The sequence below is a fragment of the Danio aesculapii genome, chromosome 12, assembly GCF_903798145.1.
Source record: "Danio aesculapii chromosome 12, fDanAes4.1, whole genome shotgun sequence".
NCBI lineage: Eukaryota > Metazoa > Chordata > Actinopteri > Cypriniformes > Danionidae > Danio > Danio aesculapii.
In genome coordinates, this window is record NC_079446.1 from 33,047,813 (window position 1) to 33,150,151 (window position 102,339).

General features: G+C 35.3%; 4 protein-coding genes across 4 annotated transcripts in view; 3 read left to right on the plus strand and 1 right to left on the minus strand.

Moving 5' to 3' along the window:
- tectb (tectorin beta) overlaps positions 1-3,519 on the minus strand; it is a 7,831-nt gene extending 4,312 nt beyond the window's left edge. Inside the window, 5 exon segments of the mRNA XM_056469842.1 lie at positions 964-1,036; positions 1,147-1,298; positions 2,901-3,091; positions 3,218-3,293; positions 3,439-3,519. Coding sequence (XP_056325817.1) covers positions 964-1,036; positions 1,147-1,298; positions 2,901-3,091; positions 3,218-3,293; positions 3,439-3,441 — 495 coding nt within the window. The 5' untranslated portion in view covers positions 3,442-3,519.
- A 12,974-nt stretch (positions 3,520-16,493) lies between these two features.
- Positions 16,494-43,446, plus strand: LOC130238463 (glycerol-3-phosphate acyltransferase 1, mitochondrial-like). Its single transcript, XM_056469494.1, is given in 17 exon segments — positions 16,494-16,615; positions 25,022-25,153; positions 27,565-27,684; positions 27,778-27,851; positions 30,152-30,265; positions 30,370-30,519; positions 32,667-32,766; positions 33,227-33,363; positions 33,463-33,562; positions 34,904-35,116; positions 37,301-37,417; positions 37,522-37,607; positions 37,723-37,784; positions 37,787-37,834; positions 40,666-40,736; positions 40,827-41,091; positions 43,271-43,446. Coding segments are annotated over 16 exon segments (1,917 nt in total). The 5' UTR covers positions 16,494-16,615; positions 25,022-25,054; the 3' UTR covers positions 43,432-43,446.
- A 6,474-nt stretch (positions 43,447-49,920) lies between these two features.
- Positions 49,921-80,826, plus strand: LOC130238246 (glycerol-3-phosphate acyltransferase 1, mitochondrial-like). The gene is given in 22 exon segments (XM_056469187.1): positions 49,921-49,938; positions 49,940-49,971; positions 49,973-50,018; positions 52,436-52,555; positions 52,648-52,721; positions 55,018-55,131; positions 55,236-55,385; positions 57,531-57,630; positions 58,092-58,228; positions 58,328-58,427; positions 59,770-59,982; positions 62,173-62,286; positions 62,395-62,480; positions 62,595-62,707; positions 65,550-65,620; positions 65,711-65,975; positions 68,162-68,310; positions 70,897-70,974; positions 71,461-71,592; positions 73,130-73,319; positions 73,622-73,680; positions 75,754-80,826. Coding segments are annotated over 22 exon segments (2,478 nt in total). The 3' UTR covers positions 75,871-80,826.
- Positions 80,827-81,145: 319 nt separating this feature from the next.
- LOC130238096 (FERM domain-containing protein 6) lies at positions 81,146-95,164 on the plus strand. Its single transcript, XM_056469006.1, has 12 exons — positions 81,146-81,266; positions 81,609-81,699; positions 85,785-85,864; positions 86,882-86,940; positions 88,171-88,351; positions 89,826-89,981; positions 90,491-90,556; positions 91,173-91,241; positions 91,335-91,515; positions 92,322-92,462; positions 94,365-94,514; positions 95,067-95,164. Exons 1-12 carry the CDS (start codon positions 81,198-81,200, stop codon positions 95,090-95,092), a joined length of 1,269 nt encoding a protein of 422 aa, XP_056324981.1. The 5' UTR covers positions 81,146-81,197; the 3' UTR covers positions 95,093-95,164.
- Positions 95,165-102,339: the final 7,175 nt, after the last annotated feature.

Genomic DNA, 102,339 nt, shown 5'->3' on the forward strand with positions numbered 1-102,339 from the left:
AAATTAAATCTGCCATCCAGTTAAAAATGTTCTGTTGACTACAAAATAAGTTATTTTGAAGAATGTCAGAAACCAGTAGCCATTGACAACCATAGCCGGAAAAAACAACTACTATTATGGAAGTCAATGATTACAGAAAGAAATTAACTAATAATACTAACTAATAATAAAAATGAAAACTAATAATCATAATAATAATATTAAAATATATATAGCATTCTAGGCTTTCTGAGTTGACTGAGGGGAAAAAAGCATCCCATATTTGATCAGTCCATATCATTTAACATGAAAGGCTTGGCAACATCCAAAGAAGGTAATGTGCAAAAGTGCTTTGTCTTAATAATAATAAATAAATAAAAATTACAAATAGAAAAACAGGTCAGATAATCTTGATTCACAAACCGTTCAGATGTATTCACTCTAAATTTTAAATTATACCAGTGTTTTGCTTTAACCAGTTTTTTTTTTTTTTTTCTTTTTGTTCAGTTGAACTTTTGTATGAATTTTCAATTTTGGGTGAACTATCCCTTTAACTTGTGTGATCTTAAAACATTATTACTATTATTTAAAACATATATAAGCATATCTAAAAAAAATGTAGAACTTCTTCTATGTTAAGCTGCTTTGACACAATCTTACAAACTTTACACATTGTAAAAGCACAAAAAAATCCCGGTTGCCCTAAATTTTTAAGCTGAATCAAATTAACTTTGAGTCGATTGAACCTTTGTTTAACTGACTTACAAAAAACGCTTGCATAACTTATGAAATTAAGTTAGAACATGAGTTACAATGAACTAAAACATATGCTGAAAAATATTTATGTTTTTTTTTATTTGCTAATTTTATTTCAGCTTTTTCAGTTGAATGTATATATAAAATGACCAATAAAATGTTGAGGAGAGTTCCCTTTTTGCACAGTCTTCATCACTGGACACTTCTGAGGAAATCTGAAGTACTTACCGTGAACACGTTCATAGACAACTGAGACTTAAAAGAACCTAAACTCCCGTTGTTGACATAAACTGTTGCCACTCTGGAAGAAGCAGAGGGTTTAGTAAAGACGCTGCAAGTCTACGGTCAGAATGCACAGGCTCCATTAAATCTACACCTACTGAACTTTGACGTCAATGTAACAGGGTCTACCTTTGACTAAACACGGCGTTGTTGACCAGATAAGCCGCTTTATAAGTGCAACTGAACGTGTAGTTGACCGGTTGGTTCCGCACAGTGAGAGACGAGTCGTTGGAGACAATCGAGTTGTAGAAAATATACCGTGGATCTTTTCCTCCTACATACTGAAAAGAAGGTAAAAGGAATATATGTTATATTCACGGTCAAAACAAAACAGCAACAAGGAATTACTAGTTGCCTTAAAGGGACATAGTTCACCAAAAAATAAAAATGTACCCTTCATTTGTTCAAAACCTGTTTTAGTTTCTTCTGTTGAACACAAATTGTCGTTAAAAACTTACTTTTTTCCTACTATGGAATTTGATGGGTTCCAGCAATCAGCATTCTTCAAAATATCTACTTTTGCACTATTCAAAATTGGACTAATATTTCTAATATGTTGCTGGGACAATCTTAAAAGCTTGTACCTATCATGTATAACTGGTTTTCAGTTCTTTTGTTTTTTAATTCCATTTGTAGTAGACAGTTTACCAGCATCAATTTGTATAGATTTTTTGTTTGTTTGTTTTTACTGAAAACTGAATTGCCATGTTTGTGTCAGGCACAGTACATAATTTAAAAAATATATATGAAGAGTTTAGATGCAAAAACCTCTAAATGCCATCTGAAATTTTCCTCTAAAATAAGGAAAAACGGGCTCCTTTGTTTATGTTCAGTAATATCACTTTTATGGCAAAGAATAAGTCCTTTTCCTAGTGTTTACTCAGCATTAACAAAGGAGGCTCAGAAAAATGTTCAATTTCGATTGAAATTTCAGACGGCACTTAGAGGTTTTTGCATCTGACCTCTTCATATATTGATCTTAAAAAAAAAAAAATATATATATATATATATATATATATATATATATATATATATATATATATATATATATATATATATATATCTTCTTTTGAGTTCAACAGAAGAAAGAATCTCAAGTTTTAAAACCTCATGATGTAGAATAATTAATGATTTATTTATTTTAAAATTTCATTTTTTGGGTGAACTAACCCTTAAAATGTTTTAATTGAGGTAAATTTGAATCATTTTAACCACTGTAAGATACAATACATTAATCTGACTTAAAACAGCTTTAATACTATTTAGTTGAAGCATGGTTAACTTATTAAAAAAAAGTTAAATTAACATAATACATGCCAGGACTTATTGATCATAAAATTATTAACAATGTTTTTTTAAATTAAATAACAATTAGGATCTACGCTTTAAAAAATGGTTTATTGGAAACTGTTGCAAACAGATTATATTGGCTGAAATTAAACAAACTAATTAAGTTGAACATGACTAAATTTAATTTGTTTGTTTAAATTCAGCCCATATAAATTGTTTGCAACCACTTACAGTTGAAGTCAGAATTATTAGCCCCCCATTTTTTTTCTTTTTTAAATATTTGTTCAACAGAGCAAAGAATTTTTCACAGTATGTCTGATAATCTTTTTTCTTCTGGAGAAAGTCTTATTTGTTTTATTTTAGCTAGAATAAAAGCAGTTTAAATTTTTTTTAAAAACATTTTAATGTAAAAATTTAAAAATATTATGTTTAGAAATGTGTTGAAAAAAAAAATCTTCTATCAGTTAAACAGAAATTGGGGAAAAAATAAACAGGTGGGGGGGCTAATAATTCTGACTTCAACTGTACCTTTAAAAAAATAGTAAATCCAATGAATCATTTATTGTGTTTGTTAAATCCATCAAACATCTTACCTCAGACAAAGTGCCGCAGTATGAATGATTTTTAGGAGTGAGGTCTGGGATGGTAAAACGGTAAAAACCCGGGGTATTAATACCCGCGTAGCACACGCCACCCAATGACAGCTGGCCAATCTCCCATCCATATGGACATTCTGGCACGTTTGCGATGATAGCATTGGGAAAGCATGACACCATCACGTAATCTGAAACAGATGACAAATTGGTCTGTCAGGATTATCTAGCAGATTAAATCACGGCAACAACAGCCAAGCCCTTCTGATTCACAATCAGAGGAAATGCTTAAATGATGATGCTTATTTCACATTTACCAGCTTTCTGAGGGGCACAGGCCCACGTCACCGGGAGGAGAATGAAGAAAAGGCCAACAGCTGCCATTTTGTAAGACTAAACAAAGACAGTTGCGTTTTATTTCCATGGTTACGTTTATCAAAAATATAACTTATGACCTAAACTGTCCACTTTTAATGACAATATGGTTATTTTAACTGCAAAAACACTGTAATATTTGATTTATAATGAATGTTCGTACCATCCCAGTGGCAGAATGCAGAAGAAATGTTGGCTTGGGTCTCTAGAAGAAGTTTTGCATGGTTCCTGTGCGGTTCTTCAGCAGTTAAATGATGATAAATCCTACAAGCAGAGATCATTGAAGTCAGCAGAAGAGCTGTTTTATAGGTCCACAAGTAAGAAGAAACTCCCAGCGCTGCTTTGGTCATCCAGTCTGGTGAAGCCTTTTGGTGATAGCATTGTGAAGGAGAGCACAAAAAGCCCTCTGTGCAACCCAGACATTGACTTTTAAATGACCAACGTCTCAAGGGGATGACCATTTTCTTAGCTTTTAATCAAAAGCATGCTCCTTCTGCCATTTTATTTTATTTTTTAATTTAATTAAATTTTATTTTAATTTTTTTACATGTATCGATTCGTCTTCCTGCAATATTTAATTTCTGATAGGAATTTGGCATATCTTTGGCATTATATTTGGCATACTCTGCAAACATTAGGTTTTATTCAGGGTCCAATTAGGAATAGGTATCTTTTTGGGGACTTTGGGTTTCCAATTCACAGTCATTTCACGTTATGCAATACCTTTTAAACTCTGCCTGGAAGGCATGCTCATCAGTGGATTGCCATGCACCTCAGTCATGCCAGAATCACTCTTAAAAAGGCACAGTGTCATTAAGTTCAGCCTCACTGGGCTTAGTTAAAACAAATTCAAAGATATACAACTTTGCACACGTTTTAGATTGGTTGTCCCATATTTACATATATTGAAGTGGATTTGAAAAGTTTATCAAAATTGTCAGACAAGAATGGATGTTGTGCAAAAGTTTAGGGACAACTTTAATAAAAAATTTGGCCCACTATATATATATATATATATATATATATATATATATATATATATATATATATATATATATATATATATATATATTCATTCATTCATTCATTTACATCATTCATGCTATCAATTTTAAGACTGAAGTAGAGTATATTTTATGACCGAACATCAAAACATTATTTTTACACATTGTATGTGTGTATGTGATGCCATTTTTAACACCTGAGAACTAAAAAAACAACAACAACAGTAGGACTGCTTTCATTAGACACAAATAAAGATGTAATGCTAGGAGACATGGTTCTATTCCCTATATTAATGTGTAATAGGCAACAATTTGACAAAAAAAGCATCCTGTCATTTTTATGGTTGACTCATGATGCACAGTACTGTATGTCCTATTTTGGTCCATGTTGTGTTTGTATTTCAGTCAGAACAGCAGAGTTTGTCTGCAAGTGGACTTGACTGAGACCTAACTTTTCAGGATGTGTTCACACTTATCAGGCCTGATTAAAATGAATTGTGGTACTGTTTCTTTATTATTTGAATAAGTGTGACACTGCATATGAACCAAACAATTGAACTAAGACAGGTCTCGATCTGCGTCCGAGAAAACTCTGGTGTTGTTCAACTGAATCAAAAGCAGGACAAGATGTCACAAGATCTGACCATGAAAATCAGAATGTTCAAGAAATCTTGGTCTGGCAGAGTCAGAATGTTGTATTTTTTTGTTAGAGATCAATATAGATCTATGTCCACTTGTAGTGAAAATTAGTTGGCGCATGTAGCCTAGTGGTTAAGTGTGTCAAGATATAACACTAGTTCTATTTCTGACTTGGGGTCTTTGCTGATCAGAGGGTAGCACAATTTCCTCACAGCGAGAAGGTTGCTGGTTCAAGCCCTGGCTGGGTCAGTTGGCATTTCTGTGTGGAGCTTGCATGTTCTCCCCGTGTTCACGTGGGTTTCCTCCGGGTGCCCCGGTTTCCCCCACAAGTCCAAAAACATGTGGTATAGGTGAATTGGGTAAGCTAAATTGTCCGTAGTGTGTGTGTGACTGAATGTGTATGGATGTTTCCCAGTGATAAGTTGCAGCTGGAAGGGCAACCGCTGCGTAAAACATATGCTGGATAAGTTGTCGGTTCATTCCGTGGCGACCCCAGATTAATCAAGGAAATAAGCCAAAAAGAAAATTAAACTAATTGTTAAAAAAACAAAAACTTTCAAGTGGTACCAACTTGATCAGTTACTGTTTTGATTAAAGTTGAAGAAGAAAAAGATCAAAGTTTTGAAGAAAGTTGAATAAATGTAATCAGTGACTTACCAGCAGACACACAACATCATAAGACGTTAATATTAAGTTGGATTTAGGTCGCCAGTGTTTAAGAACGATGTTATTTTGACATCCAATAGCAATGTGAAATGATGTTGATATTTTGTTGATTTTAGGTTGTGTTGGAAAGTGACCAGAATTCAACGTCGAGCCAACATCTTAACCCAACGTCTCATATTGACGTCAAATAATAACATTAATTCGGGTTTGGCAGCCAAAATCCAACATCTGATAGACTTCATAGTGGTAACGTCAACATCATTAGACGTTGATATTTTGTTGTTTTTAGGTTGCGTTGAAAAGTAACCAAAATGCAAAGTCTGTCCGATGTTGGACATTGATGTTGGCCTGACGTTAGGTTCTGACGTCAACCCGATTTTCATTTCCAATCAAAATGCAATGTCCCACGATGTTGGACATTGATGTCGGCCTGATGTTGGGTTCTGACGTCAACCCGATTTTCATTTCCAATCAAAATGCAATGTCCCACAATGTTGGTGTACAACGTCATTCTGACGTCATGTTGACGTCCTGTGCATGCTGGGTTCCTTAGTACACTCAAAAAAAATAGACATTTGGTGTTTGTTCAAACTACTTATTAAAAATGAGTTGAAACAATGCAATTCTTGAGTTTTTGGGGTAGGACAACTGAATTGTTTTATGTTCAATCCAATTAAATTTAATTCGTTCATTTTCGGCTTAGTCCCTTTATTAAACGGGTCGCCACAGTGGAATGAACCACCAACTTATCCAACATCTGTTTTACGTAGCGGATGCCCTTCCAGCTGCAACCCATCACTGGGAAACATCCAAACACATTCACAAACATACACTACGGTCAATTTAGCTCACCCAATTCACCTGTACCACATGTCTTTGGACTGAGGGGGAAACTGGGGCACCCAGAAGAAACCCATGCCAACACAGGGAGAACATGGAAACTCCACACAAAAATGCCAACTGACCCAGCCGAGGCTCGAACCAGCGATTTTGCTCGAAATGGATTGTGTGGAACTTAGCACTTTTTACATTGAAGGAAAATCAAATACTGTGGAAGTTAATGGTAGCAGGTTTTCAACTTTCTTCAAAATATCTTATTTTGTATTCAACAGAAGAAAGAAAGTCAAATGGGTTTAAAACAAGTAAAGGATGAGTATACAATGACAGAATATTCAAGTTGGATGAACTGCCCCTATAAGGTTTGGAGATGACTTTAATAAAACCAAACATACCAAGTGCAAACAAACAAAATGGCATCAACAACTCAGTCACTCATAATGACAAAGCATTGCAGTATAGACGTCCTTCAGCCCTTTTCAGGAAGTAACAATGCAGTATAATTCAGGAAACAAGCTTTTTTCCGGAACCACAGCAGTCAGACCGATAATGAATGCCGGCGACAGCAGCATTAGATCCACAATATACCACTTAAGTCACCACCTATGAACTGTCAATGTCACACATCCCCAAAAACATCACACTGGGGAATGAGTTGCACAAAGGGGTCTTTAAGATAGCCATGATCAAACATGCAAAGGGTAATGTATAGATGGGGCCTGTATAGATCAAGATGGGCCCCCAGATAAGAGCAAACAAGCACACACAAAAATCTGATAGCGAAAGGATGTGCCATTCACAGAGATTGTGTTTCAGGCTCTGAGGAAAACAGGCCACTTAGAGAAGCAGCATTTATCCTCAGACAGTGCGTCTCCTTAAATCTGAGGACGGGAGAGTATCCCTGTTTAGCCTTTTTTGTTTGTGTGTATGAATCATGAATACGGGGTCAGCCGGTTTGTCTTGGTCACAGTGATGTCAATAGGTTTAACAATTAAGACGTAATCTCTGTGTAGGAGACAGATGTGATTTAAATCCCATGAGTTCATTATTAAAGAGTGTGGTTCATTATGCTGTTAAGTAGGTGAGGTTATTAAGTAATATTTCCTGTTATGTAATTTACACTTGATACAATTAACTACATGAAAACCAGTCATGAATTGCCCTAACAGGAAAACAAATCAAAACACCAAACAACTTAATTAATAAACTCATTAAGCATATGTACACTACCTGACAAAAGTCTTGTCGCCTATCCAAGTTTTAGGAACAACAAATAATAACTTGACTTCTAGTTGATCATTTGGTATCAGAAGTGGCTTATATGAAAGCCAATTGCCTCTAGATTACGCTTATTTTACCAAAATAAAATATGATCATGCCGTTTTTAATTATTTAATTAGGACAGTAAGATCTGACTTTGCTTAGACAAAAGTCTTGTCACTTAACAGCAAAAATGTACAGTATAGAATATAAAATCATGGTGCAGTGGAAAAAGAATTAATATTGTGTATGACTCCCATGAGCTTGGAGGACTGCATCCATACATCTCTGCAATGACTCGAATAACTTATTAATAAAGTCATCTGGAATGCAAAGAAAAGTTCATAAAGATTATTAGGATTCATCTTCAATGCCTCCTCCTTCATCTTACCCCAGACATGCTTAATAATGTTCATGTCTGGTGATTGGGCTGGCCAATCCTGGAGCACCTCGATTTTCTTTGCATTCAGGAACTTTGATGAGGAGGCCGAAGTATGAGAAGGAGCGCTATCCTGCTGAAGAATTTGCCCTCTCTTGTGGTTTGTAATGTAATGGGCAGCACAAATCTCTCGATACCTCAGGCTCTTGATGTTGCCATCCACTTTGCAGATCTCTCGCACACACCCCATACTAAATGTAACCCCAAACCATGATTTTTCCTTCACCAAACTTGACTGATTTCTATGAGAATCTTGGGTCCATGCAGGTTTCAATAGATCTTCATCAGTATTTGTAATGATTGGGATGCAGTTCAACAGATGATTTATCCGAAAAACCTTCTGCCACTTATCCAAATGATCAACTAGAAGTCAAGTTATTATTTGCTGCTCTTACAATCGACGACAAGACTATTGCCAGGTAGTGTACAGTATGTTTTTTTTTTAAATATATTCTCTAAAACTATTTCAAGTCTGGAGAAAGTCTTATTTGTTTTATTTCGGCTACAATAAAAGCAGTTTTTAATTTTTGAAAAACCATTTTAAGGTCAAAATTATTAGCCCCTTTAAGCTATATTTTTTCGATAGTCTACGGAACAAACCATCGATATACAGTAACTTGCCTAATTACCCTAACCTGCCTAATTAACCTAATTAACCTAGTTAAGCCTTTAAATGTCACTTCAAGCTGTATAGAAGTGTCTTGAAAAGTATCTATCTGTCATCATGGCAAAGATAAAATAAATCAGTTATGAGTTATTAAAACTATTATTTTTAGAAATGTGTTGAAAAAAGTCTTCTCTTTGTTAAACAGAAATTGGGAGAAAAATAAACAGGGGGGCTAATATACATATATATATATATATATATATATATATATATATATATATATATATATATATATATATATATATATATATATATGTGTGTGTGTGTGTGTGTGTGTGTGTGTGTGTGTGTGTGTGTGTGTGTGTGCGTGTGTGTGTGTGTGTATGTGTGTGAAATTTTCCTCTAAAATGAGTATTTTTATCAGTCTCCTTTGTGTGTGTTGAGTAATCTCACTTTTATGGCAAAGAATAAGTCCTTTTCCTGGTCTTTACAGTAAAACATCTCAACATCAACAAAGTTGATGCAAAGCAAATCTCAGATGGCACTTGGAGGTTTTTGCATCTGAACTCTTCATATATATATATAATTAGAACTCTTTTTTAAATAAAACTATTTTATTAGAACTATTTTAGAAAATTTTGTCTTTTACTATATTTTCAGTGGTGTACTGATTTTGTTTTAAGGGTGTTTAAAATAAGGTGCAAATTTTAAAAGAATTGAAATTCCTGGAATAAGCCAAATTGTCCATTAAATTAGAAATTATATTATTGTTTCTTTCACTAAACATATTTGAAAGTTAAGATTAACCATTTACGTTTTGTTTTAATAATGTTTTAACTATGAATCAAGACAAAAACACCCCTTAAAAATCACTAAAAATGTAAAAAGTAAAATGCACTCAAAAAACACTTGTTGCTTGCTCAAACTATTGCAACAACACAATTCTTAGTTTTTGTGGCACAACTAATTATTTTATGTTCAATCCAAAACAATAAAAAAATATATTATTTTAACTTTGTAGTAGTGCAAAAACAATTAAGTTAACTTAATAAATTTGAGTTGGGACAACATGAAGGAATTCTGTGGAACCCAGTGTTTTTTACAGTGTGGTGGTAACAAACAGTGTAAAAAATACTTGGTTCCACATAATTCCTTCATGTTTCCCCAACACAAATCTATTAAGTTAACTTAACTGTTTACAAATTTAAATTGATTGAACATAAAGCAGTTAAGCTGTCCCCAAAAAAACGTAAGAATTGTGTTTTCAACTCATTGTAAATAAGTAGATTGAACAAGCAACAAAGGTCATTTTTGAATACACACACAAGGAGCATGTCTTTTATCAATCACTGTTTTTATTAGATCAAAACATAAACAGAGCCTAAATTAGCTAATTACAAGCAGTGATGTAAACTGATCAGGTGCAGGTAGCAGAGGCACTGATGTCCCACGTGATAAATTATAGCGCAGCAAAGGCTACTTTCACTCATGCTGATTATCATGAGAATGGGAGAGACCATTGGGATACATTAGAGTGCAATGCCTGAGGAAAAAAAAAACGATGGCAGATGCAAATCAACTCTGAGGCCCGGAGCCCAGGGACGGATAGCGTTACAGACGACTATCAAGAGCCTTCCAGGTGTTCAAGCTGTTCAGGTGAGCTGAGACTTCATATCAGGTGTGCATGCCGTACTAGAAACAATGCCAAATATTTGTGCCATAGTATTTGTGAGGCTTCACACGATGATCACGTGGAAAGCGCACGTCCATGACAGACTTTCATCATGTCTTATAAATCAAATCTAATATCCTAAAAATAAGGAATGAGGAAAAGAAAATGTGTTAAATAAAATAATGTCCAAAAACAAAAGTAGTGTTTGTTGTTGCTTATATTTTAGTGATTAATGCATTTGGGACTTTGGCGTTATCATCGTTCTAAACACTGCTTTTTTAAAAAATGAATTAAGATTTCACACTTGTAATTGAGAATCTGGGTTCATGCTGATTTTTTTTATTGTGTTGTGAAAGTCTGTTGTGAAGGAGAATTACTTTTATGGTAAAGAAAAATAAATATTTTAATAAACAAATTTTTGATAGCAATAGTAGAGTGTAAAGAAATGGCAGCATGCTGATTTGTGCATATTAATAGTGAAGTATTTATTGCGATTAAGCACCTTCCTTAGGTTTTTGTAATTGCGTATATTATATTTTCCTTGAAGAACGGAAAACTTTGTAAAAAATTAATTAATACACTTTGAATTTTACAAATTAAATTCTTGTAACTCAGTGGGCAATTTTTATTAAAATATTTAAGAATGTATTAAATCTGAAAGAAAATCCTTAATCTTTCTCCAGTAAATCTTGAACAAATAGGAAATTCATGGGGCATTTGCATGGTTTGTGGACAATGGAGTCAAAAAGGCTGAACTCCTGTATCTCTCAGGTGATGAAAGACAAAAACACAGGACAGCCAATCAGAATCCAGCGCAATCCATGTGTGATGTGCTTAGAATAAACAAAACGCTTTCATCCACTGGGGCTTAGACATTCATATTGTTATTTTTTATCTTTAGTGATATTGTTGGCAATTCTGTGTGAAGTTTGCATGTTTTCTTCATGTTGGGGTTTGGTCCGCATGCTCCGGTTTACCCCACAAGTCCAAAAACATGCGTTTTAGGTGAATTGGTTAAGCTAAATTGTCTGTAGTGTATGTGTGTGAATGAGTGTGTATGGATGTTTCCCAGTGATGGGTTGCAGCTGGAAGGGCATCCGCTGTGTAAAACATATGCTGGATAAGTTGGCGGTTCATTCCGCTGTGGAAACCCCGGATTAATAAAGAGATTAAGCCGAAAAAAAATGAATGAATGCAATTTACTGTAAATTTAGAAATGTTCTTTTTTTAACAGTACACTTTTTTTACAGTGTAGCCTTGAAATAATCGTTTCCATACTGAAAAAATTATTAAAAAATGTTTCTTGTTTCTTTGGATTTACTAAATTTGTTTAAGTAAAGTGGCTGTAATCAATTTATTTGGGCTTAATTTTTTAAAAAATGAAGTTGAACATTACTAAGTTTAATTTGTTTGTTTAAATTCAACACATAGAAACTGTTTGCAGCAATTTTGCAGACATAATTCTTTTCAGTGTATTTTGCAATAGACAGACTAGGACTGATGAGAAAGGGCAATGCAAACTCAGCTGTATTCACTCTGAATATTGAAGTAAGCTAATGTCAGAACCAGTGAATAACGCCTGATCTGAGACTGTTCTGAAGTCAAATCAAATTTCACAACACAGGGATCACTAAAATTAATGCCCATTAACATATATATATATATATATATATATATATATATATATATATATATATATATATATATATATATATATATATATATATATATATATATAATTATTATTATTAATATATTATTATTTTGTTTTAAGTGAGAACCACACATGCAAAACCTCTTCTTCAGTGTGAAAAGTGAAGCAAGGTTTTGTTTTCAAATTGATTGATTTGAGCTTAAAATCAATCCTTAAAATCAAACCTCCATCCTTTACAGAGACTACAAAATAAGGAAAACTCACACTAGCACAATTAAAGAGGAACGTGTCCAGAATATATATGCAAATGTTCTTGTTCCTTTCTGAATACACAATTAAGACTCAGCGGGACGCCTGCGAGATTTAAAAAGACTGCTTGGAGGCATCAGCACTGCATTCAGATTAGTAAAGTGAATTTCATGCTAATTATTTTCTTCAGAAGTTCTATCAAGGAGCTTTATGTTTATCCAAAGATCAAGCACACACTATATATGCAGTGATCATCTGATAGGTGTAATCATCTAGAGTCAGTCCTGCAGAAAACATTTTATTAATTGCTTGTATATGGGATAAATTGAGTTTTAATTTTGTATGTATATGTATAAATTACTGGATGGTGTCTATGACTGATGACAGTGTTGCCAGCTTATATTCAGAGGAAGTTGCTAAATGCAGGAAATTAATCTGGGGTTGCCACAGCGGAATGAACCGCCAACTTATCCAGCATATGTTTTACATAGCTGATGCCCTTCCAGCTGCAACCCCTCAATTGGAAACAACCATACACAATCATTCACACACATACACTACGGACAATTTTAGCTTACCCAATTCACCTATACCACATGTCTTTGGACTTGTAGGGGAAACCAGAGCACCCAAAGGAAACCCACGCGAACACGGGGAGAACATGCAAACTCCACACAGAAATGCTAACTGACCTGGCTGAGGCTCAAACCAGTGACCTTCTTGCTGTGAGGCGATCGTGCTACACACCGTGACACCCAAATGCCATGTAATTATAATAATTTACATATATTGTTATCTGTTAAACTATGTATTGTAGTTTTGCTAATTATTTAAGTTATTTAAACATATCCCCTTCAGACCCTGTGTCCATTACTATGGACATCACATGTCAGCCCATGTTTTTGTGGTTCCTGAGCATTTAATCTAATTTAAAGCCTGCAGTTCATGAGAGTGGACAATTGTCATCCAATCAAATGGCAGTATGGCTCGGCATGTGGTAATTTGAAAAGAATCAACTACATTTTTTTTATTCAGATTTATTGATATGTTTGCCAATATTTCATAGATTGTATGCAAAAACAAGAGATTGCACTTACTAATTAAAGTTTAAAATCTTTTGTACCATTGCAAGCTTTAGATTTTTTCAAATATGGCTGTCTGGATGGACAATGTGTTCAAAATCTGTTACAGAAAGTAAATCTCCAGTAATATATATCTAATTCATCGCTGAAACATTTTCATGTGCAAAATATACAGATCTTGAAGTACTTGAGCCTATAGCAGATGGAAATATCTCAGATGCGGACATTATCTGGAGTGATGAGGAACATGAAGGCAATGTTAGTGCTTATGATTTTGAAAATAAATTAGATTATACCAGCAATCATGTATGTTTTCTTTGTATTTTATGTTGTGTCACATTATATTATATTATATTATATTATATTATATTATATTATATTATATTATATTATATTATATTATATTATATTATATTATATTATATTATATTATATTATATTATATTATATTATATTATATTACATTATAGCCACTGGATTAAATTAACTTTAGACATTTTACTTCAAACTCAAGACATTAACAAAGACAAGACATACTACAAACATCTAAGCCAATGGCAGGCTATGGTAGAGAAATCTGACAAAGAGCATTTCTGATAATTCTCCAACTGTATTAAAAACTGATGCTGTTTACAGTATTACAATTCCTTCCACGTAAAATACACAGTCATTATTATGAAAACAAAACAGTGTCATTGTTATGAGGAAATACGTTATTAAGATTTTAGTCATTATTATGAGAATTTAACAGACTCATATTTGTTTTACTAACATTAGCATACAAATAGGATTTTTGAAGTGGCCTAACAGTTGAATATACTCTAACACTTTAAATATATCTATATTTAAAGGGATAGTTCACTCTAAGTTAAAATATAGTCTACTGACTGTTACTCACCCTCAAGTGGTTCCAAACCTTTATGAGTTTCTTCTGTTAAACACAAAATACATTTAGAAGAAACTTTCATAGTAAGAAAAAAGACTACTATAGAAGTCAATGGTTACAGGTTTTAAACATTTTCCAAAATGTATTTTGTGTTAAACGAAAGAAAGTCATAAAGCAGTGGTATCAAACTCAGGATGCGTAACAGTCCACTTTTAGACATGCACTCGCAAACTTCCCTTCACTTGTTCCCTCAGGGGAATCCCTGCTGCCATTTTAAAGTGGAAACGCAAGCTTGTGCACCATGTTTCACAGTAAGCTGCGTTGGAAAGTTCAAGATGGTGAACTCTGACCTGCGAAATCCCACCCCTTTTCGCAGTGCCGTACAACAGAATTTCGGAAGCTCAAACTCTAGTGTGACCGCAGCTTTATTTGAACTTGAAGTCTACAGGTAAGTGTGTTGAAGCAGGGTTGCTGCGGCCCTCCAGGAACTGAGTTTGACACCCCTGTCATAAAAGTTTGAAACCACTTGAGGGAAAGTAAATAGTGAGTACATTTTCATTTTTGGGTGAACTCTCCCTTTAATGCAGGGTGTGGATTAAAGGGGGGTTTGGGAGAGCTTGATCCCCCCAAAGGATATCAAAACAAGTTGAATGTGGGGTGGTCAGCCCTTTAATTATGAGAAATATCCTTTTCTAATCTGTATCTTAAATATGAATTATTTAAAGATAGATAATATAAATATACACCACCCCTACATCAGTTCATACCATTGTGGATGTGTAATCATGCCAATCAGTCTATGCAAGAAAATATTCATTCATTAGCCTGAAACTGGCAGATCTAGCACTGACAGACAACATAAATATGTTCAGTATTTCCTCATAAAATAGGTGTTTGTTTCTACATATAGTCTAAAAGTAAAGTCAAATTAGATGTGTAGTTTGTATAACGTAGCATATACCTACAGTAACCTCTAAAATAGCTAATGAAAGGATACTGTTGGTCAGAATACACTAAATATCCTCAGAACACTTGAAAACTGAAATACGTCGTTGTAAGTGAAGGGCATAAAAAAGGACTGGAATCCAGCCCACAGTTCCTAGAAGGCCACAGCTCTGCACAGTTTAACTTTAATCCTAATTAAACACACCTGATCAAACTAATTAAGTCCTTCAGGCTTATTTGAACTTGAAGTCTACAGGTAAGTTTGTGAAGCAGGGTTGCTGCGGCCCTCCAGGAACTGAGTTTGACACCACTGTCATAAAATTTTAAAACCACTTGAGGGAAAGTAAATAGTGAGTACATTTTCATTCCCTACTGAAAAAAACAGCTTAAACCAGCCTAGGCTGGTTGGCTGGTTTTAGCTGGTCGACCAGCCTGGTTTTAAAAGGGTTTTGGCCATTTCCAGGCTGGTTTCCAGCCATTTCCAGCCTGGTCTTGGCTGGTCAGGCTGGAAAATGACCAGCTAAAACCAGCTTGATCAGCCAAAACCAACTATGTCCAATTTAAACCAGGCTGGTCAAGCTGGTTTTAGCTGGTCATTTTCCAGCTTGATCAACTAAGACCAGGCTGGAAATTGCTGGAAACCAGCCTGGAAATGGACAAAACCCCTCTAAAACCAGGCTGGTCAACCAGCTAAAACCAGCCAACCAGCCTGGGTTAAGCTGGATTTTTCAGCAGGGTTTTGGGGGAACTATCCTTTTAATGTAGGCTATGTAAAAAATGCATCTGTCTCTTTAAGTAACAATAACCACATGGTCATATTACTTTATAGCCACTCTTAACACTGAACTGAATTTATCTGAAAATAAGAAAGCAAACCGAACTATTTAATTTTGTAATGTCTTTAATTTATGTACTGTTATTGATTCTTAAATTGATTCTTACCCTCAAGTTTGCATGTTCTTTATTCTTTTTTTCTTCTCTTTCTCTCTCGGATCTTTTTTTCATTGACAATGTAATTCGTTTTCTGTATTTTAAACAACTAGTGCTACAAACTTGTCAAATGTTTTTTTGCAAATAATAATAATAATAAAAAACCACTGAACTGAATTTATTGAAAGAAACTGAACAGCTCTATAATGTTTCAACCATGTTAGTTAAAACTTTTCACCCAATCTAACTACGACCCTTAGTGGTTCTAAATTGAATTACAGGACGACGCGGGGGAGGCGGAATAAACCCGGCTGTCATACATCTTTTCCCCTCTGTGTGCAGTGTCTGTCAAGTGCACTGCTGCCTGCCTATAGGTTGTGTTGTGGGCAGTTTCAAGGACGAGAACAGGCTCACAGTGCGCAAAAAGATCCATTTTAAGAGTGATGGCGCATCAAGGGCATTTTCTAAAGGTAAAACTTTCCTCTTTCCACACTAGGCGATGCCTACGTATTTCCTTTAGTTTGATGCATAATGAGGGGTGGGCGCATGGTTTAGTTAGCACGCTAGCATTGGGGAAAGCGGCTGCTCGCTGAGTGTATCGATGCCGCGAACCGGCAAAACCGCATAACAGTAAATTTATGATGATTTGTGCTGTATCGCATGTATATTATCAAGCGTCATGTACACTGAATTGTAATATGAATAATGTAGTATGGCTAATTATTTACAGCACGCCGTTTACAGTTAACTAAAGGCTGAATAGACAGTGCTGTAGGGCGAAACGTCCTGACTCTGCATGCGGCTCAGGCGATAAGACTAGTCTTGGCAGTTCACTGGAGCTCAGCGTGCTTGAGTTGACAAAGACAGTCAAAGGCGATCTGATAGCATGAAGCTTACAGTAAGGCCAGTCTTCACAGCAGCACGTGCTATCGATTAAACGTAATGGATATGAATAGGGTATAAAAAATATGCTCTGATGTTCTTACCTAATGTGAAGTATCATTTTAACAAATAAATGAAAGGGCCTTACCATTCAGAGAATATTGATGTTTAGTCTCAGAAGGTCAAACTAATAAATGTCGTAATTTAATTTATATAGGCCATTTTAAATGCGTAGTATGTTCTAATATCAAACATTAAATGCATGTGAAAATAGATGTATGTTGTGTATGCATGTATGTGTGTAATATATATATATATATATATATATATATATATATATATATATATATATATATATATATATATATATATATATATATATATGTATGTATATATGTATATATATGAACATGCTATATTTGAAAAATATCCTCACTATGAAAAAAAAAACAAAATAAAATCTGAAAATTATAGTAATGGAAAATATATATTTGTTGAAAATATACTTTTTATATCAATCAAAAAAAGAAATTTATGCCTTATAAAGGTATCTCTTAGCAGTTTTTATATAGATTTAAATTATTATAAGTTTTTATATAACTGTAACCTTTTAATTGGTTATTAGTTGGACAGGCCAAAATCACATCATGGAGGTAAAGCCTGCTATTGTACATGCTAGGTCAGTTTGTGTTGGATAATTAATTACATCAGGTATCAGATATCACAACAACATGCCACTAGTGTCCAGTTACCTTTTTTAAGACATTCGAGGGATAAAACTTTCCATGTTGACACTGTATCGTTATATTGACATTTGGTGTTTGCAGAGTTTTAAAAAAAAAAATTTATATAAAACTATAAATATAGCTTTTACCATAGTGAATTAATTTGAAATTCACAATGTATAGTCCAGCTCAAATTGCTACTATTTTCTTGTTCAACTAAAAAATGACACTTAAAGATGACATCCAATGAAAATGTGCATTTTCTAAACATGTCCACAACATAATGCATTTTAAAAAGCAAACGTACGTCCAAAACGCTAATTTAAAAACCAAATATTAGTTCATAACAATTGAATTGACACAATATAATAAAATGAACCCATAACACAACGGAAATGCTCTTGACCATGCTTGCATACTGTATGTATGCACTAAATAAATACAATTGGGATGTTAAGTGTTTAATAACACCATAGTTTAACACATTTTGATAATTTTGTTTTACTTGCTGTACATTCTCAGTTTCTTTATTTGCAACACAGTAAAGCATCCGGGCTACATGGAAATAAATGAAAGCAATTGCCATTTCTGAAGATCAACTTCCACTAGTGCTGTAGCTGGGAGCGTTTTTGTTGGGTTGTGGCGATTCATCTGTGCTGTGAACTTATGTTTGCATTTTCATTAAATTTAATTGTGCACTACTGGGCCACCATTGGTAACAGTAACTGTAGTTTTATTGTTAATGTAAATATTCATATGGACCAGTGGTGTAGTCGGGGCTATACGCACGTATACTCAGTATGCCTACTTTTTTCCACTAGCTGTTTGGGTATTACAACTTCTGAGGATCAATAATTGCGTATACCAAATGTTTTTTTGAATTCTCATCTTAATTTGTTGGAATTGGTGCATTCATGAGTTTTTCGAAGCCCCATGGACACTGCATTAGAAGCACCTCACATAAGCGGTAATACATTTTTTTCCCCCTTGAATTTGCATGAATTTATCTTTTAAAATGATTTATTTTTCCTCTTAAAGGGCCTATCCTGATTTTCCTCTAATATCTGATCGAGTCAAATTATATTAACTAAATTAATATAGTTTGTAGCTGGTTCTAAATGCAAATAGTGAAATTTCACAATGTTTTTGATTAATACTTCAAAACATTTGTTATTAATGAAATGAATACTTCAACTTTATAGAACAGGAAGTGTGCTGTTATGATTCAGATTATTTCAGTACAATGTCTGATTGTTACCTTTTATGTGTGTGTGCATGTAATTTTCTTTCTTTTTTTTATAGTCCAGACGAACAGATTGCTAGACAGATTAACCCACTGGCCCGCATTACTGTGGATTTACTCATCAGATTCGATTATATTTAAAGGCTAGTGGCAGCTACTCTGGCTTACAGCACTTTTGACATACAGTGTGTGTTGTGGACAGTGTAAGTGACATGAATGAAGTGATAAATGAAAATGTTCTAATCCGCACTAAATACAGTAAGCAACATGACTCTAATTTAGCATATATTTACAACATTAGTGGTTGTGAAGCAACTAAGGACTGCTGTAGGTCATTCAAGCCTTAAAAGACGCAGAAAGGGCCATTCAGCAGCTTTTTAAAGTTTCACAGCCAGTCCTGGGCTATTTTTCACTCAGTCTCTCTGAGCAGGACTCCTCTCTGCGGGCTTTGACATCTAGCCAGTTTTTCAGAAAGCTCTGCCTTCTCTTCTTCTTTCACATCACTGTTCTGGTTGCCCATTGGTGTAGATCACATCAGACAATGCAGGCAGGGCTTCCAGAGTTCAATGAACTCTCGTTTAGCAGCTGCGGTGTGGCTTGCTGTATGCCTCCCTCTCTCTCTCTCTTTCTCTCTTTCTCTTTCTCCCCTGGCTCGTTCAGCATGTGCTCTGCGTCTTGCTAGGAGTTGTTATTCACTGTGGAACAGATTATCCCATCTTTTCCCTCCCGTCCTTTCGCCTGCTTGGTTTGCTCCAGTCATTCATTCAAAGAGCGACTCTTCTGCTGACCCATTTCCACCCTAATGAGAGCATGTGATTGAGTGGTCTTAATTACATTACTGTCAGCCAAGAACTACGGACAAAAGTAATTAAAATGTATTTTGATTTGCCTTTGAAACATTATCAAATTGTTATAAAGCTTTTTTGGCATTGTAGGGGGATATTTTTAGATGACCGTCATGACCAGAAAAGGACAATATATGTTGGTTATTTGCTTTTGGATATAATAATGATTCCTTACATTTATATAACACTTTTCTGGACACACAAAGCGCTTTAGACATTTTTGGGGGGAATCTTCTCATCCACCACCAGTGTGAAGCATCCACCTGGATGACGCGACGGCAGCCATATTGCGCCAGACTGCACAACACACCAGATGATTGATGGAAAGGAGACAGAGTGATGAAGCCAGTTATGAGATGGTTAGGAGGCTATGATGGACAGAGGCCAGTGGGCAGATTTGGCCAGGATGCCGGGGTTAAACTCCTACTCTTTATCAAAGGACATCCTGGGACTTTCAAAGACCACAGAGAGTCTGGACCTTGGGGCATTAAGGATGATTTATACTTCTGCATGCATATGCACAGATGCAGCCTGTGTGCGGTCGCATAGCCCTTTCCATGGCTCACGCCGACGCTAAAGCGCATCTTTTAAAAAATGGAACTATACGTCACAATGACGCGTATTGCAAGCTCTGTGATTGGTCGGCTTGCTAGCAGTGAGGAGTGTAGGCGTTGCAAAGTGCCCCTAGCCCGATGGAGCGAGTGTTTACAAGTGTGGAGTCCTGTGAAGGAGCTCCAGATGGAAATTTCTGTTTTGTGTTTACCTTATGATTAAAGTTGGTGCACGTCTGCCGGTTCTTGCCTCTGAATGAGCGAGTTTTAGCTACTTGTACATTAAGGTAGCGTTCAGAAAAAAAACAAAACACCTGTGAAGAAATTTGTTACAGAGGAACATAACCTACTGCCAGCTAGCGTCCCGGAAGTGTTATTGCAGAGCAATGCAAACAGCATCGAGAAGTATAATCGCACAACTACGCGCAATGCATGAGCCGTGGGTCATGACGATCACTCGAAGCAGAAGTATAAATCAGCCTTTAGGACCCACACAGACCGCAGATTGAGCACCCTCTGTAGTCTCACTAACACCACTTCCGGCAGCAACCTAGCTTTCCCATGTGGCCTCCCATCCAGGTACTGACCGGGTGCAGTCCTGCTTACTGTAGCTTCAGTGGGCTATCAAATGAGAGTTGCAGAGAGCTAGCTGCGGGCATGAAGCTAGCTGCCGGATATTAGAATATATTAGAAATTTGTCAGAGCTGTTAGCCTTGTTGGCGGTAGATATATTGACATATAGTTGGCTGCAATACATTATCGATACTCCGAAGTATCAATATTTATTTGAATGTACAAAAGATCAATTAATTCATCAGTCTTGTACTGCAGCCATTTGGCTGTATACGAAGAGCTAAGTAAGTGTCTTAAAGTTGTTTATTTTTTGTTAAATGTAATTTATACAAAAGTATAATGCTGCTGTTTTACATTATTTACAGCTGTGACCTTTTTAGTCACAAACTGCTCTGTGCACATCCGCATTTTCAAGCTTGTTTGACAGATGTGCACTTGTTGCAATTTTTATAAAATATGCTGTTAATTGAAAGAAATGTATCTTATAACTTTTGATGCATTTTTATCCTCTTCATTTACAACTATTGTGAAATACCATGGATGGTTTTCTTGTGAAATTGTAATATATCATTATCTGGGCCAAAATACCATGATAATATTGTATTTCACACCTAAATATAGCATCATTGTGCTTTAAGCATCCCAAGTTCAAGACCTGACTTGTGAGTCTTCTGGCTCCCAATCCCATCCCCTCTCTCCAACTTCGGTTCCTGTCTATTGACTTTGTTCTTCAATGCGGAAGTGTGCTCATTTTTGCAATTTGTTTTAGAACTTTCGATTCAGTTGCCTATGGGAGAAATGACCTGAAATAATAAATGGCAGAAAACGGTCAAACTATTTCCTCTACAAACAAATGTGTTCCTGACTATACAGACGAAGCAGAATATAACAAGAAAATATCAGTTTGCAACATCAAGCAGCGCAATGAGCTGTTTTTAACGTCTAAAAATGAATAGAAGTGAATGAGACCGGAAGTCTCAAGCCACAGAGACTCAAATGGCTGCATCATATGTGAAAAATAAGGTCAATATGCTGTCCTTTAAAAAATAAAGGCAAAAATATGTATTTAGAAAATGTTTTTTGTTTGCAGGTTTAACATTTACTGCAGGTAACACCCTAGCAACTGTATAGGAACAATCACAACTTGCAAACCATATAGGAAAATTGTAACAAATGCATTTTAGCAAACATTTTTACACTTTATTCTTGACACCTATTATTTACTGTATTGTGAAATCTAGCTGCGTACTGTTAATGTTCTACTGAAGAAAATCTTGGATCACCTAATGGAAAATGAATGAACAACAAATTTTCATGTTCAGTGAAAATGATTTACATGTATATTATAATGATTTGAAGCATGCCTAGCATTATAGAGGCCTATCTGCTGTGTTTTGCTACATTACAGGAGAAAAATAAAACAAATCCTTAATCCCTTTCTTTACACATGACGCACAAAAGAACCAAAAATAACATATCACAACCTCTGAGTATTCAGCCGGTGCTCTAAACGCTCCCACTGCGGCATCTGTAATGCCCTTGTGAGCTGCTGATATGGTGTTTTGAAGAAGTGCAGTCACAGAGGAATTAAGATGAACATAAATGTAGAGAATTGAGACAACTGTGCTTGACAGCAGAGGATGTGAAATCACACTTAGAAGATCACATCTTGATTTTTCTTTGACAACAATGCCACTTCCTCCTCATCACCTTCCGTAAATATGCTAGTAATGCCACAATGATATTTAAAAGATAAATGTATAGCTTGTTGGTGAGAACGATGCAATCCACTGAGCATGTGCAGATCTGTCATGTGTTTTTTTAAAAGGGTACATTCTGCACCCACAAGTTGGCTCAGGCGTTTTTTTCCACAGCGTGTCGTCCATAAATATATCGCTTTCCACAAGCACAAGCAATGATGAGTTTACCTCTGACCTGAACAGCTGCTGTATATTGTATGCTTCATCGGGCCCCCCTTTTTATTGCAGCGAGTTTTTCACAGGCAGGAGGCTGTAGCCCTTAAACATGACACCTGAGAGTGGATACTCTCATCCATGGGTCAGCAAATCAGCAGATAAAACAGAGATTATGTAGCTTAGGTCACCCAGGACATTATGATAGAGGTTATGGGCCAGTATATGATTCTGACGTTATGATAAACTTGGATAAAAATATCACGGTTTAACGGTATTGTGATTTACTGCTCTAAAATATATCCTTTTTAAATGTCTGGGTAAAAAAACAACAACTTTTTCCCCATTTGAACACAATATATTTTATTTTGAGAAACATTTTAAATCTGTTTGAGCAGTGAACATGTCAGGCTAAATAATTGGAATGAGCTGCTGTCTTCATTAGTTTCGAAAACACACATTTCTTTACAATTTAAAACGGCATATTTGGATATCTTTTCTGCTGGAGATACTGTTGTCCTAAAAAAGCATACAAAAAAAAGGTAAATAAAAAAAATCATACATATACCATAAGAACGGTATAGCTGAATTTTTTTTCTAAGACTTTTCCAAACCGCGGTATACCTTGAAAACGGTTACTGTCCCATGCCTACTTGTCAGTAGGCCTTTCACAATAATCAATATATCAACTTGCACAGCACATGGACATAACCTCAATTATTTTGGTTTGCCCATAAATAACAATTCTAGCCATATTTTAGCTGATTGTGCAATCTCTCTCTATTGGAGGTGTCAGTGATAGTATGGTTAAAAAAACAATATAGTTTTTACTATAAATTACTTTAGAATATTTTCATGTGGATATCTGACAACTGAAAATAGATCTGGTAGCAGATATCGATGCCTCTGTTACTTTTTTGCACTTTTTTTGTAAACATTTTTTATTATTTATTTAGGATATGTGTTTTCACGTTCTGATTCTAATTCCTAATTATTACATTGTTAAAATGACTACAATTAAACCTTTTACCAATGTTTACATTTTAAATAAGTGGCAAGAAGAGTGGGATGCATTTTAAAATAATAAATTGTATGAAATACAACCTGAAATCTCAGTTTTGAGACATTTTAATACTAGATTTGATCAGGTGATTTTTACCAGATGCCGTATTGGACGTACAAGATTAACCCATACCTTTTTGCTTAAAGACGAAGACCCCACTCTATGTTTATACTGCACAACTCCCCTTACTGTAAAACACATTTTACTGGACTGTCCTGCTTTTAATAATTCCAGAAGGCTTTTTTATGAAATGAACTCTCTTAAGGGCATTTTTAACAAAGTGACACCAGGAAAATGTTTTAGAATTTTTATCATGCATTAACACAAAAAAATTTCTTTAATTTATTTATTAATTTGTTTTTTTTAATTGTATATTTATTATTGAAATGTTCTAGCCGTGAAAATAGCCTTGGTTGCTGTCATGGCATTAAATAAATAATACATTACATAATTAAATTAAATATTCTTAGGAATGAAATATTATGTGTTCTTTGGAGGAGTGTATTTGCATTGTGATAATATTATAATATCATTCAGCCATTATATAATGAACTGAACTTCAACTCTGAAAACTGGACTTACGTAGTTTCACTTTACTAGAACGCTTTAAGACAATTTACATTGTAAAATCGCTATAGACATAAAGATGAATTGAATTGAATTAATGAGTGGCATAAAATGACAATAATATTGTTTTATCACAATATATTGTGGTACAACAACAACAAAAAACATCGTTACAGGCCTGCTTGTCAGTTTTCTTTACCCCCAGGCAATAAGGAATACAGACTGAGCTGTATTGATCTGCAGACAAGTTGTCTATTTCTTTCTGTAATCTTTGTAAAAATGATCAGCTGGACTGAAACCACCTCAACAGGTTTGGCAAACTTTATTTGTTTGCTGTGATTGGGTGGAAAGCATCACCCGACATTCCTGTCATTCAGCTGTAGTTTAGCTGGAGGTGCTGTGAATAATGGCACAATGCTTTCACGTTCTGGCTTTCTGTGGAATATTTTGACCTACAGTACAGAGGGCAGCAGCGGACCGCCTCTCATTTTCTGTTTTTCTTTCCCTCCTGCAGTTTTGTTGTTGATGTTTGGATTGAAGAGAGGGGATGGATGTCCACATGGTTCTGGGGGGTCCAGATAACATTCTTTTGGCCAATAATCCTGACACGGGAAGTGCCTGTCTTAAGCATCCCTGTGAGGACCAGGTAAGCTTGGAGAAAAGCAGCACCTACGTAGTCATTTAAACATGCTAAAATGTAAGAATCAAACTGCTATCTTTAAAGGGATTGTTCACCCCCCAATTTTTTTACTCACTACGTACTCCCCCTCAGCTATCTTGTCATTATATAGCCATAAGTTGCTGATGTGGAAATGAATAAACAAAGTTGAACTTAAAATAGGGATGCTCATTTCGGTTAATTTTGCCGACAACCGCCGCAGAATATTAATTGTTACCTGGTCAGATTAATATTAAATTATTATTTAATTTTAAAGTAATAATTGACGTGTCTAAATATTGCATTTTAAAATACTGATTTATTTATTGTACTGTCAACAGAACATAACAGAACATCTTAATGCACCTGCATTGTTTCCAACAGCATAGAAAAAAGAACAAACTAAATAAAAATAAAAAAGTCCTGCCCTAGATATGTTTCACTTAAATTACAAATTTAGATTACTAAGCGAAAACACTGACTGAATACTTTTTAAGAACCAGTAAAGGCTATTTTTTCCAATCATATGTTTTTTTTTATTTATCGAATAAAAATAGCAGGCTACCTCAAATCAATCGCTCCATGGAAAATATACATTTAATTAATGCTTCACTGTTATTCTTATATCACAAACCTCTGTCAACATTTTTAATAGAAGTCATTAGTTTAAAGATTATGTCTTGAGCGTCTGGTTTTGCGTCTGAGTTTGAGTTTGTGAGCTTTTATTTCCCCTCACTCGCAGTTCAAGTACGCACGGTGCCTGTGATGAAAGACAATGACAAGGCTCATATGTTGACTTTTTGTAAAGTATAAGCTACTATAGTATATACAACAGTTTTGTTGTTTACATATAATATTGCATTCATTTGCATACACATTTTATAAGCTATAAAATGAAAGCCTCATTTTGGTGCGGAAAATCAAGAACATCATTGGATTTGTTTGATTCGTAGATTATGTAGGCTATTTTAAAAATCTATATTTTATAAGAACTATTAATAACTGTTCCAAATGGAAAAAAGGTTGCTTTGTTGGTTGTACACTAAATCATCACAACTATAGCCTATTTGTTGTGTTTATGAGTGGTGCCGGAGCATGCTCTGATGGAGAGAAAATCTCAACACTCCGACTTGTGGCCAGATTGTTTCCAAAGCAGCGCACATTTCAGAAAGTTTTGTTTTGCAGCTCCAATTGTTCTCCAATTGTGCAAATCAACAGAAGTGTTTATGGCACGGATCCAGGACAGAGGCAATCAGCATTAGCACTGGTTTGGCATCAACTCATCTGTCAAAATGTGACCAGCAATATTTTTCTTTCATTTTGCTTCTTTGGCAAAATATGTCTGTAGGTATGTGTGGTTGCACATGTTACCATCCTACAAGTTAACAAATATGTGTTGCACATTTATGCAGCCAATTGAAAAAAAAAATTAAGATTTTTTTTTAATTGTTTAACTGATACCATTAATTAGTGAATCATAACGGTGAATCAGTTATTATGAGCATCTCTCCACTTAAAACTCACCCTCAACTTTATGAACACTATGTTGAATGAATGAATCTTAAAAACCAGTTAACATAGACTCTTATAGTTGCTCTTATAGTTATAGATTACCAGATTTTTGTCTTCAACAGTAGAAAGAAAATCAAACAGGCTTGAGATGGTTGAGTAAACGATGACAGAATTTTCAGTTTTTGGTGAACTATCCCTTTAATTGTTAAACCTCAGTATGTAACCATTTACAGTGCAGACATGGATGATGTCTCAAACAATGTGGTGGATTGAGAATAATTTTTTAGTTATACCCTAATTTTGAAATAATATGACAATAAAACACCCCAAAAATCCTATAGACTTGTTGTGAAGAATGGAATTTGAAAATGAGTTGATTGTAGCTATGTGTTAGGGCTGGGTATCGATTTTAAGGTTGAGATTCTGATTTTGAAAGTTTTCATATGATTAGGTTTAATATTATTATATATATTTTTGGGGGGGCAACCTTAATAAAAATGTAACATATTTATTTTATTTATTTATTTATTTATTTTTATTTTTTTTTTTACTTTTTTTAGATGCAACCCCTGGTTAACATCTGTCATTCAACTTGTATATTACTGGGTATCAATTTTAATTTGGCGCACACAGAATTTATTATTAGTATATGCGTTTTATCTGCTGTTTTAACGTGATATTTTTGACATATCTAATGTGAAATTAGCATTAGGTAATGTATTATGAACTCAAATCATAATGCTTTTTCCAATACTATTTCAACTTAACATTAACGTAAAGACACATGCTGTAAAAATCATTGCTAGCTCAGTGTTTATTGCATTAACATAACAAATTGTATCTTCTAAACTGTTACCGTGTGATAAATCTTGCTTTTCCCCATCTAGGACAGAAGCTCCAGCCCATCTGTCCTTCGCTGTGTGACCACTACGTGGAAGGAGGGTCTTCTGAACAGGAAGAGACCGTTTGTTGGAAGATGTTGTCACTCATGCACACCTCAGAGTCAGGTTAGTTTCTTGCTGCTTGGGGGATATTGACTGAGTGCACACATATTTCCAAAGAATTGACTGCAATTGAACTGCTACTATTATGTGTTGCAGGATAGGTTGTTCAATCCCAGCATCCCTTCACTAGGGCTTCGTAATGTGATTTACATCAATGAAACCCACACAAGGTAAATGTCAACTTTAGGCCTGATGGACACATGACCACTTCCTTCATTATTTATAATTTATAATACTCACTCAACCTTGCTTAGTTACCATGGTAAAATTCATTAACCTAGTTTAGTTTGTGATACATCATTAATGCCATAGTTGGTCAGATGTGGTTTCCCACCAAATGACCCGCCCTGTGTTTACATTCAAGCATCAAATGGTAGGTTGTAGGTTTCTGTGAGGAGTGGAAAGTCAGAAAATAAATTATTAATGCCGTGTGTCAGGGGATATTATGTACCTGGATCACATGACGAGGACTAAAGGTGGTCTGAGCTGGTTCTAAGAGTCTGGGCAGTGGAGGGTGCAGGAATGAAGTATATAGACCATTTCTGCTAGCAGCTTTTTATTTAGCTTTTATCAAATGACAAAAATAAAGAACTGATTAAAAAGAATCATTTATTCTCATTCACAACAGAATAATCCAGTCAGATTTTTCTGAGCACCTGGTACAGTGAAAACAACTTGCTGCAAAGAATGAGTCATTCACAGATCGTCACCTTAGAATAATAAGGTTCTATCCGCAAGATATTGAGCTTCAAAGTTTTTGCATTCCATATAGCAAACAATGTGTGTAACAGGTCTGTTTCATACATTAACATGACAGAGACCCTAAATGTACTCTAAATGTATATTATCAAAGTTCTCTTACATTTGCAAATTAGAGTAAAAAAAAAAAACATGGTAAATTCTGAAATTCATTTTACACTTGGGGTTAAAAGGTTCTATCTGGCAGATGATTCATTGTAGCATTACTTTTCAAGAAATACAATCAGAAAAATAAGTACTTTAGTGTGGCAACAATATGTTGATGCTTGAGAAAGTTACATTTTTGCTTTCTATAATTTTCTATAATTTTATTTCATGTTTTAGGATGGATATTTTTTTCTTGTTCAAATTAAGCATTCAAGGCTGTGCTAAATATTTTGGTAATTTTATCCAATTAATATAGTAATATTTATAAAACTTTAAGCTTTATATGAATTATATTTTTTGAATTATATGCCCCATGAATTAAATTAAGCATTTTAATAATATTAAATTTAAAGACTTTAAAAGAAAACAGAGAATGAGCAAATGAGTTTATTAAACACTGAAAAATGTTTCACTGACTATATATACACAAATAAAAAAATTCACATTTAATATAGACATTTTTTAATATTAATTTCTTTTTTAACAATGTAAAATTTCATCTCAATTAATTATTGTTGAAAAAGTGAATGTTTATAACTAGAGCTTGCTTGTTTTGACACAATATTTAAAATATTTTGCTAAGAATTATCTAAAATATTTTTATTATTATTGTTTTATTGTATTAAAGTGTAATACGTTTTTTGAAAGGGAAAATAAAAGTATTTTCCATTTGCCCCATTCGAAAAACTCCCTAGCAATTAGTCTAAAATTTCATTCATAACGGCCTTAAAAATCTCGTAAGTCTTAAATTTAACTTGGTGAAACCTGCAGAAACCCTGGATCCACTGCCTTCAACTCACATGACTGTACAATTTATTGCATTTGTAATATTATTGCAATATTATAAAATCTCATTTGTAAACAGCAAATGCTTTACATTGCATTGTAGTCATGTAACATTCTAGTCTGCTGAAGAAGCATCTTTGGCCTGCCCTATTTATTTATAATATATAATGCACACATCACGGAGCTGCTATAAATATGCAGAGTAAATAAATTGCCTTTGAATGCACATTCTTTTAACTTGTTCTTCCTAGCTCTACTCAGCCCACAGTATTGTTCTGTTTTTTCATGCACAAAGTATTGCTGATATAAGAAGTGAAGTGTTGCCATTTGTTAAACGTATTTGGCATTAGAACAACAGCTTTGCACAAAGTGTCAACGTGCTTGTTTGAAACGATCACTAAATGTGACGAGATGTTTGCAAGATAACACTTAAACTAAAACTGTACTAGATTAATGGTATGATATTTTTGAGGAAGATTGTTAAGTCCACAACACAGTTATTTGTTCATACTATATAACGATGTATAGCTTGTCTTTGTTTAAAAAAAATAAATAAAAAGATAAACAAGCTTTAGCAATCATAATATTGGTTAAAAATTGCATTTAGAATGTATTTTCTAAAATTTCTCAGCCCTACAACTAGCTGACTGTTTTCATCTTTAATTTTAGATTGACTGAAAAACAACATGAGAGTGAGAGAATTGTAATTTTTGGGTTGATTTTGATTTGAAAATGATTGATTTTTAATGATATGCTCATTTTTTTCTCCATAATGCAGACACAGAGGTTGGCTTGCGCGGAGGCTGAGTTATGTGCTGTTTGTCTTGGAGAGAGATGTCCAGAAGGACATGTTTGCACGCAATGTGGTGGAGAACGTGCTTAATAACAGCAGGTAACTAGAGCTTTTTTAAGGAAGTGTGGAACAAGTGCAATTAAAATGTCTGTTTCTAAGCAGCAGGATTGCATGCAGATTGACTGTGAGTGTTATTGCTGTAGGCTGGAATGTGCTATCGTAGAGGTTGCGAATGAGGGTGTGCAGGAAGATGGAGAGCCTGGAGTTGATCTCAAAGCTGTCAGTAAAGTTCGACGGAAGGCCAGAGGATGGCTGCAGGAGATGGTTGCCAACATCTCCCCGGCCTTAATCAGGTACAGTTTTTATACAATGAGGGAAATTAAGAGTGTTGCTCAATAGCTTGGAAACATCAGGATCTGGCATGTTTATAAAGAAGTTTCTTTTGCTCACCATGGCTGAATTTTGAAAAAAAAATGAAAAATAAAAAGTTATATGTGAAATATTAAATTAAAAATACCTGTCACAGTCATCTCACCCTGCAGCCCAAGACCTCACTCACTCAATGAAGATAAGCAGGGCTGAGCCTGGTCAGTACCTGGGGGGGAGACCACATGGGAAAACTAGGTTGCTGTTGGAAGTGGTGTCAGTGAGGCCTGCAGGGGCACTCAACCTGTGGTCAGTGTGAGTCCTAACGCCCAAGTATAGTGAAGAGAACACTATACTGTCAGGGGGCGCCGTCTTTCGGATGAGACGTTAAACCGATGTTGAACCTGACTCTCTGTGGTTATTAAAAATCCCATGGCACTTCTCGTAAATAATAGAGGTGTAACCCCAGTCTCCTGGCCAAATACCCTCCATCGGACCTTACCATCATGGCCTCCCAATCATCCCCATATGCTGAATTGGCTCTATCACTGTCTCTCCACTCCAACAATAGCTGGTGTGTGGTGAGCACACTGGCAGAGTTGTCCTGTGACTGCCGTCGCATCATCCAAGTGGATGCTGCACACTATTGGTGGTGTGGAGAGACCTTCCTCATGAATGTGAAGCGCTTTGGGTGTATGGTCACAACTGTTAAATGCGCTATATGAATAAACATTACATTTTCTATATAAACGTTTTAAAATGTATATATTTTTAGCTTTCTATTACTTCAATCTTTAGTGTCATATAGTCCTTCATATACAGTATAAGTCTAATATGATGAGTTGCTGCTCTATTTATTAATGCTTGTTATTATTGTAGTGTAATTAAAATATCCTTCATATATTTGTTGGAGCTTTTATACATTTTACTTAATAATATCCATAAAAATAAGAAGCCGCACAACTGTTTTCAACATTGATAATAATCAAGTTTAAATATATTTAAATAATTTTCTGAAGAATCAAGTAAATGTTGTGAAATGGTAATAGTTACAAGTACGGCTTCACGATTAATCGAAAAAAGATCACGATCTCGATTCGACCCCATCCCCCCAACCCCCCCGCATAAAGCTTAGAAAGGCGGTCGCACAAGTCTTCACATTTCTTATAAACGTGGCAACCACCAAATGGTGTTACATGAGTTACATGTTATATTAATAAGGTGTAATGTAAATTTGATGTGAATACTGACGTATTAAGCCTGATTTATACTTCTGCGTCAAGCTCACGTGTATGCTTTGTGATTGGTCGGCTTGGTATCACTGACGAGTGTGGGCAGGACTGAAAGCCCGCGAGTCTGTTGGAACTAGTGTTTACAAGTTCTTGTGAAGAAGCTCTAGATGGAAAGTTTTGTTTTGTGTTTACCTTATGGTTAAAGTTGTTGGACGTCCACTGGTTCCTGCCTCAAAATTACTGAGTTTGAGCCACTTGGACACAGAAAAAACTCGACACAGAGGAACAAACACCTCACTGCCAGCTAGGGTTTCGGAAGTGTTATTGCAGTGGGACACAAACAGTGCGCCATAGAGAGGACGCACATGCTCATGAATGATGTCTACTTAGTGAACAGAACCTGCATAGGCTGTTATGTGTGTATATACATCGAAATCAGAATTAATAAATTACTATTTAAGCTGTATAGAAGTGTCTTGAAAAATATGTTGTAAAATATTATTTACTGTCATCATGGCAAAGATAAAATAAATTAGTTATTAGAAATGAGTTAGTAAAACTATTATGTTTAGAAATGTTGAAAAAAAAATCTCTCTAATAAACAGAAATTGGGGAAAAAATAAACAAGGGGGCTAATAATTCAGAGGGGCTAATAATTTTGATTTCAACTGTATATGGGCTGTTGGCAATTGCAAAAATATTTCACAAACATATTCATATATATTCATTCCTCAATGAAAATAAATTTCAAATTTACAGCATTATTTGAATTAGAATCTTTTGTAACAAGATCTTTACTGCTTTTGATAATTTTCGTTTGTCTTGAAATTGTTTTAATTAAAACACTTAAAATGATAATGCTAAATAAGTGATATTGTCATTGATTTTTATGCCTCATTCAGATTAACAGGATGGGTGCTGTTGAAACTGTTCAATGGATTTTTCTGGAGCATTCAGATCCATAAAGGTCAGCTGGAGATGGTAAAGAAAGCAGCATCCGAGGTCAGACATTTACACAACTTATTCCCACCCCCAAAAACTGCCATTTCTTCTTATCTGCATTACAGCATATAGTGTTGCAACTCCCAAAACGGCCCCAGATAATCAGAAAGTCCAATTCAGTTGGCCCAATCACAAAGCAATAAGTCTACTCTCCTCCTTTATACAGTGTGTGTTTAGTGTAATTACAGATGGAGGGTTTATTTGGTTATCTGAGGACTCTGAGGAATGTTTGTTCTGCACAATTCCACTTACTGTAAAATACATTTTACTAGACTGTCCTGCTTTTAATGACTGCAGAAGGCTTTTTATGAAATGAATTCGCCTAAGAAGATATTCAGCAAAGTATCACCAGGAAAGATTTCAGAATTTGTTATCATGGCATTAAATAAAAAAATTCATCATCATCATCATCATTATATGGTTATCATGAAGTATAACAACTGTTTTACTCTGTCTTCAGTACAACGCTCCCCTCGTCTTCCTTCCTGTCCACAAGTCCCACATAGATTACCTGCTCATCACCTTCATCCTTTTCTGCCACAACATCAAAGCACCACACATCGCTGCTGGCAACAACCTCAACATCCCCATCTTAAGGTATGAAGTCATGATGATCTCATTGCTGTAGTTTACATAATTGTATTTCAGCAATAGACAGATAAATTGATATATGAATGTGTTTATTTACTTCCACAGCACGCTAATACGCAAACTCGGAGGATTCTTCATTCGTCGTAAAATGGACGAGACCTCAGATGGAAAGAAAGATGTGTTATACAGATCTCTGTTACATGCAGTAAGTTTACACAGATCAGAAGTTGTTTGAGTACAGATTTATAAAACAGAGCGTCACAAACGGATCTCAAAACCCAAAAATAAAATTGTGCTGATAAATAACTCCTCTTCTGAGGTCATTAAGACGTAGGTGTATATGGTGAGCTTTCAGAAGTTATTTTAATATGCTGACTCAAGAAATATTTTTCATCAGTTCTAACCACTGCAACCTAGCTGAGCAGTGAGCAGTTTGGTTTCTCTCATGGTTGTTACCATCACTACCTAATTTTTTTGGTGCTTTCCTTGACCCAGATATCTTTAACTTTCCATGGAGGACTTTAAAGGTCATCGAAAAAATTGCTGTTAATTTACATATCCTAGATGTAGGTGACTTTAGGTGAGTTTATCATCAGGAGCCTACATCTTGGTTCATCTAAAGGTGATATACAGCAGTCATTCATTTTTCTGTGAACAACCACTTCCAAGCCCCAATTGGAAAGGGAAAGGTTGTGACAAAGAAACCATCAACACTTTTGATATGATGCACATTTTATACACAGACTGCTTATTTACCAAACATAACAAAAACTTGCCCTGTTTTTAAAAAGAAAATGTATTTGCATTTAAAAAAAACAACAACTGTATTGTCTGTAGGGTGGCATGGTGGCTTAGGGGTTAGCACTGTCGCCTCACAGCAGGTAGGGCCCTGGTTTGAGTCCCGGCTGGGCCATTTAGCATTTCTGTGTGGGCTTTGCATGTTCTACCCAACATCCAAAGACCTGTAGTGTAAGTGAATTGAATAAAACAAATTTGGCCGTATGGTGTATGAAATTTGGTGTATGAGAGTGTGTGAATGCAAGAGTGTATGGGTGTTTCCCAGTACTGGGTTGCGGCTGGAAGGGAATCCGGTGTGTAAAACAAATGCCAGAATAGTTGGTGGTTCATTCTGCTTTGGCAACCCCTGACAAATAAGGGACCAAACTGAAGGCAAATGAATGAATGTATTGTCTGTGTTAATCTTGCTTGTAAAGACCTGTAGGATATGATCTTGTGAGTGATGGAGAAACCGGAGCAGCTGTAATATAGTCTGCTGTTGTGCTTTAGATAAAATGACGTACTGATTGTCACTGCAGCGACTGTCGAGCGGCTCTTCCTTAGAGTTGGCTGTCAGAGGATGCCGATGGATTACTCCTGCATTATTCATGCTGTCTCCTGTCGGGCACCAAATCACCACAATAGGCTGCTTTAATTACAGGGAAATTGTAAAGGAAGGGTCATGAGTCTTGGGATTATTGGAGATGTTGTGTGCAGTGTGCCATTTACTGTTGTGTGGATCATTCTTCCCTTTCACTCTCAATTTCAGTACACGGAAGAATTGTTGCGGCAGCAGCAGTTTCTGGAGGTGTATTTAGAGGGCACGCGGTCTCGCAGCGGGAAACCCTCTCCAGCACGTGCGGGCATGCTCTCCATCGTGGTCGATACACTCTGTGCCAGCACCATCCCTGATGTTCTGATCGTGCCCGTTGGCATCTCTTATGACCGCATTATTGAGGGGAACTACAACAGTGAGCAGCTGGTAAGAGTTCTACTTTGAGTGAACGTTAGGTCTAATTATGGTGTTACTCAAGGTGTTTTCACAAAATGCAGATCATTATACATCCTCACCATATCTTGTGAATGAAACCACTAATCTATTCTTAATTTAATCTATATTGTATTGTCAGTCGTTCTGTCTATCATTGTATTTGCTGTTCTGTGTTTATCATTCCATCTATCCATTTATGGTTCTGTCAATCTATGGATCTTTCTTTCACACTTTGTGCTATCAATCCTTCTGTATGTCTAAAACTTCAGACATTTTATTTAGCAATAAATTTTAGTATTTCATCATTTCACCAAATGTTCTACAGTTTTGTTCATCAATCATTTTATTAATCTATCTGTTGTTCTATCTATGGTTCTTTTGGTCCATTATTCTGTTTAGCTTTTTATGGTTCTGTAGATCTGTCTGGTATGCTGGGTTCCTACCAACTGCACAGAACATTCACATCACGTCACTCTCTCTAGTTTACTCACAGAATGTTTTTACAACAAGCGAATTCCACTTAAAGAGTCATGAAACCCCCCTCTTTCAGTTCAAGTCCACCTCAGAATGTTTTCAAAAAATGCTCTGAGATGGTCATGGAGCACTGTGAGCAAAGGGAGGGGTGGGCGTATCTGGCATAGCAGGGGAAAAAAAGGGGAGCGAAGTGAGCCAACTGTCAGTTGCCACAGCGGAAGGAACCACCAACTTATCCAGCACGTTTTTACACAGTGGATGCTCTTCCAGCCGCATCATCCATCACTGGGAAACACGCACTCATACACTACGGTCAACGTTTAGCATACCCAATTCACCTGTACCACATATCTTTGGACTTGTGGGGGAAACCAGAGCACCCGGAGGAAAACCGGTGTGAGGCGAAAGTGTTACCCACTGCGCCACCACATCGCCACAAAGTTAAAATGCAAAGAAATAAACATTAAGTAATTGAACGCCCTGCTACATACATGATGGGTTATTTGTAATTTCATATAATGTAAAGGCTACACATAACCCACAATTTGTTATATCATTATAAAGATAATCCTGTTTATATAAACACTAAATGAGGAAGTCTTCTCTCCTCTTGAACCCCTGGGTCAGAATGCAGAAACAAGTGAATAACAGTGCAGCATGTCTCATGCCATGTCTATTCCAACCCTTAACCCTACCGGTAAACATAGGCGAACACACCAGCACGAAATAGGCAATGTGTATGAAAGGTAATGAACTCAACTGATAAAAAAACTAAGTCCGCCATTCTCCAATTCTCATACAGCTCTCCCGACAAAAATTCATGCTGCACACAAACAGCTTGGCTGTATCGGACAGCATCGCAGGGGAAAGCCATACAACAAACCCCGTGGATCATGGAAACAAACAAACACACGACCCTTCATAAATGGCTAAATACTGTGTGCTGTGCATGGCTGTGGTCTCATGACTTGGCAGGTCTGTCATTGGAAAACACGTGCACTCAAGAATAATTAAGAGCAGGGTCTTCTCATAGGATGAAAAAACTCCGCTATGAATAATAACAAGAAACCGGCATGTCATCTATGGACAGGCTGACAAACGCTACGTAAAAAAATGATTTTAAACCCGGAAGATGAAATTAGCTGACAATAGTTTAAGATTATCCAGTTTTCTCCACAATTAAGCTGACAGGTGCTAACTTTGGCCTTATTGACTCTCAACACACACAAATCTGTTAAAATCTTTTAAAAAAAAGTACTCTGGAGTTTCTTAAACCTTTAAGTTGAATTATATATATTTTTTAATTAGCGCAGAAATCAAGCATTTGAATTTCACACTTTCGTGGCAAACACTGCACATTCCGCCTCACTCACATCTAGCATTATGCCATCATTCTTCAGCTCTATCTGTTTTTGTAATCATTGTAATCTGTCATTCTGTTGCCTTATTATTTGTCTATATTTGGCCAGTCTTTTTATTTAAATTAAAAATTGATGGTCATTCTACTCTACATACCATATAGTCCAAAAAAAAAACAAACAACAGCAAACAAAAAAAAAACAAACAAACATGGATAAGTGTTTTCCAGATCCAGTCCTTGTGACTCTAAGCTGTTTTTTTTTTTGTTCACTGTCAAATGATGAGGATGATGTTGTTGCTGTGGAATCTTTGACCAATGTCTTGTTTTTTCCCCCATTTCAGGGCAAGCCTAAGAAGAATGAGAGTCTGTGGGGTATTGCCTGTGGCGTGTTCAGGATGCTCCGCAAGAACTACGGCTGTGTGCGTGTGGATTTCACTCAGCCCTTCTCCCTGAGGTTAGTAGAGCTCATCTGCTTCTGATCATTTAACTGTTTTCTTTTCTTCTTCTACAAGCCTGTTAGATGTCTCCCTTAATGTCTGTTTGTGCTTTTCCAATGCTGTAGGAATACTTGGACACTCAGCGCAGTCGACATCTCCAGGCCTCTCTGACGCTGGAGCAGATTCTTCTCCCCACCATCATCACTACACAGTATGGGCCTTTAGACTGCCAGCATCCAACATAATCATGTGGACTCCTGTGTCTGTTGGTATGTAGAAAGATGTGTGGCTAATGGGATTAAGTCTGGTTGTGTTTTTCTGTGCAGACCTGATCAGGCTGTTTTTAATGGAGAAGATGAGAATCATCTGAATTCTGACCTGTCAGACGAGCCTGGAGGAGGCAGGTTATTGCTGACTTGGCCAAGCACGTTCTCTTCAGTAAGGGCACCTTGAAGTCCATGATGTTTCTTAGACAGTAGGTGAAAAAAATTAGGGATGCTCTGATCAAGATTTCTGCGGCTGATGCTGAGTACCGATTCCTTGTCATGGTGATCAGTCGATACAGAGTACCCATTCTGATGCTTTATAATGGGTAAAGCACATTTTCCTCCCCAAGTATGATACTAAGTGGAGATCTCACCTTACCTAAGAGAATAAATTGAGGATTCTGCATATAATCCTTTAAACACTCTCTCTTATAACTATATAGGCGTGAACGTGTCATGATCAGAAGCAGCTTTAAAAAACTAATAGAATAAAACAGATACAAAAATGGTAAGAAAAATGACTAACAAACCAATTTGGAAACATTGCAAATGACGAAAGAAGAATTCATGTCTCAATCGAGAAAAGTTTTGGAGCGCATATTTATATATCCAGGGTATTTTATCTAATTTGCGGAAATCCCCAGAGCTGCTATGAATATGCGGGGAGTCTCACAGAGCTTCCAGGAAAAGTCTTAAGATTGGATGAGACACTAGATAAAGGCGATTGCTCCACCCATGTCACAGCGGTTCAAACACTTGATATATAATGGGTGCACTTGCCACAAAGAGCGTTGTGCCAACAGACCGTATAAACAGAGGTTGCACCACATTTGTATGTATTTTAGATGCTGTGATGCGAGCGCAGCGATTGCTCACGCCCCCACACATCATTTAGCTGCTCACGTGCAGCGCTGCTGTTTGTATAATCCGGGTGCGCGCATGCGTCTTCCAAACAAACAAACGATCAGTTCTTGAGATCGGCCAGATTGATGAGTACCTATGGAGTCAGGAAATGTGATTATCGGCCAATGCCGATCCATCGGAGCATTCCTAAAAAAATTTTTTTTCTCCAAGCACTAATCATGGCAGGTTGGGTCAAACTTGTGTCAGCAGATGGCAGTTTATATTTCACAAGATCATTAATTCATCCATTCATTCATTTTCTTTTTGGCTTAGTCCCTTTAATAATCTGGGGTCTCCACAGCGGAATGAACCGTCAATTTATTCAGCATATGTTTTACAAAGCGGATGCATTAACCATTAGTAGTATTTTTTTACCTTTTGATGTTATCTTTGTGGCATTAGCTTTATGGAATTCTGTGCAGAGTCTGTCAAATTGGCATTGTTTTCATTTGAGGGTATTAAAAAAAAATTATTCACCATTATACTGTCGTTACTGTAATGTGTATATAGTAATGAGGAATATAGTAAATAGCGGTTTAATTCAAGATAAAATGATAATACAATAAAATGTATTGATTAATTTTATTATTATTATTATTATTATATATTATTATTATTATTAGGGGTTGATCACAGTTGATTTGTACGGATTACAACCCACTGTTCGGAACACACGTGACCCGCGGATTAATAATTTTTTTTTTTTACTTGGAGATTAATCCTAAATTTGTAACGATTGCAGAGAGATCGCCTTTCGCGTCATTCAAATCACATGTATGAAAGCAATTAGACTTTTCTGTAAAATATAATGATTACAGAAGAAGTTGTGGTAGGTTATTCGGGATGTGGTGGGTTCCTAGGTTTTAAAGGTGTTTCTGTCACTATGTTAGCCTGCATTAATGCATACATTGTAAGCTGCACGATTAATCATTGAAAGATTAGGATCTCAACACCCATGCAACATAAATAATAAAGGATGGTGATTTGCATATGTTTATAATCCTTGGAATCGCTGCACTCAAATCTGTTTGAAAAACGCAAAAATCAAGAAACGGATTGAAAAATTCTTCAACAATTATCCATCTAGCATTGAAGTTTTATGAGTAAATATCTGAATCATTTATTGAAAATGAGACAAAAAAAATATGGGTTATACAAATTATAATCTTCATCATGCGTCATCAGCAACAGTAGAAGTCACTTAGTAGTAGTAGTAGTAGACTTTTTCCACAGTATTTTTCACAATATTTTATAATTTATTTTTATTCAGCTGATTATTTTAAAATTTAATTTTTAATAAAATTACAGGTTCTAAGTTCTGTTTGTAAAAACCAAACCAAGTGCAGTACTGTTTTGTAATAAATAGAAAGCAAATTACATTTGTCTCCTCTTTTTGGCTGATCCGAAAAATGGTTCGATCTGTGACAAAAAAAACCATAATATGATCCGAACCGTGGGATTTGTGATCCTTTACACCACTTATTATTATTATTATTATTATTATTATTATTATTATTATTTATACATTATTTTATGCTAAATGTTGTTGTTGTTGTTGTTGTTGTTGTTTAACACGTCCCATGTCTTTTGTATCTACAACACCTGACTGTTTATAGGTTAATGCCGGTCACAGTCAGTCTTTGCCATGGTGATTGTTTTTTGGCCAATCGTATCCCTCTGTGTTTCAATGCCCCCTGTTGGTGCTGCTTTTTGAGTACAGGAGGTCAGAGGATTGGCACTCTGAGGTGGAATTGCAGCCTGCATTTAAATGTTTAATATAAAGGCTGCCATGAACTTGATTATTCTGCCTCAAAGTCATTGCTTGCTTCTCCTCATTCAGCATTTTTCAGAGACGGTTAGATATTTATCTTGAAGGTTATGCAGATATTAATGTGAAGCATGTAGTCATTAGAATTGGTATGCTAACGTGTTCTGAAATCTATGAATGACTATTACATAATTGTTGTCTCTGCACATTAAGCCCTGGATTTTGACATGGAAAAATTGACAACCTGAAGGGTCTGATATTTGCAGTGTCTTGCTGTTTGATTTCGCTAAACCGTCAGTCAATCTGTTATATTCTTTCTGTCTTTCCCATAGGCGCCAGCAAGTCTTCAGCAATCATGTCCACTCACATCGTAGCCTGTCTCCTCCTGTATCGGCACAGACAGGTATATCTGCAAGTTTGTCTTTATACCACTGCTTCCATACTGTCCTGTTGGTTCAGAACCACTGTACTTTAACTGGTTGTGATTGGACAGGGTGTTCTGCTGTCCAAACTGGTGGAGGACTTCTTCAATATGAAGGAAGAGATCTTGTCACGGGACTTCGACTTGGGTTTTTCTGGTAACTCGGAGGATGTTGTCATGCATGCACTCAGCCTTCTGGGAAACTGTGTGAATGTCACCAGCACCAACAAAAACACGGAGTTCATCATTTCTCCAAGCAACACGGTACCTGCGCTCTTTGAGCTCAATTTTTACAGCAACGGCCTTTTCCACGTCTTCATCGCCGATGCCATCATAGGTAAAAGACCTATAGCTCAAGAAATTTGCCACTTTAACCTTGATCATTAATTTGATTATGCATTAATCATACAGTGTAAAAATGCTGGGTTCTACACAATTCATTCTTGTTGTCCCAACACAAATAGATTAGGTTAACTTAATTGTTTTTTGCACATTTAAGCTGATTAAACATAAAACAATTAAGTTGTCCCCCAGAAAAATTGTGTTGATTCAGCTCATTTTATATAAGTAGTTTGAACAACAAGCTAAAATACTTTTTTGAAGGTATATAAACACAGTGCATTGAAAACATTCACCAGTAACGTCAATTTACAACAATGGATAATGCATTTCTATGCACAAAATCCATGTGACATGTACGGTAGCAGAGGACATAGAGCAAGCTGCTGCTTGTCCTATACATGAGAATGCAAATAGTTTAGAGCAGCGGTTCTCAAACTGGGGGCCGCAGGGAAATTCTAGATGAGGGGTAATCAACAGGGCCACCTGGATTCATTTTGTTTCCCACGTCATACTGAAGGTTAATGTATTTCTTTATTATTATTTGAGCTCAAAAGTACCGCAAATATTAAGCTTTATGTTTGTGTCATTTAAATGCAGTTGATGCCTTCACATGCAGAAAAAGAAGGGCTGTGCCGCACCGCTATATGCACTGGGACTTTTATTGAATAATCGCTCCCGGCCTAGCAAGAAAAAAAAAAAACGGTGTAAATGTGACGACTCGTACACAAAATATGGCTTGATGGAATACAGTGAGAGCAGACCACAGTGAACACTGTGCTTGAAGATTTTATTAATTGATTGAAGCACTGAAACCATGTCAACTCAACTGGCATCTCACAAAAATTAATGCAGAGCATGAATAGTACAATTTGAAATGTTTTAAGTCAGGGGTGTCCAAACTCGGTCCTGGAGGACCAGTGTCCTGCAGATTTTAGCTCCAACCTGCTTCAACAAACCTGCAAGGATGTTTCTAGAAAGCCTGGTAAGAGCTTGATTAGCTAGCCCAGGTGTGTCTGTGTGGGGTTGGTACTAAACTTTGCAGGACACTGGCCCTCCAGGACTGAGTTTGGGCACCCCTGTTTTAAGTAAAGTTGTTAATTTGATTTGTGTGTATTTTTTTTTTTTTTGTGGGGCCCTAAAAGGATTCGCCTTACACAAAGGGGCCCTCTGCTGAAAAGATTTGAGAACCACTGGTTTAGAGTGACTTGTGCCAAAAACCTGAAAATCATATTAGGCTGTTCTTGTTTTAAACCACTAGGTGGTGCAAACGTTTACCTCAGCTCACCACATTTACTGTTCATGTGGAAATCTGACTGATCTTTGTGGACATCAGTGCATTGTTTCTTCTCTAACTCAGTCTAATGCATAATATATATTTTTAAAAAGGTTGTAGATAAAGAATGAGAATAAAAAAAAAATCAGCTTTGTTGTTGGAAATTTAAACACTAGTTTATCAATATGGTTAGGTTATGGTGATTAATCACTATACAGTTAAAGTCAGAATTATTAAACCCCATGAGTTTTTAGCCCCCCTGATCCCCCCCATTTCTGTTTAACAGAGAGAGGATTTTTTCAACACATTTCTAAACATAATATTTTTAATAACTCATTTCTAATAACTGATTTATATTATTTTTTGCCATGGTGACAGTAAATAATATTGACTAGATATTTTAAGACACTTCTATACAGCTTAAAGTGACATTTAAAGGCTTAACTTGTTTAATTAGGTCAACTAGGCAGGTTAGGGTAATTAAGCAAGTTATTGTATAAAGATGGTTTTTGTAGACTATTGAAAAAAATAGCTTAAAGGGGCTAATAATTTTGACCTTAAATGGGCTTTTTAAAAAATAACTAATTACTGCTTTTATTCTAGATGAAATAAAGCTAATAATACTTTCTCCTGAAGAAAAAGATGTTATCAGACATACTGTGAAAATGTCCTTGCCTTTGTTTCATTAGTGAGAGCCTTTGTCCCATGCTACCTTGTCATTTCATATATTATTTTAAAAGAATAAGCAAAAAAACTACTTTAACATAAAATCTTTTGTTCCACTAGTGTAAAAAACACCATACGTGTAAAGGTGTAAAAAACACCATATAGTACATATAATTTTCTTTTCAGTCATACAGCATGTGATATTCAAAGTGACATGAGTTGTGTTTTTTGCTAGCCTGCAGTGCTCTGGCCCTGCTGAGAGAGCAGACGCCAGCTTCAGCGAGTGAGCAGAATCCTTCATCCACGCTGCTCAGCCAGGAGAGACTGATCCGCAGAGCTGCAGGCCTCTCCCACTTTCTGTCCAATGAGGTGGCAGTGGCACTGGTACGTAACTAAAGCAGGAGCTCCATCTTGTGGCTCGATACGGATATAATGTCAAGCTAAACCTTTTAAAAAGGAAACGTTTACAGATGCTATTTACATATAGGCTGCATCAACACTGCATGATTTAAGTGGCCCAATTCCAAATTCTTATTATTATTTGTTATTAAATTGTTTCCTCCCATGTGGCACAGATCAGATATGGTCCACATACAGTATGTGTAAGCAGGAAAAAGTCACATGGATTCCGATTTACTCAAATCAGATTCAGGCCTCGTTCATATGTGGTCATTTATCTGATATGAATCGGATACAAGCCCTTGCGTCTGCAGTGTAAGCAGGTAGATTGGATTTTTATCTGTCAATGCGAGTCACACGTCAATAAAAACGGTTTGACATCAACTCTGATGCTTTCATTTTGGAACCTAGTCCCAAACCCTAAATCATAAAGCATGTTAACAAGAGACAGAGTGAGTGCAGCATCCACCATATTAACAACATAAACTAATATGCAACTATTGCATACATCACATGCAGAAATCACAACATGATCATAAAATGTCTACTGGTTTAAATAAGCCTAGATTAAAAGAAGATGGCCAAATGTGAACTTTGTCAGAAGCTATAGTAAAACAAGTTGTCAAAAAAAAAAAAAAAACGTTAACCATGTGAACGGTTTCAAGGAATTGGAGAAAAGAGCGCTCATTTATCATCAGAGCTGTCAGTCAGCGCCCACTCGGGTTTTTTTCTGTTTTTTTTTTTTTTGTGATACGAGTCACTTGTAACAGATTATATAAACGGGTCATCAAAAAATCATATACACTCTCAAAATCTGAATTGATCATCAAGATATGCTGTGTATACATGCAGCCTGAGTTACACTAGTGCCATTTAATGTAGTAATAGCACAATTAAGGGAAAATGGCCCATTTTCTTAAGAGGTAGATGATATTTGCACAAGTACAAATATGGAAAGAAGCTATTTACAGCAGAAATGGCAATTAGGTTAAATAATTAGCTATTTAGTAAATTTGCAGTACTCTAAGTGAAAACAGCAGTCCTTAAACATTTTGTGTAAATAGCAATATTCTATTTACGGTATATCTAATAATAATAGTATTATTATTTGCAGTTTGTATATTTAGATGCTATTCTTAGTAGAAATAGAGTTTAGATTATAAAACAGTTTACAATAATACTATATTGAATGTAAATGAGACGGGGCATTACTGTGGTGGCATTTTGTCTGTAAAATCTGTGCAAGTCTCCGTTAGCAAGTGGAAATTATACATGTTAAAATGCTAACTTCAGACTTTACACAGATTTAAATCTTTTCTCTAAAAATTGCCATTACATGCATGGACCTTAGCTTGAAACCGTGGGTAGATTCACTGCAAATCTTTACATTGAGGGCTTGGGGACTATCCCTTAATAATGTCTTACAAACAAAGCCACTAGCCACAGATTTCACTTAGTTTCATCCACAACTGATATAGTTCCAAACCAAAAAAAAAAAAAAAAGACATATGTAGTAACTTAAGAAAATATAATTTGGAGCCGCTAGATTCGTTTTCCTCCATAATATTTGCTAATTCATTTGCATATTTCTGATTCTTAACACTATATTGCATTTCTACTGAAATACAGCTGTTTATTTACATTAGCCTATATACTAAATACCCATTTAAATGTGCATTTGGCCAGGATGCCGGGGTTTAAACTCCTACTCTTTATCAAAGGACATCCTGGGACTTTCAAAGACCACAGAGAGTCTGGACCTTGGGGCATTAAGGATGATTTATACTTCTGCATGCATATGCACAGATGCAGCCTGTGTGCGGTCGCATAGCCCTTTCCATGGCTCACGCCGACGCTAAAGCGCATCTTTTAAAAAATGGAACTATACGTCACAATGACGCGTATTGCAAGCTCTGTGATTGGTCGGCTTGCTAGCAGTGAGGAGTGTAGGCGTTGCAAAGTGCCCCTAGCCCGATGGAGCGAGTGTTTACAAGTGTGGAGTCCTGTGAAGGAGCTCCAGATGGAAATTTCTGTTTTGTGTTTACCTTATGATTAAAGTTGGTGCACGTCTGCCGGTTCTTGCCTCTGAATGAGCGAGTTTTAGCTACTTGTACATTAAGGTAGCGTTCAGAAAAAAAACAAAACACCTGTGAAGAAATTTGTTACAGAGGAACATAACCTACTGCCAGCTAGCGTCCCGGAAGTGTTATTGCAGAGCAATGCAAACAGCATCGAGAAGTATAATCGCACAACTACGCGCAATGCATGAGCCGTGGGTCATGACGATCACTCGAAGCAGAAGTATAAATCAGCCTTTAGGACCCACACAGACCGCAGATTGAGCACCCTCTGTAGTCTCACTAACACCACTTCCGGCAGCAACCTAGCTTTCCCATGTGGCCTCCCATCCAGGTACTGACCGGGTGCAGTCCTGCTTACTGTAGCTTCAGTGGGCTATCAAATGAGAGTTGCAGAGAGCTAGCTGCGGGCATGAAGCTAGCTGCCGGATATTAGAATATATTAGAAATTTGTCAGAGCTGTTAGCCTTGTTGGCGGTAGATATATTGACATATAGTTGGCTGCAATACATTATCGATACTCCGAAGTATCAATATTTATTTGAATGTACAAAAGATCAATTAATTCATCAGTCTTGTACTGCAGCCATTTGGCTGTATACGAAGAGCTAAGTAAGTGTCTTAAAGTTGTTTATTTTTTGTTAAATGTAATTTATACAAAAGTATAATGCTGCTGTTTTACATTATTTACAGCTGTGACCTTTTTAGTCACAAACTGCTCTGTGCACATCCGCATTTTCAAGCTTGTTTGACAGATGTGCACTTGTTGCAATTTTTATAAAATATGCTGTTAATTGAAAGAAATGTATCTTATAACTTTTGATGCATTTTTATCCTCTTCATTTACAACTATTGTGAAATACCATGGATGGTTTTCTTGTGAAATTGTAATATATCATTATCTGGGCCAAAAACCATGATAATATTGTATTTCACACCTAAATATCATCATTGTGCTTTAAGCATCCCAAGTTCAAGACCTGACTTGTGAGTCTTCTGGCTCCCAATCCCATCCCCTCTCTCCAACTTCGGTTCCTGTCTATTGACTTTGTTCTTCAATGCGGAAGTGTGCTCATTTTTGCAATTTGTTTTAGAACTTTCGATTCAGTTGCCTATGGGAGAAATGACCTGAAATAATAAATGGCAGAAAACGGTCAAACTATTTCCTCTACAAACAAATGTGTTCCTGACTATACAGACGAAGCAGAATATAACAAGAAAATATCAGTTTGCAACATCAAGCAGCGCAATGAGCTGTTTTTAACGTCTAAAAATGAATAGAAGTGAATGAGACCGGAAGTCTCAAGCCACAGAGACTCAAATGGCTGCATCATATGTGAAAAATAAGGTCAATATGCTGTCCTTTAAAAAATAAAGGCAAAAATATGTATTTAGAAAATGTTTTTTGTTTGCAGGTTTAACATTTACTGCAGGTAACACCCTAGCAACTGTATAGGAACAATCACAACTTGCAAACCATATAGGAAAATTGTAACAAATGCATTTTAGCAAACATTTTTACACTTTATTCTTGACACCTATTATTTACTGTATTGTGAAATCTAGCTGCGTACTGTTAATGTTCTACTGAAGAAAATCTTGGATCACCTAATGGAAAATGAATGAACAACAAATTTTCATGTTCAGTGAAAATGATTTACATGTATATTATAATGATTTGAAGCATGCCTAGCATTATAGAGGCCTATCTGCTGTGTTTTGCTACATTACAGGAGAAAAATAAAACAAATCCTTAATCCCTTTCTTTACACATGACGCACAAAAGAACCAAAAATAACATATCACAACCTCTGAGTATTCAGCCGGTGCTCTAAACGCTCCCACTGCGGCATCTGTAATGCCCTTGTGAGCTGCTGATATGGTGTTTTGAAGAAGTGCAGTCACAGAGGAATTAAGATGAACATAAATGTAGAGAATTGAGACAACTGTGCTTGACAGCAGAGGATGTGAAATCACACTTAGAAGATCACATCTTGATTTTTCTTTGACAACAATGCCACTTCCTCCTCATCACCTTCCGTAAATATGCTAGTAATGCCACAATGATATTTAAAAGATAAATGTATAGCTTGTTGGTGAGAACGATGCAATCCACTGAGCATGTGCAGATCTGTCATGTGTTTTTTTAAAAGGGTACATTCTGCACCCACAAGTTGGCTCAGGCGTTTTTTTCCACAGCGTGTCGTCCATAAATATATCGCTTTCCACAAGCACAAGCAATGATGAGTTTACCTCTGACCTGAACAGCTGCTGTATATTGTATGCTTCATCGGGCCCCCCTTTTTATTGCAGCGAGTTTTTCACAGGCAGGAGGCTGTAGCCCTTAAACATGACACCTGAGAGTGGATACTCTCATCCATGGGTCAGCAAATCAGCAGATAAAACAGAGATTATGTAGCTTAGGTCACCCAGGACATTATGATAGAGGTTATGGGCCAGTATATGATTCTGACGTTATGATAAACTTGGATAAAAATATCACGGTTTAACGGTATTGTGATTTACTGCTCTAAAATATATCCTTTTTAAATGTCTGGGTAAAAAAACAACAACTTTTTCCCCATTTGAACACAATATATTTTATTTTGAGAAACATTTTAAATCTGTTTGAGCAGTGAACATGTCAGGCTAAATAATTGGAATGAGCTGCTGTCTTCATTAGTTTCGAAAACACACATTTCTTTACAATTTAAAACGGCATATTTGGATATCTTTTCTGCTGGAGATACTGTTGTCCTAAAAAAGCATACAAAAAAAAGGTAAATAAAAAAAATCATACATATACCATAAGAACGGTATAGCTGAATTTTTTTTCTAAGACTTTTCCAAACCGCGGTATACCTTGAAAACGGTTACTGTCCCATGCCTACTTGTCAGTAGGCCTTTCACAATAATCAATATATCAACTTGCACAGCACATGGACATAACCTCAATTATTTTTGGTTTGCCCATAAATAACAATTCTAGCCATATTTTAGCTGATTGTGCAATCTCTCTCTATTGGAGGTGTCAGTGATAGTATGGTTAAAAAAACAATATAGTTTTTACTATAAATTACTTTAGAATATTTTCATGTGGATATCTGACAACTGAAAATAGATCTGGTAGCAGATATCGATGCCTCTGTTACTTTTTGCACTTTTTTTGTAAACATTTTTATTATTTATTTAGGATATGTGTTTTCACGTTCTGATTCTAATTCCTAATTATTACATTGTTAAAATGACTACAATTAAACCTTTTACCAATGTTTACATTTTAAATAAGTGGCAAGAAGGTGGGATGCATTTTAAAATAATAAATTGTATGAAATACAACCTGAAATCTCAGTTTTGAGACATTTTAATACTAGATTTGATCAGGTGATTTTTACCAGATGCCGTATTGGACGTACAAGATTAACCCATACCTTTTTGCTTAAAGACGAAGACCCCACTCTATGTTTATACTGCACAACTCCCCTTACTGTAAACACATTTTACTGGACTGTCCTGCTTTTAATAATTCCAGAAGGCTTTTTTATGAAATGAACTCTCTTAAGGGCATTTTTAACAAAGTGACACCAGGAAAATGTTTTAGAATTTTTATCATGCATTAACACAAAAAATTTCTTTAATTTATTTATTAATTTGTTTTTTTTAATTGTATATTTATTATTGAAATGTTCTAGCCGTGAAAATAGCCTTGGTTGCTGTCATGGCATTAAATAAATAATACATTACATAATTAAATTAAATATTCTTAGGAATGAAATATTATGTGTTCTTTGGAGGAGTGTATTTGCATTGTGATAATATTATAATATCATTCAGCCATTATATAATGAACTGAACTTCAACTCTGAAAACTGGACTTACGTAGTTTCACTTTACTAGAACGCTTTAAGACAATTTACATTGTAAAATCGCTATAGACATAAAGATGAATTGAATTGAATTAATGAGTGGCATAAAATGACAATAATATTGTTTTATCACAATATATTGTGGTACAACAACAACAAAAAACATCGTTACAGGCCTGCTTGTCAGTTTTCTTTACCCCAGGCAATAAGGAATACAGACTGAGCTGTATTGATCTGCAGACAAGTTGTCTATTTCTTTCTGTAATCTTTGTAAAAATGATCAGCTGGACTGAAACCACCTCAACAGGTTTGGCAAACTTTATTTTTTGCTGTGATTGGGTGGAAAGCATCACCCGACATTCCTGTCATTCAGCTGTAGTTTAGCTGGAGGTGCTGTGAATAATGGCACAATGCTTTCACGTTCTGGCTTTCTGTGGAATATTTTGACCTACAGTACAGAGGGCAGCAGCGGACCGCCTCTCATTTTCTGTTTTTCTTTCCCTCCTGCAGTTTTGTTGTTGATGTTTGGATGAAGAGAGGGGATGGATGTCCACATGGTTCTTGGGGGGTCCAGATAACATTCTTTTGGCCAATATCCTGACCGGGAAGTGCCTGTCTTAAGCATCCCTGTGAGGACCAGGTAAGCTTGGAGAAAAGGCAGCACCTACGTAGTCATTTAAACATGCTAAAATGTAAGAATCAAACTGCTATCTTTAAAGGGATTGTTCACACCCCCAATTTTTTACTCACTACGTACTCCCCCCTCAGCTATCTTGTCATTATATAGCCATAAGTTGCTGATGTGGAAATGAATAAACAAAGTTGAACTTAAAATAGGGATGCTCATTTCGGTTAATTTGCCGACAACCGCCGCAGAATATTAATTGTTAACCTGGTCAGATTAATATTAAATTATTATTTAATTTTAAAGTAATATTGACGTGTCTAAATATTGCATTTTTAAAATACTGATTTATTTATTGTACTGTCAACAGAACATAACAGAACATCTTAATGCACCTGCATTGTTTCCAACAGCATAGAAAAAAGAACAAACTAAATAAAAATAAAAAAGTCCTGCCCTAGATATGTTCACTTAAATTACAAATTTAGATTACTAAGCGAAAACACTGACTGAATACTTTTTAAGAACCAGTAAAGGGCTATTTTTTTCCAATCATATGTTTTTTTTTATTTATACGAATAAAAATAGCAGGCTACCTCAAATCAATCGCTCCATGGAAAATATACATTTAATTAATGCTTCACTGTTATTCTTATATCACAAAACCTCTGTCAACATTTTTAATAGAAGTCATTAGTTTAAAGATTATGTCTTGAGCGTCTGGTTTTGCGTCTGAGTTTTGAGTTTGTGAGCTTTTATTTCCCCTCACCTCGCAGTTCAAGTACGCACGGTGCCTGTGATGAAAGACAATGACAAGGCTCATATGTTGACTTTTTGTAAGTATAAGCTACTATAGTATATACAACAGTTTTGTTGTTTACATATAATATTGCATTCATTTGCATACACATTTATAAGCTATAAAATGAAAGCCTCATTTTGGTGCGGAAAATCAAGAACATCATTGGATTTGTTTGATTCGTAGATTATGTAGGCTATTTTAAAAATCTATATTTTATAAGAACTATTAATAACTGTTCCAAATGGAAAAAAGGTTGCTTTGTTGGTTGTACACTAAATCATCACAACTATAGCCTATTTGTTGTGTTTATGAGTGGTGCCGGAGCATGCTCTGATGGAGAGAAAATCTCAACACTCCGACTTGTGGCCAGATTGTTTCCAAAGCAGCGCACATTTCAGAAAGTTTTGTTTTGCAGCTCCAATTGTTCTCCAATTGTGCAAATCAACAGAAGTGTTTATGGCACGGATCCAGGACAGAGGCAATCAGCATTAGCACTGGTTTGGCATCAACTCATCTGTCAAAATGTGACCAGCAATATTTTTCTTTCATTTTGCTTCTTTGGCAAAATATGTCTGTAGGTATGTGTGGTTGCACATGTTACCATCCTACAAGTTAACAAATATGTGTTGCACATTTATGCAGCCAATTGAAAAAAAAAATTAAGATTTTTTTTTAATTGTTTAACTGATACCATTAATTAGTGAATCATAACGGTGAATCAGTTATTATGAGCATCTCTCCACTTAAAACTCACCCTCAACTTTATGAACACTATGTTGAATGAATGAATCTTAAAAACCAGTTAACATAGACTCTTATAGTTGCTCTTATAGTTATAGATTACCAGATTTTTGTCTTCAACAGTAGAAAGAAAATCAAACAGGCTTGAGATGGTTGAGTAAAACGATGACAGAATTTTCAGTTTTTGGTGAACTATCCCTTTAATTGTTAAACCTCAGTATGTAACCATTTACAGTGCAGACATGGATGATGTCTCAAACAATGTGGTGGATTGAGAATAATTTTTTAGTTATACCCTAATTTTGAAAATAATATGACAATAAAACACCCCAAAAATCCTATAGACTTGTTGTGAAGAATGGAATTTGAAAATGAGTTGATTGTAGCTATGTGTTAGGGCTGGGTATCGATTTTAAGGTTGAGATTCTGATTTTGAAAGTTTTCATATGATTAGGTTTAATATTATTATATATATTTTTGGGGGGGCAACCTTAATAAAAATGTAACATATTATTTTATTTATTTATTTATTTATTTTTATTTTTTTTTTTACTTTTTTTAGATGCAACCCCTGGTTAACATCTGTCATTCAACTTGTATATTACTGGGTATCAATTTTAATTTGGCGCACACAGAATTTATTATTAGTATATGCGTTTTATCTGCTGTTTTAACGTGATATTTTTGACATATCTAATGTGAAATTAGCATTAGGTAATGTATTATGAACTCAAATCATAATGCTTTTTCCAATACTATTTCAACTTAACATTAACGTAAAGACACATGCTGTAAAAATCATTGCTAGCTCAGTGTTTATTGCATTAACATAACAAATTGTATCTTCTAAACTGTTACCGTGTGATAAATCTTGCTTTTCCCCATCTAGGACAGAAGCTCCAGCCCATCTGTCCTTCGCTGTGTGACCACTACGTGGAAGGAGGGTCTTCTGAACAGGAAGAGACCGTTTGTTGGAAGATGTTGTCACTCATGCACACCTCAGAGTCAGGTTAGTTTCTTGCTGCTTGGGGGATATTGACTGAGTGCACACATATTCCAAAGAATTGACTGCAATTGAACTGCTACTATTATGTGTTGCAGGATAGGTTGTTCAATCCCAGCATCCCTTCACTAGGGCTTCGTAATGTGATTTACATCAATGAAACCCACACAAGGTAAATGTCAACTTTAGGCCTGATGGACACATGACCACTTCCTTCATTATTTATAATTTATATACTCACTCAACCTTGCTTAGTTACCATGGTAAAATTCATTAACCTAGTTTAGTTTGTGATACATCATTAATGCCATAGTTGGTCAGATGTGGTTTCCCACCAAATGACCCGCCCTGTGTTTACATTCAAGCATCAAATGGTAGGTTGTAGGTTTCTGTGAGGAGTGGAAAGTCAGAAAATAAATTATTAATGCCGTGTGTCAGGGGATATTATGTACCTGGATCACATGACGAGGACTAAAGGTGGTCTGAGCTGGTTCTAAGAGTCTGGGCAGTGGAGGGTGCAGGAATGAAGTATATAGACCATTTCTGCTAGCAGCTTTTTATTTAGCTTTTATCAAATGACAAAAATAAAGAACTGATTAAAAAGAATCATTTATTCTCATTCACAACAGAATAATCCAGTCAGATTTTCTGAGCACCTGGTACAGTGAAAACAACTTGCTGCAAAGAATGAGTCATTCACAGATCGTCACCTTAGAATAATAAGGTTCTATCCGCAAGATATTGAGCTTCAAAGTTTTTGCATTCCATATAGCAAACAATGTGTGTAACAGGTCTGTTTCATACATTAACATGACAGAGACCCTAAATGTACTCTAAATGTATATTATCAAAGTTCTCTTACATTTGCAAATTAGAGTAAAAAAAAAAAACATGGTAAATTCTGAAATTCATTTTACACTTGGGGTTAAAAGGTTCTATCTGGCAGATGATTCATTGTAGCATTACTTTTCAAGAAATACAATCAGAAAAATAAGTACTTTAGTGTGGCAACAATATGTTGATGCTTGAGAAAGTTACATTTTTGCTTTCTATAATTTTCTATAATTTTATTTCATGTTTTAGGATGGATATTTTTTCTTGTTCAAATTAAGCATTCAAGGCTGTGCCTAAATATTTTGGTAATTTTATCCAATTAATATAGTAATATTTATAAAACTTTAAGCTTTATATGAATTATATTTTTTGAATTATATGCCCCATGAATTAAATTAAGCATTTTAATAATATTAAATTTAAAGACTTTAAAAGAAAACAGAGAATGAGCAAATGAGTTTATTAAACACTGAAAAATGTTTCACTGACTATATATACACAAATAAAAAAATTCACATTTAATATAGACATTTTTTAATATTAATTTCTTTTTTAACAATGTAAAATTTCATCTCAATTAATTATTGTTGAAAAAGTGAATGTTTATAACTAGAGCTTGCTTGTTTTGACACAATATTTAAAATATTTTGCTAAGAATTATCTAAAATATTTTTATTATTATTGTTTTATTGTATTAAAGTGTAATACGTTTTTTGAAAGGGAAAATAAAAGTATTTTCCATTTGCCCCATTCGAAAAACTCCCTAGCAATTAGTCTAAAATTTCATTCATAACGGCCTTAAAAATCTCGTAAGTCTTAAATTTAACTTGGTGAAACCTGCAGAACCCTGGATCCACTGCCTTCAACTCACATGACTGTACAATTTATTGCATTTGTAATATTATTGCAATATTATAAAATCTCATTTGTAAACAGCAAATGCTTTACATTGCATTGTAGTCATGTAACATTCTAGTCTGCTGAAGAAGCATCTTTGGCCTGCCCTATTTATTTATAATATATAATGCACACATCACGGAGCTGCTATAAATATGCAGAGTAAATAAATTGCCTTTGAATGCACATTCTTTTAACTTGTTCTTCCTAGCTCTACTCAGCCCACAGTATTGTTCTGTTTTTTCATGCACAAAGTATTGCTGATATAAGAAGTGAAGTGTTGCCATTTGTTAAACGTATTTGGCATTAGAACAACAGCTTTGCACAAAGTGTCAACGTGCTTGTTTGAAACGATCACTAAATGTGACGAGATGTTTGCAAGATAACACTTAAACTAAAACTGTACTAGATTAATGGTATGATATTTTTGAGGAAGATTGTTAAGTCCACAACACAGTTATTTGTTCATACTATATAACGATGTATAGCTTGTCTTTGTTTAAAAAAAATAAATAAAAAGATAAACAAGCTTTAGCAATCATAATATTGGTTAAAAATTGCATTTAGAATGTATTTTCTAAAATTTCTCAGCCCTACAACTAGCTGACTGTTTTCATCTTTAATTTTAGATTGACTGAAAAACAACATGAGAGTGAGAGAATTGTAATTTTTGGGTTGATTTTGATTTGAAAATGATTGATTTTAATGATATGCTCATTTTTTTCTCCATAATGCAGACACAGAGGTTGGCTTGCGCGGAGGCTGAGTTATGTGCTGTTTGTCTTGGAGAGAGATGTCCAGAAGGACATGTTTGCACGCAATGTGGTGGAGAACGTGCTTAATAACAGCAGGTAACTAGAGCTTTTTTAAGGAAGTGTGGAACAAGTGCAATTAAAATGTCTGTTTCTAAGCAGCAGGATTGCATGCAGATTGACTGTGAGTGTTATTGCTGTAGGCTGGAATGTGCTATCGTAGAGGTTGCGAATGAGGGTGTGCAGGAAGATGGAGAGCCTGGAGTTGATCTCAAAGCTGTCAGTAAAGTTCGACGGAAGGCCAGAGGATGGCTGCAGGAGATGGTTGCCAACATCTCCCCGGCCTTAATCAGGTACAGTTTTTATACAATGAGGGAAATTAAGAGTGTTGCTCAATAGCTTGGAAACATCAGGATCTGGCATGTTTATAAAGAAGTTTCTTTTGCTCACCATGGCTGAATTTTGAAAAAAAATGAAAAATAAAAAGTTATATGTGAAATATTAAATTAAAAATACCTGTCACAGTCATCTCACCCTGCAGCCCAAGACCTCACTCACTCAATGAAGATAAGCAGGGCTGAGCCTGGTCAGTACCTGGGGGGGAGACCACATGGGGAAAACTAGGTTGCTGTTGGAAGTGGTGTCAGTGAGGCCTGCAGGGGCACTCAACCTGTGGTCAGTGTGAGTCCTAACGCCCAAGTATAGTGAAGAGAACACTATACTGTCAGGGGGCGCCGTCTTTCGGATGAGACGTTAAACCGATGTTGAACCTGACTCTCTGTGGTTATTAAAAATCCCATGGCACTTCTCGTAAATAATAGAGGTGTAACCCCAGTCTCCTGGCCAAATACCCTCCATCGGACCTTACCATCATGGCCTCCCAATCATCCCCATATGCTGAATTGGCTCTATCACTGTCTCTCCACTCCAACAATAGCTGGTGTGTGGTGAGCACACTGGCAGAGTTGTCCTGTGACTGCCGTCGCATCATCCAAGTGGATGCTGCACACTATTGGTGGTGTGGAGAGACCTTCCTCATGAATGTGAAGCGCTTTGGGTGTATGGTCACAACTGTTAAATGCGCTATATGAATAAACATTACATTTTCTATATAAACGTTTTAAAATGTATATATTTTTAGCTTTCTATTACTTCAATCTTTAGTGTCATATAGTCCTTCATATACAGTATAAGTCTAATATGATGAGTTGCTGCTCTATTTATTAATGCTTGTTATTATTGTAGTGTAATTAAAATATCCTTCATATATTTGTTGGAGCTTTTATACATTTTACTTAATAATATCCATAAAAATAAGAAGCCGCACAACTGTTTTCAACATTGATAATAATCAAGTTTAAATATATTTAAATAATTTTCTGAAGAATCAAGTAAATGTTGTGAAATGGTAATAGTTACAAGTACGGCTTCACGATTAATCGAAAAAAGATCACGATCTCGATTCGACCCCATCCCCCCAACCCCCCCGCATAAAGCTTAGAAAGGCGGTCGCACAAGTCTTCACATTTCTTATAAACGTGGCAACCACCAAATGGTGTTACATGAGTTACATGTTATATTAATAAGGTGTAATGTAAATTTGATGTGAATACTGACGTATTAAGCCTGATTTATACTTCTGCGTCAAGCTCACGTGTATGCTTTGTGATTGGTCGGCTTGGTATCACTGACGAGTGTGGGCAGGACTGAAAGCCCGCGAGTCTGTTGGAACTAGTGTTTACAAGTTCTTGTGAAGAAGCTCTAGATGGAAAGTTTTGTTTTGTGTTTACCTTATGGTTAAAGTTGTTGGACGTCCACTGGTTCCTGCCTCAAAATTACTGAGTTTGAGCCACTTGGACACAGAAAAAACTCGACACAGAGGAACAAACACCTCACTGCCAGCTAGGGTTTCGGAAGTGTTATTGCAGTGGGACACAAACAGTGCGCCATAGAGAGGACGCACATGCTCATGAATGATGTCTACTTAGTGAACAGAACCTGCATAGGCTGTTATGTGTGTATATACAATCGAAATCAGAATTAATAAATTACTATTTAAGCTGTATAGAAGTGTCTTGAAAAATATGTTGTAAAATATTATTTACTGTCATCATGGCAAAGATAAAATAAATTAGTTATTAGAAATGAGTTAGTAAAACTATTATGTTTAGAAATGTTGAAAAAAAAATCTCTCTAATAAACAGAAATTGGGGAAAAAATAAACAAGGGGGCTAATAATTCAGAGGGGCTAATAATTTTGATTTCAACTGTATATGGGCTGTTGGCAATTGCAAAATATTTCACAAACATATTCATATATATTCATTCCTCAATGAAAATAAATTTCAAATTTACAGCATTATTTGAATTAGAATCTTTGTAACAAGATCTTTACTGCTTTGATAATTTTCGTTTGTCTTGAAATTGTTTTAATTAAAACACTTAAAATGATAATGCTAAATAAGTGATATTGTCATTGATTTTTATGCCTCATTCAGATTAACAGGATGGGTGCTGTTGAAACTGTTCAATGGATTTTTCTGGAGCATTCAGATCCATAAAGGTCAGCTGGAGATGGTAAAGAAAGCAGCATCCGAGGTCAGACATTTACACAACTTATTCCCACCCCCAAAAACTGCCATTTCTTCTTATCTGCATTACAGCATATAGTGTTTGCAACTCCCAAAACGGCCCCAGATAATCAGAAAGTCCAATTCAGTTGGCCCAATCACAAAGCAATAAGTCTACTCTCCTCCTTTATACAGTGTGTGTTTAGTGTAATTACAGATGGAGGGTTTATTTGGTTATCTGAGGACTCTGAGGAATGTTTGTTCTGCACAATTCCACTTACTGTAAAATACATTTTACTAGACTGTCCTGCTTTTAATGACTGCAGAAGGCTTTTTATGAAATGAATTCGCCTAAGAAGATATTCAGCAAAGTATCACCAGGAAAGATTTCAGAATTTGTTATCATGGCATTAAATAAAAAAATTCATCATCATCATCATCATTATATGGTTATCATGAAGTATAACAACTGTTTTACTCTGTCTTCAGTACAACGCTCCCCTCGTCTTCCTTCCTGTCCACAAGTCCCACATAGATTACCTGCTCATCACCTTCATCCTTTTCTGCCACAACATCAAAGCACCACACATCGCTGCTGGCAACAACCTCAACATCCCCATCTTAAGGTATGAAGTCATGATGATCTCATTGCTGTAGTTTACATAATTGTATTTCAGCAATAGACAGATAAATTGATATATGAATGTGTTTATTTACTTCCACAGCACGCTAATACGCAAACTCGGAGGATTCTTCATTCGTCGTAAAATGGACGAGACCTCAGATGGAAAGAAAGATGTGTTATACAGATCTCTGTTACATGCAGTAAGTTTACACAGATCAGAAGTTGTTTGAGTACAGATTTATAAAACAGAGCGTCACAAACGGATCTCAAAACCCAAAAATAAAATTGTGCTGATAAATAACTCCTCTTCTGAGGTCATTAAGACGTAGGTGTATATGGTGAGCTTTCAGAAGTTATTTTAATATGCTGACTCAAGAAATATTTTTCATCAGTTCTAACCACTGCAACCTAGCTGAGCAGTGAGCAGTTTGGTTTCTCTCATGGTTGTTACCATCACTACCTAATTTTTTTGGTGCTTTCCTTGACCCAGATATCTTTAACTTTCCATGGAGGACTTTAAAGGTCATCGAAAAAATTGCTGTTAATTTACATATCCTAGATGTAGGTGACTTTAGGTGAGTTTATCATCAGGAGCCTACATCTTGGTTCATCTAAAGGTGATATACAGCAGTCATTCATTTTTCTGTGAACAACCACTTCCAAGCCCCAATTGGAAAGGGAAAGGTTGTGACAAAGAAACCATCAACACTTTTGATATGATGCACATTTTATACACAGACTGCTTATTTACCAAACATAACAAAAACTTGCCCTGTTTTTTAAAAAGAAAATGTATTTGCATTTAAAAAAAACAACAACTGTATTGTCTGTAGGGTGGCATGGTGGCTTAGGGGTTAGCACTGTCGCCTCACAGCAGGTAGGGCCCTGGTTTGAGTCCCGGCTGGGCCATTTAGCATTCTGTGTGGGCTTTGCATGTTCTACCCAACATCCAAAGACCTGTAGTGTAAGTGAATTGAATAAAACAAATTTGGCCGTATGGTGTATGAAATTTGGTGTATGAGAGTGTGTGAATGCAAGAGTGTATGGGTGTTTCCCAGTACTGGGTTGCGGCTGGAAGGGAATCCGGTGTGTAAAACAAATGCCAGAATAGTTGGTGGTTCATTCTGCTTTGGCAACCCCTGACAAATAAGGGACCAAACTGAAGGCAAATGAATGAATGTATTGTCTGTGTTAATCTTGCTTGTAAAGACCTGTAGGATATGATCTTGTGAGTGATGGAGAAACCGGAGCAGCTGTAATATAGTCTGCTGTTGTGCTTTAGATAAAATGACGTACTGATTGTCACTGCAGCGACTGTCGAGCGGCTCTTCCTTAGAGTTGGCTGTCAGAGGATGCCGATGGATTACTCCTGCATTATTCATGCTGTCTCCTGTCGGGCACCAAATCACCACAATAGGCTGCTTTAATTACAGGGAAATTGTAAAGGAAGGGTCATGAGTCTTGGGGATTATTGGAGATGTTGTGTGCAGTGTGCCATTTACTGTTGTGTGGATCATTCTTCCCTTTCACTCTCAATTTCAGTACACGGAAGAATTGTTGCGGCAGCAGCAGTTTCTGGAGGTGTATTTAGAGGGCACGCGGTCTCGCAGCGGGAAACCCTCTCCAGCACGTGCGGGCATGCTCTCCATCGTGGTCGATACACTCTGTGCCAGCACCATCCCTGATGTTCTGATCGTGCCCGTTGGCATCTCTTATGACCGCATTATTGAGGGGAACTACAACAGTGAGCAGCTGGTAAGAGTTCTACTTTGAGTGAACGTTAGGTCTAATTATGGTGTTACTCAAGGTGTTTTCACAAAATGCAGATCATTATACATCCTCACCATATCTTTGTGAATGAAACCACTAATCTATTCTTAATTTAATCTATATTGTATTGTCATGTCGTTCTGTCTATCATTGTATTTGCTGTTCTGTGTTTATCATTCCATCTATCCATTTATGGTTCTGTCAATCTATGGATCTTTCTTTCACACTTTTGTGCTATCAATCCTTCTGTATGTCTAAAACTTCAGACATTTTTATTTAGCAATAAATTTTAGTATTTCATCATTTCACCAAATGTTCTACAGTTTTGTTCATCAATCATTTTATTAATCTATCTGTTGTTCTATCTATGGTTCTTTTGGTCCATTATTCTGTTTAGCTTTTTATGGTTCTGTAGATCTGTCTGGTATGCTGGGTTCCTACCAACTGCACAGAACATTCACATCACGTCACTCTCTCTAGTTTACTCACAGAATGTTTTTACAACAAGCGAATTTCCACTTAAAGAGTCATGAAACCCCCCTCTTTCAGTTCAAGTCCACCTCAGAATGTTTTCAAAAAATGCTCTGAGATGGTCATGGAGCACTGTGAGCAAAGGGAGGGGTGGGCGTATCTGGCATAGCAGGGGAAAAAAAGGGGAGCGAAGTGAGCCAACTGTCAGTTGCCACAGCGGAAGGAACCACCAACTTATCCAGCACGTTTTTACACAGTGGATGCTCTTCCAGCCGCATCATCCATCACTGGGAAACACGCACTCATACACTACGGTCAACGTTTAGCATACCCAATTCACCTGTACCACATATCTTTGGACTTGTGGGGGAAACCAGAGCACCCGGAGGAAAACCGGTGTGAGGCGAAAGTGTTACCCACTGCGCCACCACATCGCCACAAAGTTAAAATGCAAAGAAATAAACATTAAGTAATTGAACGCCCTGCTACATACATGATGGGTTATTTGTAATTTCATATAATGTAAAGGCTACACATAACCACAATTTGTTATATCATTATAAAGATAATCCTGTTTATATAAACACTAAATGAGGAAGTCTTCTCTCCTCTTGAACCCCTGGGTCAGAATGCAGAAACAAGTGAATAACAGTGCAGCATGTCTCATGCCATGTCTATTCCAACCCTTAACCCTACCGGTAAACATAGGCGAACACACCAGCACGAAAATAGGCAATGTGTATGAAAGGTAATGAACTCAACTGATAAAAAAACTAAGTCCGCCATTCTCCAATTCTCATACAGCTCTCCCGACAAAAATTCATGCTGCACACAAACAGCTTGGCTGTATCGGACAGCATCGCAGGGAAAGCCATACAACAAACCCCGTGGATCATGGAAACAAACAAACACACGACCCTTCATAAATGGCTAAATACTGTGTGCTGTGCATGGCTGTGGTCTCATGACTTGGCAGGTCTGTCATTGGAAAACACGTGCACTCAAGAATAATTAAGAAGCAGGGTCTTCTCATAGGATGAAAAAACTCCGCTATGAATAATAACAAGAAACCGGCATGTCATCTATGGACAGGCTGACAAACGCTACGTAAAAAAATGATTTTAAACCCGGAAGATGAAATTAGCTGACAATAGTTTAAGATTATCCAGTTTTCTCCACAATTAAAGCTGACAGGTGCTAACTTTGGCCTTATTGACTCTCAACACACACAAATCTGTTAAAATCTTTTAAAAAAAAGTACTCTGGAGTTTCTTAAACCTTTAAGTTGAATTATATATATTTTTTAATTAGCGCAGAAATCAAGCATTTGAATTTCACACTTTCGTGGCAAACACTGCACATTCCGCCTCACTCACATCTAGCATTATGCCATCATTCTTCAGCTCTATCTGTTTTTGTAATCATTGTAATCTGTCATTCTGTTGCCTTATTATTTGTCTATATTTGGCCAGTCTTTTTATTTAAATTAAAAATTGATGGTCATTCTACTCTACATACCATATAGTCCAAAAAAAAAACAAACAACAGCAAACAAAAAAAAAAACAAACAAACATGGATAAGTGTTTTCCAGATCCAGTCCTTGTGACTCTAAGCTGTTTTTTTTTTTGTTCACTGTCAAATGATGAGGATGATGTTGTTGCTGTGGAATCTTTGACCAATGTCTTGTTTTTTCCCCATTTCAGGGCAAGCCTAAGAAGAATGAGAGTCTGTGGGGTATTGCCTGTGGCGTGTTCAGGATGCTCCGCAAGAACTACGGCTGTGTGCGTGTGGATTTCACTCAGCCCTTCTCCCTGAAGGTTAGTAGAGCTCATCTGCTTCTGATCATTTAACTGTTTTCTTTTCTTCTTCTACAAGCCTGTTAGATGTCTCCCTTAATGTCTGTTTGTGCTTTTCCAATGCTGTAGGAATACTTGGACACTCAGCGCAGTCGACATCTCCAGGCCTCTCTGACGCTGGAGCAGATTCTTCTCCCCACCATCATCACTACACAGTATGGCCTTTAGACTGCCAGCATCCAACATAATCATGTGGACTCCTGTGTCTGTTGGTATGTAGAAAGATGTGTGGCTAATGGGATTAAGTCTGGTTGTGTTTTTCTGTGCAGACCTGATCAGGCTGTTTTTAATGGAGAAGATGAGAATCATCTGAATTCTGACCTGTCAGACGAGCCCTGGAGGAGGCAGGTTATTGCTGACTTGGCCAAGCACGTTCTCTTCAGTAAGGGCACCTTGAAGTCCATGATGTTTCTTAGACAGTAGGTGAAAAAAATTAGGGATGCTCTGATCAAGATTTCTGCGGCTGATGCTGAGTACCGATTCCTTGTCATGGTGATCAGTCGATACAGAGTACCCATTCTGATGCTTTATAATGGGTAAAGCACATTTTCCTCCCCAAGTATGATACTTAAGTGGAGATCTCACCTTACCTAAGAGAATAAATTGAGGATTCTGCATATAATCCTTTAAACACTCTCTCTTATAACTATATAGGCGTGAACGTGTCATGATCAGAAGCAGCTTTAAAAAAATAATAGATAAAACAGATACAAAAATGGTAAGAAAAATGACTAACAAACCAATTTGGAAACATTGCAAATGACGAAAGAAGAATTCATGTCTCAATCGAGAAAAGTTTGGAGCGCATATTTATATATCCAGGGTATTTTATCTAATTTGCGGAAATCCCAGAGCTGCTATGAATATGCGGGAGTCTCACAGAGCTTCCAGGAAAAGTCTTAAGATTGGATGAGACACTAGATAAAGGCGATTGCTCCACCCATGTCACAGCGGTTCAAAACACTTGATATATAATGGGTGCACTTGCCACAAAGAGCGTTGTGCCAACAGACCGTATAAACAGAGGTTGCACCACATTTGTATGTATTTTAGATGCTGTGATGCGAGCGCAGCGATTGCTCACGCCCCCACACATCATTTAGCTGCTCACGTGCAGCGCTGCTGTTTGTATAATCCGGGTGCGCGCATGCGTCTTCCAAACAAACAAACGATCAGTTCTTGAGATCGGCCAGATTGATGAGTACCTATGGAGTCAGGAAATGTGATTATCGGCCAATGCCGATCCATCGGAGCATTCCTAAAAAAAATTTTTTTTCTCCAAGCACTAATCATGGCAGGTTGGGTCAAACTTGTTGTCAGCAGATGGCAGTTTATATTTCACAAGATCATTAATTCATCCATTCATTCATTTTCTTTTTGGCTTAGTCCCTTTAATAATCTGGGGTCTCCACAGCGGAATGAACCGTCAATTTATTCAGCATATGTTTTACAAAGCGGATGCATTAACCATTAGTATTTTTTTACCTTTTGATGTTATCTTTGTGGCATTAGCTTTATGGAATTCTGTGCAGAGTCTGTCAAATTGGCATTGTTTTCATTTGAGGGTATTAAAAAAAAATTATTCACCATTATACTGTCGTTACTGTAATGTGTATATAGTAATGAGGAATATAGTAAATAGCGGTTTAATTCAAGATAAAATGATAATACAATAAAATGTATTGATTAATTTTATTATTATTATTATTATTATTATTATTATTATTATTATTAGGGGTTGATCACAGTTGATTTGTACGGATTACAACCCACTGTTCGGAACACACGTGACCCGCGGATTAATAATTTTTTTTTTTTACTTGGAGATTAATCCTAAATTTGTAACGATTGCAGAGAGATCGCCTTTCGCGTCATTCAAATCACATGTATGAAAGCAATTAGACTTTTCTGTAAAATATAATGATTACAGAAGAAGTTGTGGTAGGTTATTCGGGATGTGGTGGGTTCCTTAGGTTATTAAAGGTGTTTTCTGTCACTACTTGTTTAGCCTGCATTAATGCATACATTGTAAGCTGCACGATTAATCATTGAAAGATTAGGATCTCAACACCCATGCAACATAAATAATAAAGGATGGTGATTTGCATATGTTTATAATCCTTGGAATCGCTGCACTCAAATCTGTTTGAAAAACGCAAAAATCAAGAAACGGATTGAAAAATTCTTCAACAATTATCCATCTAGCATTGAAGTTTTATGAGTAAATATCTGAATCATTTATTGAAAATGAGACAAAAAATAAATATGGGTTATACAAATTATAATCTTCATCATGCGTCATCAGCAACAGTAGAAGTCACTTAGTAGTAGTAGTAGTAGTAGACTTTTTCCACAGTATTTTTCACAATATTTTATAATTTATTTTTATTCAGCTGATTATTTTAAAATTTAATTTTTAATAAAATTACAGGTTCTAAGTTCTGTTTGTAAAAACCAAACCAAGTGCAGTACTGTTTTGTAATAAATAGAAAGCAAATTACATTTGTCTCCTCTTTTTGGCTGATCCGAAAAATGGTTCGATCTGTGACAAAAAAAACCATAATATGATCCGAACCGTGGGATTTGTGATCCTTTACACCACTTATTATTATTATTATTATTATTATTATTATTATTATTATTTATACATTATTTTATGCTAAATGTTGTTGTTGTTGTTGTTGTTGTTGTTTAACACGTCCCATGTCTTTTGTATCTACAACACCTGACTGTTTATAGGTTAATGCCGGTCACAGTCAGTCTTTGCCATGGTGATTGTTGTTTTGGCCAATCGTATCCCTCTGTGTTTCAATGCCCCCTGTTGGTGCTGCTTTTTGAGTACAGGAGGTCAGAGGATTGGCACTCTGAGGTGGAATTGCAGCCTGCATTTAAATGTTTAATATAAAGGCTGCCATGAACTTGATTATTCTGCCTCAAAGTCATTGCTTGCTTCTCCTCATTCAGCATTTTTCAGAGACGGTTAGATATTTATCTTGAAGGTTATGCAGATATTAATGTGAAGCATGTAGTCATTAGAATTGGTATGCTAACGTGTTCTGAAATCTATGAATGACTATTACATAATTGTTGTCTCTGCACATTAAGCCCTGGATTTTGACATGGAAAAATTGACAACCTGAAGGGTCTGATATTTGCAGTGTCTTGCTGTTTGATTTCGCTAAACCGTCAGTCAATCTGTTATATTCTTTCTGTCTTTCCCATAGGCGCCAGCAAGTCTTCAGCAATCATGTCCACTCACATCGTAGCCTGTCTCCTCCTGTATCGGCACAGACAGGTATATCTGCAAGTTTGTCTTTATACCACTGCTTCCATACTGTCCTGTTGGTTCAGAACCACTGTACTTTAACTGGTTGTGATTGGACAGGGTGTTCTGCTGTCCAAACTGGTGGAGGACTTCTTCAATATGAAGGAAGAGATCTTGTCACGGGACTTCGACTTGGGTTTTTCTGGTAACTCGGAGGATGTTGTCATGCATGCACTCAGCCTTCTGGGAAACTGTGTGAATGTCACCAGCACCAACAAAAACACGGAGTTCATCATTTCTCCAAGCAACACGGTACCTGCGCTCTTTGAGCTCAATTTTTACAGCAACGGCCTTTTCCACGTCTTCATCGCCGATGCCATCATAGGTAAAAGACCTATAGCTCAAGAAATTTGCCACTTTAACCTTGATCATTAATTTGATTATGCATTAATCATACAGTGTAAAAATGCTGGGTTCTACACAATTCATTCTTGTTGTCCCAACACAAATAGATTAGGTTAACTTAATTGTTTTTTGCACATTTAAGCTGATTAAACATAAAACAATTAAGTTGTCCCCCAGAAAAATTGTGTTGATTCAGCTCATTTTATATAAGTAGTTTGAACAACAAGCTAAAATACTTTTTTGAAGGTATATAAACACAGTGCATTGAAAACATTCACCAGTAACGTCAATTTACAACAATGGATAATGCATTTCTATGCACAAAATCCATGTGACATGTACGGTAGCAGAGGACATAGAGCAAGCTGCTGCTTGTCCTATACATGAGAATGCAAATAGTTTAGAGCAGCGGTTCTCAAACTGGGGGCCGCAGGGAAATTCTAGATGAGGGGTAATCAACAGGGCCACCTGGATTCATTTTGTTTCCCACGTCATACTGAAGGTTAATGTATTTCTTTATTATTATTTGAGCTCAAAAGTACCGCAAATATTAAGCTTTATGTTTGTGTCATTTAAATGCAGTTGATGCCTTCACATGCAGAAAAAGAAGGGCTGTGCCGCACCGCTATATGCACTGGGACTTTTATTGAATAATCGCTCCCGGCCTAGCAAGAAAAAAAAAAAAACGGTGTAAATGTGACGACTCGTACACAAAATATGGCTTGATGGAATACAGTGAGAGCAGACCACAGTGAACACTGTGCTTGAAGATTTTATTAATTGATTGAAGCACTGAAACCATGTCAACTCAACTGGCATCTCACAAAAATTAATGCAGAGCATGAATAGTACAATTTGAAATGTTTTAAGTCAGGGGTGTCCAAACTCGGTCCTGGAGGACCAGTGTCCTGCAGATTTTAGCTCCAACCTGCTTCAACAAACCTGCAAGGATGTTTCTAGAAAGCCTGGTAAGAGCTTGATTAGCTAGCCCAGGTGTGTCTGTGTGGGGTTGGTACTAAACTTTGCAGGACACTGGCCCTCCAGGACTGAGTTTGGGCACCCCTGTTTTAAGTAAAGTTGTTAATTTGATTTGTGTGTATTTTTTTTTTTTTGTGGGGCCCTAAAAGGATTCGCCTTACACAAAGGGGCCCTCTGCTGAAAAGATTTGAGAACCACTGGTTTAGAGTGACTTGTGCCAAAAACCTGAAAATCATATTAGGCTGTTCTTGTTTTAAACCACTAGGTGGTGCAAACGTTTACCTCAGCTCACCACATTTACTGTTCATGTGGAAATCTGACTGATCTTTGTGGACATCAGTGCATTGTTTCTTCTCTAACTCAGTCTAATGCATAATATATATTTTTAAAAAGGTTGTAGATAAAGAATGAGAATAAAAAAAAAATCAGCTTTGTTGTTGGAAATTTAAACACTAGTTTATCAATATGGTTAGGTTATGGTGATTAATCACTATACAGTTAAAGTCAGAATTATTAAACCCCATGAGTTTTTAGCCCCCCTGATCCCCCCCATTTCTGTTTAACAGAGAGAGGATTTTTTCAACACATTTCTAAACATAATATTTTTAATAACTCATTTCTAATAACTGATTTATATTATTTTTTGCCATGGTGACAGTAAATAATATTTGACTAGATATTTTTAAGACACTTCTATACAGCTTAAAGTGACATTTAAAGGCTTAACTTGTTTAATTAGGTCAACTAGGCAGGTTAGGGTAATTAAGCAAGTTATTGTATAAAGATGGTTTGTTCTGTAGACTATTGAAAAAAATAGCTTAAAGGGGCTAATAATTTTGACCTTAAATGGGCTTTTTAAAAAATAACTAATTACTGCTTTTATTCTAGATGAAATAAAGCTAATAATACTTTCTCCTGAAGAAAAAGATGTTATCAGACATACTGTGAAAATGTCCTTGCCTTTGTTTCATTAGTGAGAGCCTTTGTCCCATGCTACCTTGTCATTTCATATATTTATTTTAAAAGAATAAGCAAAAAAACTACTTTAACATAAAATCTTTTGTTCCACTAGTGTAAAAAACACCATACGTGTAAAGGTGTAAAAAACACCATATAGTACATATAATTTTTCTTTTCAGTCATACAGCATGTGATATTCAAAGTGACATGAGTTGTGTTTTTTGCTAGCCTGCAGTGCTCTGGCCCTGCTGAGAGAGCAGACGCCAGCTTCAGCGAGTGAGCAGAATCCTTCATCCACGCTGCTCAGCCAGGAGAGACTGATCCGCAGAGCTGCAGGCCTCTCCCACTTTCTGTCCAATGAGGTGGCAGTGGCACTGGTACGTAACTAAAGCAGGAGCTCCATCTTGTGGCTCGATACGGATATAATGTCAAGCTAAACCTTTTAAAAAGGAAACGTTTACAGATGCTATTTACATATAGGCTGCATCAACACTGCATGATTTAAGTGGCCCAATTCCAAATTATTATTATTATTTTGTTATTAAATTGTTTCCTCCCATGTGGCACAGATCAGATATGGTCCACATACAGTATGTGTAAGCAGGAAAAAGTCACATGGATTCCGATTTACTCAAATCAGATTCAGGCCTCGTTCATATGTGGTCATTTATCTGATATGAATCGGATACAAGCCCTTGCGTCTGCAGTGTAAGCAGGTAGATTGGATTTTTATCTGTCAATGCGAGTCACACGTCAATAAAAACGGTTTGACATCAACTCTGATGCTTTCATTTTGGAACCTAGTCCCAAACCCTAAATCATAAAGCATGTTAACAAGAGACAGAGTGAGTGCAGCATCCACCATATTAACAACATAAACTAATATGCAACTATTGCATACATCACATGCAGAAATCACAACATGATCATAAAATGTCTACTGGTTTAAATAAGCCTAGATTAAAAGAAGATGGCCAAATGTGAACTTTGTCAGAAGCTATAGTAAAACAAGTTGTCAAAAAAAAAAAAAAAAACGTTAACCATGTGAACGGTTTCAAGGAATTGGAGAAAAGAGCGCTCATTTATCATCAGAGCTGTCAGTCAGCGCCCACTCGGGTTTTTTTCTGTTTTTTTTTTTTTTTGTGATACGAGTCACTTGTAACAGATTATATAAACGGGTCATCAAAAAAATCATATACACTCTCAAAATCTGAATTGATCATCAAGATATGCTGTGTATACATGCAGCCTGAGTTACACTAGTGCCATTTAATGTAGTAATAGCACAATTAAGGGAAAATGGCCCATTTTCTTAAGAGGTAGATGATATTTGCACAAGTACAAATATGGAAAGAAGCTATTTACAGCAGAAATGGCAATTAGGTTAAATAATTAGCTATTTAGTAAATTTGCAGTACTCTAAGTGAAAACAGCAGTCCTTAAACATTTTGTGTAAATAGCAATATATTCTATTTACGGTATATCTAATAATAATAGTATTATTATTTGCAGTTTGTATATTTAGATGCTATTCTTAGTAGAAATAGAGTTTAGATTATAAAACAGTTTACAATAATACTATATTGAATGTAAATGAGACGGGGCATTACTGTGGTGGCATTTTGTCTGTAAAATCTGTGCAAGTCTCCGTTAGCAAGTGGAAATTATACATGTTAAAATGCTAACTTCAGACTTTACACAGATTTAAATCTTTTCTCTAAAAATTGCCATTACATGCATGGACCTTAGCTTGAAACCGTGGGTAGATTCACTGCAAATCTTTACATTGAGGGCTTGGGGACTATCCCTTAATAATGTCTTACAAACAAAGCCACTAGCCACAGATTTCACTTAGTTTCATCCACAACTGATATAGTTCCAAACCAAAAAAAAAAAAAAAAAGACATATGTAGTAACTTAAGAAAATATAATTTGGAGCCGCTAGATTCGTTTTCCTCCATAATATTTGCTAATTCATTTGCATATTTCTGATTCTTAACACTATATTGCATTTCTACTGAAATACAGCTGTTTATTTACATTAGCCTATATACTAAATACCCATTTAAATGTGCAGTGAATTGAAAGGTATTTTATTTCAGTAATAAAAGGGCTTTTTAAACATCAGAGCAGTTCTCTTTGTTATTTATTAGTCTTGTTTATTTTATTTTGAGTATTTTTAACCCTCATTTATATGAGATACCCACTTAAATGTCATTTAGTCGACAATAACTTATTTATTCATGTTCCTTCGGCTTAGTCACTTTAGTAATCATGGAATGAACTGCCAAATTATTCAGCCTATGTTTTACACAGCAGATGCCATTCCAGCTGCAACCCAGTACTGGGAAACATCCATACACTCTCATTCACAGATAAACACTACAGCCAATTTAGATCTAATTCACCTATAGTGCATGTTTTTGGACTATGGGCAAACCGGAGTACTCGGAGGAAACCCACACCATCACGGCGAGAACATGCAACTCCATAGAGAAATACCAACTGACCCAGCCGGGACTCAAACCAGCGACCTTCCTGCTGTAAGGCGACAGTGCTAACCACTGAGCCAACGTGTCGCCCTACTTAATAACTTATAAATCAAAAAATCTTAGAAGAAGAATAAATTTATGAAATATTAAACCTCATTATTTAAGGATCACTGTGCAGCCCCAAAATACATCTATTTTATGATCAGGCCGTAATAAGTAGGTTGTTTCACTTTATAAATATGCTGAACTTTAATATTATTTCATCCAATTTTTGAAACAGTAAGTTTGAAAACTTAAAGATGACACGTTTTTGCATTTGAATATGCTTTTTATGTACATTAATATAGCTTTTGTAAATTTGAAGCTTAAATTGATGCTGGAGGTCTTATCTTTGACTCAAATTGACTTTTACTCAGTTTGGCAGCACGATTGTATATTGTAAATTGTATGTACTGTTTTTCCTTTCTTTAGCCCTGTCAGACTTTGTACCAGGTCTTCCATGATGCTATTACCAGGTTAATTGAGTATGGTGTGCTCATTGTAGCTGAGGTGAGTTTGCCAATGCTTAGTTGTTTTGGGGGGTTAAAGCTACAGTACTTAATGTGGAAAAATGCTAGCACAATACTTCACTGTGTGGTTTACGGTTAGTTGCATGTCATTCTGCATTTATTGAATTTACTACAGTAAATACATGTAACGTTACATTGACACTGTAAAATAAATTGTCACTGAAAATTGCCTTCAAAGATGTTGGAATGATTCAGTGAGTAAAGTAGCTTTGAGTGTTAGAATCTTAGAAAACTTCTTTGTTTACTGAGAGACATTTTTCCATTGGCTTATTCCGGTGACCTGATTGGGTTAAGGGAGATTCCAGAAGGGTTTTTTTTGTATTTATGATTTCCAATTTATTATTGCCTGCTCTATCCATCAAATACTTATAATGCTATTAATAATATTTTTTCAATCATTAATAAATAATAATAGTTCTAACAATAGATTTTACCAAAAAAAGTAAAATTTGTTTTTTACATGCAGGAGGACCAGGAGGAGTTGAGCCCATCTGAGGAGCCTTGGCCCAAGAAGTTTCCAGAGGCTCTTTCTTGGCGAAGTGATGAAGAGGATGAAGACAGTGACTTCGGAGATGAACAAAGAGACCGTTACCTAAAGGTCTTCATAATATGAGCTTTAACTTTGTTCTACTGTAACTAACATAACACCCAGAGAGAAAAGAAAAAATAAATAAATAAATAAATATATATATATATATATATATATATATATATATATATATATATATATATATATATATATAATGCAGTATTTGGTATTTTAAAGGGCCATGAAACCCCCCTTCATTTCAAGTCCACCTCAGAAATTTTTCAAAAAATGCTTCGAGATGGAGCTTTGGAGCTCTGTAAGCAGAGGGAGGAGTGGGTGTGGCTGGCAGAGCAGGGAAAAAGAGTGAAGCAAACGACTGTTGTCAGTTGGCTCACAAAATGAGACTTAAACCGAGAGGAGACCCATGATTTTATAGTTTACAAAGTGCAAATGCTAAGAAATAAACATTAAGTGATTTAATGTCCTGCTACATTTGTTATTCGTAATTTCATATACACATAACCATAATTTGTTATATAAATTTAAAGATAATTGTGTTTATATAAACAGCATACATGAGGAGGACTTCTCTCCTCCTCATTGCATGGGTCTGAATGCACACACAGTGGATAGCAGTGCAGCAGGTCTCTTGCCAATCTATTCCAACCATTAACCCTGCCGGTAATCTGGAGGATTTTAAACATGTGTGAACACGGCAGCACAGATATAGTTGATGTGACTAACAAACTCAACTGAAAAAGACAAAGTCCGACATTCTTCAGTTCTTGTACAGCTCTCCTGACAACTTTGCTGCATCGACCTTGACAGCATCGCTGGGAAAACATGCAACAAACCCTGTGGATCATGGAAACCAACAAATACGACCCTGTGATGTGTGCAGACACGGTCTCACCCAGTCATTGGGTCTCGCAGCTTGGCAGGTCTGCTTTGTCTTCGGAAAGCACTTGCTCTCATGAATAATGAAGAATCAGGGTCTTCTCAAACCGCTGTCACCGATTTTGATCCCACCCCCAAAATTATTTTAAACCCGGAAGATGAAATTAGCTGACAAAAGCTCCAAATGATCCAGTTTTCCCCACAGTTAAAGCTGACAGGTGCTAACACTGTCTTAAAAGATGGTCAACACACACAAATTTGTTAAAGTTTCAAAAAAAAGTAGTCCAGGGTGTCTTGAACCTTCAAAGGTTTGACGAACATTAAATAAAGCATTTCACATTATTATTATTATAAATTAATGTATCATTGCTTTTCTATATATTTTTTATAATTATTGTTACTAATACTAATAGTTTTGATGATAATATGTGTATATTTTTTAAAAACTAAAGCCAGTAGACCTATTTTATGTGGCTTGTTTTCACAATCAATTTCTTGTTTGATATCAATTTCCACACTGATGGAACAAAGAGAATTTATGATAGTGGTAAGAATATTTTTTTTATTTCCACCACTGAACAATCTTCCAACAACTCACTACAAAGCTAAGGCAGAGTTTCCATGTTTTTGTTTTTAACCCCTTTATTAAACAGCTCAGAGGACACAATTTTCCATTACATATGGTTGTTGTTTTTATATTTGACTTTAGGTGAGCCCATCAGCTGAGCACCAGGAATTTTATACCTTTCTGCAGAGGATTCTCACCCCAGTGCTGGAGGCCTACAGTGGGGCAGCAATTTTCATACACAGCCTGACTTCACCCATGTCTGAGAGAGAATACACACATCAACTTTTCAAATATCTGTTGACACGCACGGAGAGAGGAGTTTCTATGTATGGTAAGCCACAGTTTTGGTTTCCTGATTACTATGGTGGGACAGAGGAAATTTGTGGTATTCGTTTCCATTTCATTCCTGTCCTGTATTTGTGACTAGTTTACATCTTCTGCTTCTATCTATCTATATATATATATATATATATATATATATATATATATATATATATATATATATATATATATATATATATATATATATATATATATATATATATATATATATATAATTTTTTTTTTATTTATTTATTTATTTTTTTAAGAATTGATATTTATCTTTAAACATGTTGTTGTTCTTGTGTTTAGGAGAGAGTGCCACACACTACCTCGTAAAGAATACAGTGAAAACATTTAAGGAGCTTGGGGTGAGAGAATCATCATCTGACAATTCATTTCACTGAAATACTGAAGTAAACACTGAAATAAACAGAAGTATATACAAAATATAAAAAGCTAGTAATCTAAACATGGCAAAAATTATCATTTGAAGTCAAAATTTATAAACATAAAATCTAAAATAATTAAATACTGTACTATAAAATAGTATAGAACAAGAATTTAATATACATATACAGTGCATCCAGAAAGTATTCATAGCGCTTCACTTTTTACAGCCTTATTCCAAAATGGATTCAATTCATTTATTTCCTCAAGATTCTACACACAATACCCCTTAATCACCGCTTAATGATGTGGAAAAAAAAGATTATTTGAAATTGTTGCAAATTTATTAAAAATAAAAAAACTGAAATTTCTCATGTACATAAATATTCACAGGCTTTGCCGTGAAGCTCTAAATTGACTCCGGTACATTCTGTTTCCACTGATCATTCTTGAGATGTTTCAGCAGCTTAATTGGAGTTCACCTGTGGTAAATTTAGTTGATTGGACATGATTTGAAAAGGCATACACCTGTCTATATAAGGGCCCAGGGTTGACAGTTCATGTCAAAGCACAAACCAAGCTTGAAGACAAAGGAATTGTCTGTAGACCTCCGAGACAGGATTGTGTCGAGGCACAAGGCTGGGGAAGATTACAGAAAATATAATGCTGCTCTGAAAGTTCCAATGAGCACAGTAACCTCCATCATTCATAAGTGAAAGATGTTTGGAACCACCAGGACTCTTCCTAGAGCTGGCTGGCCATCTAAGCTGAGTTATCTGGGAGGGGGAAAGGGCCTTAGTCAGGGAGGTGATCAATAACCCGATGGTCACTCTATCTGAGCTCCAGAGTTCTTCTGTGGCGAGAGGAGAACCTCACAAAAGGACAACCATCTGTGCAGCAATCCACCAATCAAGTCTGTATGGTAGAGTGGCCAGAAGGAAGCCACTCCCCGCCTGGAGACATCCTAAATGAAAACCTACTTCAGAGTGCTTATGACCTCAGACTGGGGCGACAATTCATCTTCCAGTAGGACACAAAGCACACTGCCAAAATATCATTGGAGTGGCTTCACAACAACTTGGGGAACTCGGTGAGTGGCCCAGCTAGAGCCCAGACTTAAATCCTATTGAACATCTCTGGAGAAATCTGAAAATGGCTGTATACTGTTGCTTCCCATCAAACCTGATAGAGCTTGAAAGGTACTGCAAAGAGAAATGGGCAAAAATTCCCAAAGACAGGTGTGCCAAGCATGTGGCATCATATTCAAAAAGACTTGAGGCTGTAAATGCTGTCAAAGCTGCATCAACAAAGTGTTGAGCAAAGGCTGTGAATACTTATGTTCATGTGACTTTTCAGGTTTTTTATTTTTAATAAATTTGCAACAATTACATAAAATCTTTTTCACATTGTCATTATGAGGTATTGTGTGTAGAATTTTGAGGAAATCAATGAATTTACTCCATTTTGGAATAAGGCTGTAACATTAAAAAAATGTGGAAAAAGTGAAGCGCTATGAATACTTTCCGGATGCACTGTATATACAAAAAATGATTTGGTAATGTACAAGTAGCATTTACAGGTTTTACGTGATCTACTGTTTATTTTTATGAACACTTTCACTTCAATGTATAAAAATCCAAACTCAAACAAAAAGTGCTCAGGAGTGGCTTAAATAATGTATTGGTGCTCTTTGAATGAGGGATTCATCAGAATAAATAGCAAACATCAGTCAAAGCATTCTCAAAATGTGGAAAAAAATATTAAAAAGCCTTTATTGACATGGCTATTCCTTAAAACTGAGCCCACACATTTTGGCAAACTGCTGCCTTCATTAGGATAACAGATAATTGGTTACCCTGATGTAGGCAGTTGTTTGCCAAAACGTGTAGATGCAGTTTTAAAGAATAGCCATGTCAATAAAGGCTTTTTAATATATTCCTCATTTGACTTGGACTGATTTTTCTGCTTCACTTCAATGTTAAAAGATTTCTCAGATCAGCTAATTATTGATTCTCCACCTAACGCGAGAGTAATGCACATCTCTCTCTGTACAGGTGCTGAAAGAACGACGAGAGGATGGTGTGTGTCGTCTGGAGCTGAGCAGCACCTTCATACCTCAGGCCAACAAGAACAAACTCCTACAGTATATACTGGGTTTTAGTTTGCTGTAAAACCTAATACAGGCACGCGGCTCTACAGTCTACACCCACACAAGGGCTTTTTACTGGCTAGTCATGAATGTCAAAGGTGCTATTCTAAGGAAAGCTTTACCTGGAAGTGCCTTCACCAAACGCCTCATACTAGACTTAAGTTAGTCTTCCTTTAACTGTAAAACCCTCCACTTATGCACTATTCAGTACACAAGCAGTTCTGTTAGCTATCGTTTACTATAAGCTTCCATTCACATAATACTGTACCGGTTTTGCCAGTGAAAGCCCTTGGTTTTGAGCTAAATCCCAGGGGACTTTATAGCTCTGAATGTCATTTAATTTTTAACCTGGTACATGAATGTTACTCTTCAATCTTCGCCTTCATTTTTTTTTTTTACAAACACTCATCACTGGGATGACAGCTAGTGTATAGAAATCTATAAACAACGGGCATTTAAGTTTCTTTTTGTACTACTAGTACTGTCAGAGCATGTTAAAGAAAGGAGTGTAATATGTGTATATATATTGCGTGCGATATTTAAAAGGTTGAGACTGTACAGTTTTTTTTTTTTTTTAGATCTCAGTCACAGTTACTGGTGACATGAAAGTGAAAACTCAATCGTTTCAAAATATGAGCCACTGATCATTGAGTTGTGTAGGTTAGGTCATGTATTTTTACTTAGTCTTGTCACATGGGTTCAACTGGACGTCAATGAAGGATAGTTACAGCTATAATATTGTGTAACACAACAAATACTAGCTACGTGTAAAGATTTTAGCAGGCCTGGAGGATCACGAGACGTTACAGGAAACCGAGGAGTTTGTCTTTGCGAGCACTTTTATTCCCTCCTCATTAATTGGTATAGATAACACTTTCTAATAACTACGCTCTATGAATAATCTATTAAGCATTAGCAAATAGAGAATTCCTTAGCATTAACTCTACATTAATAGACGTTAGTAAGTAGTTTATAACTGAAGATACAGATGCTCTATTCTTGACTTATAAGCACATTTAAAATTTCATACTTTGTTACTGATTAGTTTTTAACGGCTAAATTAAGTGTCACGTTATTTACAAATCATTTGTATTTAAGACATTCAGAATGAGTTAGTAAAGGATTGATTAAACTATTGAAATCAACAATTATATAACATTATTTAGACATTTACTAATAGTTAATTTGTATGTTAATAAATGCTTTATTAACTCAACTTAATCCAATTTTGTGATCTGATCTAAAGTGAGGACTATAAGCTTTATAAATCATTAATAAATGACTCCGTATCAAATGAACAATACATCTTTGCAATCTTATCTAAACAGTTAAATTACTGTGAAGTTTAAACAATAATATAATCATTTAACAATGATACAACATTTCAGTGTTATTTAGCGATGTTTACACCATTTAGTAATTCTATTTTAGTTCAGATTGCAAAGATTTATTTGTCATTTGATACAGTTTCATTTCTGCATCTTCAAATAGAAATTAATAAAGTCGCTTTTCTTTTTCCTGTTTAGAATAGAACTGAGCCTTTAATTGTCATTTATAAGGGATTTATAAAGCCTAAATAGTCCTCACATTAAATTAGGTCACCAAACTGGATGTTGAGTTAAAGCATTTATTAACATACAAATTAACTATTAGTATATGCCTGAATAATAAGATATATAAATGTTCATTTGAATAGTTTATTAACCAGTTACTTACACATTCTGAATAACCTTTAAAAACTTGCAACTTCTCTCAATGAACTGGTTTGTAAATGATGCGATAATTAATTTAGTAATGAAAAAATAATAATAATTTTAAAAGTATGAAAATACAATCATCAAGCACATTATATATGTGTTTGTAAGTCAAGAATAGAGCATTTGTATCTGCAGTTATAAACTGCTTACTAACATCTGTTATTGTAGAGTTAATGCTTAACAGATAATGAATTCACTACTTGCTAATGCTTAATAGATGGTTTATAGTGTGTAGTTATTATATAGTGTTACCTTGGTATGTTTTATTTTGGAGTTCAGAGCCTGAGCCTGAGTCTTCTGTACTGTGAGCGTGTGTGTGCATGTGTGCAATGTCTGTAGAATGTGAATTAAACTCTATTTATAATTCTGTCTCAGCACAAATGTAGTCATGAGCACTTTACTTATAAAGTGCATTTTTTTTTTGTTTTAGAATGAACAGAGTCCAAATCCCGAAACTACCACATATGACTGATATTAGTGGCCATTTAGGTAACAATCAGCAGAAAAGGCTAGGTACTTTTAGCTGTTTGTTCTGCATTTTTTAATTAAATGTATGGTCACTTTTGTTTTTGCTGTTGGAGAAAAGCTTATTGTTTATCTCACCGTAGTTGATGATTGATGGTTTTGTTTTTTGCTGCATGCTAGGCATACTGTGTGTTCTTGTAATTACAAAAAAAAGGTCATCAGTGTATGTAAAGGCAAGAGTTCAGTGCTTAATTTCACTCTCAATGAATTCAGAGCATTAAAATAATAATTCCCAATAATACATGCTGCAATTCACCATGGCACACAAAATAATTACAGTAAAATTCGAACATTAAATGAACAAACCTGGCAACTGCTGTATTTTAATGCATGATTCTTTATTTGATAATAAGCTGTGAAGAGCATTGAGTGCATCCTGTTTATGTCAGAGTTGATTTTTGAATTGGACCTTTTTAAACAACAATGACACATGGGAACCATATGTTGACAAATGATGCAACATAAAAACAGAGTAACAACATTCGATATTTTCATAAGCTGTGACATGCACAGATTTTAAACCAGGAGAGGAAAAATTGAAAATGGATTTTTAAAAGCTCATTATTTACCTTTTGTATGTAATGTTAACAAAGCTGCTAACATAGACATAGTCTTCAGAGGTGGGTTGTTGAAGCATCTACTCTAGTCCATGTAAAACTTTTTATAAAAATCAAAGTCACAGCAAAATTAATAATATTTAATAATTACTTAAGAAGGAGTCAAGTTCTCTGGGTGAATACTAAGCAAAATGTTACTTCTGATTTAATTAAAATGGAGGAATTCTAAATTCTGTCAGATTATGTCTTAAAAATCTGTGTCTGTTTATATAAAATCTACAGAGTAGCTTTTACTCTTTGATTTATTCATTTTTTTCTTTTTTTAATCATGGAAATTAAGATATTTTAAAGTTTTAACTTAAATGGAGAAGCAATTTAATAAAACATGATCAACGGTTTTAAGAACCGCTTTCAACATGGGGTTTAAATATATTTTGAAGTACAATCTTTGAACTTCTTTAGAAACACTGACATCAAGAATAAGAGTATGAATCTCAACAATAGTGACATGCATCATTCTACAGAGTAGACTGGGAACATCATGTAAAACCAGCATGCACTGCTGCAAGAATTGTCACCATTGTTGAGATTCATATGCTGATTTCCAAACTGTGTTTACAGACACACTTTATATGTATTAAAATATTATAGACCGGCCCAGACAGCATCTTCTGACTTATTTATTTATTTTTCTGCTATTTCTTTGCAGAATTTTATATAAAATCTGTAGATTTATGCAGAATGATTTTGAGAATATAGTAACTAAAAACTCAACAAATGAATTAAAACAAAAGTTTTTAACTTTAGTTCAAGGTTTCGATGCTAATCCAATTTAATCCGCTTGTTTGATATAATATCTACTGAAGACAAAAAATAATTGTTTCCAAACTTAATTTTACATTAATCCTATATAAATGTGCATATTATTAAATAATATTAATGAAATTAATATAAAAACTCAACATATATATTTACATAATTAAATTTATTAAATGGTGGATTAAAAATATCTACACGTTATGTTTTTTTTTTTTTCATAGCTTTCACTCTTGGAATGGATTAGGGCATATAGGGATATTCATTTCTCATTACGGTACAACAGTTATAAATAGGATAATAGTATAATGGGGGATTTTATTGGCTTTTTGAGTCAATCAAGAAATGTTACAAATCACTGCTGACCTTATTTACCGCCTTCACACTGTAAAGGTTAATGGAATAGTTCCCCTAAAACTGAAAATTGTGTCATCATTTACTCACCCTTCACTTGATCCAAACCTGTAGATGTCAATGGTAACAGGTTTTCAACTTTCTTCAAAATATCTTCTTTTGTGTTCAACAGAATAAAGAAAATAGTGAATACGTTTATTTTTGGGTGAACTATCCTATTAAGTCTAACATACTTTATTGTTACGCTTTATTAATGCACTTCTCTATTCTAAAAGCGGTCCAAAAATACTTTTTTTTTTTTGCAAATAACTAGGGGATTTCGGTATCCAATGCGTACTATTTAGCATAACTCATCAACATTAGTATCTTATACACAAAAATTCTATATAGCCTGAGTCGAGGGAGACAGAAAATAGATACTGTATTTATGTTTGTATGTGTTCAGTGTGTATTCTAAATTTACAAGAACATAATCAGCCACATTTCTTCCTCTGGAAAAACAGCAATAAGACATTTTCCATTTAGTCATTTACGCTCAACCCATGTAAAGATTGTTGATAATGATTCTGATGTGTGCTGTGAGCAATATTTGAAGTGTTGCTTTAAAACAGTCCCAGAAAGCAAACCTTAAGCCACTTGCATTTCATGTTTTCCTGTGTCTGTTTTCCTTACAATCATGTATATGTTGTTTTTATTGATTTTTGTACATAGTTTACCATGAGATCCCACATCTTTATCTTGTGGGAACGATAAGTTTACCAAATCAAACATGTTCATTATCTGGCGTTTGGTTTACCACTTATCACAGCGCTGTAAATCTGCAGAGAGGAAGCCATTGTGCTGTAGTGCTTTTAGAAATTTGCATGTTCTCTGAGTGATTTAGTGTGAGGTTTGTGATGATGAAAAGCTAACAAGGATTAAGTTATAGAAATGGAAAAATATTTTAAAAATAAAGCAAACTTGAACAAACACTTGGAAATCCTTGTTTTACTGAATAATTTTGAAAGAAAAATGACTAAAAGTGTGATACTAAAGATGGATTAACCCAGTCTGGTCTGCTTTAAAGCAGTCTTACAATCAAGCCTCAATCTGACCAGCCAAACTATAAAAAATACAAATATTCATTCATGTATTACTTGCTGTTTCTCTCTAAATCCTTCAATTTACAGACTAGCAGGTGTCTAGAAAGCTTTTTAAAGGAAGAAAAGCCCTCAAGACCAGCTAAAAGCAGAAATCCAGACTTTCAAAGGGAGGGCGTTAAAGATAGATAAACTCAAGCTCTGCCTACAACGAGCAATTTAAGGAGACCGCTGAAGGAAAAGGATCTTATCACATCTACAATGAAGAACCAAAGGAGAGAATTGAGCGTTATTCTGCCTAATAACAAAGAGCTAAGCTTGACTGTTGGGGTGAGTGACTTTTTTTAATATATTTTAATTTCACAATTACATCTGAAATATATTTGAGATGGAGCATGGTCATGTTAAGAGTTTCAGTTGTGTAAAATGTAGAACACAGAAGAAAGAACATTGGTCGGCTATTTAGAGCACAGTGCAGTTTTTATATTCAAAAAGCAACAATTTGATCTGCTTTCTTACCAATTCCTCTCCGTCAAAAAGACTTTTCGCTTTTTAGAAAATGTAATCATTGCCAGTGTGTTGTTTTATATGATGTTTTTCTTTGATATTTGGTTTGATTTGAGTTAAACTGGAGAAATTGTCTTTTTGGTTGCTTGTTTTTTTGTGTTACAGGTTAAGGACAGAGGTCAAGAGGTGTTTAACCAGCTGTCTGAGCTTCTCGGCATCTCTGAGCTACATCTCTTTGGTCTGAGTGTTGTAAAGGGTCTGTTTTTGGTTTTCATTTGTGAAACTGCTGACTAATTGAACTACTTGCTGAGATAAACAGAAATCAGTAATGAAGGGAGTGACACTTCTGTTTATCTAAATCAGGGAAGCCTAAACTTTTTCGTATAAAGGGACAAAAACCAAATACCATTATGAGCTGTGGGCCGAAGGTAAATATACCAAACTATATTAAATTAAAGTTGCCATGGGTAATTTTCTAATTTATTTCATAATATTTAAAAACAAATAAAAAAACATGACTAATCATATTAACTAATCCAGTTTAACTTTTAAAATGATTACTTAGTGCAATAAAAACAACAACAGATTACATTAGATTTGAAAAGACAATTTCTAAACAGCATCCTCCCTCTCTTCTCAGATAGGATGGCGGGCCAAATCAAAGGTTACCGCAGGGTCTAGTTTGGGCATATTTGATTTAAATCAAGGATTTCTAAAGTAGGGTACCAGTGCTGGCCAGAGGAGGTGGTGTGGTTAAATAAAATTGAGCCCATTAGGGCTGCGCAATATATCTAAAATTAGCAAATGTGCGTGTCACAATATGCAGTTGTCAAGTCAAAATTATTAGTCTTCATGTGAATTTTTTTCCAATTATGTTTATCAAAGGAAAGAATGTTTTTCACAGTATTTCCTGTATTTTTTTTCTGGAGAAACTCTTATTTGTTTTTAATTTTGGTTAGAACAAAAGCAGTTTTAAATAAAAAAAAAAATAACATTTTAAGGTCAAAATTATTAGCCCCCTTAAGCTATTTTTTTAGTTGTCTACAGCAGTGTTTCCCAACCCTGTTCCTGAAGGCACACCAACAGTACACATTTTCAACCTCTCCCTAATCAAACACACCTGAATCAACTTATCATAACATCAGAAGAGACTCCAACACCTGAAGTTAATGGGTCAGAAAAGGGAGACATCCAAAATATGTACTGTTGGTGTGCCTCCAGGAACAGGGTTGGGAAACACTGGTCTACAGAACAAACCATCATTATACAATGATTTTCCTAATTATCCTAACTTGCCTAATTAACCTAAATAACCCAGTGAAGCCTTTAAATGTCACTTTAAGCTGAATGCTAATATCTTGAAAAAATCTAGTAAAATATTTACTGTCATCATGGCAAAGATTAAAAAAAAATATTACAGTTTATTAGAAAATATTATATATAAGTTATTAGAAATGAGTTATTAAAAGTATTATCTTTAGAAATGTGTTGAAAAAAATCTTTCCAATAAACAGAAATTTGGCTAAATATACAGGGGGGCTAATAATTCAGGATGGCTAATAATTCTGACTTCAACTGTACATATTGTAATAGTTTACCACAAATGAGTGATTTAATCAGCACAATCACATGAGAAAACGTAACCATTTTATGTATTGGGTTGGGGTTCCCCCCTCTAAAACCATTGGAGGATGAGCAAATCTGATAAATGGATGAACAAGATAATATAAACTCATACAAAATTAGAAACTAAATTAGCAACTAAATCAAAAAGTTAGAAAATGGTGTGAGAATACTTTATATTTAAAACCAAAGTTTCTGGTTTTCTAGTCCAAAATGTTGATATTAATATTTACTTTTTTCTTTTTTTACTTGTTAAAATGTCTGATTTGTTTAATGCAATGGTCATTTAATGCATACATTCAACTTTCATATCTTTCAGTAACTTGTTAATATGAACATGTTGTTATAACATGTTTGTTGTTAAATATCTTCTTGTGTATCAAATATTGGATTATTTAGCATGCTATCACATATGATATTTTATTCAATATCACACAGCCTTGTGATTAATAACAATTTATAATGAAAGTGAGATTTTGTACGCAACTGTAGGCTCTTTTGAACTTCTTTTGATTTATAAATCAAAGCGTGTTTCATTGTTAATAATTTTTGTCGATATTGGTCATGTAGTCCCTCCTACAGGTTTGACTGCATGTCTTCATAATGCTTACCCACACTGAAAATGGGCACCCAGGCTCAAAATAATAATAATAATAATAATTAATCATTCACTTAAAAAAAGATCATAAATGTTGTCCCTATATTTTAGTTACATTATTGTCATGAAATTACCACTGGTGTTTACTCTTTGATTTCTTCATCTTTCTTTAATCATGGTAATTGTCATGTTTTAACTAAAATGGAGAAGCAATTTAATAAAACATGATCAGCTGTTTTTGTATTTGTCAATATTATGAAAACAATGTTCATGACAACAAATGAATCTTCTCCAAATAAATAATCTAATCTCCAAATAGTTTCATCTCTAACAAAGTATGTATCTGTCTCATTTAAAATGGATTTATCTACTAAATGGTTATATTTATAGTAAGCCACTTGTTTAGTCTTTATGTAGTTTATGGTAAGAAACACACACCATTATTGCATTATAATGTAAAGTACTGCTTTTACAGTAAAAAAAAAAGAACCTGTAAACACTCTTCAAGCAGTGTCTACATAGTAATATTTAACTGTACAATTCATTGTGCAGAACAGGGTGTCCGCTGGGTCTTAAAGTCTTAAAATGTCTTAAATTACAAAAGCAACATTTCAGGCATTAAAAAGTCTTACATTCACTGAAATATTGTGTTGTAGCTCTTTAAACGAGTCCTAATTTTCCTGTGTTTATGTAAAGCTTCCCAATAAATCCAACATGCATCCAATCCCCAACAATACATCTCACTAAAACACTGCAAATTTTAATGAACAGTCTGTCGTACATACATTTAATTGTTAGAGTTTTTATTTATTTTATTTTTTTAATAAAAATGTTAACAGAGTTGGCTTGTTTTGACACATTATTTAAAACACGTGGTTAAGAATTAACTAATTAAAATGAGTTTTTTGATGGAGCAAGTCATTTTTTTCCTGCTGGCCAATTTAAGAAAAATTAAATTTATTAATTCTGATCAATTTGATATGACATATCTTGACAATGATATGAGTTCTACACTAGGTGAGTATTATTATCTTATTTCTGATGTGCAAATGGAACTTTTAATATAAATTGGATACGTAAAACTATTATAACCTTTGAATCATATAGTTATCAAAATTCATGTCCAGAAAGAATTTATAATGCCCTGTATTTGAGTATAATCTGGTCAGTGAATTTATGCTGTGTCCTATACAGTCTAGTAAAGTCAGGTCAGAGTTTGCTCTGAATTTGTTGTATGAACATAATATACATTTATTGATAAAACAATATTTTAATATGTCAGTCTTACTTTACAACTAATTGAATCATGAGTCAATGTCTTTGAGTCAAATGTATTCTCATACTGACTTAGTATGAGTGTCAGTAGAGTTTGATTCTCTAATTAATCTCTTATCATGATGGTGATGTGATTAGATTTTAAAATGTTGAATAAAGTCAACATTTTTACAAATTTAATCCGAGTTTAACAACATTCAAAAACGATTTCAATTAGAAAGACAAATTAGAAAACAGACATCAAGCAGAATGAGCATATGAATGTCAACAATGGTGACATACTTTATGCTGCAGTGCATGCTGAGAACATCACACAAAACCAGCAGCAAGCATTGTCATATGCTTGATTCATAGCCTGATTCTTGTTTTCTGTATTTGGAGCGTGTAAGGTTTTCAAGGTGTTTTCACAAAACTGCTGCTGTGAGAAATCAATCCATGATGACATCATCTGATCTGAAATCACACCTTTTTTTCTGTTTCTAAAAAGCCTAATATTATAGTAAATCAAGCCCAAGTAAAGCAAACACTGTTTGCCACAATGGTGACATCTAACAATTCGCATTTCAGTAAATCTCACTATGAACACAGTTAGACTGGGCTACCTGATTTACTGGAACATACTGTTTCAAAATAAAGCTTCAGGTTTCAAAGCCAAATAGTCTCAATTTCAGTCAGTTTAACATGATTCAATTCTGTTTAAATGAGAAATGACCCCAATTGCATTTAATTTGCAGTATTTGTTTAGGTAATAAGTGAACTGTATTGAAAAAATCTTTTTTTAGTGTACAGTAAACCCTTTTAGACTTTTTTTTTTATATTGATTGTGTTCTTGCTGTCTCACCTAGACAATCAACCTCTGTTCCTGGATCTGGAGAAGAAATTGTCTTTGTATCTCCCAAAGTCCTGGAAAAAGAATAGCGCAAAGGTAATATTAAGCCCAAATAATACACTACAGAGGTGGTTAAATACTTCAGTCACTCTGATTGACATGTTTTTTCATGATTATATCACATTTCCTAATTAAACGCTAAAGCAAAGTGTTCCTGTCAGTGCTTAAAGCTGCTAAATATAAGGCATATGATTGGCTGTTGTTTGCTGCAACATTGTAACCAGTGTATAAATAATCTAATTTATTTTTTTAAGACATGGATCCAAACAATCAATTGGATGATCCAATTGTTTGGATCATCCAAAAAAAAAAATAGACAAATATAACTTACTTACAAGAACACTTTTAACAAAAAAAATACCTTGAACTATTATTAACAAAAATAAATTCAACAACCTGCTGAAGAAGTAAAATATTAAGACAAAATATTGAATTATAAGTAATAATTACCAAATTATTAACCACAGTAGTTTTGTATTATTTATTTTGGCATTAAAGTCAATGCAATTTAAGGAAAAATAAATAAATAAAACAACTTTAACAGAAACTGGACAATTCCCACTATTTAATTTTAAATTAATTATTTTTCTTTAAATTGCTTATTTCATAACTGGCTATGTTTACGTAAATACTAATATTGTATACTGCCTTTTCCATATACTGCAACTCATTAAGAAACAAAATGACTAGTCTGTTTTAAAATAAAATAATGGCAGTAATACAGTCATTTACTCTGTGTTTACTCTGAACATTGTAAATAATCCACACGTATAGAAAATATCTGATCATGTGCATCCTGTAAGTTCACTCAAATTGACCACAGATGAGCTAAAACAATACAAAAGTCTAAAATAAAAAGTCCACAGCAGACGATTATTCAACTAGCAGTGCTGCTTTGTAGAATTGGGCATATTCTTTTCCATTTGGAAGACCCTGCATCTACTATGAACACGTTTTTCGTAAATGGAATTGCATGAGGCAAGGTTTGACATGCTGAGGTATGCATGCTCACAGTATACAGTCATTTGATTAATAATGTATATATTTTCATAGGAAAAGGTGATTCTCTCACTGCGAGTGCAGTACTTTGTGGAAAATGCTCAGCTAATTGTGTAAGTACACTTTATTCTTTTCTATGTTGATTTGGGACTTGTCAGTGTCCTAATCACACTTGCTTATTTCATTTAACCTTGTACGTGAAAATAATCAGAAAAAATTCTATAGACAATCACAACACAATTCACCCAACAAATACATGAACATGTTTCCAAGCACCAAAACAATAAGTTAAAGTGTATTATTTGTACATTACAATATGTCCTGCGTATTTATATTTTAATTTTACACCCACTAAAATATCATTCAGCATAACAATAGATTATATGCCAATAATAGTTTCCAAAATAAATCAACTTGTCAGGCATAGTTAGAACAAGAATAAATTGATGAATTTTTAATCGTTTTGAATATAATTAAATGTCTCACGATAACATTATTTTATATATTTTATTACATTCAGAATAAGCATGTTGTTTCAGTTTATCTGTTACATTGAATTACATTGTAATGTAATTTAAACATTAAAGTAGACACCTGAATTGAATTACTTCAAGTCCCTTTTATTTCTGTAGTTCTTTATACAGTATAGATTGCGTCAAAGTTGCTTATGAATGAACGGGAAAAGGATACAAATTCATTACAATATTTCAGTTTGTAGAACATATTCAGTACAGGTACATCAGGCTGAGAGCAGTAGTAGAGTAGTGCTAGAATGCTAGTGTAGTTGTAGTTAGTAAAAATGATTCAGTTCAATTTAATACAAATACGTCCTACTAGATGAAGGACGATCTACTAAAGACGACTCCACTGACCCTAAACATGATAAACCTGTTTAAGTCTGAAGACCAGTTATTCTATGGCTTTTCCACTGTTTGGTATGGTACAGTTTGGTGTGCTCTGCAAGGTTGTATTTCCACTACAGTTTAGTATCGCTTAATGTGAGTGGGGGATTATTATTAAAGTTGTGCCGACGGTGTTCTTAACATTGTGGCTACTTCTGACTTTTTTCAACAGAGTGGGTTTGGTGTCCCTTGTTGCAAATTCATAATAGAGATTTCCTCAGACTAATCAGAGATCATTCATGTGTATACGCCATGTTTCGTAATGGATCAGCTTGCTTGAAACCTCACCCAAGGTGGTACTAAAAAAAGCTTCCATCATGGTTGAAAATAGGTCTAGATGTAACACCTCTATGTCAAGGGATAAAAAAGGTCATGCACATCTGTCAATCTTAGACTGTAATCTGTTAAGTCTTAATTAAACTCCTTGTTTCATCCTTTAAGAAACCGTGAAGCCCGTCAGCTGTATTATGCCGAGCTGAAAGGGAGAGTTTTAAGATCTGAGTGCTTCGAGCAAGAAGGATTGTACTTTCAGCTGGTTGCATACGCTCTGCAAGCTGATCTGGGGAACTACCAAGACCAAAAATTTCAATACTTCAGTCCACTGGCATATTTCCCTTTATGGGTATGAAACCCTTTTATATTTTCTTGTATTCCCCTTTAGACTGTAGACTGAAGAATAGCTTGTTCACAAATTCTTACTGGTTGATGTACTTACAATATCTCAGTTGTTTCATAAGCCAACAATGCATGTGGTCATTTAAATGCACTAAAGTGTAAGTTCATGCAAAAAATGAAAATTATGTTATTAATTACTCACCCCATTCCAATCCAAACCCCCCTAGACCTTAATTTGTCTTCAGAATACAAATTAAGATAATTTAGGTGAAATCTGAGAGTTTCCTCATCCTCCATAGACAGCAAGTTTCCCCAACTCATTCAAAGTCCAGAAAAAACATTGTCAAAATGGACCATATGCGGTCCAGTTGTTCAATCGGAATATTATGACTCTACGAGAATACATTTGTGCACGCATAAAACAAAAATAAGAACTTTATTCAAAAGTTTGAATGAGCTGGGAACCTTCCTGTCTATGGAGGATAAAGAAACTCAGATTTCACCTAAATTAACTAAATGTAAATGTAAGTTTCTTCTTCGTGTCAGTATATTGTGCATGTTCATGTGCATTGATTTATCCCCCCGTATGCCCACACTTGACTTCCTCTGTCTGAAAAGCACATCCAAGGCGCATCCTGGCAGATTCAAGGTATATGACATGTAAATGCGCATTCTATACTGACACTGAGGAGAAGAATTTGTTAAATAAAGTCATATGTGCACACAAAAGTATTCTTACAGTGTCATAATATTCTGATTGATCCACTGAAAGCATATGGTCTGTTTTGAGAATGTTTTTTCTGAACTTTGAGTCTGTGATCTTGCTGTCTATGGAGGATGAAAAACCTCCGATTTCACATAAATATCTTATTTTGTGTTTTAATGACGATTGAATATCTTAGGGGTTTGGAACGACATGAGGGTGAGTAATTAACATAATTAAAATTTTTTGATGAACTAACCCTTTAACCAGTTTTACTTTATTATAGTAAGATCCTAAATAGTTTGCGTGTAATCTGGTGGACAGGTTTTTTTTTTCTTTTTGCTAATTTCATATGACATGTAAATGCATTTAATCTGCTTTCTGTGGATTTATTAGAGTACGCACTGTATGATTGATATGTAACAGGAACATATACTTGCTTTAGATTTGAACCCATTCAGACATGGGTTCAAACATATACTTTTACACAGTAGGTAGAGGAAATTGACCACAAACTCAGACACTGTGATCTTATGCAGCAGAAAGTACAACAGTCTCATCTTGAGAAGATAATATATGGTTTTTCTTTTACATATGTTACTAACATGATAACTGACATAAAGTAAATACTTATCTAATCATTTAGATATGCAAAAAAAAATTAGATCTTGATGTCACTATGACTAGATGATGTATTGTTAAGATCTTGTAATCATGTTTTACTAGCATGGGGTGTGGGTGGTTATTTACAAACTAATGATGTTTTTGAAATCGTCAGATTGTACAGAAGCATGGCAAAGATTATATCCTGGAGCACACCCCAACCTTGCACAAGGAACTTAAGGGCATGCCATCCAGTGAGGCTGCCCTGCTTTTCTTACAGGACGTGTTTACCCTGATTGATGTGCCCGTCACCATCTATAGACTGTTCAAAGTTAGTCCCTTTTTTAACTGTTTTTAACTGTCCACTTTTCTCAGAAGTGCTGTATTGAAGTTTCTAAATACACCTTAAAGCAATGCTGTGACAAAATCATGTTGTTCACTACAGTCTCTGGAGTCCACCATCTTTGAACCATTTAGAAGGTGACCACCTGAGATGAATATAAATACCAGGCATGGTTTGAATGTTGATTATGATTATTGATTATGATTGATGATGAAAATCATGATTTTCAATAGTATTTTAGCCCACTGTGAGATGTAATATTATAACTATTTGGCTTTTTGTATCTGATAGAGCGCTTGGACTCAGGCAATGCTAACAAAACAAACAAAAAAAACAGACAATCTTCATTTAGTTGACTTTACACACCATGGTTCAAACATTTATCCTTCCAGAACTGATCAAATTCTCTCTCTCTCTCTCTCTCTCTCTCTCTCTCTCTCTCTCTCTCTCTCTCTCTCTCTCTCCATTTCTGGTCTTCTTTATTCCTGCTTTCTCAGGGAAAGAGGAAAACACAAAACTGTGTCATCTTGGGCCTGACATTAAAAGGACTGCAGATCTCTGAGGTAAAAATTTAAGGCTTGCATACACACACATCAAATCCATTAGCATAGAATTGTGTATTTGCTTTGATCTGCTCAAAATGGCAGAAACTGACCTGAGACAGAATAGACATTAAAGGGATAGTTCACCCAAAAATGAAAAATCTGTCGTCATTTACTCACCCTTTCCTTCTTTCAAATTTGGAAGGAACCCGAAAACCTGTAACCATAGACTTCCATAGTATTTACAATGGAAGTCAATGGTTACAGGTTTTCAGCTTTCTTTAAAATATCTTCTTGGAACTACAGTAGTTGAGGAAGTGTAAATAATGAGTAAATTAAAATTTTTATGTGAACTATCCATTTAATGTTAGTTCAATTTAACTGTTTACTCACTCTCGGGTTATCCAAGATGTAGTCAATTGATTTTTGTTCATTAAATGAGATTTGTTTTTTACAGAAACATGGCAAACTTTTATAAAATGTAAATTCTAATTGCTACCAACATTTTTGACAGGTATACAGGCAGAAAAAAAAGAATACCTGAGTTCTCAGGAAGTGAAGCAATTGATATGTCCAAGAAACTCAATATTATTAACCATCAAGTGTTATACAGTATGTTTTCCTCCTTCCCACCCAGATGCTTAATGGAGAACATCAGTTTCTGTATAATTTGCCGTGGTCCACCATTCATTCCATTAGCTATCAGGTGATCTTGTAACCAATTTTTCATTATCCACTATGTATGTTATGTCAGAGACCACTTCTGCATCTTTCATTTGTTGTCTTTGTTGGTCTACAGGGCAGAAAGTTTGAGATTCGTGCTGAGGTCTTGTTTGAGAAAAGTCTGCGATTGTTCAGTTGTTCAATCCTTCATGCCAAGCACCTGCTCCAGCACATAAGCAACAGTCACCGCATGCATCTCAACACAAAGCGATTGATCGCACAATCAAAGCACACCATCACTCTCCCATGCACCACATGTTAGTAATATTCACACCTTTTTGACCTTTAATATGTTTTATCAATTTAACAATTTATGACAATTTTTTTTGACAATTTAATATGTTAATCATCATAATTTTATTATTTTTTTTTGTAACCTTGGGTATCTGCTTGTGCAAATAAACTCTTTGAAAAGTTTATAAAACAGACGTTTTATATGCGATACTGTTCAAATTTCTTTTCATTTTGAGATTTTATTGAAATAATGCTATCATCAAGGCTACATTTGATGAACAACACAATATTAGTAAAAAACAATGATAGTGTAATATTAGTTGTTAATATGCATGCATAGAGTCAGTATTAACTTTCAGTAGAATTGTATTAATAATAATCTACACTTTAAAAAATTCTGGGTTCCACATTATTCCTTCATGTTGTCCCAACACAAACTGATTAAGTTAACATAATCATTTTTTATTTATATAAATTTATATAAATTTAAGTGGATTGAACACAAAGCAATTAAGTTGTTTATCGAAAAACTCAAGAATTATGTTGATTCAACTCATTTTGAATAAGTAATTTGCACTCAAATACATTTTTGGGTGTAATAATGTGCGTAATGTAAAATCAGCCTGATGTTAATCAAATAGTAAACATATTAATAGTGATTATTGCTATTCTAATATAATAAGTGCTGCAAAACTAATAATCGTTGATGCATGTTAATGTTAGCCAGCCATTCATATGTAAGGTGTTTACGGTTTTATTAGTTTCAATTGTACAACTGCATGTTCCTTACTCTCACACACAGAACGCTTTGTAATGTGCCTCTGTTTAGATGGAGGGAGACACAGAGAAATGTACATCACAGATGGAGCTGATCTTGACATGGAGGACAGTGATGATGAACTTCCACATATGAAATTGTTCTTGAACCAGAAGCCTTTTACCGGTACCACTGAATGTGGAAATGTCAAAGGTAAAATATTAGGCCTTCTTATCTTTTGCAAAAATCTCAGGAAACCAACGATATGGGTGCAGTTGAAGAGCAGTGTCATTTTGTATTCTTGAATGACAAACAAAACTGACAGATAATTAGGGGCGAAGCTGTGAAGGCACTTAATGTAAATGTTCTGTTTCTTAATCTTCATCTTCTTCTTTCCTTTAAGTCTTTAAAATTTGACACTTGCCATGTTTCCAACCAACGATGCAAATTAAACTTAAAACTGGAATATTACATCATTTTCATCCAAGAGAACAAAATCACTTCCTGATAAACTGGCGCTAAATATAAAAAAGAAAGTTGTTGCATTACGAGAAGACCTTTTTTTGGACATGCACCGGCCACTTTATTAGGTACACCTTACTAGTACCAGGTTGGACCCCCTTCTGCCTTCAGAACTGCCTTAATGCTTCATGGCATAGATTCAACAAGGTACTAGAAATATTCCTCACAGATTTTGGTCCATATTGACATGATAGCATCACACAGTTGCTGCAGATTTGTCAGCTATACATCCATGATGTAAATCTCCCGCTCCCATTCCCAAAGGTACTCTATTGGATTGAGATCTGGTGACTGTGGAGGCCATTTGAGTACAGTGAACTCATTGTTATGTTTAAGAAACCAGTCTGAGATGATTCGTGCTTTGACATAGTGCTTTATCCTGCTGGAAGTAGCTATCAGAAGATGGGTATACTGTGGTCATAAAGAGATGGACATGGTCAGCAACGATACTCAGGTAGGCTGTGGTGTTGACACGATGTTCAATTGGTGCTAATGAGCCCAATGTGTGCCAAGAAAATATCCCCCACACTATTACACCACCACCACCAGCCTGAACTGAACAGGATGGATCCATGCTTTCATGTTGTTGACAAAATCTAACCAAAACTAAACCAAATTCTGACCCTACCATTCGAATGTCACAGCAGAAATCGAGACTCATCAGACCAGGCAACGTTTTTCCAATCTTCTATTGTCCAATTTTGGTAAGCCTGTGTGAATTGTAGCCTCAGTTTCCTGTTCTTAGCTGACAGGAGTGGCACACGGTGTGGTCTTCTGCTGCTGTAGCCCATCTGCCTCAAGGTTAGATGTGTTGTGTGTTCAGACATGCTCTTCTGCAGACTTCGGTTGTAACGAGTGGTTATTTGAGTTACTGTTGCCTTTCTATCAGCTGGAACCAGTCTGGCCATTCTCCTCTGACATCAACAAGGCATTTACACCCACAGAACTGCCGCTCACTGGATATTTTCCCTTTTCGGACCATTCTCTGTTAACTCTAGAAATGGTTGTATGTGAAATTTCCAGTAGATCAGCAGTTTCTGAAATACTCAGACCAGCCCGTTGGCACCAACAATCATGCCACGTTCAAAGTCACTTAAATCACCCTTCTTCCCCATTCTGATGCTCAGTTTGAACTGCAGCAGATCGTCTTGACCATGTCTACATGCCTAAATGCATTAAGTTGCTGCCATGTGATGGGCTGATTAGAAATTTGCATTAAGGAGCAGTTGGACAGGTGTACCTAATAAAGCGGCCTGTGAGTGTACATGCAAATGATGAGGGCGATGAGTCACGCTACAGTCTGTTTTGTGTTCTGATTGGCCCTTTGTCCATCACGGTTTTACACTCTCGTAATTTACTTGAGAGAAAGGAAAAAATTGTGTCAGAGGGTCACGGTTGGCCATTTCCATATACTAGTATACCCAGATATTCTTCATAGGGCACCTGTAACAAGCTACGTTTATTTAGCTGTTTAATTAATTAAGCTTATTATTTTACCTTAAAGTGATGAAATAATAATAATAAACTCCACTTTGTCTCTTATAAAAATGAAATTCACTAGATGAAAATTAACCCATGTCTTTATTTGCACAGATAGTGGAGAGGAGTACAGTTTAGAGATGAGTGTTGATGAGCCGGAGGAGATGTTTGTTGATGATCCTGAAGATGTCCTGCGTTTATTTGAGCTGCTGGAGGGAGTATCTGTGGATGATCCTTTACTTCTGCCTATTTCACAATGGAAAGGTGATTTCAGCTTCTGTAATATTAACTACTGCTGAAAAGTCAAAAGATTTTTACAATTTAATTTATTTTATTTATTTGGAAAGAAATTATACTTTTCATCAGCAAAGATGCATAAAAGTGATGATAATAATAATAATAATAATAATAATAATAATAATAATAATAATAATAATAATAATAATAATAATAATAAATGTTGCTTGATTTCTGAAGGATCACTAAAGACTAAAGTAATAATGCTAAAAAATCTGTTTTGCCATTATAAAAATAAAATCACATTTTAAAATATTTAATTATACAAAAACAGTGTTAAATTTTAATACTTTTTTTTTTTTTTACAATATTTCAATTTTTTACTGTATTCACATCAAATAAAAGCAGCTTTGGTGAGTCTGAGAATTCTTTCCAAAACACTTTGACCCCAAACAGTTTTTGAACCTGTATCCATTTGTTGTCGAAAAGCAGTACAAATGTGCCTGATTTAACTGATTCATGAAGGTTTTTAGCGAGGTACAGTAGTTCTGTTCTGATCATTATTTTACTCTTTTCCAGATCTCACAGAAATGAATGACATATGACCATCTTTTTCAACTCCTATAAACCAGAAAGTCATGCACCAAACACAAAAACAATTGCAAACTATTTGTTTGTTTTTTACCAGCGTACTGATACATCCCTAAAGCTGTAAAATAAATTTATTAGAAAAAACATTAAATAAATTGTTTGTAAAATCATGAATGGGTTTATGTGATGTATGTAAATATGTATCTACTTTATAGCACACATTAGCTTTACAGAAAAAAAAATACTAATTATTGCACAACACTTTACAGGAAAGTTTTAAGATGACCTTTTGATAAGAACTTCCCTTTCATTGCCTTTTTTGAGAACTTGAATTCCCAAAAAACTTGCATAGACAGAATTCTGGAAATAATAATAATTATAATTATAATAATAATAATAATAATAATAATAATAATAATTCCTTACATTTATATAGTGCTTTTCTAGACACTCAAAGTGCTTTACACAAAGGGGGAATCTCCTCATCCACTAACCAAATAGTTTTAGATAACCAAACCAAAAAAAACCACTCATTGTGTCACCACTGATCATCACTGCACATGATTTTCTTTTTCTTTTCTTTTTTTTTAAAGCAAAAAACCCAGAGTCATGACATATTTGCAACAAGTGTGCTTTCTATGTATTAGTAATATACATCAAAGAATGAGGGGTGGAGCTTGCACGTTTTTAAAGGATGCAACCTACAGTCTATAGCCAGAGGCATATCTATGCATTGTTCAAAATGGACCCTTGTGGCATTACTGTAATGGTGAGTAACGTTTGCTTATTTCCTTTTTTGCATGAAGTGTTCATGTATTCACTCCCTCACAATGAAATATTGCTTATTCAGCTTTCATCTAAGTTCAAATCTTAATATAGTAGTTTATGAACTGTTTTTCAGCGTGTGCGATCTAGATTGTCGGTCGATGGTGAGTGAGACATTATTCATTATGATGCAGTGGAGTGGAAATTTTTAGTCATTTGAGTCTATTTTTATAGTAGATGATGTCATTAGTAATTTCAGAAGAAATAGTTATATATATAGAGAGAGAGAAATAGAGATATATGTCGTGTAATATTGGACCAGAAGAAGTAAAGAATGCTTATTTTTAAATTAGTGCTGAAGATTTGTAAAGCTAGAAATGGTGTTAATCTCCTTCTTGTAACCCCAAAACAGGAAGTCTTGCCAAAAAAGCACATGGAGGGTGCATGTTTGATGATAGTTTGAGACATAAACATCCTTTTGCCCACCATGAGGTCTGCTATTATACTAACATATTAGTATTGCAAAAGTACATACTAATCTAAACCGAGAAATAACCATGAAACAAATTCAGAACTTAAGCTATAAAAATTGTTTGTATATATTTTTCAAAAACCTCCACCAATTGCTTTGCTGTCAATTATTTAGGAGTCTGAGGTTTGACTATATAATCTGTGTGTGTGTGTGTGTGTGTGTGTGTGTGTGTGTGTGTGTGTGTGTGTGTGTGTGTGTGTGTGTGTGTGTGTGTGTGTGCGTGTGTGTGCGTGTGTGTGTGCGTGTGTGTGCGTGTGTGTGTGTGTGTGTGTGTGTGTGTCTAAAGATAATTTGTGTGTTTTCTATATATATTTATAAAATACACCCATAAGTAATTATTTAGAAAAAATTTATTGTATAAAATCATACGCAAACATTTTAATCTCGACAATAAATGTGTGTTGTGGTGTTTTATAGCTAAAAATGCATAAATAAGATAAAACACATGTAATACAACTAAGTTAAGCATAATCATTTCCATTTTAAAGCCCTTCTCATTCATATCCACAAACAGTTGCATACATCTAGCCTAGCTAAACGTCCAACTTCTGCTTGAAGTCCCTCGGTCAAGATACAAGCAGTGGGGTGACCGCTCGTTTGCAGTAGCAGGTCCTAAACTCTGAAATACCCTTCCTACTGAGCTTCGTATAATCACTGACCTGCCACTTTTGAAAGCCAAGCTTAAGACCCACTTGTTTAAATTGGCTTTTAACGCATAGGACTGACACTTTCTTATGTTTTAATGTTTTGTTGGATTTTATTGATGTTTTTTGTATCGCTTTGCGACGTCTCCTTTTCTGTTGTATAATTTGCTTTCACTTGTGTAAAGCACTTTGGTCAACTGGTTGTTGTAAAGTGCTATATAAATAAAAGTTGATTGATTGATTGATTGAAACGTAACACTACCAACGCAAAATGATGATAAACAAGCGTGAGTGTGTATGTGAACTTGATTTTATGTTCCGGAACAGAACTTAAACCTGAATGCACACCCATTTGTGGGGACTTGTGTCACAGTGGGGACCTAAATACTTTACAATAAGGTTGTATTAGTTAATGTTTGTTAATGTATTTACCAACATGAACAAACACTGAAAAATGCATTAGTTACAGTATTCATTCATGCATGGAAATGCAGTTGTTCATTTTTAGTTCATGTTAACTCAGATTATTATCTAATTCAGATCATATCTAATATCTAACTCAGATATTACCTAATGTTTACTATGAATTTGGATGTTAATAATGCATTAGTAAATGTTGAGCTATGATTAATCAATGCTGTACAAGTATTGCTCATTATTAGTTCATGCCAGTAAATACTTTAACCAACATTACCTAATGAAACCTTATTGTAAAGTGTGACTAAATATATGATCTATATGATATAAAAATATGTCTCTACAGAGTCCCAACCAGGTTAAAAACAAAAACAATTGTTTGATTGTGTTTCTGTAATTAAGCAACCCGTTATAATTACTTTTTTAAAGCGCATGTCAAAAAATACATAAACCTGCTGGAGTTTGCTTTGCCGGTACATGGCTTTTCTCACTTCCGCTTCTGGACTTTTTTGTTTTTCCGATGACTGACTGGACCGGTTCTGACAACATCGAGATGAGCGCTAAATCTGCACTCTGTGTTGTAAAAGACCTGCTTCTCCTTTATCTTAACATTTGCCGTTTTTACAGTTACTCAATAACTCAGGACTTAAGTTTAGCTTCAGTCCAGTTTCTAAACCTTTTTACGTCTGACAAAATTCACTACACTTAGTCTATTTAAACAAAATCAAATTCATTCATTCAATATAATACTAAGTAACGAGTGGTTTACACTTCTTTAAAAAAAAAAAAGCATAATACATAATCTAAAATATCTTTTGAAAGGTATATGGAGCAAAATTGTTTATATACTTTTTTTTCAGAATTTATACAAATATGTTTATGATTACTTATTGATTTATGTATTTTTAAACTTGTAAAATGTAGATTTTTATATGAAAATTAATAATTATATACTAAAAATAAAACAAAAAAAATACATAAAGCACACCACCAAGAAGGAAGTACGTTATGTAGGCTTCGTTGTTTCTGTCTGCATTCCCAGCATTCCCAGAATGGTGTGTAATGTTGCAGTTATATAAATTATGAAATAGTATTCCTGTAAACAATGTATTTTGTGAATATGAAACAATATACACGTATGTGCCAAAAGATTAGAATATCGAGGGAAAGTTCATTTATTGCAATACTTTGATTTAAAAAGTGAAACGTGTTTGTTACATTAGTTCACTACACACAAAGTGAAAGATTTCAAGCCTTGACTTGCTTCAATTTGAATGATTATGTGTTAAAGATGACAAAACTCAAATTGAGTATTTCACAAAATTAGAATATCATGACAAAGTTCAACATTGTAGGCTCCCTGTGTTTCAGTCTAGTTCACTAATTAATGCAAAATCTTGAAATTGTCTCAGTCTGGCTTAGAAAGTTTCAGAACCATGGGGAAGACTGCTGACTTGACGGTTGTGCAGAAGACCATCATTGGAACTCTTCAGAAGGAGGAAAAGAGTGCAGTACCCAAGTGTATTAACAGAGTGTTAAGAGGAAGGGGAAAATGTGGCACAAGTATGACCACAAAAAAGGTGCACTAGTATGACCGCAGCCTTGAAAGAATTGTCAAGCAACTGAGGCCAGTGTCAGGCATCAAGAACCACCACAAACAGACATCTGCATGACAACTGTAGAATTCCATGTGTCAAGCCACTCCTAAACCAAAAACAACATTAGAAGTGTCTGTGCTGGGTTAAAGAGAAAAAGTACTGGTTTGTTGCCCAGTGGTCCCAAGTCCTCTTCTCAGGTGAATTTTGTATGTCATTTGGAAATCAAGATCCCAGGGTCTGGAGGAAGAGCGGAAAAACACAAAAGTCAACCTGCTTAAAGTCCAGTGGAAAGTTTCCACAGTCAGTGATGATTTGGGGAGCCATGTCATATGCTGGTGTGGGTCCATTGTCTTTTATCAAGTTCACAGTCAACGCAGCTCTTTACCAGGACGTTTTAGAGCACTTCATGCTTATTACTGCCGACAAGCTTTTTGGAGATTTTTTTTTCCAGCAGGACCTGCACACAGTGCCAAAGCTACCAGTACCTGGTTTAAGGACCATGGTATCCCCATTCGTAATTGGCCAGGAAACTCACCTGACCCTATTGAAAATCTATGGGCTATTGTGAAGAGGAAGATGACGGAACAGAGACCCCAAAATGCAGAGGAGCTGAAGGCCGATATCAAAGCAACTTGGGCTACCATAACACCTCAACTGTTAATCAAAGGCTAATCGCCTCCATACCACACCACCTTGATGCTGTAATTAGTGCAAAAGAAGGTCCAACAAAGTACTGAGGACATAATACAGTACATTAAAACACTTTTCAGAAGGCCAACATGTGTTTAAGATCCTTTTTTTATTGGTCACATGAAATATTCTAATTTTGTGAAATATTGAATTAGAGTTTTTTCATCTTTAACACATAATCATTCAAACTAAATCAAATCAATGCATTAAATCTTTCACTTTGTGTGTGGTGAACTAATATAACACACAAGTTTCACAAATTATTGAAATAAATGGACTTTCCCCTCGATATTCAATTTTTTTGGCACATACCTTTACTTTTTACTTTTGGAAAGCTTATTAGATGGTATTATACTCTATATAACATTCCAAAATTACAATGTGTACAATATATACAATATATATACAGTATACGGCTACAAAATGCATTAACCACATTTTTAGTGGCCATGACATTCAACTCTGTTTAAATCTAAATTTAAACGCATTTCATTTTATTTAAACCAGATTTTATTTTATTTTTTGTCTCACCGGAGTACTAGGCTACTACTACTCCGGTGAGACAAAAAATAAAATAAAATCTGGTTTAAATAAAGTGAAATGAGCCTAGTACTCTCAATCTCAGTCTAAACATTTAAGGACGCAAGTCCAAGCTTTGCACTCGGTATTGAGAAACGGGTGTTTGTCTGTGTATGTATGTATGTGTACTTATATAGACTGTGTATGTAATTGAAGTGTGTTTTCTTTTTGCAGATGATCTTTATTATTTCTTGGTGCATGCCTACTGCAGTCCCAAATGGTAATTGTATCTGTTTATTTTATATTTAACTGGCCTTAATGATTTGAATGATATTGTCATTAAAAAAAACTACCGTAGTTATTTACATCCCTAAAATGAAGGCACTTGGTTACTGCCATTATGCTCATAAAGGTATGCAAGTGAAAGCTGTTTAGACATTTTGTCCTTTATGGATCTATGTGTACGTGCTGAAATTGACAAACAATATTGACAATGTTGTGAGAAATTAAAAAGAATTACAGCTGTGACTTGCACAAAACCAGGTTCCATATCCTTCAGTACCTTTGAAAATGATTTGTGATTTGATGGACTGTGAAATGCAAACTGGGGATGTTCATTGCTGAGGGGTGTTGAACTTTGTTTTTCATGTATCCTATTCTTCATTCAGTCCAGAAAAGTTTATCTGAGCTGTTCCTCAGCTACACGTGATTTTACATTTGTTTTAGCCTGAGGTTTATTCATGTCACATTTCACTTTTGTTGTAAAACCGCATTACGTCTTTTTTATTATTTTTTTTTTAGTGTTCGCGGAGTCTTAAGTCCTTAAATATCTTAAATTTCAAATATAAAATTAAAATTTCATAATCTCTATAGATTAAAAAGTCTTAAATTTGACTTTTTTTTCTCTCCTCATATAAAAAACAACAACAAAAAAAACAACGTAAATGCAATGTAAACCATTACTTTTATTAAAAAGTAGTACCACATGTAATAGTAATGCAAGATTATAATCATGTGTGTGTGTGTGTGTATCTGTGTGTGTGTGAACTTTGTAACAACATTGTGTGTGACTCATCATTGCAACTTAACACAACAAATACATCAAATACTCATCTGTAAAGTTCTTACTGTAGTATTTCTCACAAACATTACGTGAGATCTGCTTCCTTTATGTTTGTCTGTTGTCTGACGCAGCCGAGGGAGGAGATTAAGGCAAGCAGAAAGGCACGTAGAAACGGTGGGCGGGGAGGACTAGCCTTAAAGCCGCAGTACAACAAAACCGCCTCCTGCATGGTGCAAGAATGTATCAAATAGAATCTTATAAAAGTTATAAATAAAAATCTGATGGGTGTTTTGAGCTGAAACTTTACAGACACATTCTGGAGACACAAAAGGCTCATATTAAATCTGAAAAAAGGGGTAACCTAGGTGCCCTTTAAAGGTAGCTTTCCCCAAACTGCAACAAAAGCATTTAAAAGCATTTAACATCAACAAAAAAGCGTTTGTCAGCCATTAAACATTAATACTGAACTGCTAAAATGTGCAATGGATAAAATTACAGTTGCCAGCTAGAAATAATTATAAGGATTGTATTTTTAGATCTAATTATCTATAGTTGTTTATAGGACTTCTTTCTGATGTTACCTTTTTTCTTTTTTTGTTCTTAGTCGATTGTGTGCCTGATTGAATTGTTTTTTGTATTTACAGAAAACTGCAACTACACAATGGTGATGATTCAGAGTAAAGACGAGATTGCTTGCTTTGAGCCGGTGAATGGACAAAACCCAATCTGTAGCTCTGACAACTCAACATCATTATGTCAGATCAAGCACAGAAACGGAGAGACTTGTATTAAGTGGTTAGCACACACTATAGTGTGCATGGATTCTGACAAACAAATCAATCTTAAAGGTAATACATGTCACAAAACTTTTCAACAAAGCAATATCTGGTAATAATAAATGATCAATTCTTGTTCTCTAACACTGCAGGAAAAAAGTGTGCCCGTGACCAACAAGGTGAGTAAAAAAAGTTAATAAATGTAAAATAAGGGCGGCATGGTGGCTCAGTGACTAGCACTGTCACCTCAGAGTAAG

Bases quoted from the DNA above. Each gene is read 5' to 3' on its own strand.
- LOC130238096 (XM_056469006.1), top strand. From the start codon at position 81,198: ATGAAGAACCAAAGGAGAGAATTGAGCGTTATTCTGCCTAATAACAAA. The intron at 81,700-85,784 runs GTCTGTTTTTGG...TGTCTCACCTAG, and splicing joins TGGTCTGAGTGTTGTAAAGG to ACAATCAACCTCTGTTCCTG. The intron at 86,941-88,170 runs GTAAGTACACTT...TCATCCTTTAAG, and splicing joins GAAAATGCTCAGCTAATTGT to AAACCGTGAAGCCCGTCAGC.